Source organism: Pyrus communis, chromosome 10 (genome assembly GCF_963583255.1).
Source record: "Pyrus communis chromosome 10, drPyrComm1.1, whole genome shotgun sequence".
Taxonomy (NCBI): domain Eukaryota; kingdom Viridiplantae; phylum Streptophyta; class Magnoliopsida; order Rosales; family Rosaceae; genus Pyrus; species Pyrus communis.
This window is the reverse complement of record NC_084812.1, coordinates 1,359,701-1,476,165: the sequence shown is the minus strand read 5'-3', so window position 1 is coordinate 1,476,165 and position 116,465 is coordinate 1,359,701. Positions and strand designations below refer to the sequence as shown.

Genomic DNA, 116,465 nt, shown 5'->3' with positions numbered 1-116,465 from the left:
CTTAAACACAAGGTCATCTTATTCACGAAGAGGTGACTTAATGATAGAGGATGAATTCCTGACATATATTATTAAATCTTAGCTTTCAAGAACTCAGAGATGTAGAAAATATCTTCTTCTCATTTCACAAAGACATCTGTACAATACATTTACATCAGAATATATAGAGACAATTCTATTGACAAAACTGACCTCAACATACATCAATTAATTACACATCTACCCTTGTCTAACTAACTCCAACTATACAATTACTACTAGACACTTTACACCCCCTCAAGCTGAGACTGGGGACAGGAAAAGTGCCAAGAGGAAGCTTGGATTGCAGAAAACAGAATATGTGTTGTGATAGAGATTTGGTATGAATATCAGCTAATTGATCTTGGCTGCAGACATAAAGAACTTTAATCAAATGTGCCAAGACTAGCTCCCGAATGTAATGATAATCCACTTCGACATGCTTTGTCCGAGCATGAAACACAGGATTGGAGGCAAGAGAAATAGCTGAAATGTTATCACACCAAAGAGTGGGAACTTTAGACAAAGGAAAGTTGATATCAGAAAAAACTTTGCAAATCCAAGTGATTTCAGCGGCAGTGTGGGCTAAAGCTCGATATTCAGCTTCGGTAGACGATCTGGCAACAGTGGGTTGCTTTTTAGCATTCCAACTAACCAGATTTGGACCCAGAAAAACACAGAAACCAGTAGTAGACCGTCTATCAAAGGTACAACCGGCCCAGTCAGCATCAGAGTAAGCCGTGAGGTCAAGAGAACCCTTTTTAAACCAAAGACCTTGTGTAAGGGTGCCTTTTAAAAACCGAAGAATGCGTTTGACAGCCTGCATGTGTTGGTCCCGTGGGGAATGCATAAACTGACACACTTGGTTTACTGCAAAAGAGAGATCAGGCCTCGTCCAAGTAAGATATTGTAAGCCACCCACCAGAGATCGATATTCAGTGGGGTCAGAGAGTAAAGAACCACTGTGATCAAGTTTAGTAGTACCAAGGGGAGTGACACACGGTTTGGCACCTGCCATGTTTGCCTTGTTAAGAAGATCAAGGGAGTATTTACTTTGATGCATGAAGAGACCATCAGAAGTTCTTTGCACCTCCAATCCCAAGAAGTAATGGAGGGGCCCCAAATCCTTAACAGGAAAAGCTTGACTGAGTGTGTGAATAAAACGTTGACAGACAGTGGCATTAGGTCCGGTGACAAGAATGTCATCGACATAGACCAAAACAAGAACAGGAACCGAAGCTTAAAGAACAAAGAGAGAAGCATCGGATGAGGACTGCTTGAACCTAAGAGTGCACAGAACGTGGAACAGTTTATCAAACCAAGCCCGAGGGGCTTGTTTTAAGCCATACAGAGATTTCTTGAGTTGGCAGACATAACTAGGAAGATTGGAATCAGTGAAACCAGGTGGCTGAGTCATAAAAACATCTTCCTTGAGATCTCCATGTAAGAAGGCATTACTGATGTCCAATTGATGCAGAAAACAGTCATACTGAACAACCAAGGTTAATAAAACTCGAATGGTGACTGGCTTAGCTACGGGACTGAAGGTGTCTTGATAGTCAACGCCCTCTTTTTGATGAAATCCTTTGGCCACTAACCGAGCCTTGTACCGATCCACTGTACCATCAGGTTTCCTCTTAATGCGAAACACCCATTTGCAGCCAACAATGTTTTGAGACGGAGAGTGGGGAACCAATGTCCAAGTACCAGTAAGTTGAAGAGCATTAAACTCTTCTTGCATAGCCTGTCTCCAATGTGCATACTTAGAGGCTTGTAAGTATGTGGAAGGGACAAAATCAACATCAACAGGTAAGGGATGTTTTGTGGCAGAATAGGCTTTGGGTTTAAAAATGCCTGCTTTGGATCGAGTAAGCATAGGATGGGTGTTAGGGGCTGTAGAAGTGGATGCAGGAGCGGATAATAAAGGTGGAGAGGAAACAGGCTCATTGGAAGGTGCAGGGGATTGTACTGTAGGATTGATAGGAGAAGTGGAGGCCGGAGAGGGGGAAATAGGAATCTGGGGAATGGAGAAGTGCAAATCAATAGGGGAAGGTGGAGAATGAGAGTCTGGAGAAACAACCGCAGAAGAAGAACGAAGAAAGGGGAACTGTGTCTCATTGAATTGGACATGACGTGAAATATATATACGCTGATTAGTAGGATCAAGGCACCGATAGCCCTTATGCTGCAAACTATAGCCCAAAAACACACATTCTGTACTCTTCCCTTCTAACTTGGAGTGAATATACGGCTTTAACCAGGGATAACAGGAGCAACCAAAAACCTTCAGCTTGGAGTAATCAGGAATGGATTTGAATAAGATTTCCCATGGAGAGTGATGCAAGCTGGAAATAGGCAGGCGATTTATCAGATAAACAGCAGTAGAGAAGGCTTCGACCCAATACAGATGAGGGACTTTGGAAGCAACTAAGAGAGTCTGTGCGGTCTCAACCAAATGCCTGTGCTTCCGTTCAACACAGCCATTTTGTTCCGGTGTATGTGGACAGCTGAGTTGATGAGAGATACCATGACCTTGAAGAAAGGATTTAAACTGATTACTTGTAAATTCACCCCCTGAATCGGACCTCAAACATTTGATTTTATTACCAACAGAATTTTCAACATAGGTCTTGAATACAACAAAAGTGGAAAATACATCAGATTTGGCCTTTAAAGGAAAGAACCAAGAGTACTTGCTGTAATCATCAACTATTAAAAGATAGTACTTATAGCCACAAGCAGAAACTACGGGAGCAGGGCCCCAAACATCACAATGTAACAAATGGAGACTAGTAGGAGAAACAGAACTAGAGTGCTTGAATGGTAGCTTGTGATTCTTAGCAATTGCACAGTCCGAGCAGAAGAAATCAACAGAGTGCTTTCCTTGCAGTGCAAGTTTATTGGCAGACAGAACGCGCCTGAAGATAGCAGTAGAAGGATGCCCCAAGCGACTGTGCCAAATAGTCATAGGGGCTTTAGTACCGACTAAAGCATGAGGGGAGGAACAAGATGGAGATAAAGAAGCAGGGATACCTTGAAAGGTGTAGAAACCATTATTAACCGGTCCCTGCAAAAGCATCTTCCCCGTAGAACGATCCTTAACAACAGAACCATCGGAATGCAAAGTCAAAGAGCAGTAGTTATCCTTGAGAAATTGGTATGCAGAGAGTAAATTGTGCTTCATTGTCGGAACATGTAACACATTGTTCAATTTAAAAGAAGCATGAGCAGTATTTAACAATGTACTGCCAGTATGATGAATGGACAAACCTTTACCATCGCCGATATACACCTTGTCTTCACCAGTGTAAGGAGTAGGAGAAGAGAGATTGGAGATGTCATGAGTGACATGGGAGGTAGCACCAGAATCTAGAATCCAGGAAGGAGAAGGCTTGGAAGCATAATGAGTGTACATAGCAGCAAGTTTAGTAGGAGGTACTTTCCCAAAGATATCTGGATTCATTCGGTCATAGCAATCAATAGCTTCATGACTTGATGATCCGCAGATTTGACAATTTGTACGACCACCAGAAGTATTAGGAGAACGAAAGCCTTGATGGTTGTACCTTTGGAAACCAGAATTAGAGTGAGAACCCCGATTGTTGCCATGATAGTTGCGATTGCCTCTGTTGTTGTGAAAACGAGTATTGGTCCGGCCACGATTAGAGTTGTAGCGAGAAGAATTCTGCATAGGTTGATTCTGCATAGGATGATTCTGAGCTGCATAAGCCTGAGAAGAATGTGGTGTAGGAATGAGAGGTGGTTGATTCTGAGCTGCATAAGCATGAAACGGTTCAGTAGCAACCGATTTCTTTCGACGAGCCATTGACAATTCCTTTGTAAGAAGAAGACCATGCAGTTCATCCAAAGTAGTAGATGAGAGACAAAGAGTAATAGAATCAACAAATGAGTCAAATTCCTCTGGTAAACCATGTAATGTAGCAGCAATCAAATCACGATCAGACACAGACACACCAGCAGCGGTTAAAGAATCAGAAATGGCTTTAATTTGTTGAAGGTACTCAGAGATCGATTGAGAGCCTTTCTGAAGAGATTGAAGACGAGATCTAAGCTGATGAATATGAGCATCAGAGATGCCACCAAACCGCTGTTCCAATTTAAGCCAGAGATCACGAGAAGAAGAAACCCCAACTGTGAAAGGAATAATCTCCTCAGAGAGAGTTGAATTCAACCAGATCAAGAGATTTTGATCTTTTTCATACCATTGTTCAAACGTAGGATTGACAGAACGATCAGACAAGAGAGGAGAGGGACAAGGTTCAGATCCATCAATAACACCGAGAAGTTTATAACGACGAAGAATTGGAGCAAAGAGTGCTCGCCATGGAAGATAATTCGAGCTCTTAAGTTTGATCGGGACCATACTTCCAATGTTCTGAATTGTGAGAGAGGTATAACTTTGCACCAAATTAGGGTTTGAAGAAGAAGTTGGGAGAGAAGATGACGAATCGAACGCCATGATGGATGCAAAAAACAAGATGCAACCAAAGAACCACACAAATTACAGAGACGGAAGAGAAGAAGCACCGGAGATCGGAGCGGAGAAGCCGTGAGGCGGTGGGAGAAGAAACACCAGAGATCGGAGCAGAGAAACCGTGAGGCGGTGGAAATCAAAGATCCACCAAGACTGCGAGGATCGAAGAGTCACCAAAACCTGGAGACGATGATGACAGTGACGAGAACAAGCAAAGAACCGTGAGGCGGTGACAAGAACGATCGAAGATTCACCATGGCCGTGAGGCGGTGGCTCTGATACCATATTAAATCTTAGCTTTCAAGAACTCAGAGATGTAGAAAATATCTTCTTCTCATTTCACAAAGACATCTGAACAATACATTTACATCAGAATATATAGAGACAATTCTATTGACAAAACTGACCTCAACATACATCAATTAATTACACATCTACCCTTGTCTAACTAACTCCAACTATACAATTACTACTAGACTCTTTATATATTGTATTCCACAAGGTATGTCTTGAGTTCAATTTTTGTCATTGTGAATCACATGATAATGATTATGGAGAGGTTGAAATGTTTTTATGAGTCTTTCCGACCTTCAGAAGAGGAAACTACCGTGATGATACCACTAGTTGGTCCATTAACAAACAAAACACATGATGTCATCTTTGAAAGTAATTCTTAGATAGTGATAACGGTAGGATTGTATGTTCAATTTGAACTGAAATTAATAACAGAGGTTTTTTTTTTTCTTTAAGTGCATCGGTTTTATTTATTTATTTTTTAGTACATCGGTATTTTTACACTAAAGGAAGAGGGAGGTCAGCTAAGTCACACATAGATAGCCTAATTTGGTATCGAATTCGCCGTCCATAAGATTTAAACATAAGACCTCTTACTTCCAAGTAAAAAAGGATATCACGAGACTGTAGTATTGAATAGCAATAATGGAGTTAACCACAAAGGTAATATTAAGAGTTTTTTCGCCACTTGAGCAATATTGATGAAACGAATACAAATTAAATGGCTTAACCTCATTTGAATGAGTCTTATCTTTATTTTGTTTGAGTTCCACGGTAGCCTTAGAATTCTGTTCCGTTGCCACCACTAAGAAAATCAGTAGGTGCCGGTCCCTATCATTGTCGTTGTAGATGGGCAGACTTAGAAGATGGTACGACTAGTTTTGGCTTTTGAGATTGTTGAACAATTTGCACCTCTGCCGGTCAACAAATTGAAGGGTTTTTGGAGTTGGTCTTGGTCTGTTAGGAAGTAGATATTTTGGTGAAAATGTTTTTAAAAATATATATATTTTTTTTGGAACCTAAAAACACTTTAAGTTATGTACTTCTTGCATAAAACACTTCAAGTTCTTTTAGAATCTAAAAACATTTTTTTTTCTTCTAAAAGCACTTTTCAATTATTTTTAAAACATTTCCAAACGAGCCTTAGTCATTTGTTTGTTTAAACAATGCACTTTAATTGTAGGTTGCAAACATAATTAGATAAATAAAGGACACTAGCTAGATCTCGGTGGAATGATACTTCAATTGTGTTCTTTGGAAAGGAGCAGATGGATCCATGTTTTTTTATGGGATTAAGATCTTCTCCCCTTCTATTTCCATCAAATTTCTTTTTTTCCTCTCACACATTATTTTTTGTATTATTGTCTATATATATATATAATAAAATAAAAATAAAAAACCAATTTAGATATTAATGTAACTTAACCGTAACCGTTTAAATAGGAAGAGATGAGAAGAGAGAAGAGGAGAGAAAGATTAGGAGGAAAAAGAATCCTCCTCCTTTTTTATGTTGCACCGCTAACTACCGCACCAACGTTGCCCCCACCTTCACACCATCGCAAAACATCATTTGTGCTGTGCTGGAGGTAAAAACATTGAAGAAAATGAATCAATGCCAATCATATCTTATAGCTGTGGAAGGTGGAATTTTCTCTGTTTATGCTTTTAGAAAGCAGAATGACAAAGGAAGTAGGAATTCTTACGGGGAAGAGTATTAGTTTTCGTCCGATACTATTTGTGTTTAATTTTAAATTAAAAAAAAATCAAATGATTTCTAACCGTATGATACACAATGAATGACTAAGAACAAAGTGGATCCGGATGGGATCCAATTCCTTCTTTGGAACACGAAACGTGGTTCACGATCTTTTTTTCATTTTGATACAAACCATACTAGAGAGAACCTAGGATCTCAAGTGTAAAAATAAATACTTTTTAACTTGAATTACAATCTAACTAAATACCAAAATATGTATAGTAACAGAAAAGACGATACAAGTGACCGAGAAATCTGCAAATTTCGGTACTAGTTTTTTGGGCGATTGTCTTCAGTTTGGTCCTTTGGATTTGATTAACTTGCATGTTCTACATACCGAAGTGCCGTGAACGATGTTGCACACCCTTGCTTTAATCTGTTTATATAGCATATATGCCTTGCTTTTCTTGTGTGCACACCATTTTCCACGATCAAATATGACTACTTGTAGGAAAGCATATCCACCAGAATCAATTTCAAGATGAGTTTGGCAAAAAAAATTCAATTGTTCATGGATACTTTATTCGCAAATGATCGGACGGTCTAGTGGCAGCAGGTCTCTACTTGGTTTTCAAAGGGGATGGTGGGAGTTTCAATTAACACACAAATGTGAGGCCGGTCTAGTGGCAGCTGGTCTCTACTTGGTTTTCGTTTTTTTTGGGGGAGAAGATGGTTTTCGTTTTTTTTGGGGGGGGAGAAAGGGGTGGGGGGGTGTGGAAGTGTGTTTCAATTCACACAAATGTGAGGACAACAAATACATATACATATTATAGACACACACACACACACACATATGTATATGTATATGTATATGGTGTGTCCGATACTAAACTCATTGTGACGTATTGTCGATGTAATTGTCGTAAAGATATATGGATACTTTATTTACAAAGAAAGAACTGATCTACTCATGAGTCTTGCACGCTTATAGGATTCCTTCCAAATTCCAATACCTTTGGGCCTTAAGCATATCTTGCTAAGAGACTCTTCACAATCTCAAATGGTCAAGATGGACGAAACCAATCAGTATAAGATAACATCATTAGAGGCCCATATATGTTTGAAACTTCGAATGTTCCAAATGCCTGCGAACCCTATCTTTTAACCTTATACTTACGATTTGGTTGCCTGAGACGCTGAGACCAAAGAAAATAAATAGTAGATTATTGATTAGGGTGGTGTTATCCACACACTCATTTTACCTCTTACACATTCCATGTTAATTTATGTCTTTTTATCTTTTTCAATTCATTCGATCTGACGATTAGAAATTAAAAGAAATATGTGAGATAGAAAATGAGGTAGGTAGATAACACAACCTCATTGATTATTGCATAAGGTCCCAGCAGCTGTCAGCAGCTGATCCATCCCGAATGCAGTTAGCCAATGAAAACCTAGCTAGATATATGATACATAATACTCCAAGGAAGAGGACTGGACAAGTTGAGCAATTAGCAGGGCTACAGATGGCCCTGCAGATAAAGTTTTTTTCTCTTATGAGCCCCATCTCTGCAAAATTCCTTTAAGCCTTGTCACACATCTTGTGGAATTTTATAAAAATATGCGCAAGTTGTTGCTCTCAAACTGCACTGCATGTCTCGCTTTCAGCTGCTTTAACAAAACCATTATAAATGATTTGTTTGTGACAGCTTTTTCTTCTCTAGGGCATTCATTTTGTATGGTTAACCTTGTATTAGGTTACTAACTGTTTAGCGTTTTGAGCACTCTTGCATATATAGTATGTTGAGAATAGTTAACAAGTATTTCTTAAATTTAGTAGATATTTCTTACCTGTTTTTCTTTTGGGTTATGAAACGTGAATAAGTAATTAGGAATATTATGAAACATTCATAATTTCCCACAAATTAGGGTTTTATGTTTTCTGTTTAACCTAACTAATGGAGTTAATTATATTTTCAATCTTTTTTATCATTCAATCAATAAACTTCGATGTTTTCTCAATCCCCAGTGAATTTCATAGTGCTAGCCGATTCTAACTTAAGAGTATTTTAATCAATTTTCCAGCTTTTATATCACACTACATCAATTTTTTTAATTGTACCCATTTTTACGTGAAGTGAAAAACAATGGAATACAAATTTGTACACGAGTAAGTGCAACATGAGCCACAGGCACAGCAGCCTTGCTTGCTCTTTCCAACTCAGAGTTTCAGACTCCAATTGAAAAGTGCAGATTCGTATAGATGTAAGCAGTAGTACTGCAGTAATACTATTACGATTTTCACCCAATCATTCAGGCCAACAAGAAAAGCAATTATAATATCTTATGTGTGCATGCAGATCTATTCGATCCGTTTAACAAACGAACAAATTAACTGGAGAAAACCCTGCATGCATGCATGTGATGGATCACATATAATTGAGGACGTTTGGGTCCCATCTGTATATAAGACTGTTGTTGTAAAGTGTGTCCATCTATCTTCCAGGTTCGGGAATATTTTTTATCATTGCCTTCAAGAGATAGTGATACTCACTATCTTATTTCTTATCGAGTTTAAATTTGATGACATGTGCAGTGAATACACACAAATCAAATTTAAGAGATGATGATGCTCACTACCTTATTTATTACCGAGTTTAAATTTGGTGACATGTGCAGTGAATAGACACAAATCTCAAAATTTAAACCAATCAAATGGTAATAAGTAGGGTGGTGAGCTGCAAATATTACCACCACTTGAGGGTGAGCAAAAATACCCCACCAGGCTCCCAAACAACAGAGAATCAAAGATCCAACGGACAGAATCTCAACCCGCCCTAGTGGATAATGGAAGGATGTGGGCCGATAGGGCAACATCGACTAGTTATGGGTTTCGAGCCTGTAGTCCAAAGAGTATGGAAGAAATCCATCGATATTGCTTGAGGAAATCCATCGATATCGCTTAACTTCGGAGTTCCTACGAAACCCGAAGCCAGTGAGCTCCCAAAAGGCCTCGTGCTAGGTAGAGATGAGAATATACATTTAAGGATCACTCTCCTGGGTGATGTGGGTGATGTGGGATGTCACAATCCACCCCCATTAGGGGCCCGACGTCCTCGTCGGCACATCACGGCCAGGGTTAGGCTCTGATACCAATTGTCACATCCCGGCCCAGGCGGGACCACTTCCGGGGCCCCACTCCACTGTAGTACGATATTGTCCGCTTTGGGCCCCCAGCACACCCTCACGGTTTTGTTTCTGGGAACTCACACGCGAACTTCCCAATGGGTCACCCATCCTGGGAATGCTCTCGCACGCTACTCGCTTAACTTCGGAGTTCCTACGGAACCCGAAGCTAGTGAGCTCCCAAAAGGCCTCGTGCTAGGTAGAGATGAGAATATACATTTAAGGATCACTCCCCTGAGTGATGTGGGATGTCACAGATACAATGTCTGATTTGGCCAATGGTTTGAAAAAGGTAAGGAATAATATATTATCGTATATTGCCATTACATGCTGGCATATGGAAATCAAGGTGTAACTTCATGCTCAACCAATAACAATTCTTCCCAAGAGAAGTCATTGCTGCTATTTCCCGTTCGGTTACTGCCTTCAACAAGGCCAAAGCACCACCGACCACTACGCCGTGCTCAGTTCTCATAGTATGAATACTGGTGTCCAATGGTCTCTACTGAGTCCGGGCTTTGTTAAGATTAATGTGGATGCCAGTTGGGTGGTAAGTGAAGGTTTGGGGTTCACGTGAGTGGTGGTGAGGGACGAAGATAGAAGGTCCTTGGCGGCATGTCAGTACTGTGTGAAGGCGACAAGTGTTGCAATGGTGGAAGCAATGACTATTATGCATGGGTGTAAGCTAGGGATTTGTAGAGGTTGGAACTAGGTAATTGTTGGGCCTGACTCTTTGGAATCTATTTCTTGCCTTAGGGATATGGCAATGAAGGGTAGCTGGGAAGCTTTTCCCATTCTAGTGAAGTGCAATAGATTGGGAGGGCCTTTCATAATTGCCGCTGGTCTTGGGTTCCAAGACTAGCCAACTCGGTAGCGGACCTTCTGGCTTTGTGGCGAAGTAGGGAAGTATGTGATCATATTTAGGTCAATAGACCCCCATTTTCCCCAGTTCATGTTTTGTGTAATGACGGTCTTCTCTGCCCCTAGATGTATATGGTAGTGTGAGGAGGGACGCTTTAGCATTAGATGCGGCGTCGTGGTTTTTGTGCCTCCTTGTACTACTCTTTTCTATCTAGTAGTTGTTTGTGAATGTTTACCTCAAGGTAGGCCTTCCTGTAAAACTTTGGCATCTTTGCCCGGATAATGCTATATCCCGTTACTAGAAAATAAAATAAAAAAAAATATATAAAAAAAGATACAACGGTCAACTAATTCCAAGTTGATAAATGGGGAATAACAATTAGGCATAGTTAATCATTTAATGTAATACAACTATTCTAAGTTGCAATTAACTGCATCTGCCAACGAAATATAAAGACATTAATTTTGACAAATGACAAACGTATCAACTACATATTAACAAATTTAAGCTTGCAACATCAACAATATCACTGGCATGTCCGCATCGGGAATTACCGTAATACGATTAACAACAACGTAAATAAACCTTAAAGGTTATATATTAATGTGAATTTGTAATGTTAAGGGAATGTGGTGGTAGTGAACAGGCTGTTTAGTGACCCATACGACGGTGACGACAGAGTCCTATCCCAAACAATGCATAGAGACATGCATAACCCCTGAGCCCCTCCTCCCTTCCTGCTGCAATCCCGTCCCGTTCCTACGTACACTTTATTCCCTTCCAAGCCAAAATCACATGCGCCTACTTACACCTCCAACTGTTATTACGAGATACCCATTGCGCCAGGCCCCCCCACCCACCCCCCATCTAAAAACCTTGTCCCTCATCCATCGGCTAATGCCCTAACACCATGTGATCTACTTTTTCTTTTAACTCATCAACCCCCATTTCCTAATTTCAAAAATTGTTGGGTTTTAATTACATTTTACTAGGCCAGTCAGCACACGTACGATGATAAAGTGAGAGACAAACTTTTATAGTGTTTAGGCTTTAACGATATTATGAGATTTAAGATTTTTCTTACGCCATTAAGAAACATGAGATTATAAGAAAATTTAAGCACCTTTGAGTGCAAGACAAGTTTACAAATAATTCATTCACTCTAGGAGTGTAAAATGCCAGCGTTATACAAGATTTACTTTCATATATCGTTGTACACAATAATGTCATACTAGTCTGATCCTGTCTACTAGTACACTTTGAGTTCAACATAATTAGGATTGATGAAGCTTCAACATAATTAGCATGAAAGCTAAAGTCAAGTTTTTGAGTTTACGATACAAAAGTAAGTGGTCTATCATTTATGATACAAGAGACTCTCATGATGATTGGTAGGTTCTACAATTTAACTAGTAACTAGAACAAAAAAAAAAATGGTTTGAAGTGGGAGAAAGTTAAAAGTAAACAAAGAAGGAAAAGATGACTAACAGAATGATACGGTTGAACATAGATCCATCCGTACTAGCACTGCGTGTAAATTTGTATGAATCAGAATCGGGCGCTGGTGAGGGTGATGAGGAATGGATGCTCTCGGATCCTCTCTTGTGCACCTGACTTCATGCATCATATGACGGTATGAGTGACACTGCAAAAATTCACTGATGATTTGGAACTAGTTCATGTGGGTCCCTTGAATTATCACAATCTTACAACGATAACAGAACCATCTTATAATTCCCTCTGCCCTTCCTTGTCCTCTCACCTCCGTGCTGCACGATCTGCACACACGCTTGGCCGGATGGATCGATCCCACTACTCAGCTGCCTTGGCTACATGCTTTCTTCCTACTGTTCATTACTACAAGTCTACCAATATCAAAGAACTTACATATGATCCCACAAGTGCGGTATTTCAAGTTACTCGAAGCATTGTCATGCGAAGAAGGTAAAACACACATGAACATAGCATGAGTTTCGATTAAGATCTTAACAGACATCTAGTAAGTCATGGTTGTGATAATTACATTTTCATACTTTAATTGTCAATGCATCTCACATGTTGGTAGGTTATTTTTTCTACGGACATGCACCATTTGTTATAATATTACATAGCTTATACATGATTTAATGAAAAGGAGAAAGAATCACAACCATAAACTCAAATGATCTGAATTTGAATTTATACAGATGAGGAAGTGGGTCGTGAAAATTGTTCCCATCATATACGTTAGGGTGGCACAGACGGAACCTAAAACTCAAAGTGGTGGCACAGACTTCAGCTTTTATGTGTGTATGTTCTGGCCCCATTAGTAGCAGAGAAACAGATAGATGAATGGTACAACTCAATGACCAAATGGCAGCAGTGAATAGTATATTAGAAAGAGACCTAGCTCCACCTTCTACTGTTTGCCTAGTAATGCAAGCTGCAAAATCAAAATTTGAACATTTCAACCTTATCATCATGTGCATATGTATGCAACGCACATTGAACTATCTATGTGGCTGAGAGCTTCCGCAGCCCAGACACAACAACGATGCGGTAGAGGCTAGAGCCCCACCACCTTGCTGAGAATTGGCCTTATCACGAGCAATGCCATACTAGTTAGGCTTAGAGCTGCCTTTATAGTCCCAATCGCAGTCACCATCTTACAGGTCATGCGCAAATGCATATCATACATTCTGCTGAAAGCTAACACTTCAAAATTTTCCTTTGTTCTTTGTCCAATGCAAAATCAAATGTCTATATAGAACTGATAGATAGTAAGTTTGCACGATAAACTGATACTGGAATTTGAAATTGGGCCCAAGTCGTCTTGTGGGGTCATTCTTATACTGATTAGGGTTGATAGCTCATGGAGAACACTTTTCTTTAATTTTTTTTAGCTAAAGTATGTTGAGGACATTATAAATCTATGATGTGAAAGATGTGACTTGAAGAAATTGTCAAGAAGCATTTTTGCTTCTTCCACTAAATTGCATGCTTCGACTCTATTATTTTTCTTTTCTTATTAGTTATTATGTTCTCAAAATTTATTGTATAGTATTGAAAGCACTGGTAAATATGAGATATGACATGTTTCAGAAATACTATTGTATATTTATAAAACATTTTCATGTCGTAGTATCAATAAGGATTGCTATTTGAACTCTAACAAAATTCTTGTCACTCTTTTACTATCATCTCAATTGTTGTAAGATGATTATTTGTTCTGTAATGTTATGGTATTTACATCATTGTTAGGGTAAAAAGAGGTATTCTGTGAACTTTTGTTCTTGTTCAAAAACATGACCAGAAATTTCGAAGAAATCTACACCTTACAATGTTGTTAGTTAACACGCCCACTGTCGAACCCTAGTTTTGAATCCCACAATCCGAGGGTAATGAGGTAGATAAACCACCACGGGGATAACTAGTTGGGTGGAATCCTATACGAACACCCCCACCCCCACTTGCGCCGTGCACCAACAAAAGAAAACAAACTGGAATATCAAACTGATGTAACGGCGGGTGAGGGCTGGAGGGGTCTGATTATTTTGTAAACTAATAATAATAATAATTTAGTGTTCATGGGTCCATTTGGAGGAGAGCGGTGGGGTCCACAAGGCCAGCACAACCAACCCCCAGCACCACCACTTTAACCGTTTTAACATCATCCCTGACTGACTGAGCGGGCAGCTAGCTGACCGTAGATCATGTGAATTGTGAGCATTTTATAATATCCTCCCCATCCACCCGTATGTATAAAACAAAATGACATACCGATTATAAAGTATTAAAACATATTGAAAACATGAGAACAATCATATAATAAGTGTTTATACAAGTATTCAACAACTCTTACAATTTATTAAAAAATAAAATTCAAAATAAAAGTTATCAATTTTCTATGTAAGTAAGATTCGTGACCCTTAGAGTCACGACCTAGGAGGGTCTAGGTGGGCGTCTAGGTAGATCTAGACGTCTTTTTTTAATTTTTAAATATCTAAGAATTAATTAGGATGGTGACCAGCTGGTAATTATATTTCATTCTCTAGCATATATAGCTAACTTTGGATGGTCAATTATGAAAAGATATAATTTTGTTTACTAATATGAATCACCATTTATTTTGTCTATCGTAGGCAGGGATTTATGGAAATAAATAACCGCTGAATTGGCTAACTTGAGTTTCTCATGTTCTCTTGGTCCAGATTATTTTGATCAAATTCATGACTGTTGCTGACATCTCTTAATGGCGGACACTGTTAAGTGTTCCATTGTAATTTTTCATTTTTGGGCATTTAGCCCCGTTGTCAACCTAAAAAAACACTGGTAAAAACTAAAAACTAATGAGCCCAAAGAAAATTTGAGCTTGATCTCTAAATTCTAAATTAGTTTATCATTTGACATAGTGCCATACAAATTTCTTCTTTCTCAACTTTTTAAAGAAGGTTCTGAATTTAAATCTAGCATACTTATATACGAAATAGAAGTCGAGAACCACATAGAATATTGTTACAATGTTATTACCACGCCTACAATGACCTCATGAACAGTTCAACTAAATACACTAAATCTAAAATATGGAAAATTACATTATCATGAGCGATGATTACATGTATTGTTTACCCTTAATAATTAGAAAAGAAAAACAAACATAAGGATTGGAGGACCATAAACAACCCATACCTTTAAATCCCAATAAAATAAAAAGAGATCTTGATCACATGGAAGCATGTGATGATGAGAATGGGAATGGCTTTGAAATATTCATTCTCCAGCTCTTTCTTTTTCCTTAACTATATATGCACACGTATATATTTAATTTCCAGTAAATTTTCTTCATTTCTTTTTTATGTAATTAGATTTCAGTTTTTGATTTGTCTTCGAACGTGTAATATAGAAAATAATGTATATAGTACCCCACAACGCACTCAATTGGAAAGAAAGGCATTTTGTGGGTAAAATGTCTTATGGTTAACCTTACTCACCCCACTCTTTATTTTCCACCCTCCCTCTCTATAAAGCTGGTAGACAGATTATATGTTGTAGAGTGGTCCTTGAGAGACCTTTGTATGAAGGGTATGGCCTTTTTCCCAACCTCTCTCTCTCTCTCTCTCTCTCTCTCTCTCTCTTATTACTGTATACTGGCTAGGTAGAAACTAGAAAGGCACACAAGAAGGGATGTTCTGGCAGGCCAAAGGATTCCTCTTTGGTTTGGAGCTGAGATCTAAAGAGACTGTAATTACAAGTCCTCGCCATGCTTTTCCACAGCTTTCTTGAACTTCAATTCTCTGCTGTCTAAATCTCTTTCAGGATTAGCTCCATGGAAGCTCAAGAAAGCTGTGGGAGACCATGGCAATTCTGGACTTAACCATTTCAACTTCCCCAAAATGTTTGCAGACAACATGAAAAATGATTTCTACTTTTTCACCACAGATCCTGGTAATTCCCTCACTTTTCTTCCATAATTCGAACCCATTTCGTCAAAATCTTTTCTTTCAGAATTCTTTCATAATTATATGGGACCGTAATTTTTCTCTTATAATTTGAATTTATTTGTATCAAATGTGGTTCTTTAATATGTATGTATACACATGGGGCCCCTCTCATGAAACTGTCTTTGCATTTTGTCTGAAAAATTATGTAATGAATGGACTCTGATACTGCTGAGTTACAATGTGGGTTATAATTTACAAAAATTTTACACTACACGTGTGTTTATGCTTGCACCTGTGTATCAGACGACTAGATTTTGACATTTTCAATCTTGCCGTTCAAGCACCAGTATACTGTAGGAAAACCCTACAATTTGAATTCCCTTCTCCTTGAGTTTGGAGTTAGAATTATGTGTATTAGGTAAGAGGGTACTTGCTGCTGAAGACAAACCCCATGAGCTATGCTACTGTAGTAGTACAGATGAACTACAGATGAAGATGAGATTCAGTGAATTTTTGTGCCAGTATTTTTTAATCTATAACTCTACTGGCACACGTTTGAGCCATGCAGAATCGTAATTTTAAAATGTTTTTTCTTCTTGTTGTCTGATACATTTAGGTGAAATTTCTGTTTAATTTTTAAAAATATTCCCCTGCTGATTCATTCAATCAAGATGGTGAAAAAAATGAGTTTGTGCTTCAGAGAAGATTCCCCTACCCTTTCCCTTTTATCAACTATGATGACACTTCCCTTCCTGTTCCTGCAGTTAGCCTTTTGATTTTCGTTCCACATCTTCTCCTACATTTCTGTGAAAAAGGATAAACTTTGTCCCTATCTGACATAGTTTTTTTTTAACCACATCCTCTCATTGTTACATCAGTAATCAGTTTTATCTCTCTCTCTCTCACCTTTATGTTTGTACAACTGAATAGGGTTGTCATTGGCATTACAACTACACAATTATGCTTCCCTTGATCCAAGACTCAAATTAAAAAGTAAAAAAGAAGTATCGATGAAAAAACCAGACTGAAACTGTAATTGTTTTCTCTTCATCATAACTAGGTGCACCGCATGAAACTTTCGAAATTTCATAAATGTTTCTGCAATTATACATGAGCTTTTTCGGTCTCCAGTGATTATCCACGCTACACGAGCAAGCTAGAAGAAACAAAGCAATTTTGGCAGTCCTGTAATTGTGATTGGAATGGTTGTTGAAGACCTACTTATATGTGTATCGATTCAGTATTTTTTTACAATGAGTTTGTTTATCTACCTGGTATATGTACAGGGGATTTTCTAGTATGCATTAGTGTATAACATCTACCAACACCCGTGACTGTAGGATCCTTGGATGGACATCTAACACCCTATTTAACTGGTGTTTGCCAATTGTCATACACCAGAGCATAGTAGAATTGTTTTTTCAATAATTCACAATATTCCAGTAAGTTGATCATCTAGTTAGCTGGCTTTAACTTTTGTCATCAACACATTACACTGGATTTGGTAAAAACCCATTGTTCCTTTTCTCTGTCACATTGCTTCATATGTACTGTTTCAGCAAAGTATAGTTTCATTGGCAAAGCTTGGTAACGTCTTCAATTATAAATTGAATATGGCCGATTCAGCAACTATATGATATTTGGAAAATTGAAATCGATGGTAATGATGGATGCAATATATATTAATAGCATATTGTGACCAATTTATAACAGCCAAATGATGACTTGCATTCAAGTCTCACACATGTTCACAGGTACCATGCTTTAACTACTTCATTACAACTTAACATATTGTTACTCTCACATTTACTGAATTCAGCATTGATAATCTTTGAAATAGAATCTGAAAACCGAATAGTTCGGATTGGTTTACACACAGAAAATTATTAGAAGTCCTTAAATTTCTAAAATAAGAACACCATTATTAACCAGAGTAGTGCAGAGGAAAATGGAAGTGCAATGAATGTCTTAACAAGGCCTCTTGCTAACTAGCTAGCCAGGACCATGTCCACGCAAATCACTTCAGAAGAGGCCAGAACAATTAAGGAGGCATGCATTGGCTCTTCTGGAGTAGAATTAAATTAACAAGGCCGCACTAATTTCTGTACCTAGTTATCAGGAACTGGGGCACCATAGATCCCTTTCCTTCCATAGGGTAGGGCCGGGGATTCAAACTTTATCGAAGCCTCTTCCGACTTAAGAAGAAACCTAACCCTAGACTAAGAATTAGGGGGACTTCGAACTTTGTTGGAACTGCTTTCAACGTAAAAAGAACTGTAAACCTAGACTAAGAGCTAGTTGGTCAACATATAGCTCGTTTATGAAAATAATCGAGTTACTCAAATCAAAACTTAAACCTGAACGGAATTAAAATAGTGGATGCTTGGGGAAGTGACCTAGATGCAGTTGAGATGAAAGTCCAAATGTATTCAATCAACTTAGGCTATAAAGCCAGTTATCACTTTTTTACTGGTATCCTGACTTATCTTTCAAGTTTTTCAGACCAGATAAACCACTGCACTGAGTCATATACATTGAGCATAAAAAATGTCCTATATCTTCAGATTGAGTGAACGTGAGATTCTCTCGCGCAATCAAAAAATACGGACCAGTTGCAGCCAGTTATCACAGTAGATTTAAGGATCATTGTACATTATTTGCAAGTTAGTCTGAAATAAAAGGGTATTTATACCATATAATCCAAATTGCCACTAGGATGGACACATAAGGCATCTGCTAAAGCAAACACAAGACAAAATGTTAGAATCCAAAAAAGAGCATGAGTTGACGTTTTTAAAAGTTGCACGAGTCATGGCCTTCTCTTCGAGTGAAAGAAGACCATCTACAGCATCTCAAGACATATATATATATATATATATATATATATATATATATATATATATATATATATTTATATAGGGTTATATATACAGTTGAATATATCGATACACTAGCATCAACAAGCAATGGAAGAATATGTAGTGAAATGGTTTAGCAGATGATACTACCTAGTGTTGATCAGTGGCAGAAAAATCCCGTTTAAAATGGCAATGGCTAATTAATCTCTTAAGGAAAAGTAATGAAGGAAATGCCTGTGTGAAGAAACGATGGCTGAAACATATATATTTTCAAACCATGACGGCCAACGGAAAGAGATACGGCATAGAGAAGCAATACCTTTGCCACCGTGTGTTGGGATTTGACCGATCGACCAATCAAGCAATATTATCAGGTTGAAGTGATTGTCTTTTCATATCAAGTGAAAGTGATCAGCAACGATAAATAGCAACTTTCTTGACCATTATATATAGGTACTACTTAAGGTAGGTCGTACCTTCTCATGATGATCGATCTCAGCATATATACTAGAGGTTCACCAACAACTATACCATGATAGCATCTAAAGTGGTACAAATATATAGGCACTAACGGTAATAATTCATAAACACACAAATAAAAAAAAAATATATATAATATATATATAGACACACACACACACACACACTCCTTTTATATAAGCAACATTCCATATTAACTATTTCTAAACTACCTAAAAGAGAATCAAACTCAGACATAGAGTGTAAAACACTATTCTAATAATTTAATTATATCTAGACTTGCAAAAAACACATATATAAATACACAGTAAAACCAAATGATAAAGAAAACTGCACTCTAGATTGGGCATAAAGCAATGATATATTAAAACGTTTTACAGCAAATGAAAGGTGAGCAATTCTATTGCATGTTAGATTAGTGGGTGACATTAAGACATGAAAAGTAGTTGGATCATGACCCGTGCAGCGCCTTTAGTCACTCTTTTAATTTATGGTGGCAAAAGGGTTGGTCTATTAATTGGATGTATCCAAATCCCCGTGAGAGCACCCATCTGTAAATCTAACCAATTCTTGCATAGATGACAGTTAAAAATATTCTCGGTTTGGATCTTAGTTACGACCATGAAAGATTGAAAAAAAGCTTTAGTTGTCTCTGATATGTAATAATCCAAAAGAAAAGAGAAAGGAGCCAAACAAGACGAGCACACACATGTCCTTGCCAGTGAAAAATATGGATGACCTTTTTTTACACACTTCGTTTACATTACCATAGTTGGCAAAACATAACCCTAATTTCTTCAGCAAGGTTTCGGTTCCATGAACTTCATTAATTTTCTCCTCTGAACCATTAAACAATCAAATAAGGGAATGATTTCTGCACACATCTTCTTTTTATTTCTTCACACCACTATTTAAGTGTGCAAAGTGAGAAAATGGGTGAGTCGGAATCATTTCTCGTCAAATTATTTGCTCCAAAGCTTAGCTTGAATGAATAAGCTAGACAGTAATGAAGCACGAGTTGAAAAGATGAAAAAGGCAACAGAGACCTTTGTGGTCCAGTGGACATTCAATAAACCAACTGAAATTGTTGTCCTAGAACAAATTTTAGTAGTACTTAGTCCTTGCTAAGCCCTAAAATAAGTTATATCTATGTGATAAGCAAAACCAATAAAAGAAAGACTAGCTAGATGTTTAGCTAAAACATCAAGGTCCACGTACTTTAATTACACGCACAAGGAATTGAAATACTTTTATGTAGCAAGGGCCGGCAAGGCAGATGAGAAACGGATGCAAAGTAATGACCCTGAAAATGATTCATACTTTTTTTTTCTCGCCCTGCACATTAGGGACGTGCAAAATAAGGAAAGGAGTGTGCGATCATCATTTCCCAAGAATTAATCGCGGTCACATATATGAATTATGAGCATGAGCTAAGATAGATTTTGACCCCTATGGAATCTGAGAATCGCATGTACATGTATGCATATAAAATGACTGCCACTCTATCTGAACTCTCTCTCTGCCACTTTATCAACCGACACTAGGGCATAGAGTTACAGAGCCATAAGCATGTAGGATAATTTAGCACGTTAATGTTTGAAATTATCAAATCTTAATTAGCATTTGAATCGAATCCAAAGGAGATATATCGCCTTCTGCCAAAAAAAAAAGGAGATGTATTGCCTGCAATACATGGAACCAAGACATATGCAAACAATATAAAGCATGATTAACTAAACAGTTAAACTAAGTCCACTGATAATTAAACAATATAATTAAAAGACAAGAATCTAATCTTGCTTGCAGGAGTTAATATAAAATATATCAATCATTGAGCAGAATATAAAGTACAGATGGATCAGAGATCGAACTACATATCAAGAATGTTCTCTGAAGTCTCGATCCGAGAGAGGGGGAGTTAACAGGTGAAGATTTCTCCTCAAAGAACAGCATTGTAATTTGTCACCGCTGAAATAACTCACAGAGGAGATCAATCAAGCACTAGGGGTAATAAACATTTCGGAAATTTTGTATAGGCAAAACTCGTGATTGTGTTCGATTTAATTCATCAGAAATATATCAGATCCCCAGGTAAGGACAGAAATATATCAGATCCCCAGGTAACCATACATGAAAAACTCCAAAAACTTCGAATAAAATTAGGGTTGAAATCAATTTCCATTGTAGCATGGCTTACAAAACCATCACCTACTTCAAAACATCACAGACTGGTTCTTTATATGGGAATCGAGCAATAAATCAACTTCAAATCATGTTTAAATAATCAATAACTTGTGCGTGGATAGCATAAAAATCATGTTGGAATAAAATCATGAAAGATTGAAAAAATTTCTTGTGGTATTTGAGCAATAAATAAACTTGAAATGATGATGAAAAATCACTCACTTATCAGTGAGTCAAACTGTGCAAAATTAGGTATAGATGTTTAGGGTTCATATAATATCTAAGAGAAGAGACACGATCAAGAAAATATACCAAGATATGAGGGACAATGGAGATCCATTATGTGAGCGAATTTTATTGAGCCTATCTGTATCTTCCCACAGCTTTATTGAACCGCAAACCAAGTTAAGGGGAATAGAGAGACTGAGTCGACTCACTCCAAAGATCGGTCGATCTCGCCATAGATGGATGCAGTTCAAGAAAGCTGTGGAAGAATACAAAGAGGATCATCATCTTCTATCCATTTTAGAGAAAGAAAGAGAGGGAAACGCTAAGGCTATGGATATCTAGAGAGAGAGATAAGATGGCTACGAAGCTTCGGCCAATCAGAGAACGACAGCAAGAGCAGAACCCCAAAAGGGGAGATGCAGAAGCAGCAGCAAAAAGGGTTAGCCTGTTAGGCAGAGGAGGAGGAGAAGGAGGCGGAGAAGGTGGAGGTGGGGGTGGAGGTGTAGGTTTAGGAGAAGGGGAGGTTGGTATTTATAGTAAAAACTCGATGGTGTCTCTTTTTTTTGTATTAATTTTTTTTTCCTTGTATTTTTATATTTTTTACCATCAATCCCGAGAAGAATATTGGGCCTGAGATTTTACAGAGTCACAGACTACACTGTACTGACTCCACCCTTTTATTTCAAGCCCTATTAAAAGCTGACTACGTTCGATACGCATCAACAGAGACCCTGTTTATTAAGGGAAAAAAAAAAGTTAATGAATATAATTTGAAAATTTTAAATTTTAAGATAAAATAAAGGTTAAATTGAATAGTATTATAATTAATTTTTTAATGTAAAAATAAGATTTTTCGTTAAAATAAACAATAACATAAACTTTTCGTTAAAGTTCCTAAAAAAAAGAGGTACTCCATTCATTTAATAACAGCTAATTAAGTGAAAAACCGTTCTTAATAAAAATACGTGCGGTTGGATGCAAGTTGGCGGATCGGACGGTGGCTGGTTACCCTAGTGGAGGCAGGCTATTGGGACTCCTTTCCAGATCTGTCTCTTTTATATATCGGTGGAAAGGTTTTGTTTGCCTGACTCGCTGTAAAGCATGTGGGTTGCACTTAGCAAGTTTTGACCCTAAACCCTAATCAAAATAAACTCCACAGTTATTTTTTTAAGGAAGTAACTATTTCATTAATCAAATAAAATAAGAAACGAATACAAGTTCATGATTACAAATGCAACATAAAGATAATACAAAACTTACTCCATATAATAATACTTAACCAAATAAAGTACGCTCACGACGTCAAAATTTTGCATCACTTTCTAATGAACATACAAAAGATGCAGCATCTTCGGCAATGAAGGCATGCTATGAGACATCATGAAGATGTCCTCATTGTCCTTTGCCAGACAAACAAACAACGAAACCACAACTTAAACAAAACAAAAACATAACACATAGGTATGATTCCTCAATCATTGGAAACCGGCCATACCTAACCAACATAAAAGATAAGCTCACAAGACCTAAGCTGTACGAGCCAGACCTAACACCTTCAAAACACATGAGCTAAATATCGTACCATCGCATGAAGACTTTGCAGCATCAAGAAAACATGATTGTGAGTCCCTCAAACCACTACAACGACCCCAACAAATGAAAGACCATGCCCTTTCATGATCTTGCAATCATCTACAAAAAAAACCCTACTATTAGTGACTTTCAACAAACCTTGAGCTTCCTCTACATAATCATTGACAAGCACACAAAGCACAAAATCACCATCTTAGACTTGAATAACAATTGTCGTTTTAAGATCTGGGGTTGAGCAGTAAGTCATAACTGCTACAAAAGCTCTCCTCCTTAGAAAGAGATTGACCGCAACCACAAAGACTGTTTTGGACAAAGCGATCACTACAAAAAAACATGAAAAGAAAAGAAGGAAGGGATAAATAAGGATTACCGCCGACCTTAAAGGCAAAACTGGAGTCGCCGGTGGCAGTTTTTTTTTTTTCTCCTCGTGCGCCTAGGGTTTGTTGGGGCGCTTTAGGGATTTAAAAATTCTATTTTGTTTCAAACCCAAAAAAAAAGGGAGTTTTAATGAAAAGTCCACGATATTGTTCACTTTGATGAAAAACCACATTTTTACACTAAAAAGTCAATCCTTTCACTTTACCCTTTATTTTGTCCTTATCATTAAAACTCAAAGTTTTCAAGCCCTTTTCATTAGTTTTCCTAAAAAAAAAATCTATTTTGTTTCTTTAGTCCCTTACTTTCCCCCTTGTTTCATTTGCGGAAAGGTATTGAATCTATTGATCAGAAACTAACTTCTACGTTTTTTTCCTGGATGTAATGGAAGGTAGATTTCTCGTGTTTGAGTAATGCTGGGAAAGTAAGGGGTGAATGTTGTTTTTTTATTTATTTCCTTTTTCATGTTTGATTTATCCATGAATTAGAAACAAATTCTGCTTAATTTCCCAATTATATATTTTTCAACAAATTCTGCCCATGGTGTTTCAATGAAAAAGGAAAATCAAACCCAAATTTGTCGGAGAGTTTCGCTTTCTCGCTTATTTTCCTATAAGGGGGTGAGAAAACCGCTCAAAATTGAATTTACTAAACAATGGTTTGTATCTCCGTTTGACTTTGGCTCATGAGGCGGAGGTTTCGGGTATATAATATAACGATAATGAATCGATTACAAATCCTGGAATGATGGCTTGACTCTATCCATAAACTCGAAGAGTGGAGAGCAACACAAGTTAACTAAAAAACATAGACTTTTCAACCCAAAGTGTAGAGCTTGATTCCTTCTGCCACTAATATCGCTTGTATAAGAACAAAACGTGAACTAACTATGTGGTTATTCTTTTTGAAAAAGCCTATCTTATAAAAACAAAACAATATATAACAATAATTCTCAAAATCTCAAAGCTATTTGGGGGAGGAGCCTCTTGATCCAATTTGAATATTTAAACAACTGACACCTACACTATAGTACAACTGTTCCAATGTGGATGTGGTCCAACTAGTATATATACCCTTCTTTTGCTTAAACGATCTATTTATGCACATAAATAAACCATCAAGTGATTATTCTGATAAAAATTCAAATGAACATAACAAAATAAATATATAAATTAAAATGTTAATAAGATTCTTTAAAAAATAGAACTCTCTGATACTTCATATTTTGAGCACAGTAGTTTACTATTGGTACAGAAATTGACGTTAAATTATAAAATGAGAGATAGTTCATGAAGAACCTCTATTTTGAGATAATTCCTCTATAAATTATAGTAAAAATGAAATTGCAGTCGAAATTAAAAATAAAAGAAGTGTGGAAAAATTAAAATTGGGAGGAGTCACATGGCGGCATGTTGGGGCGACCCCACCCGTGGGAAGGTGCGAGGGGGTATGTGACAGTAGTACACTCCCGTTTTTCACGGAACGGAGGTCGCTTTGTTGGGTTGTTTTGGCAGAACACGATGCGTCGATCCCAAACTCGACTCTGTGGAAGCTCCTCAACCTTAACAATGGGTTGGTGCGCAGGTTAAGGTACTATCATGCACACACCCTTTGTCCCGAGAGCTTCTTATATGACATGAATACACCATTATCGTAGTGATACAAACTCTATATAAAAATAAATTTGTGTATATCATCATGGTATTATAGAAACCTTCTTCCTTTTCCTCTTTCACATTGGATTTATGATTTGTGATCACTAATCATGGGATTGAGGTCGTCTCCAGATCTCATACTCTGGAACCTTCAAATCCAGCAATTTAGATCATTCAAGAGTGAGAGGAAGATATCTGAACATTAAAAAAAGATTGTGTGTGAGGTAAGCAACAGGAATAGAGTAATAGAGACCGCATTTAAATTGAATAGTCTACGAACTCTGGAGTGTGAGATCTTGAGAGGATCTCAATCCTGATCAAGGATGCTATATTTTGTGATTATGCTATGGGGTCCTCCAACGTGCATGTTTAAGTATTTAAAACCGTTTTTAAAGTTAAAAACACAAATCATAAGCGATTGATAGAAGAAAAAGAAAACGATTTTAAAGTTATAAGCAGCTGGCACTCGCTGATTAATTCTTTCTTAATCATCTTTTCACCGAATTTAATCTATCACCATTCATCACTTGTCATTTGTCAGTTCTCCTTTTTTTTTTTTTTTTTTTTTGGGTAAACCATTTGTCAATTCTTTTGATGTTGGTCTTCAACCACCTGTCCTTCTCCCACTATTTGATCCACTTTTGCTGCATCATTCACCACCCTGGGCCTGCACAGATATTTCGAACAATTGGGATTGGGATTGGAATTGATTAAGATAATATAAAATTAATTTGTATTTCTTTTGTCCAACCATTTTATTGTTCTTATATTTTTTTTCTTCTGAATAAACAATATTGTCTGCACTAATGAGATAGAGGAGTAAGCTAAGCCTCACAATAGGATAGCAATAATGTGATTCAAATTTACTATTTGGTGAGAATTAAACCTAAAACCTCTCATTTACCAATAAATAATAATATCATTAGATTATAATACTAAGTGATATTGTTCTTATTTTTTTCGTTTAATACGATAATACGTGTCATGTTTTGTACAGTTAACATGGGATACATAGCATAGTGTTGTAGAGTAACATTATCTTACTAGAGGAATTTGACATGTTATTTACTAAAGCCACTGCCAATCTAATCAACAAATTTGAATCAATTAGGCTTATCATGAGTATTTTGCTTTTTGGCATCTTTAGGGAAAAATTTTAGGAAAATTAATGAAAATGACTTGAAAATTTTGAGTTTTAATGATAATTAAGGACAAAATATATGATAAAGTGAATAGTACCAGCATTGATTTTTTAGTGTAAAATTTTGTTTTTTCGTTAAAGTGAATAGTACCAGGAGCTTTTCGTTAAAGTTCTCAAAAATCTTTGCTTTTTATCAATTAGGCTTATCATTGCACACTACCCTAAGAGATTGTTTAGTGAAATGCGCAAAGGTTCGGAACTCTCAATTCGAGTTTGAACTTGCACGAATGCATTTTTTAAGGTCATCGGCCATATTTTGACGTATCGTTTGACATAGAGGCCAAAAGTACATTGTCATCTCATATATATCGAGACTGCATATATAGGGAGGGGGAGTAGTCTGCAACTAATGTATGGTGATCGATATACCTCTTGTATTTAAATAAATACATAAAACTTCAACACGCGCGTGATTATAATAAGTAGTGTCGCTTCACTTATTACTAATTGATTTTAGCATGAAAACTCAATTTATTTCATGATATCAAAGCAATTTTTTACCCACTTGAGAACCCCACGACCATACATGTTTCGCGTCGCCATCCACTTTACGTAATATGTGTTTACATATTTATATTTGGCAAGTGTTGCTACAGCCTATACATGAGGAGGTGTTTGTTGCATGGACCTTTACTTTTAACCTGAAAATATTTGAAATATGTGTGTGGGATCGACTAAATAGATGTTGACGAGTGATGCATGGTTGGTCTTTGTGTTTTGCATATATGTCGGGAATAATGCATAATATTTGGTAAAGTTAAAAACCTGAATTTATAGAACATAGGGAAACTTGGTGTTTCACCCTAAAAGCTAGTACGTTGAGCAGAATGTGAAAATGGTGATGGTGCTAAGGAACCAGATAAAAAGGCAGTCAGGTTTTGTGTTGTGCACGTGTAGAAGGCCAACGACAATTGCATGGAAATGCATGAATTCATGTGTCAGTATATCATTGACACCAGCTACCAACACGCATGCCCAACACGATTGAAGGGGTTTGTCGAGTTGATTTAACCCACGACTTTGTCTTTTGCCTTCCCAATTAGCATTTAGGCAGCCACCTCCACCATCTCTTTTGCTCTTTGCTCATGTTTTTTCCTTCCTTTTTGTTTTTTTCAATTGTTATTAGATTTACTTGTGTGAGAGATGCTCTATGCAGACAATCTTATTAAACATCTTCTTTAGTTTTATGTTCTAAGAACATCATGTGTGTTTTTAAAGACCTTATTACAAGATTCTACAACTAGTGGTAGAGCTATTATAGGGTTATTGATCGTCCTTAATCTTAACAACTTAAAAAATTTTATGTATATTTGTTGTGTATTGTATTTGACTCATATAAACAGCTAAGACAAACTAAATTATAACTTCATTCTCCTAGTTCTTTTATTTCTTCTAGCATTTTTTCTCTAATTTCTCTCTTCTTGTGTGCGACTCTATTGTGTGAACCTGTACTTGATGAAATACCTGAGTTGACAAGCCTTGCCAGTCTTCAAGATTACTCCACAATATATATCCTGCATGCACCCTCGACAAGCCTCTACAAATAATAGTAGTTGTCTACATATATTAGCATAAGCTTTCAGCATATGTTGGCAAGAATTGGCGAGTGTCTACTAGATGCTGACGAAATGACCCAATGGAAATGATGCACTCATGCATCTTAATTATTTGTAGGAGATATATTCACCAAGAATTCAAAAATGCCAAACACTTCCAAGTTCCTACACAACAAGAAAATAAAGATCAAAACATAAGTACATACGAGACGTAACGGAATTCAGCATATATATATATGATCTGACAGTCCTTTACTAATTAGCTAGGTTTATTAGGTGCGTAGCTAGGTTAACTTGTACTGTAGAACTGAGCAAATTAAGTAATGGGGGTGAGTGTTTCATTGGATTGTATACTATAATTTTAGCTCAAATAAATTGTATTGTGATCTGAAACAGAAGAAGAAGACGAAATCTAAAGTTAAATTAAAAAACTGGAGAGAGTCAAGTGGCCTAAATAGGGATCCTTTTAATCGTGTTGTTACTGATAGACATGACAGTAACAATATTCACCTGGTTTGAAAAGTTTGTTTCCTTTTACTTGGGAATCATGCTAGCATGAAATTGTTAAGTGTTTGAGCTTTCCCCTAGTTAATTTAACCCTAACAATTACGATCCTAACTAGTCCTAACTTTGATTACTAAAATAAGTCTTCCATTGACTTCTCAACCTAATTAGGTTAATTAAGGATTAGCTCTACGCCCAACCCTAGCTACATGCCTCAAAGGCTCAAACCCTAACACACACACACACACACACACACACACACACCACCATATGGTCAATTCTAAAGACTTTTGAATCCTAGAATTTGCACTACGGAAGGCTGTCATTGGGCCACAGATCAGGCGTTTCCAAAGTTTAGGTAGAGTGTAGTTTTCACGTACACTTATTAAACTCAATCTTTACTTTGTTTTTTTTTACTTATATTGGAGGGTTCGAGACTGCCTTTCTTTTCTTTCTCCAAGTTAATGTCTCCATCTAAATGTACAATGATAAAAAAGCTAGCTACCCCTACCGGTGTACCAAATGTCAATTTGAGAATCTGCATAATCATCCCGTAGATTTGAACAAACGATTAGCTCATTGTACGAAAAAGATTGATCATTCAATCTTGAGTTGTACATGTAAAGTAGCACTATGAATGCTTGTCCTTCATCATGGAACATAGTGATTAGGACATATATAGCATTTCCTTTACCTTTTGTGTTGTTGTTGCACTTATACCATTGAGTTAATTTCAGAAATTTAAGTGCACCGCGTGACGATGTTGTTTAGAAAATGGAATAAATTTAAAGAAATGATTTCTACACACCTATAAATAAAAATTATCTATTAATTCTTCTTTATATTGTGGAATCGAAATGCCATATATAAGCATGAATGTGCATTAATAAAAAAAGTGTGTCAAAATCGGATTTCGCTAAATTATTCTTCGTCTGCAGACTACCATGGTGTTTATTTCTTCATATGCAGACTGCCATTAATTATATGAGACTCTCGTCAATGCAGTGTTTAACGGAAGTAGGGTATGCATGCAAAATTGCATGGACTTTCCTATTTGTTGTTCAGCTACTTAACTTAGCAGTTCTTTGGGAGATATTCATTGTGTTTGAAATATAGGTTGGTACACCGTATATCATTATTTAAATAGAGAGACACTTTAAAAATAAAACTTCCCTCTGCTTAATAACCACATGTGAACATACCATCTAATGTTTCGATTATATAGAAAAATTATCATTCTTTAAGCCAAATTTTGGAAATGTATATTAGTAGTACAAGAATCTTGCTAAAATCACTCTGTCGATGGTTAATTTTACAAATTCTAAGGATTTGGTCAAATTCATGACCAATTGACCATTGACGAGATACAATGAACGATTTGAAAAAGAAAGGGATGCATTTGGATATGGTAAGTCTTTTCGATTTCTTCGTTCTCCCATTTTTGTTAAATAAACATATTACAAAAGTAATGACTTAAGTCCGTCGACATCATGGCCGACCAGATTTAATTAAAAAGTTATCCAGTCAATTCCGTTTCTTGACAGACGTAGAAGTCCATTCGTCATGTCTCATTATATAGGTAGATGAATACTTGAAAAAAAATAAAATAAATTATCCTCACTTGTATAATAACATATGATGTACCGCTTTATATGTTTCTTGACATATTGGTCTAATTAGTTATCTGGTTTATTACAACTAAGACCAATCCACTATATTAAGTCACATTAAAGATAGGAAAATGTAATGTTGTTTCTGTTTATTTACGTGCTTTTTGTTCATCTCACATTTGCTCCGGGTGAAGTTTGTTTTCTCAAATGTTGTTCGTTTGATGCTGAATACATGGTTTTATTCCACATGACACAATGGTCACTTCTATTTAATTCAAATCAGCAGCCATAACCCTAACCCAACACGAAGATAAGAAAAACCCTAACCCTAACCCAACACGAAGACAAGAAAAACCCTAACCCTAGCCCAACATGAAGACAAGAATCCAACTCCATACGAAAACAATGAACCATAGTTGTGTTTTAGGGTTTCAATATATTTTATGCATTCAGCATTGATCTACGTAGTACATTTGCAAGATTCAGCTTTTTTATTAGGTAGTCCAAACATGGCGTGTTCTTCCTAAACATGATAGTTTACATTTTACAGATCATATTGGATACTATGGTGTCATGAACCATGAAGAGAAGGAGGGAACCTTAGAGCCATAAATTTTCTAGCCACATTATTCATCCCTGCAAGTTTTTTTTGTTCCAACTGTATAAGTAACGCAATCACATTACATATAAACATATGTGACTTTCAATTGACGCACAACCATGTTGGTGAGATTATTTCTCTTAATTCTTACTCAATGTATTTGATTTAAAGGCTAAAAAGACCAAGTGGCTAGAGAAAATAAGAGTGCAAAAATCACTATCCTTATTCATTCTTCTACAAATATCTACACAATTCTTAAGTAACGTCTACATTCATGCCACTAACAGAAAGGGGGTGTGATATCCATACATCCCTTTTTACTTCTCACTTAGCTCTTATTAATTTATGTCATTTAATCTTCTTCAATTCATTTAATCCAACAACTGCAAATTAAGAGAGTGTGTGAGAAGTAAAAATAGATGTGTGGATAGCACACCCCACATAATTAAAACACACACAAATTTATAACATTGAATAAAGTGGCTAAAACCGCTATCCATGACAGATAACAAAACCAAATACATGTATAGTTTCAATTCATCATTTTTCTTGCAGTACTATGCCTATAAACCTTTCAACAGAAACATGTATTGTAACATGGTCACCCAAATTACATGCCCAAATGCCCACCCAAAAGGCCATGAGAGAGATTCCGAGAAACAAGACCCTCCCCCAACAAACCCTAACCCAACGGTTGGCTCAAAGTCCCAGTCCTTTCCCCAAAATGGTCAAAACAAAGCATCTCCCAAAATGGCAACTGAGTCATGGACACATCATTGGGCTCAAAAATTACACCTAACAAAAAACAAACAAAAAAAAGAGCAAAAAATGAAAAGAAAAAAAGAAACCACGTGTGGGCCCCCACCCGGATAAATAGTCCAACATATTCGGAGTCCAAAATTAAAAATTAAAAATATTATTGGACCATCTAAAACCCAAAAATAATTTGCCCTATTTTTTCAATCTGACCCCTCAAAACCAAAAAATCTTATCCCCTTTACCCTTAACGAGTCCCAAAGTCCTCTTTTAGGTCCAATTAGCTTCTCGGGTTCCAAAAGCCCAATCTCGCTTCCCCCCTTTCTCTCTCTCTCTTCCTCCCCTTCTCCCTCTCGCTGGAAAAACCCTAGATCTCGCCACCGCCGGAGACTCGAAGCTCGGCCCTTCGAGCTTCAATCCGCCTCGCCGATCTCCTCCTCCGAAACCCCTGTGGTAAATTTCCGAACTTTACAACCATTTGTTTTTTTTCTCTCTCTCTTTCTGAGATTTCGAAAGGTTTCAGTTTTTCGCGGTCTTAAGCTTATGTCTCCGAAAGGGTCTTAATTTTGTGTTTTATTTGGTTTTTGCGTTGTGAATTCTAAATTTTGTTGTTCAATTTGGGTTTTTGTGTTGTGAATTTTGAATCTGTAGCCTGATTATGCTGTGATAAACTTTAATTTCGTCTGTTAATGTTGGGTTTGAGTTAATTTCGAACCCTTCGTCTTCGTTCTTAAATTTTTGAGTTCGATCTGTTAAATATATGTGATTACTGGGTTTTTTTTCCGATCTGGGCTGCTGTTTTTAAAAACGTTTAAGTCCAAAGCTCGATCAGACGACGGAAAATTGTAGGGATCTGGGTTTGTTTATGGAAATTTTGTTACTGGTTTTAAATTTTAGCCCGTTTCTGGGTTTTCTTTTGTTTTCCGAGTTTTAATCCGGTGGACTTTGATTATCCCTGACCCATCTGGGATCCATCGTACTTGTTAGAGCTCATCTTCTTGTTAGAAGATGAAGGATGGGTTTTTAATCCGATGGACTGTAATCCGAGGGACTGCATGTGATCTGGGCAGGTCAATGTCTGTTTGGGTTGACTTTTTAAGTTCATGTTTCTGTACGGCCCATTTGGGTCTGGTTGGGCCAGTTTTTTAGGAATATTAAGATATTATGATATATTTATTTTAAAATGTTTAATGCGATCCCTACAAAAAAAAAAAATTTGAAAAAGGTAATAAAACCTAAGGAATAGTTCGTAATTGAATAAGCTGGATACTTAGATATTAAATCTTGGATTATCATTTTTTCGTTTTTCGTGTTTTGGTATTACTTCGTTTTTCAGTTTCTTGGATTAGTTTTTGCCTAATGAGAATCGAATTTCTCCTTTCGGTCGAAAAATAAATGTGTAATTGGTATATTTATGCTAGTTTGTGTTTTTGTTGTTGGGATGGTAGGGTGTTTGGAACTTTGGACCATGACATTTGTTCCTGCTAATGCACAAAACTTGACTTGACTTAATATTTAGCTGGTTCTGTATGATGGGAATGAGTATGATTGCGGTCATTACCATTACAGTGGTGAAGGAATGCGCGTCAACAACGTCATTAGACCTTTCTGTAACTAAATACAATTGAAAGAATCAGAGCATTTTCTTTCTGTCTTTCACAGTACATGAAGGTTTGCTATATTGTATCTCTACTGTTCTGTAGTAGTCTTATAACATTGAAGTGCGGGTTTGTTTCGCCCTTTGTTCATTCCATGTTTAATGAGGTTCTCTGAATGCAAGAAGCTGTTGTTATGTTGCTTCTGTGTATTTACATGATTTTTGGTTCAGGCTCAGATTCTGTGGCAAAGTTTTTAACATGTATTCCGTTATCACTTTGCTCTTAGTTTCAACATCTACTTTCTATTTTCTTAAAAGGTTGTCCTTGTTTGCTGAATGCAGGATTTTACTTCCCAAAGACAACATGGCAACCCCTGCTGAAGAGACAATTGCCGCTCCTATTCAAGACAAAATGGCCACCCCCGTGGAAGAGCCGAAGGCCACCCCCGTGGAAGAGCCGACGGCCACCCCCGTGGAAGAGCCGACGGCCACCCCTGTCGAAGAGCCGACGGCCACCCCTGTTGAAGAGCCGACGGCCACCCCGGTTGAAGAGCCGACGGCCACCCCCGTTGAAGAGCCGATGGGAACCCCCGTTGAAAAGCCCATGGCCACCCCTGTTGAAGAGCACATGGTCGCCCTTATTGAAGAGCACACGGTCGCCCTTATTGAAGAGCACACGGCCGCCCCAGCTGAAGAGCACACGGCCGCCCCAGCTGAAGAGCACACGGCCGCTCCCGTTGAAGAGCACACGGCCGCCCCCGTTGAAGAGCACACGGCTATACCCGTTGAAGAGCACACGGTCGCCCCCGTTGAAGAGCAGATGGTCGCCCTGGTTGAAGAGCCGATGTCCACACCCGTTGAAGAGGCGATGGCTACCCACTATGAAGACACGATGGCTGCCCACTTTGAAGATTCGATGACTGCCCACTTTGAAGAGCCAATGACCACTCCTATTAACCACAAGAGGGCCACACCTGATGAAGACATGATGGAAACACCTGATGAAGAAAAGATGCTGACACTGACTCCCTATGAAAACAATGAGGTGGAAAATACAGAAACACAGCCTAACAAGCGCAGGAAAAAGAAGTCAATTGTCTGGGAGCATTTCACCATAGAGAACGTGAGTCCTGGATGTAGGAGGGCATGCTGCAAGCAGTGCAAGCAAAGTTTTGCTTACAGTACGGGTTCAAAAGTAGCGGGTACCAGCCACCTCAAACGCCACATTGCAAAGGGGACTTGCCCAGCACTTCTTCGTAACCAGAACAACAATCAGTCTTCCCCATATACCCCAGCGACAAGGGGTGGCAGCTCTTCCAATCCACCAAAAAGGCGTTACCGGACTCCTAACACACCCCAAATTATATATGATCCAGACCGTTGTCGCCATGAGATTGCAAGGATGATCATCATGCATGACTACCCCCTGCATATGGTTGAGCATCCTGGGTTTGTAGCTTTTGCACAGAATCTTAACCCACGGTTCAACATGGTGAGCTTCAATACTGTTCAAGGAGATTGCGTTGCAACTTACCTAACGGAAAAGCAAAGTGTCACCAGGTTTATTGAGGGCATACCTGGACGTGTATGCCTTACTTTGGACATGTGGACTTCCTCTCAGAGCGTGGGTTATGTGTTTGTTACTGGGCACTTCATTGATGCTGACTGGAAGTTGCACAGGCGGCTGCTCAATGTAGTGATGGAACCATATCCAGACTCTGATTCTGCTCTTAGTCATGCTGTTGCTGTTTGCCTTCATGATTGGAGTTTGGAAAACAAGTTGTTTTCAGTCACTTATGATCAGCCACTGAGTGAGACTGCTCTTGAAAATTTAAGGCCTCTTCTTTCAAATAAGAACCCACTTATCCTCAATGGTCAACTATTGGTTGGGCATTGCATTGCCCGTACTTTGAGCAGCATTGCAAAAGAAGTGTTGGTGGCAGGAAGTGATGTGGTCAATAAAGTACGGGATAGTGTGAAGTATGTGAAGACATCAGAGTCCCATGAAGAAAAGTTTCTGGAGCTTAAGAGTCAGCTCCAAGTCCCAAGTGAAAGGAGCCTATCAATTGATGACCAAACTAAATGGAACACAACGTATCAAATGCTGGTGGCCTGTTATGAGTTAAAGGAAGTGTTTTCTTGCTTGGATACATCTGATCCTGATTACAAACAAGCCCCGTCAATGGAAGACTGGAAGCAAGTTGAGACTATCTGCACATTTTTGAAACTTATCTTCGATGCAGCCAACATCCTTACCACTACGACTAACCCAACTCCAGTTACTTTCTTCCATGAAGTGTGGAGGATTCAGACAGATCTGACTAAGACGGTTGCAAGTGAGGATCCCTTCATTAGCAGCCTAACTAAGACAATGCAAGAAAGGATTGAAAAGTACTGGAAGAATTGTAGCCTGGCTTTGGCGACAGCGGTAGTTATGGATCCCAGGTTCAAGATGAAGCTTGTTGAGTTCAGTTTCAACAAAGTTTATGGCGAAGAAGCTCCAATGCATATCAAGGTTGTTGATGACGGAATTCATGAGCTCTTTCATGAATATTTGACACTGCCTTTGCCTCTCACACCAACTTATGCAGACGAAGGGAATAACTACATTAAGACAGAGGATTCCCAAGGCGGAGCTAATCTGACAGACAACGGACTCACAGACTTTGACATGTACATCATGGAGACAACCAGCCAACAGATGAAGTCGGAGCTGGATCAGTATTTGGACGAGTCTCTGCTGCCCCGAGTTCATGACTTTGATGTATTAGGCTGGTGGAAACTGAACAAGATGAAGTACCCGACGCTTTCAAAGATGGCTCGTGACATTTTGTCAATTCCGGTATCTACAGTTCCTTCCGACTCTGTCTTTGATACAACGGTCAAGGAGATGGATCAGTACAGGACTTCCCTACGACCAGAGACGGTGGAAGCCCTCATATGTGCCAAGGACTGGATGCAGTATGGATCAGCCGACGCGTCCACTGCACTTGTCAGAATGGAATATTAGATCGTAGGTCTCTTCCACCGTCACGCGTGATGGACGGGAAGTTGGCCGCCGGGAAGATGTATGATGGTAGGTGTTTGTATCATTTAACCTAGTTTATTTCTACCAGTAGGAGTTTACCTTTTGTATTATTTGAAGACGTTGAATGCTTGGACATGAATTTTTAGCCTTAATTTATGGTAGTCTTAAAATTATGATGATTTACATGAAGTTTGGGATATGGATGGAGCATTATATGCTTTGTTTCCGAGTTATTTTTGCTCGAAAAATACTTGGTTCCTTACATGTAAGGCGGCTATTCTTCTTCTCGCACAAATTAGATTTTGACGTATGTGCAAAAAAAATATTTCAAAATCTTCATTTCATAGATTTAACGGGATTTTGGTACATATCTATCCGTCATTGGCAGTTAAGGAAGAACCTTCTTTACGTCGAAAACCTAATGGCTTGTTTGTTACTTTTAAAATGATTGAAACTACTTTGAGAAAAAATATTTTTGGGTTCTAAAATCATTTGAAGTGCTTCTTATAAAAAGACACATAACCAAATATTTGTTCCATTTTAACAAAAAAGGCTTTCAATCATTTAACAGTACTTTCAAACGAGCTCTAGGTTGTGTGATTTTTTTTTTTTTTTGGGTCGTTCACCAATTTATAGTGTTCAGCCTCAACACTCCATTATTTGTTGGAGAACGAATTTGATTTAGGTAAATAATTATCGCACTCCATGTTATTCATCTACTGCTTTCTTGCTTTCTAGAGCATTGATCGAACAAATCAAATAAGAATCAAAACACTGACACGAAGAGAAGTGCAAAACGAAAAACGAGTCTGCGAATATCATTTTTGCTCGTGTCGGTGATTCAATTGGGAGTTTAAGCTCATAATTTGTTCACAAATGGAATTATATTGATGCATTTATTCATTAGTGTTACAAGACTGGTTCGCATGATCACATAATATGTAATAAATTTATTTAAATATCCTCTCTCTCAACAATGTGAAGAAAACCAAAAACACGTATGCTACACTCAGTGCATAATACAATTGATTATAAATCTTTTTTCAAGTTTTCAACTAATTGTATTAATCCACTTTGTGTAACGGACCGTGTTCCTGCACCCTAAAAATTATCTCCAAGAATTGCACAAAGTGGAAATTCAAAGGCTAAAGGCCCAACCCGCACCGCTCCAACTAATGCCCAGCCCTACATGACAATAAACTCGTTTCATGTAATTTGAAATAGGAAATTCAATTCTTAAGCCCTACTACACCTAAACAACGACGTTGGTACATAAACACGAGATCAAAGGAACATATTACCAATTTAACTTAAAATTTTCCCCTTGGCGCGCTCTGTGTGACTCAAGCATATTCACAAGAATCTCCCAGAAGTTGCATTATCGTCATAACTATGCAGCCGTGGGAGAATGGCTATTTGAAGGCTTTCCCGATTTTTAAAGGCGTGCGATATATGCTTGGAAAGATAAGACATAAAGCTAAGATAAGATATAAAGCTAAGTTTCTCATATATTTTAACATAATTTTTCAGAAGATAAATCGACCCCAAAACTGGCATGCAAGTCAGATGACTTCTTTCGTAGTTTGTTTTATTAATTGTTTAGGAGTTTGTTTTGTGGAAAAATTAAGATCTAGTACTTAGTCACCAATTTCATAGACTGAAATCTTATTGGGTTTTAGTTTTTTTTTTTTATCAAAGTCTTTTGACTTTGGAGACTTTGTACATCTCAGCATTATACTAATAACACACTTCCATGTCATCTTTTTTTTTTTTTTTTTTTTTTTTTACAACAAATTTTAATTTATAATTTCTCCCACATTGATTATCACATTCAAAAGGTTGAATAACATTTGTAGCTGAAAATCTCAAAATTCTCTCACTCAAATTTATGTTTATATTCAAATTCAACATTATTACATTGAATATTTATCTCCAAAATTAAATTTTGCCAAAAAAAATTTCAAACTTATTTTTCCTCCATGACCATTATATTGCAAAATTCTAACAAATGACCATTATATTGCAAAACCATAACCAATGGCCATTATATTGCTATGAACGCAATTTTAATTTCATTGGATATATATGATTTTAATGTTGAAATTGTACATGGGTACATTCTTATGAATTACTATAATTGTACATGGGTACATTCTTATGGGAACATTTATCTTTTATCATGACATTTTATCTTATTAATTTATAACTACTATTTTCATTCAATAAAAAAAACAATTCTTTTCATTTCTTTTCCACATTTTAATCACCAATTTTTCATTGGTTTAAGGTTTTCTAAGGGTGGATTTTGTTCTTTAATCCCATAAAGGTTAAAGTTCAAATCTTATGGGATTTTATATTCCGTAAAATGTGGTAATTCATTTATTTAATTGCTTTAAATGTTCCGCAAAAAAAAAAAAAATAAATAAATAAAAATAAAAAGCTTTAAAGGATGTCTTATGGGATTTCAAATCTTTGAGCGTATTTTATTCTAGGTTCAGATTTCTAATGATTGATCACCTTTAGGAATTTTTCATCTAGATATTTAGATAAATTTATGAGGATGATCAATCAATTAGGTTTACTAGAATTAAGATTAAGAATAGTCGACAAACTAGCAAGGATGACCAATATTAGGCTAGTCCTACTTGGTTGACATGATTCTTCTACACTTAACAAGTTTTTTTGTGTTTAATTTGTATGCCTAACCAATATGATATAATTATCACATAGAGATAGTTGATGTCTGACCACATATTAATTCATACCTTAGAAAGAATAATCTTTAACATTGGCATGGTAATTGGATAGTAGCTGGCTCTTAGAGATGTAAATAGGATATTTATTGGTGAATTCATAACCTTAGGGTTTTTTGTGTCGTATGTTTATTTTAATTAATTGTCTTTTCTTTTTTCTTGTTAATTTTAGTCTTAATCAGTTACTCAATTATTCAATTCAAATTATCCTTTGTTGTTTAATTAAGTCTAGCGTGATTAGTTGGTTAAATTGGTGTTAAAGCAATCCTTGTGGGATCGACCTTGTATTTGCACATGTTACTACAATTGATTTGTGCTCTTGCGAAATTTAATTTCGTTTAAATTAATCTATTATTTAGGTTAGTTTAAATATACATCAAGTTGTTGGCGCTGTTGCCGGAAATTGCCTCTTAATCTTAATTGTGCTTTACTTAATTTTATTTTTCCATTTTCCATTTTTGTTTGTGTAGTTCTTTTTTTTTTTTTTTCCTTCATTCATTGTTTCGATTTTCTGTTTTATTTATAAAAAAAAAAAAAAAAAAAAAAAAAAAAAAAAAAAAAACACGGTAGTCTTCTTTTTTGTCCAATTCAATTTTTAATTGAAGTCCTTTGGTTATTTGGAGTCTTTATGTTTGTGTTGAACTTCGTGAGTTATTAGGAGTAGTAGTCTTTGGTTTAATTTCTCTTTTCAGTCAAGTAGTTCTCTTTTGTTGCTACTTATTACTACGGTTTGATGATATTTCTCTTCACTTGTAAGTGATAGGCAGAAATTTAATGCTCCAAATGTTCCTGTAAATTCTTGTTCGAATCTCATAGAAGACAAATTCGATACTAGATTAAGTTGCTTAACCAAACTCACCCTCATGTTCCCTTTTTTTACTATTTTCAATTTTCTTTTTGTAGGCGCATATGGGCTTGGAAACAATGCCAAAGGAAAATTGACCTTCTAATTCTCAATTCACAGAGTTTATACAAGAAGCCACATTAGTGGAACCCAATAAACCTACATGGGAAGAAGCTTTTGCATTGATGGTTCAAGCTAATATGCAGTCAGCAAACAACCACTCAACTTTTGCAAAAGCTCACTCAAGGGCATCAAATTCTTCCGCAAGGGAAGCAAGCAAATAATCAAGCAATTGCAATTTTGTTAAAACAAGTTGGTGAAATTGAGTGGCAAAAGATATATTGAGTGCCATCTCCAGTACAATATGTAGAAGGGTATAAGTACTAAATAACCTTTGTAGATGAATTTTCCAGATTCATGTGGATATTTCCTATGATCAATAAATCAGATGGTTGTTCAATTTTTGTGAAGTTCGTTGCATTTGTGTTTAATCAGTTTAATGCTTCAATTAAATGCTTTCAATATGATGGAGGAGATGAGTATATGAGTAAAGAATTTAAGGAGTTTTTAGCAAGCAAGGGCATTTCACACATGGTTTCACGTCCATACACTCCTCAATAGAATGGTATTGCTAAAAGGAGACATCGCCATTTAGTGGAAACTGCTATAACTTTACTAACAGAAACAAACTTGCCACAAATGTTTTGGTATCATGCTTGTACCCATGCAGTTCTACTAATTAATAGAATGCCATCTAAGAATTTGGAGTTTAAATCTCCATATCAGCTTTTGTTTGGGAAAGTTCCATAGATTCATAATTTTAAGGTGTTTGGGACTGCCATTTATCCCTTGATGTGACCATATGCTGTTAACAAGCTCCAAGCTCGATCTTCTTAGTGTGTATTTGTTGGCTATGCCTGGGGTATAAAGGAGCAGTATGCTATGATTTGAAGAATCGAAGGTTGATTTTGTCAAGACATATAATACACAATGAAGAAGTGTTTCCATATAAAACTGAACCGTCTCAAGAGTATAATAGTTCTGAGCAATCCAAGAGGGTAAGAGATGATGTGGTTGTGGTTCAAATGCCTGTCCCTCCAACAAATAGTCAAGTGCCAGTATCAAGTGGTGTCTCCATTCAAGAATTACAAGCAGATTCATTATTAGAGAATGCCTCTCATCAGCAAGCTTGGGGTAGTAATCAAATTGAGCAAGATAGCGCCAACACCACATCCGATATATGGGGTCTAAGGGACCTCATATCTTGGGGTCCTGCCCATGCGAACTCCCCAACCTGGTGCAATAGCAGTAGTCGACTCAAAAGGTGCCCATCCCCATGCTCCTGCTCGTGGAATTCTTGGACCTCGCTGGGATTTGCGCCCCCAAACTGGTAGAATAGCGCGTGGCGCTGCTGCAGCGGCAGCAACTGGAGGAGCACCATGGAGTGGAGGCACGACAGCTGCTGCATCCGCCTGGGGTGATGCACCAGCCGGAGGAGAAGCAGCTGCGGAAGGGTCACGAACTATACCATCGACCAACTCTGGCTGGTCTCTCAGGAAGAGATCATCCCTGTGCCTGTAATGATTGCCTTCCACCACAAAACCCTGAAAAGTTAGAAAACTGAAGTTTCAGTTTCCTCTCAGTTTAACGCAGTGACAGTATTCAACTGCTTAAAACAAAAAAGAAAACTCAGGTTTACCCATCTCGTCACTTCGCTCTCAAAGCCGGCAATCGAACACTGGAAAGGCCCTTGAAACACATCTAGCGAAACCTTGGATATGTCCAGATAGAATCCATTTCCATCATGCGCCCAGGTCACGCCTATTGGGTTTCCGTTGAGAAACGCATGCAGATCTCGGACAAAGTTTTCAGCCATGTTAACTAGCTCACAGATCGAAATTTTAATCAGTTCAGCGTTACTTGACATTCTGTGCAACTGAATTAACACATGGAAAAAAAGAAGAAAAAAAATCCAAATTTTCATAACTTTCTCGGTCTTCAAAGTTACTGTAAAAGAGCCGAAGCTCAATCCAATTCCATCCAAACCTAATCTCTCCAACTTGACACACTGCATGCATTTTCTTTCCCTCCATTTTCTCAGCAGCCAAACAGAGCACAAAGATTCTCTGATTACTGATCAATTTCCAAGAATTTAATCTCGCAGTCACTCATAGCTCGTTTTATCAAATGTGTATCTATAAAAGGAACTACTTAAGATAGTAGTAAACAGTTTTCTTTCGCTCCCTTTTCTCGGCAGCCAAACAGAGCACAAAAGATTCTCTGGTTACTGCTGAATTACCAACAACTTAATTACGCAATTCATTCATAGATCGTTTTACCATATGTGTATATGGTAGTAATCTATTTCTTTCGCTCCATTTTCTCGGCAGCCAAACAGACCACTGATTACTAAATTTCCAAGAAATCAGGTAGTTCAATCACAGTTCATTTTCTATCGAATCTCACAAACAAAGCATCACATGCATGTGCGTACCAACTGTATATCACCTAAATCAAGAACAATTTCATAGAGGATTACCAAAAAAAAGAAAGAACGATTTCACAAAGGATTGCCAAAAAAAAAAAGAGAACGATTTCAGAGCAGTAATCAATTTTCTTTCGATTTGGAAAATCAACAAGGTTTCGGAGGTGAGATAAATTACCTGATTTGTTGCAGGCCCCTGAAGCTTCAACTCCACCTCCAAGGTCTGAAATCGTTTTAGAGAGAGAGCGCGAAGCAAAAGTTCCAGAGTCTGAAATGGTTTTAGAGAGAGAGAGAGAGAGAGAGCGGGAGACGGTTGAATTCATAACAGAATATCACACGTGCGAGACATTCGTGTCGGAAAATGGATTCAGAAGAAAGCAAGGGAGGGGAAGGGATTCCCTGGGGCACTGACCATTTCAAGGACTTGTGCTCGTTTCTGTCTATTGGGAGATTGATGAGTTTGGGCTACGTGGAGCAATGTGGTTGGTTTAGCTCTGAGTACTTTTGTAGTTAATAAGCTCAGGTCCCACGGTGACGTTGAGGGTCTCACATCCAACTTTGGGCTACGTGGTGCAACTAATCTTACCAAAATCTTTGTCTACACGGTTAGATTGTTCTGCTTGGCGAAATTACACATTTTTGGTTTAGTTCCTACTTTAGCGAAATTACATATTTAAAGTTACTACTACCAACTCAAAATAGAGTTTTTATTTAAAATATTAGTAATCAATGCTAGAAGCTTGAAATTCATTTAGAGAGAGTTCGTTGGAGATGCCCTTACACTTGCAATAGTTATGTCGTACCATTTGGATATCAGACATTATTTTAAATGTGATTAATGCAATTTATATAAAAATATATGGTCGATTCAGTGTGGTTTTAGTTGGTTTTCAAAGTATGAAAATCAGACTCAAATAAAAAGAAATCGGTTAAGTTATTGAATTATTAGACTTTTTTATTGGTCAAAATCAAGATTAAGTTCGGTTTTGGTTTGTTTGATCCCCACCCCTAATTTGTGTGTTGGAAAATACATTTACAAGATAGTTCATATGCGGTTGGAACCGGTGTTGGTACCGAAAATTTTAATAACCAACCAAACTCGAAGTAGTATTGCCAAGGACGTAACTAGAGATCTACATAAATTTTGGGAAAGGGGGGTCTTCAAACAACAAAGTCACAAATTATAAAATTCAAAAATGTACTAAACAAAATACTTATATAATAATCCATAAAGTTTTTCATACAACATTTTACAATAACCCTTGTTGTGTTTTCATGTTTTGAAATCGTTGGATGACAACTTCATTATCGATACCATTAAAAATCTCTCTCTCTATAAAAGTAATGGAGTTTCCATTTTCTATTAATGGAGTTTCCATTGACCAAAAAACTGAAGCAAGACTTGCTTGCATCATCCTGCTTTTATCTGTGCACGAACATGAACATCCTGAGATTGTTGTTTGGGTTTGAGGTCACAACGGTTTGTGTTTGTTTATCTGTATATCATCCCTGCATTGATTGCGGCCTAGCTAGCGTCACCCAGTTGGTCGTCCGGCGCCTTCATGGATGGAGGGCTAAGAAATCCGTTACACTCGGAGGTTTTTAATTTTTCCTTCTTTTGGATTCGGTGTGGAAACTCTTTTGAAATTGAAGGTTATGGCGGAGAATGTGGAACCAACTAAGAAAGTCCATAAGAGAAGAAGAAAACAAATTCAAAACATCCAGGTCCAGCAGCAAACATGGAATTGCTCAAGCAATCCTCAAGGTAAATACTGAGATTTTCTGCTTTTATTGGTAAACTGCTGTTATTACTTAAACTTCAAATCACACATGTGGTCACAGACAGATAGGAGACCACGGAGCAAGAACGAAACAAGAAAAAAAAAAATACAACACAGAAAGAAACTAGTTGCCATTGCTGAACAACAGATATCAGTTTTACTAAATCAATCGGTACTTTTGTTCTTCCTATGTCCTAGCTCGCGGCTAATTCCTCTCCGTGGGCTAGCTGATTTGCACGCTGCTGTGGTAGTCTAGGAACGGGTGTCGGCCACCACGGCATCACATACGGGAAGAAGTATATACTCGTAACAATTGCACTCTTTTCAGCTATCGTTGACCACTCCCTTGTATGAATGTTGCACATTACAATATCTTGATTCACACGCAGATACCAAACATCCTTGTTATTCGGGTCCACACTTGCCATTGTAAGTGGATATGCATCATCCTGGTACATTTCGGGGTCCAAGGAACAAACCCTGTGTTCACTCAAACACAATTTCCCATCTCCTTGATTATCTTCTTCTTTCAACTCCCAAACATACAAACTTCTCCCGACAATGTCCAACTCATACATATGCAGACGCCCTCCACACTGATCACCTAGGCACTGAATGGAATGCTCATCCATAGGCTCATCGAATACAATGAAACGACATTCACCATCAACACCGCGGTCTTTACTCGTGACAGTGATGTTATCGTCGTTGAACAGATCCAACCCGAGAACCCGAAGACGGCCCTTAACGTAATTCGACCAATACAACCTTCTGTTGCAAGCAAAGCCGAAGCGATCAAACATAACATGATGGAGTTTTCGCGGGCATGATATTAATGACTCTCGCCATTCTCCCGTCTCAAAAGAGAATACCTCTATTACAAACTTATCGGAGGTAAGTTCCTCAACACTAGGAGGAAGAATTCTAACAACCTTGCACCTGTACTGAGCATTAAGCTGCACGACATGTCGTCCTTCAGTATCGCCTTCCTCACAGTTATAGTAGGGCATATCGCAGACGAATCCCACGTGTGCGATCATGTCGCATCGGGTAGGGGCTGGAGGAAGCGCAACCCAGCTCAAGGTGTGTGGATTGCATATGTAGTACGAACGAGCGAAATATTTGTCGTCGGAGCACAAAACCAAATCATTATACGTCCCAGCCACGAATGGACCTTCTTTCAATCCGTGGAAACTCTTGAGTCTTTCAAACATCGGAGTTAGCACCTTTGACGATGACGATGATGACGACGGTGTCAGTCTCGAAAGTAAATCTTCTCCTTCCACGCTTATCAGAGTGCGTATGATCGGCGTTTGCTTATCAATTTGGAGACGGAGAAAGCGGCCGGTGAAATAAGATTCCGAGATGAGAGTGTGCCAACGCTTGGACACGCACTTGCATTGAAAAACGAATCTACTGCTTGGAAGCCGAGAAATTATTTCCGCCAACAAAGCATCGGGGAGATCAGCAATATGAGTAGCACTCATCACTTTTGATGATGTTGATGTTTTTGATAGTTTTGAGCGGACATATTCAGAGACCGGGGCTCCAACGGACGACTGGGATCTACGTCTTCTTTCCATGGCGGCACAAATATAACTAAATCCACTACGACCTTCCTCCTGTCTCTACGTTATGTTATATAGTGTTTCAAAGATGTATTTTACATGGAGAGGAAGAGTTCGACTAAACCACACAATGAGTGACCTAAATTAGTTGTACTTCATCTTTCTTACTCTCCAAAGGAAATTGTGATCATCTACCATTCGATACTAATACAACGGTGAAGGTTGATTTATATTCTGTATTTTTTCTCCACCGTTGAATTAAATCCAACAGTGAGTAACTCCGGGACTCTTTGATGTATAAACAAAGCCTTTTGAGATAAATCAAAAGCTCTTTTAACCAAGTTTGGCAAAAAAAGTTGAACTTACAAGTGCTTTCAAACAATTACAATAATTATGTCACACCATTTGGATATCAGACATTACTTTAAATGTGATTAATGCAATTTATTTAAAAATATATGATAGATTCAGTGTGGTTTTGGTCGGTTTTAAAAGTATGAAAATCGGATCCAACTAAAAAGAAATCGGTTCAAATTTTGAATTATTTGACTTTTTTTATTAGTCAAAGTCAAACTAAACCAAATTAATTGATTAATTTTCGTTTTGGTAAGTTCGATGCCCACCCCTAATTTGTGTGTTGGAAAAAACATTTACAAGATAGTTCATATGAGGTTAGAACCAGTGTTGGGATTGAAAATTTTGACTAGCACGAGATATTTTGCTATTGTAATTTTCAAGTCCCGATCATCCCTAAACCAAATGATTTCGGTTTGGTACAATATCATTTCGGTGTATTCATACCATAGCCTCTTCGAAGTGAGAAGGATTTACATGGAACGAGTTTACCGCTACGTAATGTCGTTTGTCGAATAAGACATTGCTATATGCAATTTTTTTTGCACATGACAGTAGGGGTGGGCATTCTCATGGGTCGGTTAGGTTGGTCGGGTGACCCATGTGAATCATTATCATGGATCATCCGACCAACCTAACCGACCCATCTGTAATTCACTGGGTTGGGTTGGGTTGGATTTTATCTTTAAAGTTTTGATTTTCGGGTCATAACCCGCCCACCCGTGTGAAATAAGCGTGGAATTTGGTTTATTAATTCTCTGACCCATCGGTACCCGACCCACCCGCAAGTACTTAGCACCTCAGTTCACATCTTGGCTTCTTCATCCTATAATCACATGCAATCTCGCATTAGAAGTCTGCACAGTGCTTCCATGATTTTTGTTGCTCAATTCATTGATTATCAAATCAAATCCATCTCTTTCTCCCTATTACCGCCAGCAAAGGGGCCAAATTTAGATTAATCTTACATGTTGCCATATTTAATATAATCTCTCAAACTTTCTCTTAATTCCTCTCTGTGTTGCCGCCGTCCATGTCCGATGTCATTATCCACAAACCATGAAACTACCGGACAAATTGCACAACCCAATAAACCGTCTAACCCACCCGCATATTGACAAGTTGGCAGCTCGGTCTCTTTCGTCTGTCGGCCGAAAACGGTTTGAAGAAACTAGAACCCGAACACTTCGGATCAGTCAACGGCTAAAGGCCCAACCCGCACCGCTCCGACCGATGCCCAGCTCTACATGACAATAAACTCGTTTCAATTCTTAAGCCCTACTACAACTAAACGACGACGTTGGTACATAAACACGGGATCAAAGGAACATATTACCAATTTAACTTTAATTTTTCCCCTTGGCACGCTCTGTTTCTGACTCAAGCATATTCACAAGAATCCCGTAGAAGTTGCTTTCTCGTCAGAACTGTGTAGCTGTGGGAGAATGGCGATTTGAAGGCTTTTCCGATTTTTCCTAGTGGTGTGAGATATATGCTTGGAAAGATAAGACATAAAGCTAAGTTTCTCATATATTTTTACATAATTTTTCAGAAGATAAATTGATACCAAAACTGGCGTGCAAATCAGATGACGTCTTTCGTAGTTTGTTTTATTAATTGTTTAGGAGTTTGTTTTATAGAAAAATTAGGATCCAGTCTTTAGTCACCAATTTCATAGACTGAAACCTTATTGGTTTTTAGTTTTTTATAAAAGTATTTTGACTTTGTACACCTCAGCATTATACTAATAACACACTTCTATGTCATTTTTTTATATTTTGTTTTTACAACAAATTTTAATTTATAATTTCTCCCAAATTGATTATCACATTCAAAAGGTTGAATCACATTTGTAGCTGAAAATCTCAAAATTCTCTCACTGAAATTTATGTTTATATTCAAATTCAACATTATTACATCGAATATGTATCTCCAAAATTAAATTTTGCCAAAAAAAATTTCAAACTTATTTTTCCTTCATGACCATTATATTGCAAAACCATAACTAATGGCCATTATATTGCTATGAACGCAATTTTAATTTCATTGGGCACGTATGATTTTAATGTTGAAATTGTATATAGGTACATTCTTGTGGATTACTATAATTGTACATGGGTACTTTCTTATGGGAACATTTATCTTTTATCATGACATTTTACCTTATTAATTTACAACTACTATTTTCATTCAATAAAAAAAAAACAATTCTTTTCATAACTTATTTTCCACAATTTAATCACCAATTTTTCATTGGTTTAAGGTTTCCTAAGGGTGGATTTTGTTGTTTAATTGTAACATCCCACATCGTCCAAGGGACTCCAAAGTTAAACGAACATTTATCTTTTATCATGACATTTTACCTTATTAATTTACAACTACTATTTTCATTCAATAAAAAAAAAAACAATTCTTTTCATAACTTATTTTCCACAATTTAATCACCAATTTTTCATTGGTTTAAGGTTTCCTAAGGGTGGATTTTTTTGTTTAATTGTAACATCCCACATCGTCCAAGGGACTCCGAAGTTAAACGAGGCCTTTTGAGAGCTCACTGACTTCGGGTTCCGTAGGAACTCCGAAGTTAAACGAATTCGCGTGAGAGCAAACCCAGGATGGGTGACCCACTGGGAAGTTCTCGTCTGAATTCCCAGAAACAAAATCGTGAGGGCGTGGTCGAGGCCCAAAGCCGACAATATCGTGCTATGATGAAGTCGAGCTCGGAATGTGGTAGGGTCCCGCGTCGGGATGTGACATTAATCCCATAAAGGTTCAAATCTTATGGGATTTTATATCCCATAAAATGTGGTAATTTATTTATTTAATTGCTTTAAATGTTCCGATAAAAAAAAATGCTTTAAAAGATGTCTATATTACAATATTTAAAATCCCGTAAAATGTGATCAGTCTTTACAATATTTAAATATCTATGGCCAACTTCCCGTCATGCGTGATGGACGGGAAGTTGGCCGCCGGGAAGATATATGATGGTAGGTGTTTGTAGCATTTAACCTAGTTTATTTCTACCAGTTGGAGTTTATCTTTTGTACTATTAAAGAGGTTGAATGCTTGGACATGAATTTTTAGCCTTAATTTATGGTAGTCTAAAATTTTTGATGATTTACATGAAGTTTGTTGGGATATGGATGGAGCATTATATGCTTTGTCTTCGAGTTACTTTTGCTTGGAAAATATTTGGTTCCTTACATGCAAGGCGGCTATTCTTCCTCACACACAAATTAGATTTTGATGTATGTGCAATAAAATAAATAAATAAATAATGTCATTTAAAGGATTTAACGGGATTTTGGTACATATCAATCCGTCATTGGCAGTTAAGAAATAACCTTCTTTACTTTGAAAACCTAATGGCTTGTTTGCTACCTTTAAAATAATTGAAACTGCTTTTAAAAAAAAATGTTTTTGGGTTCTAAAATCATTTGAAGTGCTTCTTATAAAAAAACACATAATTGAAGATTTGTTCCATTTTAACAAAAAAGGCTTTCAATCATTTAACAGCACTTTCAAACGAGTCCTAAGCTATGCGAATTTTTTTTTTTGGTCGTTCACCAATTTATAGTGTTCAGCCTCCCCACTCCATTATTTGTCGGAGAACAAGTTTGATTTAGGTAAATATTATCGCTCCATTTTATTCATCTACTACTTTCTTGCTTTCTACACCTTTGATCGAACAAATCAAATCAGAATCAAAACACTGACACGAAGAGGAGTGCAAAACGGAAAAGGAGAATGCGAACATCGTTTTTGCTCATGTCGGTGTTCAATTGGGAGTTTAAGCTCATAATTTTTTCACAAATGGAATAATATTGACGCATTTATTCATTAGTGTTACAAGACTGGTTCATATGATCACATAATACGTAATAAATTTATTCAAATTTATTTAAATATCCTTCCAACAATGTGAAGAAAACCAAAAACACGTATGCTACACTAAGTATCATAATACAATTGATTGTAATTCTTTTTTCAAGTTTTCAACCAATCATATTATTCTACTTTGTATAACAGACCGTGTTTCAGCATCCTAAAAATTCTCTCCAACAATTGAACAACTCTATCAACTCCACACAGAACATTTTTCATCTAACCGTCTAATTTCTTTCTAATAATTCAATCTCAACGACATGAACTTGCTGACCCTCCTCAGGCAAATGATCCAATCTCAAAATCACCAACCCAGACGACGAGTCGTACTCAAAATCCACCACATTAGACCCGACCCGACACTTCTTGGGCTTGGCAGAAGAGTACGCGCCAAATTTGCCGCAGCCCTTAACCTCCAATCGGACTATGGCGTTCTGTTCATATCGCAACCCTACAATTGCTCCGCCTGCATTGTACATCTCCACCAGTCCAATTGGCGCGAAACTCAATCTGCCGCCCAAAATCCTGATCGGAGTCACCGTGAAAACATCGTGCTCCAGCACTTTGAGCGAAATCGGCATCGACGCATTGTAAGGCAGAGTCACCAGCTCTCCCATCCGGTGACTGTACACGGCGCAGTCGCCTTTCCAGTCGTTATCCACGGCAGCCTCCGCGATCAGGTGGACGTCGCGGCCGCGAATCAGACCCGTGATGGCCTCGGATTTGGTTTCGTGGAACGTGTTCTTCCGTTCCGCGGTGCTCCACGCCGCGCCTTGGCAGTTGTAGACGCCGAGGACTCCGGTGTACTTGTTCATGTTCCATATCTTCAGCAAGCTCACGCCGTCGCGGGCCGGGTCAGAGAACAGGCAGTCTTTCGTCGGGCGTCCGGGCAATCGGGCCCGAAGCACCGACCCGTCCGACAACACCAGCTTCCTCAGCAGCTCGAAATTGTGCTTCCCAGGCGCGTCACTGTAAAAACCAATTAATTAATTACTAATTACAAAACAAATTAACGTACAAAATTCGAAATTAGAAGAGATAAATCACTAATTACCTGACATAGATGGGCCCACCACTGATGGCCCTGGCGGAAGCGTGGTACTCAGCCGCCGGATGCTGCGAGTGGAACATGTCCCAGTCCGGCAGCATAAACTCGCCGAGAAATACGCTGTTGTAAGCAACCGCCGCAATGTGGATCGTGTGCGACACCGGGTCGCGGGGGTAGAAATCGTCGGACGCCCTCACGACGGCGGTCTGTTTGGAGCAGTAGAGCGCGTCAGTATTGTGGCTCATGCACGCGATGCAGCCGTTGTCCGGGAAATTCCTCGCCACCGAGGCGTCCAGCGCCTGGTGGTACTTCTGGGTCAACTCGACCCGACCGCCTAACCCGGCTCCGAGAGTTTCCAGTATGCACTGCACGTCCACCTTAACGCCGTCAATACCCGCAGAGCTCAAGTAGCTGTGCAATTCGTTGTAGAATTTGTACACGCTCTTTGGATCCACCAGGCCCAACCCTCGCACCGCCATCGCGTCCGTCTTCCACGTCGGTTCGTTCGCCACAACACCGCTGGAAACGTTCGGGTATTTCAACAAGGATCCGAATTCCTCCATTTCTTTCATTCCGGGTCTGACCCCGCCCCAGTAGCCAGTAATCGCGTGCCACACGTACACATACTTCAACCCGTGCTTTTGCTTCGCGATGTTGACGATGTTCTTAATCCCCATTGTCGGATCGTCCTTCTTCTGAAACTTTGAATTTTCTTTGATCCCGGTCAGCCTAAGCGGCTCCTGCTTTTCGACGCCGTCGTCGCCGCCTACAGACTGCCACCCATCGTCGATGATAACGAACTTCGGAGGTGTTCCACCGGCGGCTAAAGACTCGAGCCCGGCCTCCACGTCTTCCTGAGTCACGTCCCGGTAAAACGCGTCCCAGGTGCACCACCCGAAATAGTCAACGATTCCGGGGAGTTTCTTCTCGTGACGTTGACGAAACGTCTGAAGGTGAACTTTGACGGACCTGATGGCTTCCGTTATCGTACCGAACGGGTCCGTCCCGGCGTGGACGTGCAGCGCGTGGGAAAACGATGACGCTTTGGTGTCGGCGTCGCCGCTCTCCAAACAGAGCTCGAGCTCGTCACGCGCGTTGCCCTGCAGGCAACCGCGGAACGAGCCTTCGATGAGAGGGAGGAACACGGTGTAGACGATCTGGTTCTCTTCGTCTCCGCCGTCCGATTCCAGGTGGGACCCGTGCTTGGTCTCGACCAATAGGAATTGAGTCTCAAGAGGAATGTCCCTTCCCTGATCTCCCATCTTCTGGGCCATCCACCACAGCTTGAACCGGAAGCACGCCATGAACCGGACTCCGGTAAGCGTCCCTAACGGAACCACGTGCCGGCTTTTCTCCTCCGAGAAATTCGCTCCGAGGAAGACCCCATCGACCGGACCGGAAGACGAGCCGGACGTGGCCACTACATTGTCAGGCAATCCCGTCAGAATCGTCCGGTCCTTCACGATCAGCTTCCGTTCCGAGATTCGAACCGCCGGTTTGATCGTCATCTCTCTTTCTTCTCTCTACAATTTCACAGAAAACAGATTCAAAATCTCCACTTCGAAATTTTGAATTAAATCGAACACAGCAAGCACTAATAAGCCAATTAATCACCTGAAAAGCCAAAATCGAAGACGCCCGATTCCGAGAAGATCTGGAAATTCCACAACCCGAACAGAAAAACAAAATAGCAATCAGCTTCGTCAGTAAGGATCTTCAAGCTAATTATTTTCTCGGAAACCAAACACTAATTGTTTTCTCAGAAAACAAACAGATTGAAGACAGAGAAAGAAGAGAATAGTACCAGAAGTAGTAGCGGGACGAGAAATTACAGAGCGCTTGAGAAAGTACAAGTTGTTTGGGTTCGGAAGATTGAATCTTGCAGTAGGAGAATGCTTGGGATAATTTGATTTGGGTAAATGAAAATTGGGGCAGGTATTTATAATGCGAGATAGAGAACTGCTACACGAATTTGACACCATTGCTTGCGAACTTTGACCTCCCTCTCGCTCTGAGATTAATCTACTAGTTTATTCTTCTCAGCCCACAAGTGCTCAAACAGCTTATCCATCCAACGGCGATGGAATGTCGTATTAGGTTGGACCGTTGAAATGGACAATGCGTTGGAATTCCACGTCGGATCCACGTCCGACCAATCCTAATACTCGGATTACAACGCGACAACAGTTGGCTCCTCCTATCCAAATTCACCGGAGGGATTTTTTATATCTAGATATCATTACGCGTTACGGACTAATAATATTTTTGCTGATCATCGCATTGATGAACAACGCGTTAATGTCACAAATTGTAATTACAATTACACAAAATAATCTTCCCAGAAATTGTGTTATGCCACTAGTTTTTTTATATAATTTACTACTATTATGATATGAGTGAATGACATGTAGTTGTTTAGGTATGTGATATTCGGTCCCCTTGGTAGTAATACATATACACGGTTGAAATTGACTAAGGCCACTATAGTTATATCAACGCGACACTCACTTGCCTTTTCATTTATCGTATATTAATAAACGGCAAAAGGTTCGAAATGAAAATGATACTCATAACTTATTTTTGATGCAAAAATATACGATAAAATTTTAAGCAATCAATCATATTGTTCACTGCATAGTACCTATGAATTACCATATCACCGATTGGTATTGGAGTACCACCCTCTTTTTTTTTTTTTTTTTCTTTTTCTTTTTTTAACAAATGTGTGGTTTGGGTCGGTTCAAATTGATTACGGATCCATGAAATATTATTGGGGGGAGGTCAGTAAGAATAGCACGCACAACGCAAATTGTTTTGGATGAAATAGCATGCAAATTGGAATTTCATCAAACCTTGATAGGCTTGAGGTCATTTACACAGTCATATTTCATATTTATCTACAGGTGTCAACAATTTCTAAGCGAGCATGTCAACTGATCAATAGCTTTTAAATTAGCAAACTAAGTGAACCTATCCACATATGCCCAAAGTAATGCATACAAAGGTATGAGACTAGCAGCTACTCTATCTATGCTCATAGAAACAATTCATCAATGTGGAGGGCAGCTTTTTTAGAAGATTTCTGAGCTTGGTGGAATAAAGCCCAATACCCAATCCTTTTTTTTATTAGTTTATCAACTGTGCTGATCTGTGTCCACGTACTCACTACATTTACGCGACCAAGATAAAAAACCGCGTTACTTTCGTTACAATCATCACACGTGGAGGCCTACTATTTACTCTCTAGGATAAAATTAAAATTGAACTTTTGTTTGTATTATTTTAAGTGACAATTATGATCATTGCGTTAAGAAATTTGATTATTTGATAATGGTCCATTATTATCAATCGTTGATCTTCCACGTTTGCATAAGGATAAGACCTACTGTTCCACTAGCTTGGTCAGACAATTTGTTACACAATTTGTTAACTTGATACGAAATAACATAAAAATAATGAATTTCGGATCAATTTATTAGCGAGTCGGATTGTTATTGGATAACTAGTTATCAATCCATTAACGAGTCAATTCATTATTAGGTCACCTATTAAGAACCAAATACTATGTCTTTTGTCAGACTTAGACATCAAACATGACAATTTCTTACATAATTTGTTAATTCAACACGAAACGACACGACTTGTTAATCAATCGGATCGTTATTAGATCACCTATTAAAAATCCTTTAAGATAACGAATTTGACATAACATGATCCGTTAAGATAATAAATAAGACACGAAACGACATAAAAATGATATGATTGTGTGAGCGGAAGAAAAACTTATCTAGAACGAGAACAACGCATTTTGATTTTCTAAACGCATTACACACAATCTCATACATTTTTAGTTTTCTACATGATAATCTATTATTGATTCGTGTCGTAATATAATAACGTTCACGTTACGTAAAAGTTATTCTCAGAAGCTTTCTTCGGTTGATTTGGAAACCAATAATGGATGAGAAGTTGGCACGTGGAATGGTTGTGATGGACTCCAAGTTGTGTGTTGGTGAATTCTTGGAAGGAAAACAATAATTTGGGATATTATCTGCACATGTATAATAGTATAAATTGAAAATTTAATATTTATACGTAACCAAGTTATATATTGAAAGAGAAAAGAAAATGATTGAGTCTGACGTGGATCCTTTGAGTCGAGCTATGAAAATGAGATGTGAAGTTGGCAGCGTCAGTTTGATGTAGTTGGCACTTTGCTTTATCTTCTAATATTTCTTCAGAATTATTAAGTAGTTCAAAAAATAAACGGTAAAAATTGATTTTAAAAAATTCAGCGTTAAAGATCGTTTAAAAAGTTGGAATACTTAGTAGGATCTACACTGAAATATTCAGTAAAAACGCATTTTCATATAAATATTTAATAGCTTTCAAGTTTGGCATGACCAAAAAGTCATATTTGTTGTGTTCGTGTCATATCCGTTATCTTAACAGATTCTTAACACGTGACCCACTAACGCTCCGATTTGTTAATCGGTCAAGTCATTTCGTGTTGGAATAACGGGTTATGCAAAAAATTATCATGCATAATGTCTAAATCTGAAAAAACGATATCTTATCGAATTTTTAATGGATGACTTGATAAAGACCCGAATCTTTAACGCGTTGATCTAAAAATCTGTTATTTTCGTATCGTTTCGTGTCACATTGATGAATTCGTACAAGAGATTTACCACACCTATTTCAAGTTATACTTTTGTTGAAAATTTCAATTTTATCTACATTCTATCAAAATTGACAACATTTCCAACATGTTCATGAAGATTCCTCAAAATTCAAAACTCAAACCAGCAACAAAATTATCCAGGTGGATCACTCTCCATAATCCAACATCACCACATGATTATTCAATAAACGACGTTAATCAGATTGTCATTAATCAAACTTTCCACCTCTATCTTTGTTGCCTTCCCCAGCAATTTTGCACACGTGTATAATTTGGCTCATCCGTACTCCTCCTTCTCTTGGCTTATTGGCTCAAAAGTAGAAGAACCAAAACACGTTATTTAATTAAATTATAATTGTTCATTCGTGAAAAATGATGTGCACAGAAAAATAATAGTTTCAGCGGGTAAAATCTCCGGTAATTTCGGTATCCTCGTCAGGTACACGTAACGTAACTGACCAATATTTGTCTTGTTCCAACACGATAAAATCTTATAGGCAATGATTTCTTTTAAGCAAATTGTGAAACATGTTTGTCCCGTGCATCACATCTGCCGAGGTGACGAAAAATATGTTTAGGAATGTCTAGGTGCATGCATGACTAAAAGTCCAACACAGTGGTATAGTCGTGGTGATAGTGATGATGGTGATGGACGATTAGAAGTCCAGCGGCAGTCTAGATGAAATGGGAGCGGTCATTGGCAGATTCATATAGGGACCCTGGGAGTTCTGGGACTTTTCGAAAGCCTGATGAAATACTTGTGATCGATCTTCGAAATCCTCCAATAATTTGGGCAGGTGCAATGGAGAGGTTTTTTGCCTCCATGGATGTTCAGATAGCAATGCTTATAAGTTATAACAAAGAAAAAGAGGTTTTTAATTTTTGTTTTAAAAGGTCTAGCTAAAACGACAACATTTTTGAGCTATCATTATAAAAAATTTAAAAACTAAATATCTCTATTTTCTCTACAGAGCCCGAGAACTTCGGTCTTTTCTAGTATCCCAAAATTATATTTAAGAACTCTTAGCCCCAATCGTAACTTTAAACCCAAGTTACCCTATTCCTCACCACCATTTGCCATTCTACCGCCTTTAGTTGCCTAATTTTATTTTTTCCAAATTCATATAAGTTTTTTAATCCTAAACTCTAGTCACAACTCCCAATTAATAATATATTTGTTACATTAACAAATTTTATCTTTGGGGAGTCACTAACTGCATTATGTTGTTGAGAAAAATTTGTTGGTTTTATTATCTTTGAGATTAATCCTAATTTATTCAATGAACCAAATTCAATAGAAAATAGTGATATAGAACCAAATTAGTCTTTTTTTTTTTTTTTTTATAACTTTTATATTGAGACCCCCGATCTTGAAATCTTGAATCTGCCACTGGGAGTGATGGTGGTGATGATGATGCAGCAACTAGCATGGCTTCAACCCTTGGGTGTTTCATACACTCCTGTAAATTTGTGTTTATAAACTTATTCAATTCATACGATCTGATCTGAGACCCAAAAATTAATTAGGGGATCAATCAAATTCAATGAAAGAGTTAATACTACTTCAAGATCACATTGAAATTCATAAAGGGATCAATCGATCTTGTTTCCTAGTGTGAACAACCTAATTTATACCTTCTTCTCTTTGTGTGTACCTCAAAAACATGTCACGTGATGTAATTAAATACATGCGTTGCAATTGATTAAAACTATTTTATCACAGTGACAATGTTCAGAGTACACCCAAAAAAACTCTCCGTGGGCAGGCTACGTTAGGTTACATTCATCAAAGATTTTCACTATATCTCATCCATGGATTCCACGAGGTATCAAATTTGGGGAACATGTATGTATGCCACTTTGTTCAACCTCAGAGTTGCTAACTTGCTTGCAATTACATGAATTCAGAGAACTTGTCTAATGGCCGATTTCATCAATCTTCGTCCAAGATTTCAGAGATTTGCCATCGTAGTCGATTTCATACAATGCAAAGTGAGTTACGCGGAAGGTCGAGCTAGTAATGCTCTCATCCAGAATATCAACCATTTCCCGAGCTTTTTTCCTCTCTTCTTCTTCCGTCAACTTCGCGTAGGGGGGGCTCAAATATGGCATAGAACCTGCATCCATCAAATATTGCAGACAGACAGATTACATATGAACGAGCATTCCCGTAAACAACAAGAAGAAATTAAGAAGGAAGCTTTCGTGGAAAAAATAAATAAATAAATAAACAGCTCAAAAGTTAATGTAAACAGCAACTTACTGTTTACAGGGAAACGCACCAAACTCTGCCCGGATGCCCTCCATCACCTTCTTGTTTCTATGGGAAACATCAGCCGGTTGAATGGCCCAAATGGAATATGTGCACCGCCTCCTGCAGCTTTCCCTCTTCCCGTCTACCACCACCATCTCATCTTCACCTTTGTCTGAGCAATTATTCTCTATGCTCTCAGGCTTGTGGTTGTGTCCCATGACCGAAACTATGCTATTCACGTAACCAACAAACTCATCTCGTGTTTCAGTGGGAGTACATGTAAGCTTTTTAATACAAAGATTAAAGCAAACTACGCGTCCATCATTGTGAACCATAAGAAACTGATTCATTCCACAGAATAAGCTTCAAATCAAGGTTACACCCCAGGGGGTAATCGTTGGAGCTCAGATGTTTCGGGTATACCATGAAATACCTAGCGACTTGTATCGAAATAAATGATCACTCTCCCGCCTTCTGGGTCATCAAAAGTGTCATAAACAGATATTTCCTTATCTTGCTCAATTCCCAGCCAAAACCACATTCCCTTGAAGCACATCAGGAACCTGTCAGGCCAAAACAAAGTAGTTTCAGCTTCTAAAGAAACGGTATCGAGCTCTTTCAAGAATCGCAAGTGATGGTGTATACTACCGCTTTGTGTGAAGCAGTAAGTGTCATAATGTCATCCGACTCTTGAGTATAAGTAGTAAAGACCACAAATTTGCACTCGTTATATTTGGGATCATAGCCAAATCCAGGATGAAAACCAGTATCAATATGTTCTGGCCAATTGTAATCCTCCCGCGGGTCCAAACCTAATCTGGGCCACATTGGAAGGCATGGCTCATCGGGAACACGAATGAATTCCTCATTTCCGGGATTGCATAAAACAAAGCTACCCTTACTATATAGTAAAACAATGCCATTGCAGTGGGCTATAATATGCAGTTGTTCCTGGACTCCGACCTTCTAAGTCAAAGAGTGAGGATAATGTCCTGGACACCAACAAGAGAGTAGCTATTGCTATCCTCGTCATTGATATTATCACCGTCTTTGCATAAGTAAAGCAACAAGAATACTTGTTCAGTTTCCTCCTCCTCATGCTGCAGCTGCACTACTAATCTCTTGAAAAGGAGGTCGCGAGTGGTGAGGCTGTTGATGGTGAGTTGGAGAGTTTTTCAATGCGAAACTCGGATTGGTGTTGAGAGCATACCACCATTTAGAGACGCATTTGAATCGCATCAGAGTTTTGGGAGGCAGATTTGATAGGATTTCCACCAACATATATTGTCCCAGTTTTCATTTTGCTGCTGCAACACTACTCGGATTGGTGATGCGATCTCAGAATATACCTAATCTCACATACTCCAAATTTAGACGAGTTACAAAATTTAAGATTTGCATCATAAATCCGTGCACAAAGGCGATATTTGAGATCCAAATTCGAACCACATGAAATAAATTTCAAAACAGACGTTGAAATCGAAACCGAAACTGAAATTTCATAGAATTGAGAGTTGATTCATACCCGGCTTTCGAACCGTGTCACCAGCAACAAAACCCTGAAACCCAAGAACACAAAAACAAAGATAAACAGCAAAAAGCACTGAAATTTAGCATAATTTTCGCGTTCCTTATCTTCTTCCTGAAATGTCAGCGAGAGGGGTGGTATGGCGGCCACTTCAGAGCTCTGCCCCCGGTGAGTTTGCCAGCGCCGGGGTCGATTTTCCGACGAGTTTGCCAACATCATGAATTAAATATTACCGTCATCCCTTTGGTAATCACCCTGTCCATATGCAGGCCTGAATCCAGAAATTCCCTGAATCCAGAAGGCCATATGAGACAGGGCGATCACCAAGAGGAGGATGGTAATAGTAATATTTCTAAGGCGGCTCCAGCCTCCAGACTCCGGTCAGGTCTGTGAATTGAAGGTTGATGAATTACAGGGGCTATCGTGCTCCTTAGAGCAGTTCCAGCCCAAGCCATTTGGACCGGCACCAAGTGAAAAAAATAGCCTGGCACCCTGTCCATCACCTCCAGCCCGCAAAACAGGCTGGCACCCAGCCCAAGCCAGGCAGCAGCCCAGCCCATTTCGGATAGACCCAGAAGCCGGTCCAAAAGGCTGGCGCGTGCACAACACGCGCGACTGTGTGCGAGTAGCCGACAGCCATTGCAAGCGGTGGGGCCCGCGTGCAGGGCAACTTGCGTTCGACCGGCTGAGGGCTACGTGGCCCTCCTCAGAGTCGTTGGATTTCCAACGGCTAGTTTTTGTAGGCCGTTGGATTTCCAACGGTAAAAAAAAATTAAATTTGACTTTTAAATTGGACCGTCCGATCACAGATCAACGGTCCACGTTTTTTTCACCAAAAATTAAAAAAAAAAAAAAAAAGGCCCAATGGTCAGAAATTTGACCGTTGGCCACGTGGCAGCTGGTTGGCTGTTGGATTTGATTATTTTTCAAATCCAACGGTCCAGATTAATTACAACATTAAAATTTATTAAAAATTAATTAAAATTTGTGAAATTTTTTTAAAAAATACAGAAAAATTTTAAAAAATTATTTATTTGTACTATTTTATGTAATTTCTTATTTATTTTTAGAACTTTATTTAATTTCTTATGTAATTTGTTATTTACTTTTAGAACTTTATTTAATTTCTATGTAATTTCTTATTTATTTTTCGAACTTTATTTAATTTCTTAATGTAATTTCTTATTTACTTTTACAACTTTATTTAATTTCTTATGTAATTTCTTATTTATTTTTAGAACTTTATTTAATTTCTTATGTAATTTCTTATTTACTTTTACAACTTTATTTAATTTCTTATGTAATTTCTTATTTATTTTTAGAACTTTATTTAATTTCTTAATGTAATTTCTTATTTACTTTTACAACTTTATTTAATTTCTTATGTAATTTCTTATTTATTTTTAGAACTTTATTTAATTTCTTATGTAATTTCTTATTTACTTTTACAACTTTATTTAATTTCTTATGTAATTTCTTATCTATTTTTAGAACTTTATTTAAAATTACACCAAATAACATTACATAACCTCACCATTTAAACTTAAAAAAAAAAAAACACACTAAAAAAAAAAACACACCAAATAACATTACAATACACTTTATTCTTCAACCACAAGCCTTATTTTAATTATCTTCGCCTTCGTGCAATCTCCACTGATGGTCAATCAAGTCATTCTGGCGGGTTATGTGCCAGTATGGCTCTTGCAATGAAGTGTACCGTCAATTCATTGTAACGTCCATCCCGTTCCAACGGCTCGTGTTGCACGGGATCTTCAGTCCGGTCATGAGCATAGTAGATTTGTGTTCTTGAGTTGTTCATCGGATCCGGCTTGTATTCATCGACGGCATCATAATCATACTCGTCTTCAACAATCATGTTGTGGAGAATAATACACGTCATCATGATGGATCGAAGAGCCTCGACATCAAACATTCTAGCTGCAGCCCTGACAATGACCCAACGAGCTTGCAGGATACCAAAACAACGCTCAACATCCTTCCTACACCCTTCTTGACACTTTGCGAAGTGTTTCTCTTTTTCACTCTGCGGATGTGGCACTGTTTTGACAAATGTTGACCACCTTGGGTAAATACCATCTGCAAGGTAGTATGGTCCCTCATATTTATTACCATTAACCCAATATGTGCATCTCGGCCCATTTCCTTGTAGCAGTTCGTCAAACACTGGAGATTGGGCAAGGACATTTAGGTCATTCTGAGCTCCTGGAACACCAAAAAAAGCATGCCAAATCCATGTATCAAAAGAAGCCACCGGTTCCAGAATGATGCTTTTGGCTCCTTTTCTGTCGCCATAAGCTCCTTGCCACGCACTTGGACAGTTTTTCCATGTCCAGTGCATGCAGTCGATGCTTCCAATCATGCCAGGGAAGCCTCGCATCTCACCCTTCCTCAGAAGCCTTCGCATGTCCCTTGGCGTGGGTTGCCGAAGGTACTCATTGGTGCAGAGGGCTTCAATTGCAAAGCAAAACCGCATCAGGGACTCCAGAACTGTTGTTTTTCCCATCCTTGCGATCTCATCCACTTGATCTGCAGATGCTCCATATGCAAGCATTCGCAAGGCAGCCGTAATTTTTTGCTCAGGAAGAAGACCTAGAACATGAAAAGAATCCTCTTTTTGCACAAAATATGGATCATGGTTGCAAACATCACTCATGATTTTATTGAACAAACTTCGTTGCATTCTAAAACGACATCTAAAAACATGATCAGGGAAAACGCTGTTGGGAATAAAATAATCTTCCAAGAGATCTTTACCTCGTCTTTCCCTTCTTCTATCAATGTTTGCCGCACGTCTGGGTTTGGCTATCTGACACATAGCTTCCATGATATGGCGGGAATGTGAGGCCCTCCGCCTTCTATGGTGATCATCCTCATCCTCCTCCATTGCGAAGGCCTCATCTCCACCTCCACCTTGGTCAAGATTGACCAATTCTTCCTGTTGTGCCAACAACCTTTTCTGCTGCTCTTGCAACTGTTTATACGCTCTCCTTGAAGAAGACATTGTAAGAACTCAAGATTTGAAAACGATAAAGAAGAATTCTGAGCTAAAAAAAAGGATTGAGTTTAGTGTGAGGATGGATGTAGGGATGTAGGGTTTATATGGACAAAAAAAAAAGATGAGGTTCTGGACAATGCCACGTGGCACTACGTGATTGGTTGAAAATCTTATCGAAATCTTGGCTAAATTATTGTAAATAGGAAGTGACACGTGGCGTGTTGGGATTGGTTGAAAATCTTAGCGGAAATCTATTCAAAAAATAGTACGTTCGGATAATGACACGTGGCGTGACGAGATTGGTTAAAAATCTTATCGAAATCTTGCCTAAATTATTGTAAACAGGAAGTGACACGTGGGTTGTCGGGATTGGTTGAAAATCTTAGCGGGAATCTATTCAAAAAATAGTACGTTCGGATAATGACATGTGGCGTGACGAGATTGGTTAAAAATCCTATCCGAAATTAAAACTATTTTTTTTTATTTATTATTTTATAAAAAAATTTATTTAATATTTTATAGACTGGGTGTCAGCGCATTTTGTAGGGGTGGAGATCGTTTGTGCCAGCGCATTTTTAGACTGGGTGCCAGCACATTTTTTTTGGGGTGGAGATGCTTTGGCCTATTACTGTTCATTGGGTCTATTACTGTTTAATTAAGTGGATAAATGAACTGGGTGCTGGCACAAAGTCTTTAGAGATGAAGTTGCTCTTATAGGCTCTGTTACAACTAAAACCCTAGACGACGCCGACGGAAGAAAGGCGTAAGGCGAGGCGGTACTCCTCTCTCTACTCTTTCCCACTTCTATTTACTTTCACCCGAAAGCCCAATGGACCACTTATCCCAGCCCACATTAATTCGGCCCTTAAATGCAAGTATTTTGTCTCCCGATGCTGTTGCTTGTACAGCATGATTCTTTCTTTCTAGCACATCTTTTTTTTATGTTGAGCGGTTGAAGAATTCGAAAATACCAAAAATGTTCCTTAATTTCCTTAACAATCTAAATTATAGAAAAAAAATCAAAAAATAGGACAAATTAGTAAAAAAAAGAACATAACTAAACATAAAACTGTAGTAAAAACCAAAAAAAAAAAAAAAAAAAAACAATGTAAATAAGAACTAGAAACGTGCTGATTCTGTAGTGAAAAATAAATTTAAATAAATAAATAATAAAAATAGAAAAAAAAACGAAAAAGTGAAAAAAAAAAAAAAAAAAAAGAGAGAGAAGAAAAAGGTTACATGTTCAACCTCAAAGACGACGGAGAAAAAGCACAAACGAGTTAGCAATTTTCTTCCAAGGAATCCCACAAATTTGATCTCAGTTTAATGTGAGATCCAATAGTAACTACTCATATACCATCAATATTTAGAGATGAATAATCGGAAGGCAACCAATTTTCATTTTCAACAGTCTTCTTATTAAGAGTTTCTCATCTTTTAGTTCATGTGGATATTACTTGGCATGCATGCACACTCTATATTTCTCACATTTTTTTTTTCAATTTCGTAATGGAGTGGTGTGTTGTGTGCCTTCTTAGTTCGACAATTAGGATTTCATGCTAATATTATTTTTATATCATTTGGATTCAAACTAATTAATTGATAGAAGAAAACAATTAACTCAACACATCTTAGATATGTCAATATGGTGAAGCTCTGAATATAAAGTTGAATTTGTATAAAGTAATGAATTAAAGTTGGATCTAAACAAAATAAAAAAATGAGGTAAAATTTTTAATTTGTCAACTTTTCCTACTTTGGCTAATTCATTGAAGTTTTTAGAGTTACTAAAAGTGCTTTCAAACAATATTCTCAAAGCATTATGATGATGTTGGTACAAAAAAATGATAAGTGCTTGGGTGCGTTTGTTGCACCGGATTAACTCAGATTGGACTAACTTTAGGAACTAAGCTGGACTGGCTTAGACTAGACTAAGCTGAACAAATTTAATGAAGCGTTTGATATAGTATCGGATTAAGAACTAAAATAATAAAAATAATAATATTTAATTCTATCTTTTACATTTTTTTTCTTTTTCTTTTTTCTTTTACCTTTCTAGAACATTTCTCTCTAGAATGCTCTCCATTTTTTTCTCCTTCCCGTCCAACTGCCTCTGTGTCTCTCTCTTTTGACTTTCTCCCTCATCACCAAATTCCATTCTTTTTCACCACTTTCTCCCTCAGCATCAAATTCCATTTTTTTTCATTCATTCTCAACAAAAGCTTCTGATTTGTCATATGGGTTTTTTTTTTTCTGAATTTTTCACAAGCTTTTGAATTTCATTTGGGTTTTGGCAGATTGGTATTTTTTGTCTTCTGGGTTTTGGCTGGCATTGTGGAGTTTGCCGACGATGTCCCGGGGGATGAAGGTGATGGTCGAGAGCGATATTAGGAGTTGAGGAAGCCGAGGATCTGAGCAGAGGAGAAGCACTGCCTTTCGACAGCGAGCTCGGCGATAAACTCGAGATGTGCACAGGAAAAGCAGATATGAGGTCTCATGATTCTGGGTTCTGGGCAAGGAGAGAGGGAGAGAGTGAAACAAAGAGCGGAGAGAGGCAGTTCTTAGCTAGTCCCATGGCTTTCATGGACTCCCGTTATGAACCTTTAGTGATGCCTTTAGTCTAGACAAGTCTGGGTTAGTCTCATTAACACTAGTCCCGCGTGATATTAAAGACAAGACTGGACTAATAGTTAGTCCAGTCTAGTCTAGTGACACTTAGTGAGGGCAAACAAACGTCCCTTTAAAAGATAGAATTTTACTAAAAATTTTGACGTGCTCCTAGTAAAGTGCTTGTATACAAAAATGGCTTTTAGAAAAGAAAAGTGACAAACAGAAGTGGTTTGTAAAGTGCTTATCCCTTTTACAAAGTGTTTGGTTTTATTTATAAAATAGCACATAGACTTTGCTGGCTTGTTGGTATGGTAATGTTTACTAGCTAATGGTGGCTAACATATAAGTCAAGGGCTCATCTATTAACGTTTTACAAACAGCTTTGAAAAATGAAAAATTTATCACTTGCTTTACAAGGAACCACCATCAACCACATCAATATTTTCTATCAACTTGAATTTTCCTACATGCACAACACTTCATGTGTGAATATTTTATCACAAAATATTTTGATATAATTAGAAGAGGAAATCGCACAATATAAGTCATCTTTAATCTTGATAAATTTGATGTGAGATCCTTGTACTCTTCAACATGTAAAGGGATGAACTTCTTGCGGATATGGTAACATTCATCTCAATTGGATTTATGGTATTTCTAAGTTGTTTGAGTTTGCTTACGAAAGAAATGTAGCTGACTTTGTTATGCCTAAAATTTGAATACCTGAAGGGAAAAAACCCACGATCTGGATTCTGAATTGGAAAATTTCTCGGGCGAACTTACGATTTGAGTGTAGGTCTCTTTCTCTCTCCTAAATTTGTTAGTTCTGTGATGGGTTTTTCTACCGGAATATGTTTTAAGTGAATTTATTGTTTGTTTGTTGCAAGTTGAAGTAGATTATTTTTTTTTCAATTGCAGAGTTTTGTTTCTTCCTCTCCCATAATATTGTTTGTTTTCCACCATCATGTGACGTGTGGATGACTTTTTACCGTCTTATTACGTGTCCGATGACTTTTCATCGTCATATTTAAAAAGTATCATTTTAATACGGTGCATTTTTGCTCACCCACATTACCTTTGATGTATGTTTATCATACACTTTATTATCTGTCATGTGTCCTATCTTTTAACCTAGTAAACTTCTTAATTAAATATATCTTTTTCAAATTTTGAAACTAATTTTAAGCATTAAAAATAAAAATAACAATCCAAACCCCACCAGTGTTTCAACTTCTCCATTCAGCAACCCCATGAACACCCACCAACCCACCGCCAAAGATTCGATGATGACGATGAGAATATTGTTTTTACCTTTTCTTCCACTGTGACTATATGATCGTCGACTCGATAATCGAAGACCATACAACAACAGCCGGAGACAACCACGACAGCTGCACCATTGCAGCCATGAAATTCGATAGCGGCGTCACCTAAAGAACCAGCCCTTTCTCTTTATTGGCGAGGACATTTCTGTGCTCATACACATTTGAATTTTTTTGCGATTTGGGATATATTTTCTTGGCGAGGACATTTGTTGAGTTTTCTTTATAAAATAAAGGGTTCATTAGACATTGGTCCTGAAAAATCATGATTTCTAAACATAAACCCACATATAATTAAAAATCCAACAAAAATCCAAAAGTCAAATAAACTGCCACATAAGAATATAAGTAACCTACTAATACAAATTATTTACTATTTTTGCCACAACCCACACTTGAAAATTAGCTTCAATCAAGGGCCTTAAAATCTAATTAATCATCCTGACGTTTTTTCTATTTTTTTTTTAAATTTCTACAACAATCTAGTGCATTACTTTAAATAATGACTGCATTATTATTCGGTGTAATTATTCTCCTTATATATAATAGTTAAGCGTCCCTAATGTACCTATATAAATAATATCGCCATATTGTCTGTAATTTACCTACATTATATAAACAAAATATTCTCATATTTCTTTTGGCAATTTACCTGTGATATATGCAAATAATATTCTCATGTTTTGTTGGCATTTTCCCTAAATTATGCAAGTAGGTAAATTATGCACACGTGATTTACCTACATTTTTTATGTCAATTAGATATCTAGGCTGTATATGTAAATAATTTACCTATAGTTGGTTCTTTTCTTTTTCTTTGTCCTAAAATTAATTTACCTGCAATTTTTATCTCCTTTAATTTATATATTTTTACTTTGACAACAATTTTTTTTTATATATTTTGAAGTACAATAATTTACCTATATATAATATGGACACGTTGTAATGGTAAATTGGAATCGAGAGCCAAACTAACCAACAAATCCCTACATTTATATGCAAAATATTATTTTTGTAAAATCATTAATTCTTCCTTACAATTTGCATAGAATTAATTGTGTACATTAAATATTCAACAAGGATGTTTTAGGCATCCGAAAATTTTTAAATGGATAAAGTCAAACATAATTAATGAATTTGCTTATGTGGTGTCTAGTCAATGAGTTTTATTTGAGCAAAAAATTTACGTCGGGTTTTATGTGAAGAAAATTGAGTTCCATGGGCTAAAGTCATATTTTCAGTATGGAAATTTTCTCCACATAAAACCCGACGTAAATTTTTTGCTCAAATAAAACCCATTGACTAGACTCCACATAAACAAATTCATTAATTATGTTTGACTTTATCCATTTAAAAATTTTCGGATGCCTAAAACAGCCTTGTTGAATATTTAATGTACACAATTAATTCTATGTAAATTGTAAGGAAGAATTAATGATTTTACAAAAATAATATTTTGCATATAAATGTAGGGATTTGTTGGTTAGTTTGGCTCTCGATTCCAATTTACCATTACAACGTGTCCATATTATATATAGGTAAATTATTGTACTTCAAAATATATAAAAAAAATTGTTGTCAAAGTAAAAATATATAAATTAAAGGAGATAAAAATTGCAGGTAAATTAATTTTAGGACAAAGGAAAAGAAAAGAACCAACTATAGGTAAATTATTTACATATACAGCCTAGATATCTGATTCACATAAAACACTACCCTAACAGAAAACCTCCCTGTTTGACAAAAATAAAATAAAATAAAAAAATAAAAAATAAAAAAAAGCTCCCTGGGTTCCAGCTCACCTTAGCCTTGTGGATGGCTACACCATTGATGGAGAGAAACTTACAAGTGAACAAGAATATGGAGTATTCAGTAGGGCTGCCGCACTAAGGCCGTACATACAAAAGGTGAGGTTCAAGAACAATGGGTGTGACAAAATACATGGGGACGGCTGGTTTTGTGTGGGGGCGAACGAGGCAAATAGTATGTGCCCGATGTTTTTCTCCACCACCAATAGAGTGAGAGAAACTTAATCACCTATAAATGAGATGTAACTGTAACTGCAACAGTATTCTAAACCAATATAGAGTGTCATGTTTTAACTTTTTCATATGTCAGTGCTTGATCCACTTCATACCCCGCCATCGTGGCACAATTATGCTTTTTAGCATAAACCTCCCCATGCAAGGGGTTGAATGAAACAATTATCTGAAGAAAATATTTCATTGAGAACATGAATAATGTCACAAGAAAAATGCTACAATCCTTTTTTCTCGTCCCATCAAAATTCAATGTAGGTAAATCACGTGTGCATAATTTACCTACTATTATTGAAATTTACCTACTTGCATAATTTAGGGAAAATGCCAACAAAACATGAGAATATTATTTGCATATATCACAGGTAAATTGCCAAAAGAAATATGAGAATATTTTGTTTATATAATGTAGGTAAATTATAGACAATAGGGCGATATTATTTATATAGGTAAAGTAGGGACGCTTAACTATTATATATAAGGAGAATAATTACACCGAATAATAATGTAGTCATTATTTAAAGTAATGCACTAGATTGTTGTAGAAATTAAAAAAAAAAATAGAAAAAACGTCAGGATGATTAATTAGATTTTAAGGCCCTTGATTGAAGCTAATTTTCAAGTGTGGGTTGTGGCAAAAATAGTAAATAATTTGTATTAGTAGGTTACTTATATTCTTATGTGGCAGTTTATTTGACTTTTGGGTTTTTGTTGAATGTTTAATTATATGTGGGTTTATGTTTAGAAATCATGATTTTTCAGGACCAATGTCTAATGAACTCAATTTTTTATTATGACAGAAAGATAAATAACATACAACGTATTTTTATATAAATAATAAGAAATTGTATTTTTCAAGTTACGTTCCGTTTCAGCTCCACTCGGTAACATTATTATATCAGATCCACACGCCAACATTATTATATTATAAACGTTTGCTTTTGTTGACTCAAGATCTTGAGTTATGTTTAAGTATCATCCTTCGGCAACGCAAACGCAGCTGTTGCCATTTTTTCAGTCTGTGATCTAAACCACTACTAAGCCATGGCGGTGGATACCGCCATGACAGCCCACGAAGCCTCCTTTTCGTCCTCCTCCAAGTCCAAACTCTGGAAGTACGACGTATTCTTGAGCTTCAAGGGTGAAGACACCCGTAATAGCTTCACGAGCCACCTCCATGCGGCATTAAAAGCCCGAGGGTACCAGGTCTTTATTGATGAGGACGATCTACAAAGAGGGGAAGAAATAAAAGAGAAACTGTTTCGTGCAATCGAAGAGTCAAGGATCTCTGTCATTATCTTCTCAAAGATGTATGCAGATTCGAGTTGGTGTCTTGACGAGCTGGTGAAGATCATGGAGTGTAGAGACAAACTGGGGCAACATGTTTTACCAATATTCTATCACGTTGATCCTTCGCATGTCAGGAAGCACGACGGAGATTTAGCCGAAGCATTTCAGAAGCACGAAAAGGACATCCGTGAAGAAAAAGATGACAAGAAACGTGAAGCTAAACAAGAAAGGCTAAAGCTGTGGAGAGAGGCTCTCACAAAAGCTGCAAATTTGTCTGGCCACCATCTTAACAATGGGTAATCATTCAGCTGCTTTTCAAGATTAAGTTGTATTACTCTAATTAACAAGCTTAATTAATACACCTTAATCTCTCACGTTGATCCTTCACAGAAGCTGCAAATTTTAGTGAATGACTTAATCTCTCAATTAATTGACATGCTTAATTAACATTTTACATAATCTAAACATTCATTCACATGCTTAATGAATACACCTTAATCTCTCATAAGTAACCTAAACCGTAATTGGAGTTTAATTCATGCGCCTAACTTTTATTTATCAACGAATTCTTTTATTCAAGTTCGTCATAAAATCACATACTAGCTATTAGCTAGTTAATATATATATTAGGGAAGAAGGAAAGAAAATTGTTTATGTACTGATGTCTCCTACCAAGCCTTCATTGAGTCCCACTAATGCTTACGAATTCAATTTTTAGGAGCGAAGCAGAGTTCATTGAAAAAATTATTGACGAGAATATTTGTGAATGGCTCACCAGCACTAACGAATTACATGTGGCCAAGCACATAGTTGGAATCAATTCATGCGTTCAAGATATTATCAGTTATCTTTCAAGTGGTGGGTCAAATGATGTTCTCATGGTTGGAATTTGGGGGATGGGTGGATTGGGTAAAACAACAGCTGCCAAAGCCATTTATAACCAAATTCATCCTCAGTTTGAATTCAAAAGTTTCCTTGCCGACGTTTGCGATGCTACAAGTAAACATGATCTGGTTGATTTGCAAAAAAGACTTATTTCTGACATCTTGAAAAAGAAGCATGAAATAAGATGTGTTGACAAAGGTATCGGTCTGATAAAACAACAATTTCGACATAGGAAGGTACTTGTCATCGTGGACAACATAGATAAAGTGGAACAACTAGATGCAATAGTTGGAAGTCATGATTGGTTTGGTCCTGGAAGTAGAATTATCATAACGACACGAGATGAACGTCTACTACTAAATGTGGACAGAGCATGTCAGGCTAAGAAAATGAATGAAGAAGAAGCTCTTGAGCTATGTAGTTGGCATGCCTTTAAAAATAGTTGTCCTAATCAAGGATATCTTGAAGTTTCAAAAAAGGTGGTTTCTTACTGTGGAGGTTTACCACTAGCTCTTGAAGTTTTAGGATCTCTTTTGATTAGAAGATCGTTGGTGGAGTGGGAAAGTCAATTGGAGAAATTGGGAAGATATCCACATGGAAACATTGTAAATCAACTCAGAACAAGCTTTGAAGGGCTAGATTCTTTAGAGAAGGCTATATTTCTTGATATATCTTGTTTCTTTATTGGAAATGACAAGGACTATGTCACAAAAGTATTAGATGGATGTGGATTTTTTGCATCAATAGGAATCATTGTCCTCCGTGAGAGATGTCTCGTAACTGTTGAAGGCAATAAGTTGAATATGCATGATTTGCTTCGAGAAATGGCCAGAGTAATCATTTCTGAAAATCTCTTGGTCATCCTGGAAAATGGAGTAGGTTGTGGAACCGTCAAGAGGCCGCCGAAGTCTTGAGAACTAAATCTGTAAGTACATTCCCCATAAAATTTTGCATAATGCATCCTGCTTGAAAACATATATATAACCCACGTATGTCTATTATACACTAACCAACATTTATGTGTAAGTATAATCAGTGTAGGTGATTTTGCCTAATGAATAATAATACGTGTAAATAGATGCAGATAATCTGTTTCTTACACATGAATATAACCTTTTGTTAACAGGGAACTGAAGAATTTGAAGGACTTGCTCTAAATTTCCCTGATCCTTGGCCTCGAAGCTCTAGCTTGCCTAGTTTCAGTACAGAAGCATTTGCCAATATGAAGAAACTGAGATTCCTTCATCTGAAAGACGTTCAGCTCAATGGAGAATACAAACATCTTCCCAAAGAGTTAATATGGTTGTGTTGGGTAGGATGCCCTTTAAAGTGCATACCAGATGACTTTTTTGATCAACCAAGACTAGTTGTTTTAGAAATGCAGTGTAGCAAACTGGTACAAGTTTGGGAGGGTCATAAGGTACGATCAATTACACATGATGATGTTCGGTTTCTATTTGTTTTTGGATTTCCTTGTTTTTTTTTATTTATGACAGCTTCCTTTTGGATATTAATTTCAATTTTCCTTTGGTTTTTTGTAACAGTTGCTAGAGAGGTTAAAAATCCTGAATCTCAGTCGTTCCTACTCTCTAATTAAATCACCGGACTTTTCACTAGTCCCAAATCTTGAAGAGTTGATACTGGAAGATTGTGGGAGTTTGTCCGAGATTCACCCCTCCATTGGTCAACTTCAAAAACTTTCTTTGGTGAACCTTAAAGAATGCGAAAAGCTTAGTTCTCTTCCAAGGGATTTCTATAAGTTGAAATCTGTTGAGACTCTTCTTCTTACTGGATGTTTGGAATTCACAGAAGTGCATGAGGATTTAGGGGAGATGAAATCATTGAGAATACTTGAAGCAGATTTCACAGGCGTAAGACAAATACCATCATCTACAGTTAAATTGAGGAATCTCACTCTTTTGGATCTTGGATGGAATTATTTTCATACCTTACCTAGCCTAAGTGGTCTTACAAAGCTTGAAACATTGGGGTTAAATGGCTGCCTTTACCTTCGTACAATCTCTGATTTACCAACAAATTTGAAATTTCTGTATGCCGCTAATTGCCCTGCATTGGGAACAATGCCCAATTTTTCGGAAATGTCAAATATGACAGAGTTGAAGGTAAGTGATTCGCCCAAACTTACTGTGGTTCCAGGCTTGGATAAGTCATTAAACTTCATGACATTGATTGATATGAGTAACTGCACCAATCTCACAGCTGATTTTGGGAAGAACATCCTACAGGTATGTCACACTCTCTCTCTCATTGCCTTCCTATGGTGCACATGCACACACAAACGCACGTTTACATGTGTGTGTGTGTGTGTGTGTGTGTGTGTGTGTGTGTATGACACTTGCATTGTATATGTAGGTATGGACTTCGTACGGATTTGGTGGCGTTTTACTCTATGGGAATTTTGTTCCTAATTGGTTTGAGTTTGTTAACCATGGCAATACAGTCAGTTTTGATATTCTCCCGAATGATGGTCGTACTTTTGAAGGGTTGACTCTGTGCTTTTTGCACAAATATGCATTTGCAAGTAAATTTGGCATCACTGTTATAAATAATACCAAGCGCACAAAGTTGCAGGCTTACTTAGGCAGCGGATATTGGGATACGCCTAAACTTTGGCAAGGACAACTATCGAACGATAAGCTCAAATTGCAAAGTGGGGATAAAGTTGAAGTTATAGTACAACTTTCAAGAAAATCTGATTATTATAGGTTATCAATGAGAACAATGGTTAATCTAGTGTGGAACAAACCTATGAAGGAAAATACGCATGATTTGGACCAAGCTAGTTACGTTTTTGACCAACATCCAGCCCGGTTCTATGAGGAGTCATCTGATAATTATGAGCCATCTAATGATTATGATCTCAGTAAGTACATCGGTAGTACTATAGCAGTGCATGATCATGGTCCTCTCAGCCTTGCACATTCACATTTTTCCGTCTTCTGATACTTTTCCTGCAAGCCATCATATTCAGCCTCAAACTTGTTCTGAGAATCTCTCAGTACTCTTCCAGCCCCAGGGTTCGGCAGTTAATGACAGAGATCAGATAGCCGACCCAATGGAGGAAGATTCTCTTACGCGCCTCTCTTTGTGTCTTGATTATTCATCATCTACTTGTTCAGGTAACATTCAGCTGGACACCTGAGTCTCTAGGCCTTTACCATTTGGAGATAGTGAGACTATGAGAGTTGAATAAATTGTAGGGCTGTTCATGTTAAGATAAAAAATCTCCTCTACAAGACTAAGAATTGATGGATTTCTCAATAGAAAATCTCCGAAATTTTCTCCACTTTCAAACATTTTGCCATCATTTGCAATCCGACTCATGTATTTTGAAGCTCAATTTGCAAGGCAGGGTTAAAGTTGAATTTTGAATTTGCAATCCGACTTATGTTTTCAATTAGTTGCTTTGAATTTTGAAGATATATTGCATCTAGAAACATTTCAACATTACCACAATCAATATAAGACATTCATCAAAATACTTGACAAATACTACTCAGAATTCGCACAAATACTTGCCCTGCTTCCACCACATAGTTTTAGGAATTTACTTTTAAGGTTAGAAAATCAATGAAAGTTTTTCATTAATCTCGACTTGCCCTGACATTTTAGCATAAGGTTTGCATTATCTTTTCCACCACCTTTGCAGTCGATGAACTCGTTTAAATATGTCCAGTTTAGATTATGGAATGCTAGTTTGAATACTAAACTGAACATATTCAAAATCCATAAAGTGATCAATCAAAGAAATCTCTAACTTATTTACATGTATAACACAAGCTGAGCAGTGAGCAAGCATCAAGTATCAGAAAGTACCTTAGTTCCAGGAAAGACATCGTCAGGGATTGCTGGGATAGAGGAGTACCCCACAGCTGCTGCCTTACTGTGGCCGTCCGTGAGACCAAGTTTCAAAAGCGGTCGACTATTCGAATTCCTCCAAAATCCTCCGCAATGATTTTATCAATCATCTTTCAAGTGGTGGATCAAATGACGTTGTCATGATTTTAATTTGGGGGATGGGTGAGTTGGGTAAAACAACAGCTGCCAAAACCATTTATAACCAAATTCATTGTAAATTTGAATTCAAAAGTTTCCTTGCCAACGTTAGCAACACTACATGTAAACATGGTCTGGTTGATTTGCAAGAAAAACTTGTTTATGACATTTTGAAATAGAAGTTTCAAATAAGCAGTGTTGATGGAGATATCAGTCTGGTAAAACAACAATTTCGACATAAAGGGGTATTTGTCATCATGGACAACAAAGGCGGTGTTGGGGTCGAGCAAAAGGTATAATCGCTCAGCGCTCTCAAATTTGAAGGGCTCCCAAAAATGTTTGTCATCTTACATTTATATGTAATAATGCTATATATTAAAAATATACTTTTATTAGCATTTTAAAATCTCATTATACATTCCTTATAAGTGTAAAAATATTTCTTTTCAATTTATTATATAATAATGCTATATATTCAAGTGATACTTTAAAGTTAAAATTTTTAAAGCTTTTTTTTTTGTTATTTGGTTAAATAAATCTCATTGTTAATGGTTAGATTTCATTTTTAATAGTTTAAAGAAATAATTCAATCATTAACCATCACATTATCATCATATGGTCTATAAATATGGTCCAAAAAGATGGTCTCTTTAGCATCACCCTTAATTAATGTTGAATCTCTTTTTTGAACAAACGATATTATATACAAACTTGCATATCCAGGTGGAAAAATGATTGCAGCCTAGAGAACTCTTCATTTGTTCATTAGATATACTATCAATAACTCCCCCTTCGTTCCCTGGATCCTTTGATATTGATATATTACTCCACGTTTGCAAATTATTGATATATTATGACTTTGTTCGACCTCAGAGTTGCTAACTTGCTTGCAATTATATGAATTCAGAGAATTTGTCTAATGGTCGATTTCATCAATCTTCGTCCAAGAATTCAGAGATTTGTCATCGTAGTCGATTTCATACAATGCAAAGCGAGTTACGCGGAAGGTCAAGCTAGTAATGCCCTCATCCAGAGCATTAACCAGTTCTCGAGTTTTTTTCTTCTTCTTCTTCTTCCGTCGACTTCCCGTAGAGGAGGCTTAAGTATGGCATATAACCTGCATCCATCAAATATTGCAGACAGACGGATCATATGAACATTCCCGTAACCAACAAGAAGAAATTAAGATGGAAGCTTTCGTGAGGAAAAAATAAAAATAAAAAAAACAGCTCAAAAGTTAATGTAAACAGAAACTTACTGTTTACAGGGAAACGCACCAAACTCTGCCCGGAGGCCCTCCATCACCCTCTCGATTCTATGGGAAACATCAGCCGTTGAATGGCCTAAACGGAATATGTGTACCGCCTCCTGCAGCTTTCCCTCTTCCCATCTACCGCCACCATCGCATCTCCATCTTTGTCTGAGCAATTATTCTCCATGCTCTCAGGCTTGTGGTTGCGTCCCTTGACCGAAACTAAGCTATTCACATAACCAACAAACTCACCTCGTGTTTCAATGGGAAATACGTGAGCTTTTTAGTACAAATATTAAAGCAAACTACGTGTCCATCATTGTGAACCGTAAGAAACTGATTCATTCCACACAATAAGCTTCAAATCATGGTCACGCCCCAGGGGTAATAGTTGGAGCTCAGATGGTTCGGGCATACCATGAAATACCTAGCGACTTGTATCGAAATAAATGATGGCCTTCTGGGTCATCAAAACGATGCCATTACAGTGGCCTACAACATCCAGTTCGTTCGGGACTTTCTGGACCTTTTGAATAAAAGAGTGAGGAACAATGATGTCCTGGACACCAACAAAAGAGCAGCTATTGCTTTCCTCATCATCGATATTATCATCGTCTTTGCATAACTTAAGCAACGAGAATACTTGTTCAGTTTCCTCCTCCTCCTCCTCATGCTGCCACTGCACTACTATCGCTTGAAAAGGAGGTTGCGAGTGGTGAGGTGTTTGTTGGCGGAGTTGGAGAGGTGCTTCAATACAAAACTCAGATTGGTGATGAGAGCATACCACCATTTGGAGAGTTTTGGGAGGCAATTTGATAGGATTTCCACCAACATATCTTGTCCCATTCTCATTTTGCTGGTGCAACACACTCTCTCTCTCTACATCAGTACACATACGAGCAAAAAATGAAATTAACAATCTAATCTGCAACCCTAATATGAATCAATCAAAAACGAAATTAACAATAAACAAAAACTTTTGTATCAATTGCCTAACTAATTATGAAAAAATAATTTACTGCCGGAAGAAAAAAGAATGCGAAAAACTGATTTAGATATTTGATCAAAACTTGAGGTAATTTGGGAAAGCAAGGTTTAATCATCATAGAAGCTGTCTGATTAAGACTAGAAAGTAAGAGTTTATTATTAATTGTTAGAGAAACTACATGAGATGAAAGACATCCACCCTCGACGGAGAATACACCAAGTATTAGGGGTGTTATCCAAATTCGACATGCGTAGGGTATCCTAGCCTTGCTATGACATGTCATGACAGCCCTCAGACATATCAAATGCGCAGAACGGGCATGTCAAAAACATATCTAGTGCCAATTCAATTGAAAGGCCATGATAAGCCTTGTAGTGCGTAATTTGCAAAGATGCGAGAGTGGAACTTGAAACTTGCAGTATGCTTTAGAGGGATTTAAAAGAACCTGAAGTTGGTGACAAACACTCGACCGAAGGGCAGCCCCAAAATAATGACAAGTAGACTGAGCAAGGTGATGACGGCTTTCGGAGACGGTTTTCAAAGAAGGAAAAAACACCATCTCACAATATATCTAATCTCATATACTCCATATTGAAATTTCATAGAATTGAGAGTTGATTCATACCCGGCCTTCGAACCCTGTCACCAGGAACCAAACCCTGAAACCAAGAACACAAAAACAAAGATAAACAGCAAAAAGCACTGAAATTTAGCATAATTTGGTGTTCCTTATCTTCTTCGTGAAATGTCAGAGAGAGGAATGGTATGGCGGCCACTTCAGAGCTCTGACTCCGGTGAGTTTTCCAGCGCCGGCGTCGATTTTCCGACGAGTTTGCCAACATCATGAATTAAATATTACCGTCATCCCTTTGGTAATCACCCTGTCCATGTGCAGGCCCTGAATCCAGAAGTTCCCTGAATCCGGAAGGCCATATGGCGCAGGGCGATCACCAAGAGGAGGATGGTAACAGTATTATTTCTACGGTGGCTCAGCCTCCAGACTCTGGTCAGGTTTGTGAATGGAAGGTTGATGAATTACAGGGTCTAAAACCCTAGACGACGCCGACGGAAGAAAGGCGTAAGGTGAGGCGGTACTCCTCTCCATATTGGCATATTCTTTCCCACTTGTATTTACTTTCACCCGAAAGCCCAATGGACCACTTAGCCCAGCCCACATTTATTCGGCCCTTAAATGCAAGTATTTGGTCTCCCGATGCTGTTGCTTGTACAGCATGATTCTTTCTTTCAAGCACATCATTTTTTTATGTTGAGCGGTTGAAGCATTTGAAAATACCAAAAATGATCCTTAATTTCCTTCACAATCTAAATTAAAAAAAAAAAAAAAAAAATAGGACAAATTGTTAAAAAAAAAAAAAAACATAACTAAACATAAAACTGTATTAAACGTACCAAAAATGTCAATATGGTGAAACTTTGAATATAAAGTTGAATTTGTATAAAGTAATGAATTAAAGTTGAATTAGAATAAAAAACAAAATATAAAAAAATGAGCTAAAATTTTTAATTTGTCAACTTTTCCTAGTTTGGCTAATTCATTGATGTTTTTAGAGTTATTAAAAGTGCTTCCAAACAATGTTCTCAAGGGATTATGATGATGTTGGTAGAAAAAAAAAATGATAAGTGCTTTTAAAGGATAGAACTTTACTAAAAAATTTTAACAGTCCTCTTATTAAGAGTCTCTCATCTTTTAGTTCATGTGGATATTACTTGGCATGCATGCGAACTCTATATTTCTCACATTTTTTTTCCCAATTTCGTAATAGAGTGGTGTGTTGTGTGCCTTTTTAGTTCGACAATTAGGATTTTATGCTATTATTATTTTTATATCATTTGGACCAAACTAAATCGTGCCCACCCCTAAACATAAGTGGTTTGTAAGGTGCTTATCCTTTTTACACAGTGTTTTTTCATAGAGTCCGATTTTATTTATTACTAGCTAATGGTGGCTAACATATAAGTTAAGGGCTCATCTATTAACGTTTTACAAACAGCTTTGAAAAATGAAAATTTTATCACATGCTCTACAAGGATCCATCATTAACAACATCAGTACTTTCTATCAACTTGAATTTTACTACATGCACAACATTTCATATGTGAATATTTTTATCACAAAATACTTTGATTAAATTAGGAGTGGAAATTGCACAATATAAGTCATCTGTGTCTCTTGTTTCTACCCTCTTATTCTTGAAAAAGAAAATGCTAGCAGGAGAAATGTTTTATTATGACGAGAACACGAGTGGCATATCATGTATTTTTATATAAATAATGAAAAATTTTATTTTTTAAATTATTAATTTTTTAACACACATATTCTACTACTTATATAGTAACACTTACGTATACGTTGTATCCACCGCATTGAAAAATTCTCAGCTAGCAGGACTTGCTTCCACCAAACTCCCCCATTCAATTCCACGTGTAACTGAGCCTCCATAATTAACGGTGAGCCTGGGCCTCATCGTTAATTTAATAAAAAAATACCATTAAAAATAATTTTATTCTCTCTCTCTCACCCTTCCCCCTTCGTCGTCCTCCATCTAGGTAAATCCAAGAACACCTACTTTTCCCTCCAACTTCTCCCCCCCCCCCCCCCCCACAATTCAGTCCGCCCTCCGGCTCTGAAATTGAAAAAGATGGCTTCCAAGTTACAAAAATCCCTTGAAAATTCTTGGCCAAGCCCAAAATTGAACAGCTGAAAGGAGAAAAACCCACGATCTGGATTCTGAATTGGAAAATTTCTCGGGCGAACTTACGACTTGAGTGCAGGTCTCTTTCTCTCTCCTAAATTTGCTAGTTGTGTGATAGGTCTATCTACCGGAATATGTTAAAGTGATTTTTTTGTTTGTTTGTTGCAAGTTGAAGAAGGAGATAATATTTTTTTCTTCAATTGCAGAGTTTTATTTCTTCCTCTCTCATAATATTGTTTGTTTTTTCACCGCCCTTTGACGCTATTTCGTGTCGGACGACTTTTCACCGTCGTATTTAAAAGGCATCATTTTAATATTCTTCTTCACATGGGTCGTGGCATCATTTTAATATAGAAGCGATCGATTCCGATCTCTTCCACCATAATTATCGGATCTTTCAAATTTCATCTATTTTGATATTTTAAAAATTGTAATAATTTTTGGCTGTGGGAAGAAAGTTGAAAGATTCAGAAAATTTGATTTAATAATATTGGTGGAAGAGATTGGAAATGATCTTTTTTTATTTTTAGAGAGATTTTTTAATGTAACCGATATATAGAATGAGACATTATGTATCACAATATAAATAATAAAATATATGTATTAAGAAGTTAATAAGTTAAAAATTAAAATTTTCATCATTTTTATTAAAATACGTGAGGTACGTTCCGTTACAATTAAAATTTTCTACTCATTTTAATAGTCTGTCCTATCATGTTCCTTTCTTTCCTCTTTTCTTCTCTCTTTCCCTCCTTCCCGCTCGGCACATGTTTAAGTATCATCCTTCGACAACACAAACACAACTACTGTCATTTTTTAGGTATGTGATCTGAACCACCATAACGGTGGATACCGCCATGACAGCCCACGAAGCTTCCTCTTCGTCCTCCTCCAAGTCCAAGCTCTGGAAGTACGACGTATTCTTGAGCTTCAGGGGTGAAGACACGCGCAATGGCTTCACGAGCCACCTCTACGCAGCATTAAAAGACACAGGATACCAGGTCTTTATTGATGAGAACGATCTAAAAAGAGGGGAAGAAATAAAAGAAGAACTGTTTCGAGTAATCGAAGAGTCGATAATCTCTATCATTGTCTTCTCAAAGAGATATGCGGATTCGAGTTGGTGTCTTGATGAGCTGGTGAAGATCATGGAGTGCAGATGCAAACTGGGGCGATATGTTTTGCCAATATTCTATCACATTGATCCTTCGCATGTCAGGAAGCAGGACGGAGATTTAGCAGAAGCATTTCAGAAGCACGAAAAGGACATCCGTGAAGAAAAAGATGACAAGAGACGTGAAGCTAAACAAGAAAGGCTAAAGCTGTGGAGAGAGGCTCTCACAAAAGCTGCAAATTTGTCTGGCCACCATCTTAAAATCGCTAACAATCGGTAATCATTTCAGCTGCTTTTCAAAATTTAAGTTGTATTACTCTAATTAACATGCTTAATTAATACACCTTAATCTTTCAGGAAGAGGCAGATAGAGGTTCATACAGAAGCTACAAATTTGTCTGACCACCAAACAACTGACAACGGGTAATCATTTACTTGCTTTTCAAGATTTGAAACATTTAAGTACACGACTTGTTGGTAACCCTAGGTTGAACTCTCACACTAGAACACGTAGCCAAAGCTTGCTTGAACACTCAAAGACTTGGGAGAACAATCTTGTTATTCAATCATGTAAACACGGCTCTTAAGTAGCCTTACAAAGATAACTGAAAGCAGGAAAAATGCAGCCCACGTTACAACCCTACAACGTGGTATAAGACTAGTTCAAAACAAAATAACTTATCCCTACAAACTAGGGTTTATTATCAACAACTGAAACAAACTCCTAATAACCTGGAACTAAGAAGACCTAACCCTAACGGCTAGGAACCATGATAACGTTCAACATCCTCCCTTAAACTGAATGCTAACAGCAATCAGTTTACATGCATGAGTGAATGAACACCCAACAATCCTCGCAGTTTCTGAAAAACGTCTAGCTTTAGAGGCTTGGTCATGATATCAGCCAATTGCTCCTGCGAGGTACACTGAACCAACTCTACAATCTCATCCCTGGTGAGCTCGCGAAGAAAGTGAAAGCGAACATCTATATGCTTACTACGCCCGTGCATCACTGGATTCTTTGAAAGCTTGATGGTAGAACTGTTGTCACAGTATATGATTGTAGATTTATGCGATTCAAAATTGAGCTGCTGCAAAATCCTTCTTAACCAAACTGTTTGACATGCACAAGAAGCTGCAGCTATGAACTCAGCTTCAGTGGTTGATAATGTGACCACCGGTTGTTTCTTTGATGACCAAGAAACTGCTCCTGCACTTAACATAAAAATATACCCAGAAGTACTTTTCCTATCATCCTGATCTCTAGCATAATCACTGTCAGTGTACCCATAGAGTTCTTCTTCTCCTCCCTTCTTGTAGACCAGCCCAAAATTCACTGTGCCCTTCAAGTACCTCAATACTCTCTTTGCTGCTTTAAGGTGCAGCTCAGTAGGTCGCTCCATGAACCTACTTATTAGGCTAATCACATACATCATGTCTGGTCGTGTTGCTGTTAAGTACATCAAGCTGCCCACGATTTGTTTGTACTTAGTACTGTCCACTTCTGCTCCATCTTCATCTTTTGTCAATTTAAACCCAGGCACAATGGGATTATGAACAGCATTGCATTGGTCCATATTAAACCTTCCCAATAACTCTTGTGCGTACTTTCGTTGAGTAATGTAAATACCTTCAGATCTTTGAATCACTTCCAGGCCAAGAAAATAGCTCATTTTCCCAAGGTCAGTCATATCAAACTCAGTCATCATTGAATGCTTGAAATCCTTGAACTTTGACTCATCATTCCCAGTAAATATAAGATCATCAACATACAGGCACACAATTAACATTTTACCTCCATTCTCTGTCTTGACGAACAGGGTGTGTTCATGTGGGCATTTTTCAAAACCTTCCTTTATGAAGTAAGACTCGATGCGGCTATACCAGGCTCGGGGAGCCTGTTTGAGACCGTATAGAGCCTTTTTAAGCTTGTAGACTTTATGCTCCTGTCCCTTTTCTTCATAACCTGGAGGCTGTGCGATGAACACTTGTTCATTTATTTCTCCATGGAGGAAAGCTGACTTGACATCCAACTGGTAGACAGTCCAGTTCTTCTGTGCTGCAAGTGATAACACAACTCGGACTGTATCCATCCGTGCCACAGGTGCAAAAACTTCTGCGTAATCTACTCCATATTGCTGACTGTACCCTTTTGCAACCAGGCGAGCTTTGTATTTATCCACTTCACCTTTCTCGTTGAACTTGGTTTTGTAAATCCATTTTACTCCAACTATCTTCCCTTCTGGTGGCAGCTCTGTGAGTTCCCATGTATTATTTCTCTCTATTGCTTGTATTTCTGAATCCATGGCCTTCTTCCATTTGTCACTTTGAATAGCCTCCTCAAACGTGATGGGATCCGACTCAGCGAATAGTGCTAAGTGAACCATATCTTCTTCCTCTGAAAGTCCTTCTCCACTCACATAGTCTTCCATCCACACTGGTTGCCTTCTGACTCGTCTTTCAGCAGTCATCTCAGTCTGTTCATCCGCCTCAACATGATCACTCAGGTCTCCTTCCTCATCATGATCACTCAGATCTCCTTCCTCATCATGATGCCTCAGGTCTCCTTCTTCGTTCACGTCCCACTCAAGATCAGCCATGATCTTGTCTTGGGAGTTATTACTCCAGTCCCAAGCTTTGTCCTCTTCAAAAACAACATCCCGGCTTATCACAATTTTCTTGGACACTGGATTGTACAGACGATAGGCCTTGGACTCCTCACTGACTCCAAGTAGAGTACACTTCATGCTCTTGTCATCAAGTTTGATCCTCTTGCTATCAGGAACATGCACGTGTCCTATGCATCCAAAAACCCTAAAGTGCTCCACTGATGGTTTGGAGCCACTCCATGCTTCTTCTGGCGTCAAGCTCTTTACTGCTAGGGTTGGACTTCGATTAAGTACATAAATGGCCCAATTTACTGCTTCTGGCCAGAAAGTTCTTGGGATTTTCTTTCCTGTAAGCATGCTTCGAACCATGTTCATGATGGTTCGGTTCTTCCTCTCCGCGACACCATTCTGTTGGGGGGTGTAAGCAGCTGTGAGCTGCCTTTGAATTCCATTCTTGTTGCAAAAATTGGTGAATTCAAATGAAGTGAATTCACCTCCACGATCTGTTCTTAGAGCCCTTATACTCGAACTCGTTTCTTTCTCAACCCGTGCTTTGAAGCTTATGAACATATTAAATGCTTCTGATTTCTCAATCAAAAAGAACACCCATGTTTTCCTGCTATAATCATCAATGAACGTAAGAAGGTACCTCTTGTTACTGTTGGAGACTGGATTTATAGGCCCACAAATATCTGCATGCACAAGTTGAAGGATTTGAGATGCTCTCCATGTGCTGTCCTTTGGAAATGGATCTCGTTGTTGCTTTCCCACCAGACATTCTTCACACACCTGTGTGTGTGCGTTGAATTTTGGTAAACCCTTCACCATGTTCTTTTGTTGCAGGATTCTGAGACCACTCCAACCCAAGTGTCCATATCGACGATGCCATAATTTGAGTTGATCATCTGTGCTCACGTTGAAACATTGCTCCTCTTGTAATTGTGTGCGTGTCAGCAAAATGAACATGCGATTTTCTGCCATTGTGGTCTCCCAAATTAGTCCTTTTCTTGGATGGTAAATCCTGCACTTGCCACCTTTAATGAAGAAGGCAAGACCCTTCTCTTGCAATTGACCAACGCTCAATAGATTATTTTTTAGTTCTGGCACGTAGAATACCCCAGTAACAACTTGCATGGCTCCATTGACCTCCATTCGAACATTTCCCTTCCCTAACACGTCCAAGCTTGAGTTATTTCCAAGTTTGACAGACTTCCTGAAGGTGTCGTCCAACTCTATGAACAACTCCATTTTCCCACACATGTGATTGCTGCAACCTGAGTCCAAAAACCATAGTTCTTCCCTGTCGTTCCCCTTGATATCCACATATGCCATCAGTAGCATTTCTTCACTAGTTTCTGCATAAAAACCTTTGGAATCCTTCCCCTTCTTAGGACATTCCCACTGAAAATGCCCAAGTTCATGACAATGGTAACATTCGAGGGTGGATTTGTACGAGCCGATTCGACCCCTTCCTCGCCCTCTTCCTCTATAGCTGCTGCGTCCCTCTCGCCCACCTTGTTGTGTATCATAGGTCACTTTGAGAGCTTGCTCCTCCGTGGTGTGTCTTCCCATCCTTTGCTCGTGCACAAGCAAACTACTTTGCAGTTCATCGATGGATAAGACGTCCAGATCATTTGACTCTTCAATGGAACAAACCACATAGTCATATTTAGGGACCATCGATCGTAGAATCTTTTCAATGACCACTACATCTTCCATCTTTTCCCCATGAAGTCGCATCTTGTTGGCTATGGTGAGAGTACGTGCAAAGTACTCAGTCACCGATTCTCCTGTCTTCATATGCAACATCTCAAACTCTTTGCGAAGAGCCTGTAACTGGGCACGCTTGACTCTTGCCGTGCCTTGGTACTTCTGTTTCAGTGAGTCCCAGATGTCTTTCGCAGTGTCCTTCTTCAATATGGTCTCTAGAATTGAGCGATCAAGAGCCTGGAACAAATAATTTTTAGCCTTTAGGTCCTTTAACTTCAAATCGTCAATAGCTTTCTTCTGGACATCTGTGATACTGCTCTCATCTGCTGCTGCAGGAATGCCAGTCTCTACCAAACTCCAATATTCCTTAGAACGCAGGAAGTTCTCCATGAGCATGCTCCAATGATCATAGTGTCCATCAAGTCGTGGGATTGCAGGTTGCACAAAGCTACTCTCAGTCGTCATGATGTTCAGGTGAATAGAATAACTAACTCCGATCAGGCCCCGTGGTGGGGCTCTGATACCAGATGTTGGTAACCCTAGGTTGAACTCTCACACTAGAACACGTAGCCAAAGCTTGCTTGAACACTCAAAGACTTGGGAGAACAATCTTGTTATTCAATCATGTAAACACGGCTCTTAAGTAGCCTTACAAAGATAACTGAAAGCAGGAAAAATGCAGCCCACGTTACAACCCTACAACGTGGTATAAGACTAGTTCAAAACAAAATAACTTATCCCTACAAACTAGGGTTTATTATCAACAACTGAAACAAACTCCTAATAACCTGGAACTAAGAAGACCTAACCCTAACGGCTAGGAACCATGATAACGTTCAACACGACTTAATCTCTCAATTAATTGACATGCTTAATAAACATCTTACATAATCTAAACAAATACACCTTAATCTCTCATAGGTAACCTAAACCGTAATTGGAGTTTAATTCATACGCCCAACTTTTATTTATCAATGACTTTCTTTTATTCAAGTTCGTCATAAAATCACATACTAGCTAGTAGCTGGTTAATATATATATATATATATATATATATATATATATATATATATATATATGAAGGAAAGAAGGAAAGAAAATTGTTTATGTACTGATATCTCCTACTGGGCCTTCACTGGGTTCCACTAATGCTTATGAATTTAATTTTCAGGTGCGAAACAAAGTTCATTAAAAAAATTATTGATGAGACTATTTGTGAATGGCTCACCAGCACTAACGAATTACATGTGGCCAAGCACATAGTTGGAATCGATTCTCGCGTTCAAGATATTATCAGTTATCTTTCAAGTGGTGGATCAAATGATGTTCTCATGGTTGGAATTTGGGGGATGGGTGGATTGGGTAAAACAACAGCTGCCAAAGCCATTTATAACCAAATTCATTCTAAGTTTGAATTCAAAAGTTTCCTTGCCGATGTTCGCGATGCTACAAATAAACATGATCTGGTTGATTTGCAAAAAAAACTTATTTCTGACATCTTGAAAAAGAAGCCTGAAATAAGCTGTGTTGACGAAGGTATTGGCCTGATAAAACAACAATTTCGACATAGAAAGATACTTGTCATCGTTGACAACATAGATAAACAGGAACAACTGGATGCAGTAGTTGGAAGGCATGATTGGTTTGGTCCTGGAAGTAGAATTATCATAACCACACGAGATGAACGTCTACTACTAAATGTGGACAGAGCATGTCAGGCTAAGAAAATGAATGAAGAAGAAGCTCTTGAGCTATTTAGTTGGCATGCCTTTAAAAATAGTTGTCCTAATCAAGGATATCTTGAAGTTTCAGAAAAGGTTGTTTCTTATTGTGGAGGTTTACCGCTAGCGCTTGAAGTTTTAGGATCTCTTTTGATTAAAAGATCGTTGGCAGAGTGGGAAAGTCAATTGGAGAAATTGCGAAGTTATCCAGATGGAAACATTGTAAATCGACTCAGAATAAGCTTTGAAGGGCTAGATTCTTCAGAGAAGGCTATATTTCTTGACATATCTTGTTTCTTCATTGGAAAGGACAAGGACTTTGTCACAAAAGTATTAGATGGATGTGGATTTTTTGCATCAATAGGAATCACTGTCCTCCGTGAACGATGTCTTGTAACTGTTGAAGGCAACAAGTTGAATATGCATGATTTGCTTCGAAAAATGGCCAGAGTAATCATTTCTGAAAAATCTCGTGGTCACCCTGGAAAATGGAGTAGGTTGTGGAACCGTCGAGAGGTCATCAATGTCTTGAGAAATAAATCTGTAAGTACATTCCCAAAAAAAATTTCCATTAATGCATCCTAGTTGAAAACATATGTATAACCTACGTATGTCTATTATACACCAAACAACATTTATGTGTAAATATATTCACCGTGGGTGATTTTGCCTAATTAATAATAATACATGTAAATATATGCAAATAATCCGTTTCTTACACATGAATATAACCTTTTGTTAACAGGGAACTGAAGAAGTTGAAGGACTTGCTCTAAATTTCCCTGATCCTTGGCCTTGAAGCTCTAACATGCGTAGTTTCAGTACAGAAGCCTTTGCCAATATGAAGAAACTGAGATTCCTTCATCTCAAATACGTTCAGCTCAATGGAGAATACAAGCATCTTCCCAAAGAGTTAATATGGTTGTGTTGGGAAGGATGCCCTTTAAAGTCCATACCAGATGACTTTTTTAATCAACCAAGACTAGTTGTTTTAGATATGCAGTATAGCAAACTGGTACAAGTTTGGGAGGGTTATAAGGTACGATCAATTACACATGAATGTTTCTGTTTCTATTTGTTTTTGGATTTCCTTTTTTTTTTTTTTTATGACATCTTCCCTTTGGATATTAATTTCAATTTTCCTTTGGTTTTCTGTAACAGTTGCTAGAGAGGTTGAAAATCATGAATCTCAGTCATTCTGTATCTCTAATTAAATCACCGGACTTTTCACAAGTCCCAAATCTTGAAGAGTTGATACTGGAAAATTGTGGGAGTTTGTCCGAGATTCACCCCTCCATTGGTCAACTTAAAAGACTTTCTTTGGTGAACCTTAAAGAATGCGAAAAGCTTAGTTCTCTTCCAAGGGATTTCTATAAGTTGAAATATGTTGAGACTCTTCTTCTTAATGACTGTTTAGAATTCAGAGAAGTACATGAGGATTTAGGGGAGATGATATCATTGAGAATACTTGAAGCAGAGCATACAGCCATAAGACAAATACCATCTTCCACAGTTAGATTGAAGAATCTCACTCTTTTATCCCTAAAAGGTGTGAAATTAGCTCATGATGCAATCTCTCAGGGTCTTGGGAGTTTAATTTCTTTACAAGTTTTGGATCTTCGAGGGAATGATTTTCATACCCTATCCAGCCTTAGTGGTCTTACAAAGCTTGAAACCTTGAGGTTAAATGATTGCTTTAACCTTTGTACAATCCCTGATTTACCAACAAATTTGAAATTTCTGTATGCCGCCAATTGCCCTGCATTGGAAACAATGCCCAATTTTTCGGAAATGTCAAATATGACAAAGTTGAAGGTAAGTGATTCACCCAAACTCACTGAGGTTCCAGGCTTGGATAAGTCATTAAAGTTCATGACATTGATTGATATGAGTAACTGCACCAATCTCACAGCTGATTTTGGGAAGAACATCCTACAGGTATCTCCCTCTCTCTCTCTCATTCCTTCCTATCGTGCACATGCACACACAAACGCACGTTTACATGTCTTATATATATATAAGACACTTGCATTGTATATGTAGGGATGGACTTCGTGCGGATTTGGTGGCATTTTACTCTATGGGAATTTTGTTCCTGATTGGTTTGAGTTTGTTAGCCGTGGCAATACAGTCAGTTTTGATATTCCCCCGAATGATGGTCGTACTTTTGAAGGGCTGACTCTGTGCTTCTTGCACAAATATGCATTTGAAAGTAATTTTGAATTTGGCATTACTGTTATAAATAATACCAAGCGTACTAAGTTGCAGGCTTACTTAGGCAGTGGATATTGGGATAAGCCTTCAAACTATAATCTTTGGCACATACTTTGGCAAGGACAACTATCGAACGATAAGCTCAAATTGCAAAGTCGGGATAAAGTTGAAGTTGTAGTACTTCAACTTTCAAGAAAATCTGATTATTATAGGCTATCAATGAGAACAATGGTTAATCTAGTGTGGAACAAACCTATGAAGGAAAATACGCATGATTTGGACCAAGTTGGTTATGTTTTTGACCATCATCCAGCTCGGTTCTATGAGGAATCATCTGATAGTTCTGAGCCATCTAATGATTATGATCGCAGTAATTCCATCAGTAGTACTATAGCAGTGCATGCTCATGGTCCTCTCAGCCGTGCGCATTCACGTTTTTCCTCGTCTTCTGATACTTTTCCTGCAGGCCATCATATTCAGCCTCAAAGTCGTCATGAGAATCTCTCAGTACTCTACCCAGTGGACGAAGATCCTCTTACGCGCCTCTCTTTGTCTCTTGATCATTCATCATCTACTTGTTCAGGTAACATTCAGCCACACACCTGAGTCTCTTGGCCTTTACCATTTGGAGATAGTGAGACTATGAAAGTTGAATAGATTGTAGGGCTATTCATGTTAAGATAAAAAAATCTCCTCTGCAAGACTAAGAAATGATGGATTTCTCTAGAAAATATCCGAAATTTTCTCCACTTTCAAACATTTTGCCATCATTTGCCATCAATGAGAACAATGGTTAATCTAGTGTGGAACAAACCTATAAGGGAAAATACGCATGATTTGGACCAAGCTAGTTATGTTTTTTACCAACACCCAGCTCGGTTCTATGGGAGTCAGTTGATAATTATGACCCATCTGATGATTATGATCTCAGTAATTACATGGGTAGTACTATAGCAGTGCATGATCATGATCCTCTCAGCCTTGCGCATTCACGTTTTGCCTTGCCTCCTGGTATTCTTCCTGCAGACAGTCATATTCAGCCTCAAACTCGTCCTGAGAATCTCCCAGCACTCTTCCAGCCACTGGGTCCGACAGTCAGTGACAGAGGAGATCAGATATCCGGCCCAATAGAGGAAGATCTTCTTGCACGCCTTTCTTTGTCCCTTCATCATTGGAAGCCACAGAGTCCGGCAGTTAGTGACAGAGGAGATCAGATAGCCGACCCAATGGTCGAAGATCCTCGTACGAGCCTTTCTTTGTCTCTTGATCATTGGAAGCCACAGGGTCCGGCAGTCAGTGACAAAGGAGATCAGATGTCCAGCCCAATGGAGGAAGATCATCTTACGAGCCTTTCTTTGTCTCTTGATCATTGGAAGCCACAGGGTCCGGCAGTCAGTGACAGAGGAGATCAGATGTCCGGCCCAATGGAGGAAGATCTTCTTGCACGCCTTCCTTTGTCCCTTCATCATTGGAAGCCACAGGGTCCAGCAGTCAGTGACAGAGGAGATCTTGCGCATTCACGTTTTTCCTTGCCTCCTGGTATTTTTCCTGCAGGCCGTCATATTCAGCCTCAAACTCGTCCTGAGAATCTCCCAGTACTATTCCAGCCACAGGGTTCGGCAGTCAGTGACAGAGGTGATCAGATATCCGACCCAACGGACAAAGATCCTCTTACGTGCCTCTCTGTCTCTTGATCATTCATCATCTACTTGTTCAGGTAACATTGAACTAAACACCTTAGACTTTTGGCCTTTTCCATTTGGAGAGAGTGAGACTATGAGAGCTGAATAGATTGTAGGGCTGTTCATGTTAAGATAAAAAATCTCCTCCGCAAGACTAAGAAATGAAGGATTTCTCAATAGAAAATCTCCGAAATTTTCTCCACTTTCAAACATTTTGCCATCATTTGCAAGTTGAAGTTGATCTGATTTTGGCGGGATCTTATATAATTATGTTTCATTGATTAGGAGAAATTGGAAGTGGCAAAGTGGAAAAGTATTGGAGAAATTGGAAAGAACTCCTCGTGAAAAAATAATAAAACCACTAAGAAGAAGTTTTGAAGGGCTATATGATACACAGAAGGTTATATTCCTTGACATATCTTGTTTTTTTTTTTTAAGCTTTTCCCTCCAATTTTCCTCCATTTTCTCAGCAACCACAACACACAAAGCAATGAAATTTGAAACAGAAAGCAAAAGCCAAGGCCAACAAACAGCAATTTAAACTCACCACGCGGCCGGTGTGGTGGGCCCGTGGGAGGAGGAGAGAGACGAGGAGTGTTTGGTCGCCGGAATGAGAAGCTCACGATCTCGCCTCTCTCTGTCTCTGCTCGCCATTCCCTTGTATTTTTGGCATTTCTAATATTTTGTTTTTATTTGATTAATTTAATTTTTATTTTAATTGGGTGAGAATTATTAAGGACTTCAAGGAAATGTTGTGTTTTGTTGTACCGCTAATGAAACAAGGGACGGATTAATTAATGGAAAATGTTAAGAAGGTAATCTTTTTAGATTACATTTTGAAATCAAATAATGCGGTTGTTAATGGTTAGATTCCATTTTCAATGGTTTAAAGAAATAATTCAATCATCAACCTTAACATCATCATAACGTGATCTATAAATATGGTCCAAAAAGATGATCTCTTTAGCATCATCCTTAAATAATGCTGAATCTCTTTTTTAAACAACCAATATTATCCACAAATTTGCATATCCAGATGGAAAAATGAACTCTTCGTTGGTTAATTACATACATTATCAATAACTCCCTATTCGTTCCCTGGATCCTTTGATATTTGATATATTACTCCACCTTTGCAAATGATTGATATATTATAACTTTGTTCGACCTCAGAGTTGCTAACTTGCTTGCAATTACATGAATTCAGAGAACTTTGTCTAATGGCCGATTTCATCAATCTTCGTCCAAAGATTTCAGAGACTGGTCACCGTAGTCGATTTCATACACTGCAAAGCAAGTTACGCGGAAGGTCAAGCTAGTAATGCCCTCATACATCCAGAGCATTAACCAGTTCTCGAGCTTTTTTCCTCTTCTTCCGTCGACTTCCCGTAGAGGAGGCTTAAATATGGCATAGAACCTGCATCCATCAAATATTGCAGACAGACAGATTACATATGAACATTCCCGTAAACAACAAGAAGAAATTAAAAAGGAAGCTTCCGTGAAATCAAAAAAAAACCAGCTCAAAAGTTAATGTAAACAGCAACTTACTGTTTACAGGGAAACGCACCAAACTCAGCCCGGAGGCCCTCCATCACCTTCTTGATTCTATGGGAAACATCAGCCGGTGGAATGGCCCAAACGGAATATGAGTACCGCCTCCGGCAGCTTTCCCTCTTCCCTTCTACCGCCACCATCGCATCTTCATCTTTGTCTGAGCAATTATTCTCTATGCTCTCAGGCTTGTGGTTGCATCCCATGACCACAACTATGCTATTCGCATAACCAACAAACTCACCTCATGTTTCAATGGGAAAACAGGTAAGCTTTTTAGTATTAAGATTAAAGCAAACTACGCGTCCATCATTGTGAACCATAAGAAACTGATTCATTCAACACAATAAGCTTCAAATCAAGGTGACGCCCCAGGGGTAATCGTTGGAGCTCAGATGGTTCGGGTATACCATGAAATACCTAGCAACTTGTATTGAAAGAAATGATCACTCTCCCGCCTTCTGGGTCATCAAGTGTCATAAACAGATATTTCCTTATCTTGCTCAATTCCCAGCCAATAACGCATTCCCTTGAAGCACATCTGGAACCTGTCAGGCCAAAACAAAGTAGTTTCGGCTTCTAAAGAAATGGTATCGACCTCTTTCCAAGAATCACAACTGATGGTGTATACTACCGCTTTGTATGAAGCAGTAAGTATCATAACGTCATCTGACTCTTGAGTATAAGTAGTAAAGGCCACAAATTTGTACTCGTTAGATTTGGGATCATAGCCAAATCCAGGATGAAAACCAGTATCAATATGTTCTGACCAATTGTAATCGTCCCGGGGGTCCAAACCTAATCTGGGCCACATTGGAAGGCATGGCTCATCGGGAACATGAATGAATTCCTCAATTCCGGATTGAATAAAACAAAGCTACTCTTACTATATAGTAAAACAATGCCATTGCAGTGGACCTATAATATGCAGCTGTTCCGGGACTCCAACCTTCTAAATCAAAGAGTGAGGAAAAATAATGTCCTGGACACCAACAGGAGAGTAGCTATTGCTATGACATGTCATGACAGCCCTCAGACATATCAAATGCGCAGAACGGGCCTGTCAAAACATATCTAGTGCCATTTCAATTGAAAGGCCATGATAAGCCTTGCAGTGCATAATTTGCAAAGATGTGAGAGTGGAACTTGAAACATGCACACTATGCTTTAGAGGGAAATTGAAAGGCCATGATAAATTTCAAAAGAGGCATTGAAATCGAAACTGAAATTAAATAGATTTGAGAGTTGATTCATACCCGGCTTTCGAACCCTGTCACCAGCAACCAAAACCTGAAACCCAAGAACACAAAAACAAAGTTAAACAGCAAAAAGCACTGAAATTTAGCATAATTTGGGTGTTCCTTATCTTCTTCGTGAAATGTCAGCGACAGGAGTGGTATGGCAGCCACTTCAGAGCTCTGCCCCCGGTGAGTTTTCCGGCGCCGGGGTCTATTTTCCGACGAGTTTGCCAACATCATGAATTAAATATTACCGTCATCCCCTTGGTAATCACCCTGTCCATATGCAGGCCCTGAATCCAGAAGGGCATGAGGCAGGGCGATCACCAAGAGGAGGATGGTAACAGTAATATTTCTACGGCGGCTCAGCCTCCAGACTCTGGTCACGTTTGTGAATTGAAGGTTGACGAATTACAGGGGCTATCGTGCTCCTTATAGGCCCTGTTACAACTAAAGCCCTAGACGACGCCGACGGAAGAAAGGCGTAAGGCGAGGCGGTACTCCTCTCTCTATTCTTTCCCACGTCTACTACTTTCACCCGAAAGCCCAATGGTAATTCGGCCCTTAAATGCAAGTATTCGAAAATACGAAAAATGATCCTTAATTTCCTTCACAATCCAAATTTAAAAAAATAAAAAAATGAAGACAAATTGGTAAAAAAAACATAACTAAACATAAAACTGTACTAAAAAAATAAAAAAACAAAAATATGTAAATAAGAAGTAGAAACGTAATAAAAATAGGAAAGAAACGAAAAAAGTGAAAAAAAAGAAAAGGGAAAAAAAAGAGAAAAAGGTTACGTGTTCAACCTCAAAAACAACGGAGAAAGAGCACGAACGAGTTAGCAGTTTTCTTCCATGGATTTCTACGATATGATCTCAGTTTAATGTGAGATCCAACAGTAACTACCCATGTACCACCAATATAACTACTCACATACCATCAATATTTAGAGATGAATAATCAGAAGGCAATCAATTTTCATTTTCAACAGTCCTCTTATTAAGAGTTTCTCATCTTTTAGTTCATGTGGATGTTACTTGGCATGCATGCACACTCTATATTTCCCACATTTTTTTTTCCAATTTCGTAATGGAATGGTGTGTCTTCTTAGTTCGACAATTAGGATTTCATGCTATTATTATTTTTATATCATTTGGATTCGAACTAATTAATTGATAGAATGAGAACAATTAACGCAACACATTTTAGATATGTCAACATGGTGAAGCTTCGAATATAAAGTTGAATTTGTATAAAGTAATGAATTTATATGGAAGGCATTGTTTTCTTTGATAACAATTCACCGCGTGAACTAAAGTGGAGAATGAAGATCTTTCGTGTGTGGACGCAGTTTCACGTGAAATAAGAAAAACAACAATTCGTTGCCATACAATCTGGGATGGACGTTTGGATTAAATAATAGTGAATTTTAACGGAACACTCCTGTACTATTCACTTTTAATGACAAAATCTTATTTTTACCTTTTCTAGATACTATTTACTATATATTTATTTGTTATTCTTCGTTAAAACTAAAGTATTTTTAAACTTTTTGTTAATTTTCCTTAAATAATATTGGTAGGTCCAGAGAGAGGGATCGAAGAGCATTTTGGTCCATTTAATCTCATTTTAATGGACGTGGATAACTTTTGCTTTTGTGGACTGAAGGAGCTTGACTTAGGTCTAGGTATTTCAGTATCGTTAGTTCGGCAACACAAACAGAACCACTCTCATTTTTTCAGTCGTGATCTGAACCATTGCAATGTCATAACGGTGGATACCAGTCACACTTATTTCACTATTAATATTGTGACATGTAATGTTTCATATCGTATACCAATCACACTAAAAAATCTCTTTAATCTGTCCTATCATTTTTCTTTTTTTTTTCCTCTTTTCCTCTATTTCCCTGCACCCTCTCGAGTCTGTTCTATCATGTTCCCCTTTTTCCTCTTTTCCTCTCTCTTTCCCTGCACCTTCCTCTCTCTTTTTTTCCTCTGTTCTATCAGGTCCACACGCCAACAGTATTAGATATTAAACTTTTGCTTTTGTTGACTCAATATCTTGACTTACGTTCAAGTATCATCCTTCGGCAACGGAAACGCAGCTGTTGCCATTTTTTCAGTCTGTGATCTGAGCCACTGCTATGCCATAACGGTGGATACCGCCATGACAGCCCACGAAGCCTCCTCTTCGTCCTACTCCCAGTCCAAACTCTGGAAGTACGACGTATTCTTGAGCTTCAGGGGTGAAGACACGCGCTATGGCTTCACGAGCCACCTCCACGCGGCATTAAAAGCCAGAGGGTACCAGGTCTTTATTGATGAAGACGATCTACCAAGAGGGGAAGAAATAAAAGAGAAACTGTTTCGTGCAATCGAAGAGTCGAGGATCTCTGTCATTATCTTCTCAAAGAGGTATGCGGATTCGAGTTGGTGTCTTGACGAGCTGGTGAAGATCATGGAGTGCAGATCCGAACTTCAGCGACGTGTTTTGCCAATATTCTATCACGTCGATCCTTCGCATGTCATGAAGCAGGACGGAGATTTAGTCGAAGCATTTCAGAACCATGAAAAGGACATCCGTGAAGAAAAAGATGACAAGAAACGTGAAGCTAAACAAGAAAGGCTAAAGCTGTGGGGAGAGGCTCTCACAAAAGCTGCGAATTTGTCTGGCTACCATCTTAAAAACGCTAGCAATGGGTAATCATTCAGCTGCTTTTCAAGATTTAAGTTGTATTACTCTAATTAACATGCTTAATTAATACACCTTAATCTCGCACATTGATCCTTCACAGAAGCTGCAAATTTTAGCGAATGACTTAATCTCTCAATTAATTGACATGCTTAATTTATATTTTACATAATCTAAACATTCATTCACATGCTTAATTAATACACCTTAATCTCTCATAACTAAACCGTAATTGGAGTTTAATTCATACGCCTAACTTTTAGTTATCAATGAATTCTTTTATTCAAGTTCGTCATAAAATCACATACTAGCTGGTAGCTAGTTAATATATATACACACATACACACACATATATTATATGAAGGAAAGAAAATTGTTATGTACTGATATCTCCTACCGAGCCTTCATTGAGTCCCACTAATGCTTATGAATTCAATTTTCAGGCCCGAAGCAGAGTTCATTAAAAAAATTATTGACGAGAATATTTGTAAATGGCTCACCAGCACTAACAAATTACATGTGGCCAAGCACACAGTCGGAATCAATTCACGCATTCAAGATATTATCAGTTATCTTTCAAGTGGTGGATCAAATGATGTTCTCATGGTTGGAATTTGGGGGATGGGTGGATTGGGTAAAACAACAGCTGCCAAAGCCATTTATAACCAAATTCATCCTCAGTTTGAATTCAAAAGTTTCCTTGCCGACGTTCGCGATGCTACAAGTAAACATGATCTGGTTGATGTGCAAAAAAAACTTATTTCTGACATCTTGAAAAAGAAGCGTGAAATAAGCTGTGTTGACGATGGTATCGGCCTGATAAAAGAACAATTTTCAAATAGAAAGATACTTGTCATCGTGGACAACATAGATAAAAAGGAACAACTGGATGCAATAGTTGGAAGTCACGATTGGTTTGGTCCTGGAAGTAGAATTATCATAACGACACGAGATGAACGTCTACTACTAAATGTGAACGAAAAATTTCAGGTTAAGAAAATGAATGAAGAAGAAGCTCTTGAGCTATTTAGTTGGCATGCCTTTAAAAATATTTGTCCTGATCAAGGATATCTTGAAGTTTCAGAAAAGGTTGTTTCTTACTGTGGAGGTTTACCACTAGCTCTTGAAGTTTTAGGATCTCTTTTGATTAAAAGATCGTTGGTAGAGTGGGAAAGTCAATTGGAGGAATTGGGAAGATATCCAGATGAAAACATTGTAAATCGACTCAGAATAAGCTTTGATGGGCTACGTCATTCAGAGAAGGCTATATTTCTTGACATATCTTGTTTCTTTATTGGAGAGGACAAGGACTTTGTTGCAAAAAGATTACATAGATGCGGATTTTCTGCAACAATAGGAATTAGTGTCCTCCGTGAACGATGTCTTCTAACTGTTGAAGACAACAAGTTGAATATGCATGATTTGCTTCAAGAAATGGCTAGAGTAATCATTTCTGAAAAATCTCTTGATCACCCTGGAAAATGGAGTAGGTTGTGGAACCGTCAAGAGGCCGCCGAAGTCTTGAGAAATAAATCTGTGAGTACATTCCCAATAAAATTATGCATAATGCATCCTGCTTGAAAAAATATATATAACGCACGTATGTCTATTATACACTAAACAACATTTATGTGTAAATATAATCACCGTAGGTGATTTTGCCTAATGAATAATAATACATGTAAATATATGCAAATAATCCGTTTCTTACACATGAATATATCCTTTTGTTAACAGGGAACTGAAGAAGTTGAATGGCTTGCTCTCAATTTCCCTTATCCTTGGCCTCGAAGCTCTAGCATGCCTAGTTTCAGTACAGAAGCATTTGCCAATATGAAGAAACTGAGATTCCTTCATCTCAAATACGTTCAACTCAATGGAGAATACAAACATCTTCCCAAAGAGTTACTATGGTTGTGTTGGGAAGGATTCCCTTTAAAGTCCATACCAGATGACTTTTTTGATCAACCAAGACTAGTTGTTTTAGATTTGCAGTCCAGCGAAGTGGTACAAGTTTGGGAGGGTTATAAGGTACGATCAATTACACATGATGATGTTCTGTTTCTATTTGTTTTTGGATTTCCTTTTTTTTTTTATGACTTCTTCTTTATGGATATTAATTTCAATTTTCCTTTGGTTTTCTGTAACAGTTGCTAGAGAGGTTGAAAATCCTGAATCTCAGTTATTCCCTATCTCTAATTAAATCACCGGACTTTTCACAAGTCCCAAAGCTTGAAGAGTTGATACTGGAAGGTTGTGTGAGTTTGTCCGAGATTCACCCCTCCATTGGTCAACTTCAAAAACTTTCTTTGGTGAACCTTAAAGAATGCGAAAAGCTTAGTTCTCTTCCAAGGGATTTCTATAAGTTGAAATCTCTTGAGACGCTTCTTCTTACTGGATGTTCTAAATTGAGAGAAGTGCATGAGGATTTAGGGGAGATGAAATCATTGAGAATACTTGAAGCAGAGCATACAGCCATAAGACAAATACCATCTTCCATAGTTAGATTGAAGAATCTCACTCTTTTATCCCTAAAAGGTGTGAAATTAGCACATGATGCAATCCCTGGGGATCTTGGGAGTCTAATTTCTTTACAAGTTTTGGATCTTCGAGGGAATGATTTTCATACCCTACTCAGCCTAAGTGGTCTTACAAAGCTTGAAACATTGAGGTTAGATGACTGCTTTAACCTTCGTACAATCCCTGATTTACCAACAAATTTGAAATTTCTGTATGCCGCTAATTGTCCTGCATTGGAAACAATGCCCAATTTTTCGAAAATGTCAAATATGAGAGAGTTGAAGGTAAGTGATTCACCCAAACTCATTGAGGTTCCAGGCTTGGATAAGTCATTAAACTTCATGACATTGATTGATATGAGTAACTGCACCAATCTCATAGCTGATTTTGGGAAGAACATCCTACAGGTATCTCACTCTCTCTCTCATTGCCTTCCTATCGTGCACATGCACACACAAACACACGTTTACATGTATATATATGACACTTGCATTGTATATGTAGGGATGGACTTCGTGCGGATTTGGTGGCATTTTACTTTATGGGAATTTTATTCCTGATTGGTTTGAGTTTGTTAACCATGGCAATACAGTCAGTTTTGATATTCCCCCGAATGATGGTCGTACTTTTGAAGGGCTGACTCTGTGCTTCTTGCACAAATATGCATTTGAAAGTAATTTTGAATTTGGCATTACTGTTATAAATCATACCAAGGGTACTAAGTTGCAGGCTTACTTTGGCAGCGGATATTGGGATAAGCCTTCAAACTATAATCTTTGGCACATACTTTGGCAAGGACAACTATCGAACGATAAGCTCAAATTGCAAAGTGGGGATAAAGTTGAAGTTATAGTGCTTCAATTTTCAAGAAAATCTGATTATTATAGGTCATCAATGAGAACAATGGTTAATCTAGTGTGGAACAAACCTATGAAGGAAAATACGCATGATTTGGACCAAGCTAGTTATGTTTTTGAACAACATCCAGCTCGGTTCTATGAGGAGCCATCTAATGATTATAATCACAGTAATTCCATCGGTAGTACTATGGCAGTGCTTGATCATGGTCGTCTCAGCCTTGCGCATCAAACTCCTCGCAGAGTTGCGCATCAAACTCATCGCAGACTTGTGCGTCAAACTCATTCTAATAATCTCTCAGTACTCTCCCAGGGTTCGGCAGTCAGTGATAGAGGAGATCAGATATCCGACCCAATGGACGAAGATCCTCTTACGTTCCTCTCTCTGTCTCTTGATTATTCGTCATCTACTTGTTCAGGTAACATTCAGCCGGACACCTCTCTCTTGGCCTTTACCATTTGGAAATAGTGAGACTATGAGAGTAGAATAGATTGTAGGGTTGTTCATGTTAAGATTAAAAAAAAAAAAAAAAAAAAAAAAGGAGTTTTAACAAAACACTCCTGGTACTGTTCACTTTTAACGAAAAACCATATTTTTAACTTTTTCTGGTACTATTCACTTTAGCTTTATTTGTCATTTTCATTAAAACTAAAGTTTTTTTTGGATTTTTTGTTAGTTTTCCTTAAAAAATATCCTCTGCAAGACTAAGAAATGATGGATTTTTTCAATAGAAAATCTCCGAAATTTTCACCACTTCCAAACATTTTGCCATCATTTGCCATCAATGAGAACTAGTGGGGAACAAACCTATAATGGAAAATACACATGATTTGGACCAAGCTAGTTATGTTTTTGACCAAAATCCAGCTTGGTTCTATGAGGAGTCAGCTGATAATTATGAGCCATCTAATGATTATGATCTCAGTAATTACATGGGTAGTACTTTAGCAGTGCATGATCATGATCCTCTCAGCCTTGCGCATTCACGTTTTTTCTTGCCCTCTGGTATTTTTCTTGCAGGCCCTCATATTCAGCCTCAAACTCGTCCTGAGAATCTCCCAGCACTCTTCCAGCCACAGGGTCCACGAGTCGGTGACGGAGGAGATCAGATATCCGGCCCAATGGAGGAAGATCTTCTTGTACGCCTTTCTTTGCCCTTTCATCATTGGAAGCCAGAGAGTCCGGCAGTCAGTGACAGAGGATATCAGATAGCCGACCCAATGGACGAAGATCCTCTTACGAGCCTTTATTTGTCTCTTGATCATTGGAAGCCACAAGGTCCGGCAGTCAGTTACAGGGGAGATCAGATAGCCGACCCAATGGACAAAGATCCTCGTACGAGCCTTTCTTTGTCTCTTGATGATTGGAAGCCACAGGGTCTGGCAGTCAGTGACAGAGGAGATCAGATATCCGGCCCAATGAAGGAAGATCTTGACCGCCTTTTTTGGTCCGTTGATTATCAGCCTTGCGCATCAAACTTGTCAGAAACTTGCGCATCAAACTCGTTCTAAGAATCTCTCAGTACTCTCCCAGCCAAAGGCTTCGGCAGTCAGTGATAGAGGAGATCAGATATCCGACCCAATGGACGAAGATCCTCTTACGCACCTTTCTTTGTCTCTTCATCATTGGAAGCCACAAGGTCCGGCAGTCAGTGATAGAGGAGATCAGATATCCGACCCAATGGACGAAGATCCTCTTACGTTCCTCTCTTTGTCTCTTGATTATTCGTCATCTACTTGTTCAGGTAACATTCAGCCGGACACCTGTTTCTTGGCCTTTACCATTTGGAAATAGTGAGACTATGAGAGTAGAATAGATTGTAGGGTTGTTCATGTTAAGATTAAAAAAAAAAAAAAAAAAAAAGAAAAGGAGTTTTAACAAAACACTCCTGGTACTGTTCACTTTTAACGAAAAACCATATTTTTACTTTTTTCTGGTACTATTCACTATACCTTTATTTGTCATTTTCATTAAAACTAAAGTTTTTTTTGAATTTTTTGTTAGTTTTCCTTAAAAAATATCCTCTGCAAGACTAAGAAATGATGGATTTTTTCAATAAAAAATCTCCGAAATTTTCTCCACTTTCAAACATTTTGCCATCATTTGCCATCAATGAGAACTAGTGTAGAACAAACCTATAATGGAAAATACACATGATTTGGACCAAGCTAGTTATGTTTTTGACCAAAATCCAGCTCGGTTCTATGAGGAGTCAGCTGATAATTATGAGCCATCTAATGATTATGATCTCAGTAATTACATGGGTAGTACTTTAGCAGTGCATGATCATGATCCTCTCAGCCTTGCGCATTCACGTTTTTTCTTGCCTTCTGGTATTTTTCTTGCAGGCCCTCATATTCAGCCTCAAACTCGTCCTGAGAATCTCCCAGCACTCTTCCAGCCACAGGGTCCAAGAGTCGGTGACGGAGGAGATCAGATATCCGGCCCAATAGAGGAAGATCTTCTTGCACGCCTTTCTTTGTCCCTTCATCATTGGAAGCCAGAGAGTCCGGCAGTCAGTGACAGAGGAGATCAGATAGCCGACCCAATGGACGAAGATCCTCTTACGAGCCTTTATTTGTCTCTTGATCATTGGAAGCCACAAGGTCCGGCAGTCAGTTACAGAGGAGATCAGATAGCCGACCCAATGGACAAAGATCCTCGTACGAGCCTTTCTTTGTCTCTTGATGATTGGAAGCCACAGGGTCTGGCAGTCAGTGACAGAGGAGATCAGATATCCGGCCCAATGAAGGAAAATCTTCTTGACCGCCTTTTTTGGTCCGTTGATCATCGGTTGATCATCAATGTCTTGAGAAATAAATCTGTAAGTACAGTCCCAAAAAAAATTTCCATTATGCATCCTAGTTGAAAACATATGTATAACCTACGTATGTCTATTATACACTAAACAACATTTATGTGTAAATATATTCACCGTGGGTGATTTTGCCTAATGAATAATAATACATGTAAATATATGCAAATAATCCGTTTCTTACACATGAATATAACCTTTTGTTAACAGGGAACTGAAGAAGTTGAAGGACTAGCTCTAAACTTCCTTGATCCTAGGCCTAGAAGCTCTAACATGCGTAGTTTCAGTACAGAAGCATTTGCCAATACGAAGAAACTGAGATTCCTTCATCTCAAATACGTTCAGCTCAATGCAGAATACAAGCATCTTCCCAAAAAGTTAATATGGTTGTGTTGGGAAGGATGCCCTTTAAAGTCCATACCAGATGACTTTTTTAATCAACCAAGACTAGTTGTTTTAGATATGCAGTATAGCAAACTGGTACAAGTTTGGGAGGGTTATAAGGTACGATCAATTACACATGAATGTTTCTGTTTCTATTTGTTTTTGGATTTCCTTTTTTTTTTTTTATGACATCTTCCCTTTGGATATTAATTTCAATTTTCCTTTGGTTTTCTGTAACAGTTGCTAGAGAGGTTGAAAATCATGAATCTCAGTCATTCCGTATCTCTAATTAAATCACCGGACTTTTCACAAGTCCCAAATCTTGAAGAGTTGATACTGGAAAATTGTGGAAAATTGTGGAAAATTGGTCAACTTAAAAGACTTTCTTTGGTGAACCTTAAAGAATGCGAAAAGCTTAGTTCTCTTCCAAGGGATTTCTATAAGTTGAGACTCTTCTTCTTAATGGCTGTTTAGAATTCAGAGAAGTACATGAGGATTTAGGGGAGATGATATCATTGAGAATACTTGAAGCAGAGCATACAGCTATAAGACAAATACCATCTTCCACAGTTAGATTGAAGAATCTCACTCTTTTATCCCTAAAAGGTGAGAAATTAGCTCATGATGCAATCTCTCAGGGTCTTGGGAGTTTAATTTCTTTACAAGTTTTGGATCTTCGAGGGAATGATTTTCATACCCTATCCAGCCTCAGTGGTCTTACAAAGCTTGAAACCTTGAGGTTAAATGATTGCTTTAACCTTTGTACAATCCCTGATTTACCAACAAATTTGAAATTTCTGTATGCCGCTAATTGCCCTGCATTGGAAACAATCCCCAATTTTTCGGAAATGTCAAATATGACAAAGTTGAAGGTAAGTGATTCACCCAAACTCACTGAGGTTCCAGGCTTGGATAAGTCATTAAAGTTCATGACATTGATTGATATGAGTAACTGCACCAATCTCACAGCTGATTTTGGGAAGAACATCCTACAGGTATCTCTCTCTCTCTCTCTCATTCCTTCCTATCGTGCACATGCACACACAAACGCACGTTTACATGCCTTATATATATATATATATATATATATATATATATATATATATATAAAAGACACTTGCATTGTATATGTAGGGATGGACTTCGTCCGGATTTGGTGGCATTTTACTTTATGGGAATTTTGTTCCTGATTGGTTTGAGTTTGTTAGCCGTGGCAATACAGTCAGTTTTGATATTCCCCCGAATGATGGTCGTACTTTTGAAGGGCCGACTCTGTGTTTCTTGCACAAATATGCATTTGAAAGTAATTTTGAATTTGGCATTACTGTTATAAATAATACCAAGCGTACTAAGTTGCATGCTTACTTAGGCAGTGGATATTGGGATAAGCCTTCAAACTATAATCTTTGGCACATACTTGGGCAAGGACAACTATCGAACGATGCGGCTATACCAGGCTCGGGGAGCCTATTTGAGACCGTATAGAGCCTTTTTAAGCTTGTAGACTTTATGCTCCTGTCCCTTTTCTTCATAACCTGGAGGCTGTGCGATGAACACTTGTTCATTTATTTCTCCATGGAGGAAAGCTGACTTGACATCCAACTGGTAGACAGTCCAGTTCTTCTGTGCTGCAAGTGATAACACAACTCGGACTGTATCCATCCGTGCCACAGGTGCAAAAACTTCTGCGTAATCTACTCCATATTGCTGACTGTACCCTTTTGCAACCAGGCGAGCTTTGTATTTATCCACTTCACCTTTCTCGTTGAACTTGGTTTTGTAAATCCATTTTACTCCAACTATCTTCCCTTCTGGTGGCAGCTCTGTGAGTTCCCATGTATTATTTCTCTCTATTGCTTGTATTTCTGAATCCATGGCCTTCTTCCATTTGTCACTTTGAATAGCCTCCTCAAACGTGATGGGATCCGACTCAGCGAATAGTGCTAAGTGAACCATATCTTCTTCCTCTGAAAGTCCTTCTCCACTCACATAGTCTTCCATCCACACTGGTTGCCTTCTGACTCGTCTTTCAGCAGTCATCTCAGTCTGTTCATCCGCCTCAACATGATCACTCAGGTCTCCTTCCTCATCATGATCACTCAGATCTCCTTCCTCATCATGATGCCTCAGGTCTCCTTCTTCGTTCACGTCCCACTCAAGATCAGCCATGATCTTGTCTTGGGAGTTATTACTCCAGTCCCAAGCTTTGTCCTCTTCAAAAACAACATCCCGGCTTATCACAATTTTCTTGGACACTGGATTGTACAGACGATAGGCCTTGGACTCCTCACTGACTCCAAGTAGAGTACACTTCATGCTCTTGTCATCAAGTTTGATCCTCTTGCTATCAGGAACATGCACGTGTCCTATGCATCCAAAAACCCTAAAGTGCTCCACTGATGGTTTGGAGCCACTCCATGCTTCTTCTGGCGTCAAGCTCTTTACTGCTAGGGTTGGACTTCGATTAAGTACATAAATGGCCCAATTTACTGCTTCTGGCCAGAAAGTTCTTGGGATTTTCTTTCCTGTAAGCATGCTTCGAACCATGTTCATGATGGTTCGGTTCTTCCTCTCCGCGACACCATTCTGTTGGGGGGTGTAAGCAGCTGTGAGCTGCCTTTGAATTCCATTCTTGTTGCAAAAATTGGTGAATTCAAATGAAGTGAATTCACCTCCACGATCTGTTCTTAGAGCCCTTATACTCGAACTCGTTTCTTTCTCAACCCGTGCTTTGAAGCTTATGAACATATTAAATGCTTCTGATTTCTCAATCAAAAAGAACACCCATGTTTTCCTGCTATAATCATCAATGAACGTAAGAAGGTACCTCTTGTTACTGTTGGAGACTGGATTTATAGGCCCACAAATATCTGCATGCACAAGTTGAAGGATTTGAGATGCTCTCCATGTGCTGTCCTTTGGAAATGGATCTCGTTGTTGCTTTCCCACCAGACATTCTTCACACACCTGTGTGTGTGCGTTGAATTTTGGTAAACCCTTCACCATGTTCTTTTGTTGCAGGATTCTGAGACCACTCCAACCCAAGTGTCCATATCGACGATGCCATAATTTGAGTTGATCATCTGTGCTCACGTTGAAACATTGCTCCTCTTGTAATTGTGTGCGTGTCAGCAAAATGAACATGCGATTTTCTGCCATTGTGGTCTCCCAAATTAGTCCTTTTCTTGGATGGTAAATCCTGCACTTGCCACCTTTAATGAAGAAGGCAAGACCCTTCTCTTGCAATTGACCAACGCTCAATAGATTATTTTTTAGTTCTGGCACGTAGAATACCCCAGTAACAACTTGCATGGCTCCATTGACCTCCATTCGAACATTTCCCTTCCCTAACACGTCCAAGCTTGAGTTATTTCCAAGTTTGACAGACTTCCTGAAGGTGTCGTCCAACTCTATGAACAACTCCATTTTCCCACACATGTGATTGCTGCAACCTGAGTCCAAAAACCATAGTTCTTCCCTGTCGTTCCCCTTGATATCCACATATGCCATCAGTAGCATTTCTTCACTAGTTTCTGCATAAAAACCTTTGGAATCCTTCCCCTTCTTAGGACATTCCCACTGAAAATGCCCAAGTTCATGACAATGGTAACATTCGAGGGTGGATTTGTACGAGCCGATTCGACCCCTTCCTCGCCCTCTTCCTCTATAGCTGCTGCGTCCCTCTCGCCCACCTTGTTGTGTATCATAGGTCACTTTGAGAGCTTGCTCCTCCGTGGTGTGTCTTCCCATCCTTTGCTCGTGCACAAGCAAACTACTTTGCAGTTCATCGATGGATAAGACGTCCAGATCATTTGACTCTTCAATGGAACAAACCACATAGTCATATTTAGGGACCATCGATCGTAGAATCTTTTCAATGACCACTACATCTTCCATCTTTTCCCCATGAAGTCGCATCTTGTTGGCTATGGTGAGAGTACGTGCAAAGTACTCAGTCACCGATTCTCCTGTCTTCATATGCAACATCTCAAACTCTTTGCGAAGAGCCTGTAACTGGGCACGCTTGACTCTTGCCGTGCCTTGGTACTTCTGTTTCAGTGAGTCCCAGATGTCTTTCGCAGTGTCCTTCTTCAATATGGTCTCTAGAATTGAGCGATCAAGAGCCTGGAACAAATAATTTTTAGCCTTTAGGTCCTTTAACTTCAAATCGTCAATAGCTTTCTTCTGGACATCTGTGATACTGCTCTCATCTGCTGCTGCAGGAATGCCAGTCTCTACCAAACTCCAATATTCCTTAGAACGCAGGAAGTTCTCCATGAGCATGCTCCAATGATCATAGTGTCCATCAAGTCGTGGGATTGCAGGTTGCACAAAGCTACTCTCAGTCGTCATGATGTTCAGGTGAATAGAATAACTAACTCCGATCAGGCCCCGTGGTGGGGCTCTGATACCAGATGTTGGTAACCCTAGGTTGAACTCTCACACTAGAACACGTAGCCAAAGCTTGCTTGAACACTCAAAGACTTGGGAGAACAATCTTGTTATTCAATCATGTAAACACGGCTCTTAAGTAGCCTTACAAAGATAACTGAAAGCAGGAAAAATGCAGCCCACGTTACAACCCTACAACGTGGTATAAGACTAGTTCAAAACAAAATAACTTATCCCTACAAACTAGGGTTTATTATCAACAACTGAAACAAACTCCTAATAACCTGGAACTAAGAAGACCTAACCCTAACGGCTAGGAACCATGATAACGTTCAACACGACTTAATCTCTCAATTAATTGACATGCTTAATAAACATCTTACATAATCTAAACAAATACACCTTAATCTCTCATAGGTAACCTAAACCGTAATTGGAGTTTAATTCATACGCCCAACTTTTATTTATCAATGACTTTCTTTTATTCAAGTTCGTCATAAAATCACATACTAGCTAGTAGCTGGTTAATATATATATATATATATATATATATATATATATATGAAGGAAAGAAGGAAAGAAAATTGTTTATGTACTGATATCTCCTACTGGGCCTTCACTGGGTTCCACTAATGCTTATGAATTTAATTTTCAGGTGCGAAACAAAGTTCATTAAAAAAATTATTGATGAGACTATTTGTGAATGGCTCACCAGCACTAACGAATTACATGTGGCCAAGCACATAGTTGGAATCGATTCTCGCGTTCAAGATATTATCAGTTATCTTTCAAGTGGTGGATCAAATGATGTTCTCATGGTTGGAATTTGGGGGATGGGTGGATTGGGTAAAACAACAGCTGCCAAAGCCATTTATAACCAAATTCATTCTAAGTTTGAATTCAAAAGTTTCCTTGCCGATGTTCGCGATGCTACAAATAAACATGATCTGGTTGATTTGCAAAAAAAACTTATTTCTGACATCTTGAAAAAGAAGCCTGAAATAAGCTGTGTTGACGAAGGTATTGGCCTGATAAAACAACAATTTCGACATAGAAAGATACTTGTCATCGTTGACAACATAGATAAACAGGAACAACTGGATGCAGTAGTTGGAAGGCATGATTGGTTTGGTCCTGGAAGTAGAATTATCATAACCACACGAGATGAACGTCTACTACTAAATGTGGACAGAGCATGTCAGGCTAAGAAAATGAATGAAGAAGAAGCTCTTGAGCTATTTAGTTGGCATGCCTTTAAAAATAGTTGTCCTAATCAAGGATATCTTGAAGTTTCAGAAAAGGTTGTTTCTTATTGTGGAGGTTTACCGCTAGCGCTTGAAGTTTTAGGATCTCTTTTGATTAAAAGATCGTTGGCAGAGTGGGAAAGTCAATTGGAGAAATTGCGAAGTTATCCAGATGGAAACATTGTAAATCGACTCAGAATAAGCTTTGAAGGGCTAGATTCTTCAGAGAAGGCTATATTTCTTGACATATCTTGTTTCTTCATTGGAAAGGACAAGGACTTTGTCACAAAAGTATTAGATGGATGTGGATTTTTTGCATCAATAGGAATCACTGTCCTCCGTGAACGATGTCTTGTAACTGTTGAAGGCAACAAGTTGAATATGCATGATTTGCTTCGAAAAATGGCCAGAGTAATCATTTCTGAAAAATCTCGTGGTCACCCTGGAAAATGGAGTAGGTTGTGGAACCGTCGAGAGGTCATCAATGTCTTGAGAAATAAATCTGTAAGTACATTCCCAAAAAAAATTTCCATTAATGCATCCTAGTTGAAAACATATGTATAACCTACGTATGTCTATTATACACCAAACAACATTTATGTGTAAATATATTCACCGTGGGTGATTTTGCCTAATTAATAATAATACATGTAAATATATGCAAATAATCCGTTTCTTACACATGAATATAACCTTTTGTTAACAGGGAACTGAAGAAGTTGAAGGACTTGCTCTAAATTTCCCTGATCCTTGGCCTTGAAGCTCTAACATGCGTAGTTTCAGTACAGAAGCCTTTGCCAATATGAAGAAACTGAGATTCCTTCATCTCAAATACGTTCAGCTCAATGGAGAATACAAGCATCTTCCCAAAGAGTTAATATGGTTGTGTTGGGAAGGATGCCCTTTAAAGTCCATACCAGATGACTTTTTTAATCAACCAAGACTAGTTGTTTTAGATATGCAGTATAGCAAACTGGTACAAGTTTGGGAGGGTTATAAGGTACGATCAATTACACATGAATGTTTCTGTTTCTATTTGTTTTTGGATTTCCTTTTTTTTTTTTTTTATGACATCTTCCCTTTGGATATTAATTTCAATTTTCCTTTGGTTTTCTGTAACAGTTGCTAGAGAGGTTGAAAATCATGAATCTCAGTCATTCTGTATCTCTAATTAAATCACCGGACTTTTCACAAGTCCCAAATCTTGAAGAGTTGATACTGGAAAATTGTGGGAGTTTGTCCGAGATTCACCCCTCCATTGGTCAACTTAAAAGACTTTCTTTGGTGAACCTTAAAGAATGCGAAAAGCTTAGTTCTCTTCCAAGGGATTTCTATAAGTTGAAATATGTTGAGACTCTTCTTCTTAATGACTGTTTAGAATTCAGAGAAGTACATGAGGATTTAGGGGAGATGATATCATTGAGAATACTTGAAGCAGAGCATACAGCCATAAGACAAATACCATCTTCCACAGTTAGATTGAAGAATCTCACTCTTTTATCCCTAAAAGGTGTGAAATTAGCTCATGATGCAATCTCTCAGGGTCTTGGGAGTTTAATTTCTTTACAAGTTTTGGATCTTCGAGGGAATGATTTTCATACCCTATCCAGCCTTAGTGGTCTTACAAAGCTTGAAACCTTGAGGTTAAATGATTGCTTTAACCTTTGTACAATCCCTGATTTACCAACAAATTTGAAATTTCTGTATGCCGCCAATTGCCCTGCATTGGAAACAATGCCCAATTTTTCGGAAATGTCAAATATGACAAAGTTGAAGGTAAGTGATTCACCCAAACTCACTGAGGTTCCAGGCTTGGATAAGTCATTAAAGTTCATGACATTGATTGATATGAGTAACTGCACCAATCTCACAGCTGATTTTGGGAAGAACATCCTACAGGTATCTCCCTCTCTCTCTCTCATTCCTTCCTATCGTGCACATGCACACACAAACGCACGTTTACATGTCTTATATATATATAAGACACTTGCATTGTATATGTAGGGATGGACTTCGTGCGGATTTGGTGGCATTTTACTCTATGGGAATTTTGTTCCTGATTGGTTTGAGTTTGTTAGCCGTGGCAATACAGTCAGTTTTGATATTCCCCCGAATGATGGTCGTACTTTTGAAGGGCTGACTCTGTGCTTCTTGCACAAATATGCATTTGAAAGTAATTTTGAATTTGGCATTACTGTTATAAATAATACCAAGCGTACTAAGTTGCAGGCTTACTTAGGCAGTGGATATTGGGATAAGCCTTCAAACTATAATCTTTGGCACATACTTTGGCAAGGACAACTATCGAACGATAAGCTCAAATTGCAAAGTCGGGATAAAGTTGAAGTTGTAGTACTTCAACTTTCAAGAAAATCTGATTATTATAGGCTATCAATGAGAACAATGGTTAATCTAGTGTGGAACAAACCTATGAAGGAAAATACGCATGATTTGGACCAAGTTGGTTATGTTTTTGACCATCATCCAGCTCGGTTCTATGAGGAATCATCTGATAGTTCTGAGCCATCTAATGATTATGATCGCAGTAATTCCATCAGTAGTACTATAGCAGTGCATGCTCATGGTCCTCTCAGCCGTGCGCATTCACGTTTTTCCTCGTCTTCTGATACTTTTCCTGCAGGCCATCATATTCAGCCTCAAAGTCGTCATGAGAATCTCTCAGTACTCTACCCAGTGGACGAAGATCCTCTTACGCGCCTCTCTTTGTCTCTTGATCATTCATCATCTACTTGTTCAGGTAACATTCAGCCACACACCTGAGTCTCTTGGCCTTTACCATTTGGAGATAGTGAGACTATGAAAGTTGAATAGATTGTAGGGCTATTCATGTTAAGATAAAAAAATCTCCTCTGCAAGACTAAGAAATGATGGATTTCTCTAGAAAATATCCGAAATTTTCTCCACTTTCAAACATTTTGCCATCATTTGCCATCAATGAGAACAATGGTTAATCTAGTGTGGAACAAACCTATAAGGGAAAATACGCATGATTTGGACCAAGCTAGTTATGTTTTTTACCAACACCCAGCTCGGTTCTATGGGAGTCAGTTGATAATTATGACCCATCTGATGATTATGATCTCAGTAATTACATGGGTAGTACTATAGCAGTGCATGATCATGATCCTCTCAGCCTTGCGCATTCACGTTTTGCCTTGCCTCCTGGTATTCTTCCTGCAGACAGTCATATTCAGCCTCAAACTCGTCCTGAGAATCTCCCAGCACTCTTCCAGCCACTGGGTCCGACAGTCAGTGACAGAGGAGATCAGATATCCGGCCCAATAGAGGAAGATCTTCTTGCACGCCTTTCTTTGTCCCTTCATCATTGGAAGCCACAGAGTCCGGCAGTTAGTGACAGAGGAGATCAGATAGCCGACCCAATGGTCGAAGATCCTCGTACGAGCCTTTCTTTGTCTCTTGATCATTGGAAGCCACAGGGTCCGGCAGTCAGTGACAAAGGAGATCAGATGTCCAGCCCAATGGAGGAAGATCATCTTACGAGCCTTTCTTTGTCTCTTGATCATTGGAAGCCACAGGGTCCGGCAGTCAGTGACAGAGGAGATCAGATGTCCGGCCCAATGGAGGAAGATCTTCTTGCACGCCTTCCTTTGTCCCTTCATCATTGGAAGCCACAGGGTCCAGCAGTCAGTGACAGAGGAGATCTTGCGCATTCACGTTTTTCCTTGCCTCCTGGTATTTTTCCTGCAGGCCGTCATATTCAGCCTCAAACTCGTCCTGAGAATCTCCCAGTACTATTCCAGCCACAGGGTTCGGCAGTCAGTGACAGAGGTGATCAGATATCCGACCCAACGGACAAAGATCCTCTTACGTGCCTCTCTGTCTCTTGATCATTCATCATCTACTTGTTCAGGTAACATTGAACTAAACACCTTAGACTTTTGGCCTTTTCCATTTGGAGAGAGTGAGACTATGAGAGCTGAATAGATTGTAGGGCTGTTCATGTTAAGATAAAAAATCTCCTCCGCAAGACTAAGAAATGAAGGATTTCTCAATAGAAAATCTCCGAAATTTTCTCCACTTTCAAACATTTTGCCATCATTTGCAAGTTGAAGTTGATCTGATTTTGGCGGGATCTTATATAATTATGTTTCATTGATTAGGAGAAATTGGAAGTGGCAAAGTGGAAAAGTATTGGAGAAATTGGAAAGAACTCCTCGTGAAAAAATAATAAAACCACTAAGAAGAAGTTTTGAAGGGCTATATGATACACAGAAGGTTATATTCCTTGACATATCTTGTTTTTTTTTTTTAAGCTTTTCCCTCCAATTTTCCTCCATTTTCTCAGCAACCACAACACACAAAGCAATGAAATTTGAAACAGAAAGCAAAAGCCAAGGCCAACAAACAGCAATTTAAACTCACCACGCGGCCGGTGTGGTGGGCCCGTGGGAGGAGGAGAGAGACGAGGAGTGTTTGGTCGCCGGAATGAGAAGCTCACGATCTCGCCTCTCTCTGTCTCTGCTCGCCATTCCCTTGTATTTTTGGCATTTCTAATATTTTGTTTTTATTTGATTAATTTAATTTTTATTTTAATTGGGTGAGAATTATTAAGGACTTCAAGGAAATGTTGTGTTTTGTTGTACCGCTAATGAAACAAGGGACGGATTAATTAATGGAAAATGTTAAGAAGGTAATCTTTTTAGATTACATTTTGAAATCAAATAATGCGGTTGTTAATGGTTAGATTCCATTTTCAATGGTTTAAAGAAATAATTCAATCATCAACCTTAACATCATCATAACGTGATCTATAAATATGGTCCAAAAAGATGATCTCTTTAGCATCATCCTTAAATAATGCTGAATCTCTTTTTTAAACAACCAATATTATCCACAAATTTGCATATCCAGATGGAAAAATGAACTCTTCGTTGGTTAATTACATACATTATCAATAACTCCCTATTCGTTCCCTGGATCCTTTGATATTTGATATATTACTCCACCTTTGCAAATGATTGATATATTATAACTTTGTTCGACCTCAGAGTTGCTAACTTGCTTGCAATTACATGAATTCAGAGAACTTTGTCTAATGGCCGATTTCATCAATCTTCGTCCAAAGATTTCAGAGACTGGTCACCGTAGTCGATTTCATACACTGCAAAGCAAGTTACGCGGAAGGTCAAGCTAGTAATGCCCTCATACATCCAGAGCATTAACCAGTTCTCGAGCTTTTTTCCTCTTCTTCCGTCGACTTCCCGTAGAGGAGGCTTAAATATGGCATAGAACCTGCATCCATCAAATATTGCAGACAGACAGATTACATATGAACATTCCCGTAAACAACAAGAAGAAATTAAAAAGGAAGCTTCCGTGAAATCAAAAAAAAACCAGCTCAAAAGTTAATGTAAACAGCAACTTACTGTTTACAGGGAAACGCACCAAACTCAGCCCGGAGGCCCTCCATCACCTTCTTTATTCTATGGGAAACATCAGCCGGTGGAATGGCCCAAACGGAATATGAGTACCGCCTCCGGCAGCTTTCCCTCTTCCCTTCTACCGCCACCATCGCATCTTCATCTTTGTCTGAGCAATTATTCTCTATGCTCTCAGGCTTGTGGTTGCATCCCATGACCACAACTATGCTATTCGCATAACCAACAAACTCACCTCATGTTTCAATGGGAAAACAGGTAAGCTTTTTAGTATTAAGATTAAAGCAAACTACGCGTCCATCATTGTGAACCATAAGAAACTGATTCATTCAACACAATAAGCTTCAAATCAAGGTGACGCCCCAGGGGTAATCGTTGGAGCTCAGATGGTTCGGGTATACCATGAAATACCTAGCAACTTGTATTAAAAGAAATGATCACTCTCCCGCCTTCTGGGTCATCAAGTGTCATAAACAGATATTTCCTCATCTTGCTCAATTCCCAGCCAATAACGCATTCCCTTGAAGCACATCTGGAACCTGTCAGGCCAAAACAAAGTAGTTTCGGCTTCTAAAGAAACGGTATCGACCTCTTTCCAAGAACCATCGGGAACACATTGGAAGGCATGGCTCATCGGGAACATGAATGAATTCCTCAATTCCGGATTGAATAAAACAAAGCTACTCTTACTATATAGTAAAACAATGCCATTGCAGTGGACCTATAATATGCAGCTGTTCCGGGACTCCAACCTTCTAAATCAAAGAGTGAGGAAAAATAATGTCCTGGACACCAACAGGAGAGTAGCTATTGCTATGACATGTCATGACAGCCCTCAGACATATCAAATGCGCAGAACGGGCCTGTCAAAACATATCTAGTGCCATTTCAATTGAAAGGCCATGATAAGCCTTGCAGTGCATAATTTGCAAAGATGTGAGAGTGGAACTTGAAACATGCACACTATGCTTTAGAGGGAAATTGAAAGGCCATGATAAATTTCAAAAGAGGCATTGAAATCGAAACTGAAATTAAATAGATTTGAGAGTTGATTCATACCCGGCTTTCGAACCCTGTCACCAGCAACCAAAACCTGAAACCCAAGAACACAAAAACAAAGTTAAACAGCAAAAAGCACTGAAATTTAGCATAATTTGGGTGTTCCTTATCTTCTTCGTGAAATGTCAGCGACAGGAGTGGTATGGCAGCCACTTCAGAGCTCTGCCCCCGGTGAGTTTTCCGGCGCCGGGGTCTATTTTCCGACGAGTTTGCCAACATCATGAATTAAATATTACCGTCATCCCCTTGGTAATCACCCTGTCCATATGCAGGCCCTGAATCCAGAAGGGCATGAGGCAGGGCGATCACCAAGAGGAGGATGGTAACAGTAATATTTCTACGGCGGCTCAGCCTCCAGACTCTGGTCACGTTTGTGAATTGAAGGTTGACGAATTACAGGGGCTATCGTGCTCCTTATAGGCCCTGTTACAACTAAAGCCCTAGACGACGCCGACGGAAGAAAGGCGTAAGGCGAGGCGGTACTCCTCTCTCTATTCTTTCCCACGTCTACTACTTTCACCCGAAAGCCCAATGGTAATTCGGCCCTTAAATGCAAGTATTCGAAAATACGAAAAATGATCCTTAATTTCCTTCACAATCTAAATTTAAAAAAAATAAAAAAATGAAGACAAATTGGTAAAAAAAACATAACTAAACATAAAACTGTACTAAAAAAAAAAACAAAAATATGTAAATAAGAAGTAGAAACGTAATAAAAATAGGAAAGAAACGAAAAAAGTGAAAAAAAGAAAAGGGAAAAAAAAGAGAAAAAGGTTACGTGTTCAACCTCAAAAACGACGGAGAAAGAGCACGAACGAGTTAGCAGTTTTCTCCCATGGATTTCTACGATATGATCTCAGTTTAATGTGAGATCTAACAGTAACTACCCACGTACCACCAATATAACTACTCACATACCATCAATATTTAGAGATGAATAATCGGAAGGCAACCAATTTTCATTTTCAACAGTCCTCTTATTAAGAGTTTCTCATCTTTTAGTTCATGTGGATGTTACTTGGCATGCATGCACACTCTATATTTCCCACATTTTTTTTTCCAATTTCGTAATGGAATGGTGTGTCTTCTTAGTTCGACAATTAGGATTTCATGCTATTCTTATTTTTATATCATTTGGATTCGAACTAATTAATTGATAGAATGAGAACAATTAACGCAACACATTTTAGATATGTCAACATGGTGAAGCTTCGAATATAAAGTTGAATTTGTATAAAGTAATGAATTTATATGGAAGGCATTGTTTTCTTTGATAACAATTCACCGCGTGAACTAAAGTGGAGAATGAAGATCTTACGTGTGTGGACGCAGTTTCACGCGAAATAAGAAAAACAACAATTCGTTGCCATACGATCTGGGATGGACGTTTGGATTAAATAATAGTGAATTTTAACGAACACTCCTGTACTATTCACTTTTAATGACAAAATCTTATTTTTACCTTTCCTAGATACTATTTACTGCATATTTATTTGTCATTCTTCGTTAAAACTAAAGTATTTTTAAACTTTTTGTTAATTTTCCTTAAATAATATGATAGGTCTAGAGAGAGGGATCCGGAGAGCATTTTGGTCCATTTAATCTCATTTTAATGGACGTGGATAACTTTTGCTTTTGTGGACTGAAGGAGCTTGACTTAGGTCTAGGTATTTCAGTATCGTTAGTTCGGCAATACAAACAGAACCACTCTCATT

The 116,465-nt window shown here is 38.1% G+C and overlaps 7 protein-coding genes, 1 long non-coding RNA gene and 3 pseudogenes across 9 annotated transcripts; 7 read left to right on the top strand and 4 right to left on the bottom strand.

The window, feature by feature from the left end:
• Window positions 1-21,015: 21,015 nt before the first annotated feature.
• LOC137748587 (uncharacterized) lies at window positions 21,016-22,237 on the bottom strand. The gene is made up of 2 exons (XR_011070084.1): window positions 21,806-22,237; window positions 21,016-21,277 (listed from the first exon to the last, which is right to left on the bottom strand). It is a non-coding gene; the product is annotated as an uncharacterized lncRNA (long non-coding RNA).
• Window positions 22,238-31,815: 9,578 nt separating this feature from the next.
• On the top strand, window positions 31,816-36,447 carry LOC137747032 (zinc finger BED domain-containing protein DAYSLEEPER-like). The gene is made up of 2 exons (XM_068487027.1): window positions 31,816-32,025; window positions 33,512-36,447. Exon 2 carries the CDS (start codon window positions 33,534-33,536, stop codon window positions 36,177-36,179), a length of 2,646 nt encoding a protein of 881 aa, XP_068343128.1. The 5' UTR covers window positions 31,816-32,025; window positions 33,512-33,533; the 3' UTR covers window positions 36,180-36,447.
• A 7,807-nt stretch (window positions 36,448-44,254) lies between these two features.
• LOC137746888 (F-box protein At1g47340-like) lies at window positions 44,255-45,643 on the bottom strand. Its single transcript, XM_068486904.1, has one exon. The coding sequence runs from the start codon at window positions 45,641-45,643 to the stop codon at window positions 44,255-44,257; it is 1,389 nt and encodes a 462-aa protein (XP_068343005.1).
• A 4,206-nt stretch (window positions 45,644-49,849) lies between these two features.
• Window positions 49,850-52,923, bottom strand: LOC137747516 (probable galactinol--sucrose galactosyltransferase 6). 2 transcript variants are annotated; one of them, XM_068487641.1, is made up of 4 exons: window positions 52,724-52,923; window positions 52,533-52,589; window positions 50,925-52,441; window positions 49,850-50,839 (listed from the first exon to the last, which is right to left on the bottom strand). In XM_068487641.1, the coding sequence occupies exons 1-4, from the start codon at window positions 52,898-52,900 to the stop codon at window positions 50,098-50,100; spliced, it is 2,493 nt and encodes an 830-aa protein (XP_068343742.1). In that variant the 5' UTR covers window positions 52,901-52,923; the 3' UTR covers window positions 49,850-50,097. The 2 variants fall into 2 exon arrangements, with proteins under 2 accessions (XP_068343742.1, XP_068343743.1); XM_068487642.1 differs by having other exon boundaries at window positions 52,533-52,572; window positions 52,723-52,848.
• Window positions 52,924-69,387: 16,464 nt separating this feature from the next.
• Window positions 69,388-73,889, top strand: LOC137746745 (disease resistance protein RUN1-like; annotated as a pseudogene).
• A 5,576-nt stretch (window positions 73,890-79,465) lies between these two features.
• LOC137746887 (disease resistance protein RUN1-like) lies at window positions 79,466-100,947 on the top strand. The gene is made up of 7 exons (XM_068486903.1): window positions 79,466-79,598; window positions 95,472-96,066; window positions 96,502-97,594; window positions 97,796-98,089; window positions 98,209-98,985; window positions 99,083-99,854; window positions 100,304-100,947. The coding sequence occupies exons 2-7, from the start codon at window positions 95,534-95,536 to the stop codon at window positions 100,945-100,947; spliced, it is 4,113 nt and encodes a 1,370-aa protein (XP_068343004.1). The 5' UTR covers window positions 79,466-79,598; window positions 95,472-95,533.
• Window positions 80,362-89,495, top strand: LOC137746749 (disease resistance protein RPV1-like; annotated as a pseudogene).
• On the top strand, window positions 89,826-90,581 carry LOC137746746 (uncharacterized). Its single transcript, XM_068486756.1, has one exon. The coding sequence runs from the start codon at window positions 89,826-89,828 to the stop codon at window positions 90,579-90,581; it is 756 nt and encodes a 251-aa protein (XP_068342857.1).
• LOC137746748 (uncharacterized) lies at window positions 91,542-93,873 on the bottom strand. The gene is made up of 2 exons (XM_068486758.1): window positions 92,121-93,873; window positions 91,542-91,986 (listed from the first exon to the last, which is right to left on the bottom strand). The coding sequence occupies exons 1-2, from the start codon at window positions 92,327-92,329 to the stop codon at window positions 91,803-91,805; spliced, it is 393 nt and encodes a 130-aa protein (XP_068342859.1). The 5' UTR covers window positions 92,330-93,873; the 3' UTR covers window positions 91,542-91,802.
• A 6,039-nt stretch (window positions 100,948-106,986) lies between the features above and the next one.
• Window positions 106,987-111,304, top strand: LOC137746885 (disease resistance protein RUN1-like; annotated as a pseudogene).
• A 3-nt stretch (window positions 111,305-111,307) lies between these two features.
• LOC137746747 (uncharacterized) lies at window positions 111,308-112,924 on the top strand. The gene has a single exon (XM_068486757.1). It carries the CDS (start codon window positions 111,385-111,387, stop codon window positions 112,138-112,140), a length of 756 nt encoding a protein of 251 aa, XP_068342858.1. The 5' UTR covers window positions 111,308-111,384; the 3' UTR covers window positions 112,141-112,924.
• The last annotated feature ends 3,541 nt before the right edge of the window (window positions 112,925-116,465 follow it).

What these genes read in the sequence shown, in the direction of transcription:
- LOC137746746 (XM_068486756.1), top strand. Translation starts at nt 89,826, where the DNA reads ATGGGTAGTACTATAGCAGTGCATGATCATGATCCTCTCAGCCTTGCG.
- LOC137746888 (XM_068486904.1), bottom strand. Translation starts at nt 45,643, where the DNA reads ATGGAAAGAAGACGTAGATCCCAGTCGTCCGTTGGAGCCCCGGTCTCT.
- LOC137747032 (XM_068487027.1), top strand. Translation starts at nt 33,534, where the DNA reads ATGGCAACCCCTGCTGAAGAGACAATTGCCGCTCCTATTCAAGACAAA.
- LOC137746887 (XM_068486903.1), top strand. Translation starts at nt 95,534, where the DNA reads ATGACAGCCCACGAAGCCTCCTCTTCGTCCTACTCCCAGTCCAAACTC. An exon ending in AAGTCTTGAGAAATAAATCT is followed by an intron (nt 97,595 to 97,795) that starts GTGAGTACATTC and finishes TTTTGTTAACAG; the next exon opens with GGAACTGAAGAAGTTGAATG. An exon ending in TTGGGAAGAACATCCTACAG is followed by an intron (nt 98,986 to 99,082) that starts GTATCTCACTCT and finishes TTGTATATGTAG; the next exon opens with GGATGGACTTCGTGCGGATT.
- LOC137746747 (XM_068486757.1), top strand. Translation starts at nt 111,385, where the DNA reads ATGGGTAGTACTATAGCAGTGCATGATCATGATCCTCTCAGCCTTGCG.
- LOC137747516 (XM_068487641.1), bottom strand. Translation starts at nt 52,900, where the DNA reads ATGGTGTCAAATTCGTGTAGCAGTTCTCTATCTCGCATTATAAATACC. An exon ending in CTTCGATTTTGGCTTTTCAG is followed by an intron (nt 52,442 to 52,532) that starts GTGATTAATTGG and finishes GTGAAATTGTAG; the next exon opens with AGAGAAGAAAGAGAGATGAC. An exon ending in GGTGGGCCCATCTATGTCAG is followed by an intron (nt 50,840 to 50,924) that starts GTAATTAGTGAT and finishes TGGTTTTTACAG; the next exon opens with TGACGCGCCTGGGAAGCACA.
- LOC137746748 (XM_068486758.1), bottom strand. Translation starts at nt 92,329, where the DNA reads ATGGGATGCAACCACAAGCCTGAGAGCATAGAGAATAATTGCTCAGAC. An exon ending in GGTGCGTTTCCCTGTAAACA is followed by an intron (nt 91,987 to 92,120) that starts GTAAGTTGCTGT and finishes TGATGGATGCAG; the next exon opens with GTTCTATGCCATATTTAAGC.